At 51.3% G+C, this 104,727-nt stretch overlaps 7 protein-coding genes across 9 annotated transcripts; 2 read left to right on the top strand and 5 right to left on the bottom strand.

The window, feature by feature from the left end:
• Positions 1-12,078: 12,078 nt before the first annotated feature.
• On the bottom strand, positions 12,079-16,999 carry LOC122363389 (uncharacterized protein K02A2.6-like). Its single transcript, XM_043332599.1, has 4 exons — positions 16,245-16,999; positions 15,448-16,025; positions 12,484-15,156; positions 12,079-12,104 (listed from the first exon to the last, which is right to left on the bottom strand). The coding sequence occupies exons 1-4, from the start codon at positions 16,997-16,999 to the stop codon at positions 12,079-12,081; spliced, it is 4,032 nt and encodes a 1,343-aa protein (XP_043188534.1).
• A 1,198-nt stretch (positions 17,000-18,197) lies between these two features.
• Positions 18,198-34,093, top strand: LOC122363390 (notchless protein homolog 1-like). Of its 2 annotated transcripts, XM_043332601.1 has the most exons (16): positions 18,198-18,471; positions 20,045-20,195; positions 20,711-20,907; positions 23,606-23,694; positions 24,062-25,455; positions 26,066-26,246; positions 26,458-26,621; positions 26,929-27,065; positions 27,449-27,623; positions 28,036-28,234; positions 28,732-28,867; positions 30,536-30,673; positions 31,116-31,233; positions 31,915-32,018; positions 33,100-33,226; positions 33,577-34,093. In XM_043332601.1, exons 6-16 carry the CDS (start codon positions 26,097-26,099, stop codon positions 33,587-33,589), a joined length of 1,461 nt encoding a protein of 486 aa, XP_043188536.1. In that variant the 5' UTR covers positions 18,198-18,471; positions 20,045-20,195; positions 20,711-20,907; positions 23,606-23,694; positions 24,062-25,455; positions 26,066-26,096; the 3' UTR covers positions 33,590-34,093. The 2 variants fall into 2 exon arrangements, with proteins under 2 accessions (XP_043188536.1, XP_043188537.1); XM_043332602.1 differs by lacking the exons at positions 18,198-18,471; positions 20,045-20,195; positions 20,711-20,907; positions 23,606-23,694; positions 24,062-25,455 and adding an exon at positions 25,553-25,649.
• Positions 20,107-24,208, top strand: LOC122363416 (complement component 1 Q subcomponent-binding protein, mitochondrial-like). Its single transcript, XM_043332672.1, has 4 exons — positions 20,107-20,195; positions 20,711-20,907; positions 23,606-23,694; positions 24,062-24,208. Exons 1-4 carry the CDS (start codon positions 20,107-20,109, stop codon positions 24,206-24,208), a joined length of 522 nt encoding a protein of 173 aa, XP_043188607.1.
• A 555-nt stretch (positions 34,094-34,648) lies between the features above and the next one.
• LOC122363415 (E3 ubiquitin-protein ligase ZNRF3-like) lies at positions 34,649-53,694 on the bottom strand. Of its 2 annotated transcripts, XM_043332670.1 has the most exons (7): positions 53,006-53,694; positions 44,726-44,854; positions 42,075-42,149; positions 40,090-40,350; positions 38,696-39,002; positions 37,434-38,194; positions 34,649-36,230 (listed from the first exon to the last, which is right to left on the bottom strand). In XM_043332670.1, the coding sequence occupies exons 1-7, from the start codon at positions 53,174-53,176 to the stop codon at positions 36,069-36,071; spliced, it is 1,866 nt and encodes a 621-aa protein (XP_043188605.1). In that variant the 5' UTR covers positions 53,177-53,694; the 3' UTR covers positions 34,649-36,068. The 2 variants fall into 2 exon arrangements, with proteins under 2 accessions (XP_043188605.1, XP_043188604.1); XM_043332669.1 differs by lacking the exon at positions 34,649-36,230 and having other exon boundaries at positions 36,586-38,194.
• A 3,985-nt stretch (positions 53,695-57,679) lies between these two features.
• LOC122363414 (chymotrypsinogen A-like) lies at positions 57,680-59,302 on the bottom strand. The gene has a single exon (XM_043332668.1). It carries the CDS (start codon positions 59,300-59,302, stop codon positions 58,016-58,018), a length of 1,287 nt encoding a protein of 428 aa, XP_043188603.1. The 3' UTR covers positions 57,680-58,015.
• Positions 59,303-63,476: 4,174 nt separating this feature from the next.
• On the bottom strand, positions 63,477-81,169 carry LOC122363413 (CUB and peptidase domain-containing protein 1-like). The gene is made up of 2 exons (XM_043332667.1): positions 80,714-81,169; positions 63,477-64,646 (listed from the first exon to the last, which is right to left on the bottom strand). Exons 1-2 carry the CDS (start codon positions 81,167-81,169, stop codon positions 63,816-63,818), a joined length of 1,287 nt encoding a protein of 428 aa, XP_043188602.1. The 3' UTR covers positions 63,477-63,815.
• A 10,315-nt stretch (positions 81,170-91,484) lies between these two features.
• On the bottom strand, positions 91,485-94,874 carry LOC122363412 (zinc finger protein 775-like). The gene is made up of 2 exons (XM_043332666.1): positions 94,423-94,874; positions 91,485-91,956 (listed from the first exon to the last, which is right to left on the bottom strand). The coding sequence occupies exons 1-2, from the start codon at positions 94,859-94,861 to the stop codon at positions 91,634-91,636; spliced, it is 762 nt and encodes a 253-aa protein (XP_043188601.1). The 5' UTR covers positions 94,862-94,874; the 3' UTR covers positions 91,485-91,633.
• Positions 94,875-104,727: the final 9,853 nt, after the last annotated feature.

The following is a 104,727-nucleotide window of genomic DNA, read 5'->3' as shown; positions in this document are numbered from 1 at the left end:
AGTATTTCACTTGCATGCTTTGAAGCCATTCCAATCGATCGAGGCAAGTAAGTGAAATGAAAATTTTGAGAAGGAAAGTGTAGTGAAGGTTGCGAACGTTACATCACACATGTTCGCTAGCTGTTGGCTAGATCTCTGGAAAGAATCGGTCGCCAGTGATAGACCAGGGACTATAACGGAGTTCCATAGTCTTGGACCAGGCCGGACCGGGTCCGAGACGCGGCGAGATCGGCCGAGCCCTACTGCTGGACCGGCGCGGAGGTCGTAGCCAGTCAGTTGTGCAGTTGGAATGGTCGTTGTCTGTTCACAGAAGGTATACATAAGTGATGACATGACCGTCGTCATGCACGAGGATTTGCTGGGTCCGGTCATCCACCAGTGTTGGACGAGTTCGCGCCGGGTATACTTCGGGAGGGCGGGGCCGGGCTGTCGAATTGGGGTGAATCTGAATATCATTCATTCGCTTATTAGTGTAACTCAGTGACTGATTTATTGACATATTCGATTTATACATTTTGATAAAATCGTTTTTTTTTTCTTCGTCTTCATCGTTTTATGCAATCGGTCTTCCCGTGCGATTCCCGTGCAATCGTTTGTAATACTTTGAGCGCGACTGCGAGGCATAGATATCGCTGACTTACCACGTTTGACCTCTAAAAGTCTAGCTTTCATGTTCAAATTACAGTTCAATGAGATCTATTGATAAATACATGTCGAACTTTACATGAAACAATTGTTTTCAAATGAAGTTTTACATTATTTACAAGTGTTAATTAATTGCTTGCCCATTCTATCGTTCTCTGAATCGCCCACCTCTATTTTCGTCCCTTGATGTTTCTTAACTCGGCGCATATGTGACATACTCCATGCCGGCATTTCTGCGTTTTATTCAGGGGGGTGACACACACGGCTATTCGCGCAATGTATTAATTTATGGGCCGCGCGGGGCCTCGCGATGACGCGGCTGGAGGCAAATGCTCAGCGCGCTAGGATACTTCTGGCGGGGCGGGGCGCTGAACGGTGTGCAATGAATGGGTTATGGTCGGGCAGACAGAGATGAGGTATTGAATTTGAATTGACATCAGCAATCGGGTGGGGAAGGAGAACGTTTCTAATCGAGCTTGGGATGGGGAAAGCCGAAAATATCGCGATCGTCTCATAGCTCAGACAGGGCCGGGTGCCGTACCATGTGTTGTATATTTAGGCTGGCAGACAGAGATGAGTTATTGGATTTAAATTCACCTTACCATCGGTTTCTGGTGGGGTTTGAAGACGTTTTTAGTCAAGCTCGGAGTGGGGCAACCCACTGGCGGATCCAGGGGAAGGCATTTGGGGCAAATGTCTTCCCCCACATTGGCAGCGCCCGAAATCGCTTTTCGAGAATCAGAGAAAACTTCACAACTTTTCTGAGGAAATGTTGGTTAATCACACTGCACAGCAGTGCGCAAGGAATCTGTTGTGTATTAGGATGATGTCTCTTGTGACGTCATTTACTCTGCCTGGATTTAGAGAGTGTGCCTCATATGGAGAATCTTGGAAGTTGTTGTTCTTGGCCTTGTGTAGTATGGAAGAAACGTTCTGAGTAAAAGGAGTCTTTGGAGTCAGCCAAAAGCATGAAGTACAATCGGAAGTAGCAGAATAAGGAAAGTACTGACCACTCGATACACAACAAAATGGCGACGAAGGTAAAATACGCGATTTAAAGTCCCGCAGACGCATCTGTAAGGCGCAGCACGTGTCGCGCCAAAGTTTGTCGCATTTCAAGGTTAAGGGCATATCTCGAGTTGGAAGTGCGCCAGTATTTGTCGATTTGGATATTTTCTGAATTATGGCTGTTAGTCTGCCTCCACCACCAAGTATCAAGGAAGGTGAAAACTTCATGACATGGATCAAATCAGTGGAAATTTACATGGGTGCAATTGATGTGAAAACTGCTTCTCAGAAAGTCAATATTGTTCTGCACCTTCTCGGACCTGATGTTCAAGGTATTATCGATACTTTGCCAGAGGGGGACGGGACAAATGCATATGAAAAGTTGAAAGATCAGCTGGAGAAGCACTTCAAGCCAAAAGTAAACGCAGTAGTTGAGCGACATCACTTCAACACAATGGTGTACGAAGGCGGAAGAGTGGAAGGATACGTAGCAAAGCTGAAAACTCAAGCTCGGAAGTGTGACTTTGATGTCAATGAAGTGGATAACCTGGTGAGAGATAAGCTGGTTGCAACATGTCCCTCATCCAGAGTAAAGGAGAGCATGCTTAAGGAAGAAAAGCTGACTCTAACCAAAGCCATCTCTATATGGTCGACAGATGCCACTGTTCGAGAGCAAGCTCGGAAGATGGAAGTGTCAGAGGAAGGAGCATCAAGGAAAGATGAAAAGGTGAACAAGGTCAACTGGAAGCAGGCAGAAAGAAAGCCAAAGAAGGATGAAGCTGTGAGAGGGCAGCAAAACCAGATGAAAAATGCAAGAGGTAAGATGATGCAAAGCAGTCAAAGGGAAGATGAAAGGAAATGCTTCAGATGTGGCAAAGGTAACCATCTGATAAAAGACTGCAGAGTGCCGAAACATGTCAGATGTAACAACTGTTCAAAGCCGGGTCATCTCCAAGCTGCGTGCAGGAACCCGAGTGCTGAAGAGAGAGTGAGGGTGAACTGTAATGAAGGTGACAAAGTAGAAGATGACGAGGAAGACAACTATTGTGTGTATCAAGCAAGCAGGGAGAAGTCAAAGGCGATCAAGGTGAGCATGTCCGTAAATGGCAAGGATGTGGAATTCCTGGTTGACACAGGATGCCCAGTGACGTTGATGCCAGACAGTGTGCTTCCTGGACTGAGTCTGCGGAAAGCTGGATGTCGTCTGACCTCATATACAGGGCACAAGATCCCTGTGCTGGGTGTCACAGATGCAGAAGTAGTGTACCAAGGAAACCAGAAGGAACTGGAAGTGCATGTGGTGGAAGGAGATGGACCACCACTACTGGGACGTAACTGGCTGAAAGAAATCAGACTGGACTGGGAACAGCTGGTGGGAAGTATGCAATCTCAGAAGACAATGCGTTGGAAGCTGGAAGATGTTCTGCAGAGGAATGAAGAGCTGTTTGATGGTACGCTGGGTCAGATGAAGAACACTGAAGCTCATCTAGAGCTGAAAGAAGATGCCAAACCAGTGTTCCAGCCACCACGACCTGTGCCATATGGTCTCGCGGACAAAGTGAAGCAAGAGTTGTCAAAATGGGTGGAACTTGGAGTGACAAAAGAACTGACGTCAGAGGATGCAACGCCGAAGTGGGCCACGCCTCTCGTAGTCGTGCCAAAGCCGGACGGATCAGTAAGGCTCTGTGGAGATTTCAAGGTAACGCTGAACCCAAACCTGGAAGTGCCGAAGCACCCGCTGCCGAAGATGGAGGACATTTTTGCAACAGTGGGACAGGTTCGATACATCTCAGTGATTGACCTCTCCCAAGCGTATCTGCAGATGCCCCTCAACACAGATAGCCAGGAATACTGTGTTCTCAACACACCATGGGGGATGCACCGTATGCTGCGACTACCATACGGGGTGAAGTCAAGTCCAATGCTCTTCCAGAGGGAAATGGACAGAATCCTCAAGAATGTGCCTGGAGTGAAGTGTCTGTTGGATGATATTCTCATCACAGGAAGAACTGAAGAAGAAGCACTGAAGCGACTGGACGAAGTGATGCAGATCATGAAGTCACACGGTCTGCGTCTGAAAAAGGAGAAATGTCAGTTTCTGACAAAGGAAGTCCGGTACCTAGGGCTCAGGCTAGGAGCCGAGGGCATCAGAACAGATCCAGAACGTGTGAAAGCCGTGCTGAACGCAAGAGCACCCACCAACCAGAAAGAAGTTCGTGAGTTTCTCGGTGCTGTCACGTTCTACAACCGCTTCCTGAAGAACCTCTCGAAGACAGCAAGGCCGTTGAATGAACTCCTGAAGAAAGACAGCAAATGGAAGTGGACTGCAGAGTGTGAAGCCAGCTTCAACAGCATCAAGAGACAGCTGTCATCAACGGAAGTGCTGCGTCATTTCGACGTGACGGAGCAGGTGACGGTGATCACGGACGCTAGTCCAGAAGGACTAGGCGCCGTACTCGTTCAAGGGAAGGATGAGCGGCCGATCATGTACGTGTCAAGATCGCTGAGTGAACACGAGCGGAAATACTCTCAGATAGAAAGGGAAGGACTCTGTGTAGTCTGGGCATTTCAGCGACTGAAGCAGTTCCTGTACGGGCGCCATTTCAAGCTCGTAACGGACAACAAGCCGCTAGCTCACGTCTTTGGACCTAAGGCGCCGCTGCCGACGTTGGCTGCCTCACGGATCCAGAGATGGGCGATGAAGTTGGCGGAGTACGATTTCTCTGTGGAAGTCAGGAAGTCGGAACAGATTCCAGTAGCTGATTGGCTCTCACGTCTACCGAGAGAAGGCTCAGTGCTGAAGTCAGAAGCACCAGAAGACGAGTGCACTGTCTGTCTGATCGGACAACTGGAGTCGCTAAGTCCGGTGACGGCCGCAGCGATTCAACGAGAGACGGCCAGAAGCCCAATCCTGGCGAAGGTGATGCACTTCGTGCACAACGGCTGGTCAGAAGCCGTAAATGAAGAGCTACAACCATTCAAGATGAGGCAAACCGAACTGACCGTGGAGCGCGGATGTCTAATGTGGGGATGTCGCGTCGTGGTTCCGCCGAACCTGAGATCCAGAGTGCTGAGCGAGCTGCATGCCGGACATCAAGGAATAGTGAAGATGAAACAGCTCGGAAGGATGCACGTCTGGTGGCCGAACATGGACAAGCAGATCGAGGCGGAAGTCCGGAACTGCGAAGGCTGCTGGCAAAAGCGAGCAGAGCCACCAAGCGGAGATCTCCACCCATGGGAGTATGCCAAGGGACCCTGGCAACGGATACATCTAGATTTCGCTGGTCCTGTGGAAGGTAGATTCTACGTGGTTGTCATCGACAGCTACTCGAAGTGGATGGAAATCGCTCCAATGAAGACCATCACAACAGAGAAGACGATTGAATACCTGCTGAACCTGTTCGCTAGGTGGGGACTGCCTCACCAACTGGTCACGGATAATGGTCCACAACTCGTCAGCAAGGACTTCGAAGGGTTCTTGGAGAGGAACGGAATCAAGCACAGTGTCACAGCGCCGTACAAGCCGTCCACTAACGGAGCTGCGGAAAGAGCAGTGGGTTGTCTGAAGAACCTGCTGAAGGCCTCAAAAGGCAAGAAGGTCAACATCCCGAACTTCCTGATGGCGTACCGCAGTACGCCACAAGCGTCAACAGGACGTACACCGGCGGAGTTGATGCTGGGCAGGCCGCTACGAAACCGCCTGGACCTCCTGAAGCCCAACCTCGCAAGTGAAGTTCGAGAGAAGCAACAGGAACAAGTAGAAAGATCACAGAAGGGAACCGACAGAACGCTCGAAGTAGGCGAATCAGTCCTGGTCCGCGACTACCGAGGTGCACAGAAATGGAGGGAGGGAGACGTCATCGAACGACAAGGCAGTAAACACTACCTAGTCCAAGTACAAGACGAAGTGTGGCGTCGACACATCGATCAGATTGTCTGTCTGCCAGGTGTCCGACCTCCAGTGACTAATCTGCGGCAGGAGATCAATCCGTCTGAGCACTGCAATCTCCCAGCGCAAGACGCACCAGCGGTGCAGCGGGAACATGAACCGCCACTGCATAGCGCTGTGGAACAGTCGGTAACTTCAACCGGTAACCGCGGGCTCGTGCTGGAGGAAGATGGGATCGCTGCAACACAGTCACCTGAAGCAGCGTCAGCAGCGAAGGCGAACACTGAACAAGAGACTGTGGGTCCTAGGGCACGTCCAGCGGACGTCATCCGGAAGACCCCAGAACTGCGCACTCATCCCCAGCGTGAGCGTAAACCTGTAGTGCGCATGAACCTGTAAAGTGTTGTTTAGTGGGGAGGAGTGTTGTGTATTAGGATGATGTCTCTTGTGACGTCATTTACTCTGCCTGGATTTAGAGAGTGTGCCTCATATGGAGAATCTTGGAAGTTGTTGTTCTTGGCCTTGTGTAGTATGGAAGAAACGTTCTGAGTAAAAGGAGTCTTTGGAGTCAGCCAAAAGCATGAAGTACAATCGGAAGTAGCAGAATAAGGAAAGTACTGACCACTCGATACACAACAGAATCGAAATCCGAGTTTTTTTTAAATTAATTCCGAGAAACCTTTTTGGGGTAAGCCCCCGCAGTGTCCAAGACCGCTTCCTGGGTCCGCCAGTTGTGAATAAGTCACGGTCGATACCGAGCTTCGGCGGGACCAGGCGCTGTATACGTTGTTCTTTCAATGAAGAGGTGGACAGACACCTAGCCCCACATCCTACTGCTATGCCCGTGCTTCTGTGGGTGAAGCACTAAAGCATCACGGAATCCCACAGGACCTGCGAGTCGACGAGGTGGCCGCTTTGGCCGCCGGGTACTGCAGCTCCCTGGAGTTGCCTGGGACCGATGGCAAAACAACAGCTCCGGCGGTGCCCCTATGGGCCGTAGTAATTAGTGAATTCCTGTAATGTAGAGATCATATCCTCAATAATCTCCATTACCATTCTATATTCCTAAACAGTATGACAGAACAATTATGCTTGCCTACGTTCAGGCATTACCTCTGATGGTCATACGCCCAGTACAACATGTGTTGTCTGCATAGGCGTCGCCAGAGATTTTCGGTTGGGGGGGCAGAATCAACTTTTGTGTTAAATCTTGCCTTCCTCCAGTCGTTACTCATTCATTTTACATATCATTCAACGCGCAATGAAGCGAGGAATACGATGGTGGCAAGGTTTTCCTTGTAGCTATGACTATCCATTTTTTTTACAGAAAATTTAATTTTTTCAAATTTTTGAACAACAAACGACCGGTAGAATCACAATGGCTGCGCTTGCCGACGCACTCTGGAGAGCCCCTGTGCAGACGCTCGTCGCTCATGATCATAAAAAGGTTAAACGCTCAGCTTAAGCGAATCACCTTGCTGAAACTTTCATTCACGCATGCATGCAGAGGTTCTACGTAAAATGCATAGGGCTTATCCCAGCCGCCGATTGAAGCTAAGTAGGGCTTTCAGCGGAGAGTGAATGTCGGAAGTGTGAATCGGAAGTAATTCATCTTTGCTCCAGTGAGAGGAGGTGTAGTGTGAACAAAAAGTTTCTCGTTTTTCGTGTGTAGGGAAGCGCTGCAAACGCGAAGAAAAGACGTTTAACGGAACCAAAATTTCGCACGGCATAGCGGCAAGGGATCCTTTAGCGATAGGCTTGGGACTTCCAGGCCATTTTAGGCCACTCAGGGTCAGTGTGGGCTCTCAGAAGCCTGCTTAGGATCCTGAAAATCGGCGCTGGTCACCCCAAATAGTTACGTGTGCATATGTGGTGCTTTAGGGCTTTCCGAGCCCAAGGTGGGACCCTCAGAAGCCAGTGTGGGCGGCGCCGGCGGCGGGCGCTAAGAGACCAGGCCCAGGGTGAGCAGGGAGCCCTCAAATAGCAGTGTGAACCCTGGAGGTCTGTGTCGAATCCCTAAGGACCCTACATAAGGACATAAGAAACATGTGCTGGGACCCTCAGAGGCACACCCGAGTCGTGACCCCTAAACTGCAGGCTTAGGCTCAGCAAAATCTGTCGCCTCAAAAGCTCGGCTGAGCTATCAGAGGCCTAAGGTTCTCAGAAATATTTGAAAGTATCCTCAAATATCCGTGTGGCCCTTCAGAGGTCTACGCATGTGTAAGGTCCTCAAAGATTCCTGTATGGGCCCTCAGAGAATATGAACACCAGTGGGACTCTCACAGGCCGGTTTGGGCCCTCTGAAGGCTTCTTAGAGCTCAGTGGAGCTCTAAGAACGTCGCAGACATTTGACGAGAGTTGAGAAAGGCCCGAAGATTCAGTGTCACGCTTTGAACGCAAATTTTGTATCAGCACTTCAAAACTTATGAAAATCAGCTATAAAATGTAAATGTAATAAAAAACCAACGAGGAACATGAAATGAATCACAGTATTGACACTTCCGAGTCTGGAGTCGGTGTTTTGACGATGTTGGCGACTGCGACTCCGACTCTGGCTTGAACGAGTCTGACCTCACAGGCATTCTCAGAAAGGTACCCCCATTTTTTCCCGACTCCAAAATCTCATCGGATCTGTATCGATCTCAGGGGGTGCCCGGTCCGAGGTTGGGGGGGCAAGCTGCCCCGCTTGCCCCCCCGTGGCGACGCTAATGGTTGTCTGTCAAACAACAATCGACGACGGGATCCCTTCTCATCATCTCTTAAGCCATCGGTTGTCAATTCACCCCATAGGCGTAGGAACAGGGGGGGCCAGGTGGGCAAGTGCCCACCCACTTTTCGAGGTGGGGGGGCCAACCATGTGTTTTGGCCCACCCACTTTTTACTCGAGGCCCCTCGTCTCGATTTGAGAGGACGTCGTCACCTTCCAGAATAAACAAACTCGGTAAAAATAAGTTCCACGAATCCCCATGCACGGACTCCAAGGGGCCGTGATGGATCCAAGGAGGCCCTCTGTTCATACTTGTCAGTCGAAGCCCCTGAGACTGATGGCCTGAGAGGCCCTAGTGGATCTGAGGAGGCCCCAATATCCACACTGGTCTGGGGAGGCCCCTGACACTGGCGGTCTGGGAGGCCCCTGTATCCACACTAGTCAGAGGTCTGAGACTGGTGGTCTGGGAGGCCCCCTACCCTCACTAGTCAGAGGAGGCCCCTCTATCCTCAATAGTCAGAAGAGGCCCCTGTGACTGATGGTCTGGGAGGCCTATCCATCTACGCTGTAGTCAGAGGCCCCTGAGACTGATGACCTTTACAATCACACCAGACAGAAGAGGCCCATGAGACTGATGGACTGAAAGGCCCTTCTATTCATACTGGCCACAGGAGACCCCCAAAACTTTCGGTCTGGGAGGTCCCTCAATCCGGCACCAGTCAGAAGAGTCCCCTGAGACTGATGGCCTGGGAAGCCCTTATATTCACACTAGGCAGAGGAGGCCCCTGAGACTGATGGTATGAGAGGCCCTCATATTCACACTAGTCAGAAGAGGCCCCGAGGCTGATGGCTGTGAGGCCCTTCTGTTCATATAACTGGCCACTGGAGGCCCCTGAAACCGGTGGTCTGGGAGGGCCCTTTATCCACACTAGTCAGAAGAGGCCCCTGAGACCGATGGTCTGAGAGGCTCTTATATTCATACTGGCCACAAGAGGCCCCTGAGACTGATAGTCAGAGAGGTCCACTCCTAATGAATCTGAGGGGGCCCTCTATCCACATTTACACTTTTCTAGGGAGGCCCCCGAGACTGATGGTCTGAGAGACCCTTTTATTTATACTGTCCACAGGAGCCCCCTGAGATTAATGGTCTGAGAGGCTCTTCTATTTATACTAACCAGAGGAGGCCCCTAGGATTGATGGTCTAACAGGCCCTTCTATTTATACTAGCCAGAGGAGGCCCATGAGACTGATGGTCTGAGAGGCCCTTCTATTCAAACTAGGCAGATGAGGCCCCTGAGAATGATAGTCCGAAGAGCCATGCGGCGGCAACTGGCCGTGGCCATATTTCGGATCGGTAGGGCCCCACAGAGCTCATGAGAGCACCTCAAAGGCTCCTAAGTAGACACGCTTATCCCCATAAGGGTGCCACGCCGGCTTCTGAAGGCTCCTTGTAGGCATCTAAGGGCCCTTTCCGGCCTCTAACGGCTCCACCCGCCTGTGATGGCTCCACACCAGTGTTTATGAGTGCCACACAGCGGCGCCTTTGAGGGTCATACTAGTGTCTCTTAGGGCCATATATCGGTGGCTCTGGGGGCCCCACACCAGGGGCCCGGGAACGATTTTCAAGTTGGGGGGGCGAGCCTAAAATGCCTGACATGATGCATATGAAACAGTGGCGTAGCTAGGAGTCTAAGGGGACACGTACCCCCCCCCCCCATCGGGTTCAAAGGGACCCTCGGGTCCGAGGGGCCCTGCGGCGCCATTTGACCGCTGAGAGTTAACGATGGCCATATTTCTACTCAGAAGGGCCCCATGGGGCTCGTCAGAGCACCTCATGGGCCCTAAATAGCCACACTAAGATCTCCATAAGGGCCCCACGCCGGCGTCTGAGGGCCTTTTGCGGCTTTTAAGGACACCTCGGTGATCTCCAAAAGCCCGTTACTGGCCTCTGAGAGGTCTTACCGGCCTATGAGGGGCCAGTTCTAGGGGCATTTCCCGCCTGTGATGGTCCCACACTTATTTTTCTGCGGGCCCCATAACGGCAACTGTGGGGGCCCCGTCGGCGCCTATGAGGCCCGGTCTCTAAGGACCCCACAGGACTTCTTCTGCCGGCGTAAGGTCCTCTTGCCGGTCACTGAGACCCCTGCCGGCTTGTAGAGAGTTCGCGTCAGCAGCTCTAAAGGCCCCACACCCGTCTGTAACGGCTCCACACCAGCGTCTATGAGGATCCACAGCAACGCCTGTAAGGACCTTCATCGGCGCCTCTGAGAGAATCACACTAGCACCTCTAAGCGCCCACACCGGCACCTGCATGGCGGCCCCACACCAGTGCCTCTAAAGGCCTCTTGCCGGCGGCTCTGAGGGCCCTACGCCGGTGATTCTGAGGGTGCTGCCGATAACCGAAGGCACCACACAACTACACAAGTCCTTAGTGTCGCTGAGCTTTAATCCCATGCCGGCCCTCCGAGGGCGCCACGTCAGTGCACTTATTACCCCACACCCCTCCATCTCACCCGGAGCGGGTAAACTGTGTTATACCTATAGCAACGATTTTACCACCGTTGTACGTTATGTATTTCTCAAAGCTGACTCAAGCTGGTACAGTATAAAATCTGGCCTGCCAAACTTATGGCCAAGGTCAGGCCCAAATCAAAGCGGGATGACAATAGCAGATGTTGTCAAATCGACATTGTATCAGCAGAAACCATTCAAATGGCAAGGAAAATGCCGTGTGTTGATGTTTAGATGCATAAAAGAAACAAGAAGGAAAGAAGTCCGGAAAAGGGAGGAAAGATCTTTTCTCGCTGCCTCAATGTTGAGGGGGCGCCGCCCCCTCGGCTCCCAAGTTGGGGGGGCAAGTGCCCCCGCTGCCCCCCCTGTTCCCGGGTCTATGCCCCACACCGGCGCCTCTGTGGGCCACCACACCTGTGCATCTCAAGGCTCTATAGGTACTTACATCTGAGGGACCTACACCGACACCTCTGAGGGCCCCACACCAGTATCTCCGAGCTCTGAAGGCCCCACACCGGTGACTCTGAGGACTCATCGGCTCCTGAGAGCACCATGTTGATGTTTTACGGCTCCCCACAAGGCCACTGAAGGCACCACACAAGCTCTCACTTAGCGCTGATGTCCATGTACCGCCACCGGCCTCTGAGGGATTTAAGCCAGCGCATTCATAGCTCCACACCAGCAATTGTAAGGGCTTCACACTGAAGCATCTGAGGGTTCCACACCGGTGTCTCTAAGGGCTACATACCGGCATCTCTGAGGGCCCCATAACGGCGTCTCCGAGGGTCCACATCTGGCGGGCACCCATCAACGACTGAAGGTCCCACACTGTAGACTCCGAGAGCCCCATCTGCGTCTGGGAGCACCATGCCGTCTCTAAGAATCACAGCGGCTCCTCCGTACGAAAGATGGGCGTCCGCATGCCAAAAGGGAGCGGTTCTGAGACATTAGGGCACCTACGTGCAATAGAGGGGCGCCTATGATGCCCATAGGGGCGCCTAAATGCGAAAGAAGGGCGCCTGTGAGGCCTACATATATGGGCGTCCACATGCAATAGGGGTCTGCAATGCAATTGATCAATGCCATGGGGGTGCATTCATAACAAACAGGGGCGCCGGCATGGCAAAGAGAGGCGCCTTCAGGCTTCAAGTGTCCATAAAAGAGAGACGCCTATGATTGTTAAGTTGTTGTTGATCGGTTCGAAATGGAAATGTAGAAACGGAAAAATGCGATTTATTGACTGCGAGACGTTAGGCCGAAAAGATACGCGAAAAAGTAAACAAGTATGGCGAGCGTCAGTTTTCGTCCCGTGCGCCACTCACGCCGCTTGGCGCGCACGGACAGCTGAGCGCCGGCAGGGGCGCTCCCAGGCACACAGAGGTGGGGCCGCAGAGGCGGTCCAAGTCTACACCCCCTATACCCGAACACAACATCCCCCCTCGAAACAACAGTCGTCAAAAACACACAAAAACACAACACTGCACGACGTTGTCTGACAGTCACTCCTCATACGAGGTCGCACCCCATTGAACTCGGAGCCGACCAGGAGCGCGGCGCTGCCTTCGAGAACGACGCGGGAGAGCGGCGGCGGCGGTCTCCACCTCGGGTGACCGCACCGGCGCCGAGCGGCACACAACCGGCGCACTAGCAGCGGGTCGGACCGCCCGCTCGGCGGCGGCCGCGGTGCGCTCTGGCGGCGGCGGCGGCGGCGGCTGAGGCGCACCCGCAGCGGGCGGGCGCGGGGCGGACGGAGCCACAGGCGGGGTGGGTTCCGTCAGAAGCGGCCGGTATGGGCGCAGGTAGCGGCGGTTACGCCACAGGACCCTGCCACTGGCCGTCTTGACGAGGTACGTGCGCCGCTGACCGACGCCCACGATCACTCCGATCCGGTTCCATCGGCCGGTGGCGGGGTCTTGAAGGTCGACCCGGCTGCCGATCTTGAGCGGTGACAGCCGGCGCGTGCTCTTGTTGTAACACCTGACGGCCTGCTCCTGGAGCTCGGCAGCCTTTTCCTCGCAGACATCGGCCGCCCGCTGCCACTCAGGAGCGAAGGCGCGGTGGTGCGTGGGAACACCAGAGCGAAGCGGGTGACCAAACAGCACCTGTGCCGGCGACCGCCCGTCTGCTCGGGGCGTGTTACGGAGTTCGAGCAGACTTCGGTCCAGTTGGTCCTGGTCGAGCCGGCCCGATGAGGACGCAGCCAGCACCAGCTTCTTCGCTGTCTTCACGCAGGCCTCCGCGTGCCCGTTAGCGCGCGGGTAGTGCGGTGACGACATCTCATGTCGTACGTCCCAGCGCTGGAGGAACCGGCGGAGCGTGCCTGATGCAAACTGGGGTCCGCCGTCTGACCGGAACACGGTCGGGACGCCCGTCTGCGAGAACATCAGTCGGAGCTGCCGCGTCAGATGGTCTGCCGAGGCCGTGCGGGGACACACTGTGACATACGGCCACCCGGACAGCCGGTCCACGTACACCAGGTACGTGTGTCCTCCAGCGGAGAAGTAGTCGGCCGAGACCGACTCGAAGACGCGCGTCGGTGCGCCGTCCTCCCGCCACATCGGCTCCCGGGCGTGGCTGGGCAGGCGCTGACGGCACTGAGCGCAGGCGGCGACAGTGTCAGCAATCTGCTTGTCGATGCCCGGCCAGTACACACTGAGCCGAGCACGGCGCTTGGTCCTATCAACGCCCTGATGTGACTCGTGGAGTTTCTCCAGCACACCGCGGCGGAGGGCGGACGGGATGACCAGTCGAGCGCCGTAGACCACCAGTCCGTCGTCGATGGCCAGCTGATGGCGCACGCCCCAGTACGCTCGTACTGCAGGGGGCGTCTCGTGCCGGTTCTCTGGGAATCCGGCCAGGATCAGCTCGCTGAGAGTCTGGTACTCGGTGTCGCGCTCCGCGGCGGCGCGGACTCTCTCCAGTGTGGAGTCGACCAGCGGAGCCAGCTGGGCGCCCTCCTCCGATCGAGCGGAGGCCTGCAGCGCGGCAATGACGCTGGCGTGCAGCGGGTCGTCCTCGGTGTCCACCGCTCCGTCGTCATCAGCGGCGGGGTCGCTGGTGGGCGCTCGCGAGAGCGCGTCTGGGATCACGTGACTCGATCCCTTCTGCCAGCTGGTGGTGAAGCTGTAGGCCAACAACTTCTCTCTCATCCGCTGCAGACGCGGGTTGTCGATCGAGTTGAGCTGCTTGTAGTTTAGGATGGTCACCAGCGGTCGGTGGTCGACCACCAGGTCGAAGTGGGGCATGCCAGCCAGGTAGACATGGCACTTCTTGCAGGCCCAGAGTACAGCAGCCAGCTCCAGCTCGATTACAGCATATCGGCTCTCGGTATCGGTCAGGAACCGTGAACCATACTGGACCACACGCCAGTCCTCTCCGTGCCTCTGGAGCAGTGCAAAACCCAGTCCTCGGGTTTTAGCAGCGTCCGTCTGTAGCACGGTCGGCAGCTGGGGGTCGAAGAATGCCATCACCGGCGGTGACGACAGCACAATCTTGGTGTGCAGAAACGCTGCCTCGTGCTGCTCAGTCCAGCGCCAGACCCGGCGCGACTTGAGGAGGTCTCTGAAGGCCTGAGTCGAGTCAGCCAGCTCCGGTGTGAGGCCGCTCAGCTGATTCACCAGACCCATGAAGGACCGCAGGTCGGTGACGTTCTCCGGTCTCGGGAAATCAGCGATGGCGCGCGCCTTTTCATTGTCGGTGGTGTAGCCGGCCGGGGTGATCTTGTAGCCGCAGAATTTGACCTCATTCTGGGCGAACTTGAACTTCAGCGGGTTCAGCGTGATTCCTCGGTCGTCACAGCGCCGGAGGATTTCGATCACCTGCTGCAGGTGCTGCCGGTACGTCTGTGCCACGGCCAGGATGTCGTCGACAATTTTGACACAGTTTGGGATGTCGCCGAGCGCTGCATCGCCGCGCCGGTTGTACTCGTCTCCAGACGCACTACATCCCATCGGACAGCGGACGAACTTGAACCTGCCCCACGGCGTGATGAAGCAGGTGAGGTCCTGACTTGACTCAGCGAGCGGCACCTGGAAGTAGCCCATCTTGGCGTCCAGAGTCGACATCCACCGGTGCCCGGCGGGCAGACTCGTCACGGCATCGTGAGGAGACCGGCAGGGGTACGTGGGTCGATTCACGTACCGGTTGAGTCCCGTCAGGTCCACGCAGAGTCGAAACCCGGACGGGTTCTTCGGCACGCACGAAATGGGATGGCACCATTCCGTCGGGTAGTCCACAGGGACGATGACGCCGCGGTCCAGCAGGTCGTCCAGCTGCGCCTTTACCTCGGCACGCCAGGCGAAGGGGATCGGTCGCGCAGCGGTGACCGACGTCGGACACGTGTCGGGCCGGAGTTCGATCGTCATCGGACCGCCGTCCATGACTCGAAGAGTCGAATCTTGCCCGAACACACGCGGGAAACACTCCACCAGAGCGGCTGCATGAGCTGCACGGACCGCCTCCGGTGGGTCTGAGTCGCTGTCCCAGGCCGGCAGCGGACCGCTGAGGCCGGCGGCCGGGTCGGGTCCATCGGCCGGCGGCGTCGGCGCGCCCGTCTCGGTCCCGGTGGCCGGACAGGGCCTGTCACGCGGCGCCTCATACGGGGCCGAGCGGCCGCTGGCGCTACGAGCGGAGCCGGCAGCGGCCGGCGGTGCAGACGGTGTGACGTCATTAGAGGGTGTGACGTCACCAGAGGCCGTGACGTCATCAGCAGGGCGCGGTGCGTCCTCGACGGACCGGATCTGTGCCGGAAAATCCCTCGGCAGAATCCCCAGCGCCACACAGTCGAACCAGCTGAGTAGCAGGCCAGTCAGCTCCCTGATGACGAACACGGCAGCGGTGGTCGATCGGTCGCCCAGCTCCAGAGTAGCCCGGAACGACCCGACACAGGTGAGCGGCTGTTTCCCTACTGCTGAAAATGGCTGGCCGATGCAGGGCTCCAACTGCGCTGGTTCCACGCAGATGGAAGACAGGCTGTCTTCGCCGATGACTGTCGCCTCGGCGCCGGAGTCGGCCCGGGCCGGCACGGTGAACACACCAGCCGGCGTAGACAGTCGGACAGTCACAGTGGGAGTCGGCCGCGTCGAGATGCCGTTCACGTAGACGTCTCTGATGACACGGCAGATGCGCGGCTCTGACGGCTGCCCCACCGCGGGCCGCGCGCGCTCCGGTGCTGCGCGCTCGGCGGGGGCAGCGGCGCTCTCGCGCGCCACCTGGGCGCACACCACCGCAAAGTGGCCGCGCTGGCCACACGAGTTGCAGATGGCGCTAGTAGCGCGGCACGCCGCCGGGTCTGCGTGGGCGGCCCGCCCGCAGCGGCAGCAGCGCGCGCCGGCCGCGCCCGCGGAGCGCCCGCCAGGTTGGGCCGCGGGGCGCGCCTGGGGGCGGCGCACGCCGGCCGTACCCGCGGAACGCCCGCCGGGTTGGGCCGCGGGGCGCGCATCGCGCGACCTTGAACGGCGGTATGCCGACAGACGGCTCACTGACGCCGTCGGTGAGCGGAGGTCGGAGCAGGTAGCCCGGGCGTTCTCTGACGCACGGCAGATGTCCACCGTCTTCTTGAGGTCCAGCCCCGGATCCTCCAACAGACGCTTCACCGTCTCCTCGTCCCGCAGGCCACACACAATCTTGTCACGCAGGCGTGAGTCGTAACAGTGTGTGCAAAAGTCGCAAAATGCCGCGAGCTCCTTCACTTCGCACAGAAACTCCTCAAAATTCTCGCCCTGCTCCTGGACACGGGCGTAGAACGCACGGCGGTCGACCAGGACACTGCGCTGCTTACGGAGATGACTCTCCATTGCGTCTACCACCGCGGAGAGGGGAGAGTCGTCCGCTATCGTCAGTCCATAGCGCAGCACCCGGTGCCAATCTTCGTCGAGAAGACTGAGAAGGGCAGCTCTCTGGGCAGTGACGGGCAGCGCGGACGCGCCGGTCAGAAGCATGTACCCGTCCAGCTTCTCCCTCCATACAGCGAAGTCGCGCAGGGATGTGGAGGACGACAGCTGAGGCGCCGGCGTTGCAGCAGCAGGCAGGCGCACGGGCGGGGCGGCAGCAGACGTCCGGGCGGCTGTCGCCGCCGAGGCATCGTCGGCAGCGACGGTAGCGGGTGGCTGTCGGTCGGCGACCAGTCGCTCCACCATCTGAGTGAGCCGCTCCTCGCGCTGCGCTGAGTCTCGCTCCCGCTGCGCCGACAGCTCCGCCTGCTGCAGGAGCAGCTGCGTCAGTTTCTCAATGTCACTCATCGTCACAGATCACGGCGCGCTATACACTAATCACTGATACACTGATACACCGATCACTGCGCGCACGCACGGAACCATCTACTGACCGCGCCATGTTAAGTTGTTGTTGATCGGTTCGAAATGGAAATGTAGAAACGGAAAAATGCGATTTATTGACTGCGAGACGTTAGGCCGAAAAGATACGCGAAAAAGTAAACAAGTATGGCGAGCGTCAGTTTTCGTCCCGTGCGCCACTCACGCCGCTTGGCGCGCACGGACAGCTGAGCGCCGGCAGGGGCGCTCCCAGGCACACAGAGGTGGGGCCGCAGAGGCGGTCCAAGTCTACACCCCCTATACCCGAACACAACAATGATAAGCGCACATTGTATGCGACTGTGGGACATAAAGGGATGTCTGATGACTATACATAGGGCGCTTATATGCCAAAGAGGGCGCCTATGAAGCTAATGGGGGCACCTGGGAAACGAGGAAGACATTTGTGTAAGGGTTTTCAGGGGTCATGCGCCGTTTGCGGCATATAGTTTCTAAAAAAAAATCGGAGGGGGAATAAGTTTTAAAAATGGTGCGGACTTTCCGCTCTGTTCGCTTAAGCGGTTACGCCCCTGGGTTCATCTGCCCGATCTCAGAAGCTAGATTTGGAGGTCATACCTACTTGAAAGCAGCCAGCAGGACGAGGCAAAAGTTGGAGGCCCCTGAAAATAGGAGGCCCCTGGAAAAGGAGGCCCCTTGACAGGGTGGCCCACCCACTTTTCATGACGTTCCTACGCCCGTGATTCACCCACCCCGTTTCCCTAAAAATAGACGGTCAGATTCGGCCTTTACGACCCCTCTAGATTCGCCAGAGACGGGATCAGATCGCCGTTATTGCACCCGTCGGCCGTCTTAGTGTCTTTAATACTATATGACAGCTTCGACCACGGACGTCGGACGGGGTGATCGTTCCACGAATGTACGCACCATCCAGGCCTAGGATGCATCGAGGTTTAAAAGATTGCAGTCTATAGATCAATCAACATAACAATGGTGGTATGCAACCACATTAAAATATCTCCCCGGCTCCCGCAACGTTCCAACGCCCCTCCGTTATGCATTCGCCTTGTGTGTCCGCCGAGCCGGCTTGCCTCCAATGACGTCATCGGCCGGCCGGCGGCGTTCAAGGTCAAACGGCTGGTGTCCTTACCTGGTATATAGGGCCTTGGTTTTATTCACGCTTGTTCTTTTGGCCGACCGCGTTGGGTTGCTGTGTTGGTTTTGGATTTATTTATTTTGCAGTTACTTTCAAAACAATAACATGGCATCGACTGTTGCCCGTAGAATTGCCCGACCCATTGTGCAGATGATTTCACGGCCCAGTTGTGTTCTTAAGAGCACGTCTGCTCAGACACACCTTCGTTGTCTTGGAGCCGCGCACAGGCCCATTCTCAGCCCTGCGAAACTGGAAATCATTCCATCGAGGTGCATGCAAAGCACAGGTAAGTGGTTCAATTTCCTGCATATTATTTTTGTGCACTTTTCGTGGGATCCCATATTTTGCCCCCGAATCCCATTAAAGGGACCCTCCGGCTTCCACCTTAACAAAAAAGTTAATGAATTGTCATGAAAGTGATGTCGCTCGGTTCAGAAAGAGCGAAAACGAATATCTACCAAATTTCATCGAAAAATATTCACCGGTTTTCAAGATATAAGACTTTTACTTTTGTTTACTTTTTGGGATCTCCGCTGTTCCTAGCGACTTTATTTGAAAGTGCGGCACTTGTTGTGCGCCAAGCGGCATATACCACCGGCCGGCACCGCGTGCTACCAAACGTTTGAGTAAAAGATTTAAAATCGTTTGATCTGCGCTGGCGTCACAAATTCTAAGGGGCATTCCAATGCATTAGCCCCTTAGAATCCGAAAACTGCAAGTTTGAAATTCCATATCTCTGAATTAAAGCATTTTTCGATGTTGTGAGTGCCCAAACTGGTATTTTCAGGCCATGGCCACCAATTTGGCTATCTCAACTCAAAACTAATGTTAAGGTGGGATGGTCACTTTAAACAAACATGCCACAAAATTGGGTAGGTATTGCTAAAGCTGGTATCACCGTCGATGCATCCAACCTAAACTAACCAGACCTAACCTTACCTACACCTAAAGCCTACCAACCTACAAACCTAAAACCTACCTGCTTCTAACCTACAACCTTGTCTACAACCTACTGCTACCAACCTAAAACTACAACCTAGAACCTCACTTGCAGTCCTGCCATTGGTGACACTAGCTTTAACTATACCCAAAATGGTAAGTTTTCTGTTATATCTGGTTTCAAAGGATAATTCAGTCAGTGGTCTTTCAGTATATCTAGCAAGTACCAACTACCAAGTACATGCTAAAATTTATCGTTAACTATATTTGTGAAAGATTGTAATATTTTAGCTTCTTCTAGCAACTTTAACTATGTAGGTAGCCATGTTCCCTCTGCTGGTGTGCTGTGACCCCTAGATCTAAATACTAGATCTAAATACCCTTGATGCTGCTGTCACATTAACACTCAATGAATGCCTCAATGGCTCTTTAGAGGATGCTAGTGAAGAGCTAGTTCAAATTGTAGGCATAACTATTAGAGTATTCTAGAAAATATAGTTAGTTACAGATGGGAATATTGATAACAAAAAGCTCCACTGTATTTTAACAATTTCTACCAGAATTGCTCCACAAATGTATAATAATAACACACAGAAAGAATCCCACAAGTGCTATCAAAGCATGAAAATAATAGGTGCTTCAAAAGTTGACACAAGTTAATTAACAAAAAAGTAAGTGAGGAATGCTAAACCCTATAATATGAGAGTAACCCTGATCCCTGATCAGTGATAGGTATCTCAGGTGAACAGTGCTTGGTTGTTGTTTCAAACTTTTGTTTTATTATGCATTGTCTGGTTAGATATATCAAATGACAAATCTTTCCACATTCACATGGCACCCTTCTACAGAAAATCAAACTGAAAATGCATCATATTGTATTCCACTACCATCTGCAATTGTTTGCTGTCTATATGTTACAGGTGACAAGGAGCTGCTAGATTTCCTTGCTGATGAGATTGTAGCAGAGACAAAGCAAGGCAAGATGGACAAGCTGCCATCAAGGATTGGTGACTTTGACATCAAGCTGGACCAGGCTGAAGTCACCCTTACAAGGAAGCATAACAATGAGACGTATGTTTGCCATCATCTACATCAGCTGTGCCTGGGCTCAGACATTTCTTTGATTGGATATGCCTGTAACCTACCATCCACGATTTCAATTATAAATTACATCCAAAATTATTTGTGCTTGCTTCCTATCCTGGAGACCAGAGTTCACTATTTTGATGACATTTGCTTTTTCAATTGGCTTACAAAAGTTTTTTTTTATTCATGAGAAATTATTTAAGGAACTTTGAATTGTATGTGACTGTCTAGCTCTAGTGTCTTGCCAACTTTCCCTCCATTGTTGTGCATTCACTAGGTACAATCTTAAGCATTATGTTTTTGCTCAAGCTATTTCCGTTATGACTTTGTACAACATAGGAGCATACAGCTCTAAGGAGAAAACATTTCAGATTGCGAATATAACCCCTAAAAACCTTGCTCTTTAATGACCCTTGATATCAGTCACGCTTAATAAAATGTATTTATGTTTTACATGGATGTATTTGAGTGTAACACGTTTGCCCCCACTCTGCTGGCAGTGTGACAGTGACGCTGAACGTGAACCACTCAGTCGACTCAGACCCCGAGGCCGAGGACCTCTCAGAGACCCAGGGCAGTGAGCAGCTGAAGGCGCGGCCCACCTTCAACGTGGACATCACCAAGGGCAACCGGACGGTCAGCTTCACGTGCTCGTACACCGAGGGCGGCGTGGTGGAGCAGCAGGGCGAGCAGTACAGTGAGTGCTGCAGACAGTGCTGGGGTAATGAATGTGTCGCACGAGGGATACGTGATCTGTCAAACTGTGGTAGGCTGATAGAAATTGGGCTGATGTAGGTGCTAGGTAGCGCTTGCATTTTTTTTTTTTAATACACGGCACATGAAAGCCGGTGTCGATTGTTGCATGTAATGGTGAAAATCGCCTAGCACTACAATGACCGTGCACGTTTAGCACCATTTTTCCGATGATGTGATCAAAATGTTTGATCATATTTGAAAACGGTTCTGCTAACGCCAATGCCGAAGCATCAAACCCTATTTTTGATCATAAATTCGAGTAATATAGGTTTGTGGGACTTTCAGAGCGTTCGGTAGCGGAGGGCGAGTACCAGTCACTTCCTTACGACGCAGTCACCCCCGGGAGCTGCGGATGGAGAAACAGGGGTCAGTGACCTTCCTGATGGCCGCTGCTCGCGTGAATAATTTATTTTTAAATATCGTGTATTTACTAAAGAATTTGATGCCGTGAATTATTTCGTAGCATATATTGACTGATCTCTGTAACGCACGGAAATATGTTATACAGACAAAACGCTGTGTCATAGGGTTATTCCAAGTTTCGGTACATTTACACTTATTCATCACATAAGACATTACAACTGATCATCTGGTCACCACAAATACAATGGAAGACAATGATGGTGATGATGGCTAAATTGCTGGTGAAGGTATCGCTAAAGAAATTATCGTTTAATGCATGCTATTACATTAAAAGTATACAACAAAAGAGAAGCACGGTACATGTTTTTGGGCTAGAAACGTAATTTGCAACACCCTGAATAAGTACGTCGGAAAAACAATGGTGCAATAATTTGACAATAATTCTTTATCCCTCGCCCTGGCAGGGCATTTTTCATAACACGGCCTGGCAGGGGGGGGGGTCGATGCGACCCCCCCCCCTCGCGATTGGCTCCTATGGCACCTAGAAACACCAAATTTGGTAGGTAGGTGGGCCTCCTGGAGTTCTCGCCCCTGTGCAAATTTGGTTGCTCTAGGTCAATATTTAGGGGGTTTTGGGGGGTAAAAATGTAAAAATTTCGCTAAAAACAGGTCAAAAGTTTTTCGCTTATAACTTTTAATCTAATTAAGATAGAGCAAAAAGAATAGCACCAGTGAACTCAGCACGTCAAGGCGCGTCGAATGATATACTTTTTAGCTTGCTTAAGTGTACTTAAAGTTTTTCTTAAATTTTAAGTAAACTTGAATTAATAAATTAAGTTCAAGTTAACCAAATTGCATCATATTGCATATCATTCGATTCGGCTGATCGCCAGGAACACAATGATACCATTTTTTAGGCTCTAGCGTCATTATGTGCCAAGTTATTGGCAAAAACGTTATTTGACCTCAGTTGACCTCATTTGACCTGACCCAACCATGGATAAGTACACCAAACAAAGAAGCACCAAGTGACCTGCTGTTAAGTACTGTGGTTTCAAAGCACAAAAGTGATAGAACGAAGCGGATATCTCCAGTATTTTCCGAATTTAGTATTTTCCCATAGGCTTAACATTACGACGTAATGACCTCTAACTGACCTCAGGTCAGTGACCTCAAAAAACCCGAACTATATGTTATACAACTCGGTGAACTTAGCACATCCTGAAAGTTTGAAGGAAATCAGTCCAAAACTGTGAGTTGGACAGGCGCAAAAAGAAAATTGAAATTTGACCATGACCTTGTACCGGTTTTTCTGACCTGGTGACCTGACCCAAGGTCATCCGGACCTGAAATTTTCAGGTCATATGTAAAAATGTTGCCCCATAGGCTGTGCCAAATTTGCCGGCGCTGCGCGCCGCCGTTTTACGCTATCTTCGAAAAACCTTAGGGGGGGGGGTCGCATCGACCCCCCCCCCCCTGCCAGGGCGAGGGTTATAACCTTATCACAACGTCAGATAGTTACATCAAATGGGCTGGCGACATTCAACAGCTAACTGATATTCAACTTCACATTGATTTGGGGTCATTACACTGGTAAGCCAAAAATTTTAAGTCTTTTTAGAGCCAAATGATTAGCACTCCGTATTAATAAATTTTTCTGTCGCGAGAAACTATGATACTAACGCTTAGATTGCACGGATGGTTTCTCAAAACTGCTCTAGAAAACCGGTAATAAAACTTGTACCTGCTTATAACAGGACCTCGATAAGCGATAGCTGTAAGCTGATCCGATTCGGTAGCAGCGAATCGGTAGGGATACGGTATCAAAATGAACTGGTTCGTAATGCCTTTCAGATGTTTATCCTCACCGATGGCATTTGTGTCATGATAGTTTAAATACTCACATTGACGTGTCTACTAGGCTCTGATTTTTTAACATTGGTAACTCTGAGCGGATAAATGCTGTTGAGCATGAATGAAATGGGCAACCATCTTTTTTCGTACTTCATAGTGAATTTCTCGTGATTCATGTATGGCGGAAAATACTGACGGTTGCTAAAGTGCGAATCCAATGCCCTTATTTTTTTCTTCTTGTGAACTGTTTGAGTATACCAAGTTTTTACGATAATAATGTATCGCATTTTTTTTATTATTAATTGGATTCGTATCGGATTCAAGACGTCAAAACATGTTTGTTTATGTAAGATTTCGAAAGGTTTCTTTACTTTTACTTGTACTTTACCTACCTAACCTACTATTGCTCTTTTCTCCGTCAGATGACACATTCTCCATCGATGAGGTGGTGATGTTCGAGGGAGAGCACCACGAGAAGAACTTCTCAGTCTCCGGAGAGATTCTCGATGGAGTGAGTAACATATTGTCATGTGTTCCACTTCCCATGTGTCTCATCATTACGTTTCTAGTACAACTGTTGTGAGTGTTATGAGTGTGTTTATGACACCGAGCATGGGATACTCTGGATGGGGAATGGTATCCCTATATTTTTTCATCTATCTTTTGCATTATATTGCCAAACAAGTTTGCTACGAGGATTGCTTTCCGCGCTCTCCAATCTGATTTGGAGACGGGATGGGAGGCATGCAGGAAATTCGTAAAAGCGTTATTTGGTGTGCGTCCAAGCAGCGCATGTTTCCAGTTTCTTGTTCACGGTTGCTTGGTGCTCGCGATATCCTTGTTCGCGATTCGTGCTGACTTGTTTTTGCCGTCGTCAGGTGCTCTACGACCTGCTGATGAACATGCTGGAGGAGCGTGGCGTCAGCAACGACTTCGCTGGCAAGCTCTCCGACTTCTGCACCGAGTACGAGCACAAGTGCTACATTGCCCTGCTCGAGGGCCTGCGCGGGTTCGTCAGCAAGTAGAAGTTCCACATGCGCTCGCTAGGTGTCGGCCGGCCGCGCCGGTGGTGGCGATACGCAGTTGCAACGTGCGATGCAACCACCGAGACTTTCAGTGTATCCATCTTGTCATGAGACGACCATTGTGTGAGGAGATTTTCGAGAACATATATACGTCCAGAATGTTCCTTTTTCTTTTCTTTTCACCAACTTGCTAGGCTGGGATTTGGATGCATCCAAGAACCAGGCGTGTCGAATTTCCAGCACAGCATTTTTGATGGGGGTACATTCCTGTCGATATGTAGGTCGTGTCGTAGGAAGGTACACTTATTGATTGACGTATTTTCAAGTTCATTCAGTCATTGGCATTTGGCAATGACATGGTTCAGGTATTCACTATTCAGGTCCAGGGTGAATCAATCGGCAGTGCCCGATAAACAAAGAGCGTTGCAGTGTAAAATATGTCCAATTCCGCTCATAAATCAGGCAGTCTTCCATAAGGCTAATAACATGGTTAATTAACTGCCTCTTTCGGTATAGCGAAGCGACACCTTTTTGGTGCCATGTCATGGAGACTTCGTGGGGAGTTTTCAGCGATGTCGCTGATTTCCTTTTTTGACATTCTCGTTTATTCGTTCATTTGTTGTTCAACGTAACTGGGGACTTGTAAGTTGTAACCCTAGCGTTGTAGCTCTGTACAGCTCGAGTTTTTTCATAATAAGAAACTCAATATTGATGTATAACAGTTCGGGAATTTTTGCCAATTTTGTCCTAATTTTGTCCAAATTTACAGCCATTATTGATGTATAAACAATGGATACTGGACGGTATAACAGTGATAACTGATACCACCATGGTACCTTGTACGCGTTTTTTTTTTTATTCTGGGAACCTGGGGAAGTTCATGCAAACTTAGTTGCAATCAGTCGTACAACAAAAACATCAATTATTCGACATAATGTATGCGTTTCGGGGCGGTCTCAAATAATGACGTCATTTATTTTCTGAGCTTATTGCGTCATATATTTTCTGCAAGTTATTAGCTTGGTGTAAACGGCCGACCTTGACGGGGCTCGCACGTGTGTTTCTCACTGAACTCGTTTCCGAATAAATTTTGTGTGTATAGTGGCTAGTGTGTTGATTTTTAATGCTTTTTGTTTGAGTTAAACTATAAGTAAGGTAACATACTTGCTGCCCAGCTCAAGGGGCTCAAGGCCCTTAATTGACTTATTTTTGGCTGGCTCAGGACCATTGTGATTGTTGAGCTTCTGGTGAGTGACATTAAATTTTACCTTTTCCAATGGTCTGACCCAAGGCCGTGAAGATGATCGTCTGACCCCTCGGGGGGGGCACGGGCTGACCCGGGGCCCTGGAGATACGCCCAGCGTCACGCGCGAGCACGTCGAGGAAGCCGGGCAGCTGTCAGCACAGCTGCCCGGCTGCGCCACGGGCCCCGCAGTTAGTAGTAGGTAGTGGCAAACTGGAAGAGGATACGCAAAACAAGTAACGCCTGGTGCACCCAAATGCATCATATTTAAATTTATCATATCATATCTAAATCATATTTTTATCATATTTTTATTCATTTGTGATACCAGACTCATCGTCTCTCCCATTTCAATTTGGAAGAACTCAGTGCGTGACAAAGAAAACAAATTTGTTCAACTTGCTTTTATCCAATCTCCTTACAGAAAGAAAGGAGATTGGATTTGATCTTCTCTGACAGAAAGAAAAGTTTTTGTTCAACTTGCTCTTATCCAATCTCCTTGTTATTTCTTAACGCAGTGATACAAATGGATTATACTATATACAGTCTGCACTTGTTAACATTGTTTTCAGATTTGTATCTATACTGGAAACAATCTCACCTTTCCTTTGCAGGTGATAGGTATTGTCCCAGTTTGTTGCTGCCATGGAGGGATCAATGGAAATAGATGAGAGCAGGCAGATTTTAGCCCAGTTCTGCTCAGAAACAGGTGAGGTGGCAGGAGCTCCATTTAACCTACCAGCCACAATCACCAAGGACAAACTGCAACTGGTCTGCAATGCTCTCCTGGAAAAGGTTTGTCAAAAAAGTATTCCATTTAGTTTTACTTGATGCTTGTTTCTCATTAGCTTCAATTTCTTAATAACCTTTTTATAACATTTCCTGGATATGTTTGGGGGAGGGGCAGTTGCAATGCATGCAGTACTTGATAACAGCCATGTGATCCAAATGTGGCTATGAGGTCACCGTGGCTATGAGATGACTTTTGATTTGTGTGTTTGGCCAGGAGGAGGAGCCGGTGCCCTACTCATTCTTTGTTGGCGACCTTGAAGTAACCTCCAGTCTTCAGGAGACACTAGAGCGACTGACAGTTGACTCAGAGAAGGTGCTCAACATCGTGTACCAGCCACAGGCAGTCTTCAGAGTAAAGGCAGTCACACGCTGCACAAGGTTCGTACTTCTGCTATTCATCTGTTCTAGTATCCTAGTTTATAAAGGGTGGTAGAAGAGTCAATTTGTCATGTGTTTGCAGAAAATTTGTGATGCAAACTGAGCTAAAGGAGTTTGGGGCATGTTACATTCAAGATGAATAAGTAAGCCGATACTTCTGACTGTTGATCAACCCTGACCTGCAGCGACAGGTCAGGGTTGATTGTTATTGGTTGATTGTCAGGGTTGTTAAGAATGACCGCAAAGCGACAGGCCAGTTGTGGTCCCATCTGACCTACTCTGACCCTCTGCGCGCGCCCCACCACAGCTCGATTCCGGGCCACGCCGAGGCGGTGATTGCGGCCCGGTTCTCGCCGGACGGACGGCAGCTGGCCAGCGGCTCCGGAGACAAGACGGTTCGCTTCTGGGACGTCTCCACAGAGACGCCGCAGCACACCTGTGCAGGTAAGGCAGATGTGGCGTGGAGCGCGAGGTGTGAATGGGCTGCTTTATGACTCCAGAATGACTCCAGAGATGCTCTTTTATGTGGGTAATTGGTTGCGGGTCGCCGCAAATCGCTCTTTTCAAAATTCACGATGTGGCGGATTTTATCGTCGGACGGGCGTAACTACCAGGTTTGGGTGCGCAGTGCGCACCGTGTTGAGCTTTTTTCGTGTTTTTTTTTTTTTTAATGCGGCATCCCTGAATCGCTTTCCATAGTATAATGCCATTTTTCTTCTTCTTTTCATGCAAACTTCATTTCTACTGTGCAATTGGTCTCCGTCATTTCAAACCCGTCATTCTCTGGTTTCTTATCGACTCAATTATTCCCCGTTACCCGCCCGCAGGTCATCGGCACTGGGTGTTGTGTATCGCCTGGTCACCCGACGGCCGGCTGCTGGCCTCCGGCTGTAAGATCGGCGAGGTGCGCCTGTGGGACCCGGTCAGCGGGCAGCAGCAGGGGAAGCCGCTCACCGGACACAAACAGTGGATCACGGCCGTCTGCTGGCAGCCGCTACACAGGTGGGGGGCAGGATAAGGGTCAAATGACGTGGGACTAGCGCGTCGGCGGAGGGCGGACAGGGTTGTGATTGAAGACGGCGGTCATATACATATGCTTTGGTGATTGCTTGCGTGTTTTAGTAGAAGCCTTGCGACTTCTCTTTGTAGTGGGCGATATGGCTCTTCATCAATAATCATTACTTTGTAATGCTATTTTAACTGTTTTGCAGTCCGTATCCTAGTCGTGAGAAAGTTTTTTTGTGCTTTCGAATAACATTTTACGTTTTAATTCGGTTGTTAAACTGGCAACAACATGCCATTAATTTGTTTTTGAAGGGATGAGTTGAGCTATGATTCCTTACTCTCAAAATGACTTACTGGTGCTGTGACCCGTCCGTCCCGCTCACCGCTGCTCCGCTCTTCCCCACCCCAGCACGGAGTCGGGCCAGTGTCGGCTGCTGGCCTCGAGCTCAAAGGACGGCGACGTGCGGGTCTGGGACGCCCGTCTGCACAGCTGTCTGCGCGTGCTCACCAGTCACACACAGTCGGTGACCGCGCTGCGCTGGGGCGGCGGCGGACTACTCTTCAGCGGCTCGCAGGACCGCTCCGTCAAAGTGTGGCGTGCGGAGGACGTGAGTGGACGAGGGAAAACGGCGGAAAAGTGTCTAACCGTTGAAAGGGGACATGTCAAGGCAGGGGAGTTTTATTGCGCTAGGAATGGCTAACCTGGGGTGCTAAATGACCCCTGATGCGATATTTCGACATGTGTAAGACGTGGTGTGTTCGTAGGTTACCGGGGACCTCGTGGTACGTATGCGTGTTCTTTCAGTGCCCTTCCAAGCCGGCTCCAAAGTGCGATAGCGTGGGTGTTTTGCAGTGTCTAACCTCCGTGCCCCTCTGTGCCCCAGGGTGTGATGGTGCGGGCGTTTTGCTGCGTCTAACCTCCGTACCCCCGTGTCCAGGGTGTCATGGTGCGGGCGTTTTGCAGTGTCTAATCTCCGTACCCCCGTGCTCCAGGGTGTGATGGTGCGGGCGTTTTGCCGTGTCTAACCTCCGTGCCCCCGTGCTCCAGGGTGTGATGGTGCGGGCGTTTCGCAGTGTCTAACCTCCGTGCCCCTCTGTGCTCCAGGGTGTGATGGTGCGGGCACTCCAGGGTCACGGCCACTGGGTGAACACGTTAGCCCTCAGCACAGACTATGTGATGCGAGTGGGCGCCTACGACCCGGCGCGTGGCGACGTCGGACATCTGGCGGACGACGTGTCAGGTAAAACTTCTGCCGCTGGAGCCTGGTGGCGCTATCTCATCCAACGGTAAACCAATTGGGGAATATTTGTTTCTGGTCCCTAAAAAGCTGTTTCTGGCACCTAATTGCTGATCAGCCCCAAAATGCTTATTCGACCCTAATATCTGAATCTGGCACCTAATTGCTTCCACACAGCCTAAAGTTGCCAGATCGTCTAGTTGAACTCCGTATTTGCTGTTTGCTGATTCAGCACCAAAACCAAAACATCCAGCACCTATTTTATTCCACGTTTGCCTACCTAATTCGCGTAATCTTCCTGATTTTATGTATCCTAACAAACATGAACGTTGCATTCGGTGACGTCAAGTGCCATTTTCGCCAGTGGAGATAATGATTAATGCCATTTCTAGCCAAAAGAGAATCACTAGCCAGCTATGGTGCAGCATAGCAAGACGCTCCTATACCAGCCCGCTATGTAGAGATTATTGCACCCTCAGCCATTTTAACGTGAAAAGTTTGGATCCGTCACTTCCAGCCAGGCTCTCAGGTCATAAACTGGAGTAAAGCAAAATGTCAACTCTGAACAGACATGCCACGCAACCGGCCCTCTTTTCAATATTACCGATTAGCTTTCTGCAATCCATCGTCTGACTCCATCTCGATCAAACGCAGCATCCGGTTTCTACAGGGGCGTTTGACTGACCGGCCACACAATAACCAAAAACAAAATCAAAGCTTCATGCACACATAAGTAAGAAACGGATGAAAAAGGCACAACCACGGCACAACTCTGCGCGGCAAACAACGGACAATGTCCCACGCAAGATCCCGCGTTTCTTCAGCGGCCTTGAACGGAATGAAAACATTACATTTCTTTTTTGGAACTATTTGATGACGTCAAAAATACAATGCCCGTTTTAATGGTCAAAATCGAGACAATTACTCACAAAAATGTTTCCCTTTAAGCATTACAAATAAATACTTTTAAATATTTAAATGACATTGTTTTTTCAAGCAAATCAATATTATTTGCTTACTTAAACGTCATATACAATGCTGAGATCACTACGGGGCTGTCTTAGAGTGTAGCTGCACTGGCAACCTTTAGGCTAGACTCCAGGGGTCATTATACCAGAACAACATGATTCTACCAGCCAGTAGTTCATTTTTCTACTAGATTGGTGCTACGCTCAGCATTTAGGTGCCAGATTCAGAAAAAAGAGTAAGGCGTACCGATGAATAGGTGCCAGAAACAGCTAATTAAGGTCATTTTCCATGATTGGTGCTGGTATCCACCAAATAGGTGCTGAGGACCAATTTTGGGGCGAGTCAGCTTTTAGGTGCCAGAAATAGCTTTTCTGGGACGCAATTAAATGGCGTCCAAACCAATTCATGTCCTGACATTTCCCCAGCTAAACTGCATAATATTTGGCCTGACTCAGCGCAAGTGATCTGTTGTGCAGCAGATCCTAACACTGCAAGGGTGACGCCTGAGCATAGTGCATACTGCCTGTGCCGTCACCTGCCTCGTCCCATTTGAACGTCAGCTCTCCTATACACAATCCTAACGCCGCTCGTCACTTCATGACGGCGATGCTAGTTTTTCATGCAGTTTCAGTATCAACTACACTCATCGCACTATTTTCCCTCCGCCTACCACCACTAACCAGTCCACTCCACCCCCGACAGACGAGCAGAAGCTGACGGCCGCTCGCACCCGGTACTCTACCGTGCTGGAGTCAGGCGGAGGAGAGGAGCGGCTCGTGTCGGGCAGTGACGACTTCACCATGTTCCTCTGGAGCCCGGCCAAGAGCAACAAGCCGCTCGGTAGGTGGTGGCGACCGGTCACTGATTTACAGACCCAGTGGGGTCGGGGGCAGGGGTTAGGTGGTGTTCAAATAGCTCAGCGGACGGCAGACAGCTGTTTGTTAATGCTGCGTTACGAAGAAGGCTGTAGCAGACTGAAGGTTTTCTATGTAAGAAAACGACCTTTGCATCGTTGACTAATTAATGACTATGCAATACATATATCTTTACTATTTGATGAAAGTTTTATGTTCTCTTTGTTGCTGTTCTTCTTTGTGTGTTGTCTGCTCTCTTTCTGTGTATTTTATGCAACTGTTTCTCGCAATAGTAGTAAGTAATTTCCAGGGAAGTTTCCCAGTTGATATAAATGCTATGCCAGTCGCTGTATATCGTTTCCAATCCACTTTCTCTAGCACCGACTCATGGCATCAATCCAATGATACCGTATCTCCTCCCCCCGCAGCGCGGATGACCGGGCACCAGGCGCTGATCAACGACGTGCGCTTCTCGCCGGACTCGCGACTAATTGCCTCCGCCTCGTTCGACAAGTCCATCCGCATCTGGGACGGCAGGACCGGAAAGTAAGCCACGCAGCGAGCGAGCGCCGGGCACGCACACGGGCGCGGGGGTGTCGTTCAGGGACCTGTCGCAGACATTAGTGGAATTGGATGCTCGGGTCGGCTGAGGCAGAGCTGGATGGTAGTTGAATTGGAAGTGAGCTCAGCGAATGTTATGTAACGTGTTCGGTAAAGCTGTTCTGCGAAATAGGTGGAGAGTTGGATGAGTTGGCATCAAATACAAGCTGGGCTAAGTTCATATTGGTTGGGTAGTGAGTTGGTTGAAAGTCGTCATCATGAACGTTTCGCGGAATTGGTTACGGTGCCGGTTATTGCGGAACTGGTTGCGGTCCTCGTGACCATAGCAGAGTGTGTATGTAGCGTGCTTCATAGTTTGTGCTTTTCCGGCTTCCATGCACTGTAACTCCTCTTGATTAACCGCAACCTCCCCTGTGTTCTTTGGTCTCTCATCATGTGTAACGTCGTCTCCTGTGTTCATAACCTCTCTCCCTTGTGCACCACCTCTCATGTGCATTGTGCAACCCTCTCCCATTGGTACCAACTCTCCTGTTTGCGCACCCACTCCCCCTGTGTTTACTCTCCCCGTGTTCTCTCCCTCTCTCAGCGCTCACCACTCTCTCCCGTGTCCCCCACCCCGCCCTTCTCATTCCCCGCTCACCACACCCCTCTGCCCGTGTCTGACAGGTTCGTAGCGGCTCTCCGTGGCCACGTGCAGGCCGTCTACATGACTGCCTGGTCGGCTGACTCGCGACTTCTAGTCAGCGGAAGCGCCGACTCTACGCTCAAAGGTACGGGATCGGGTGCATCCTCCTGCTCCTCGATTTGGCGCTCAGTGTCAGCTCTAGTAACGATTTTGTACTGAAGAGAAATTGTGTCGGCTTTTTCCAAGTGATATTGATTTGTCATCCAGGGACTAAAGGTCGGTGTTCACAGCAATGTTTTAATTGCTGCTGTTTCGATTGCCAAGGTCATTCCTAGGAACTGAATAAATAGAAAACGTTATATTTCAACTGTGATTATTCCGGCGATAGCGGTAGTGCGCGCCGTTATACCGTTTCAGTCTTGCTGAGGACGTTGCGCACCATATATTCTGTACAACCTTGGAAGAAAGAAGGCATGTCAATCTGTTGCTTTGGGGTCTAGTTGAAGATATTTTGTTGCCAGTTAGACTAACATTATTTCATTGCTGGCTAGGTCTGAAGATTTTGATATTTCAATTCCTTTGCATTGTCCGGTCAGTGTTTTGGGAGTGGATAGCGACTAGTCATACCTTACAAGCCAGCATGTAATGCTGGGTCAAGCATTGCAGAGTTGTGTGTGTGTGGTTTTTTTTTTGCATCACTGACCCTTCGGCCGTGTTTTCGTTCCGGCCGCTACATCGTATGATTCATACGCACATTTCCTCGTGTAATGCCGGCCACACCGCCTCTCCGATACTCCATCGATACGGATGAGTTATCTGACGATTTATCGTACTGCCAGCGTACTGTGAGTTACTGTCAGTGGTACGTGACCCCGTATCGACGTCGGTACCAATACCACGTGCCTCTGTCTCTGTCTGAGCATTCCCCGGGGAACATCAGCCGCTGTCTGTCGGTCTGACCCGAACACTCCGGTCGGGAGTCGGCTCTGGAAGGGATAGGTAGCGGGGAGAGAGGGCGGGGGCTGTCTTTGAGGAGCATGACTCACCTGACTACCTCGTCTGTTCTGGACGGCTCGAACCCCGCTCGGCGACTGCGTCTGACGTAGTGACTCAGCCCGTCTCCCTGATGACGCCTTCCCTCCCTCCCCGCCGTCCGCTGGGCGGCGATGACTAACGCCGGTCGTCACGCTGACCCCCGCTCACCCGCCCGCCCGCCCCGTCCACAGTGTGGTCGATGAAGACTCGTAAGCTCCAGCTGGATCTGCCTGGCCACGCGGACGAAGTGTTTGCCGTAGACTGGTCACCAGATGGCGAACGGGTGGTCAGCGGAGGAAAGGACAAGCTGCTCAGGATGTGAGTTTGATGGGGAGGACAGGTGGTGTACCGGGTGAGGTTGTTTCTTTGTGTGTGACTAGGGGGTGGGGATGGAGGTTGGAGGACGGGCACGGTGGGTCGATAGCTGTTGTGTGACGCAGCATGGGTAAGAGGTCGGCACAAGACCCGAACAGAGACAAGGACTGTTGGCTCGACAGACACCGCGCCGCCCCTGTAATGAGTCGGCGCCTCGACAGCAAGGCCGCGGCCGGCCGGCGACACGATTGATTTTCGCCGGCCGACGGTGACCTTTGTTACTGGGCCCTGGCGCGCGGCCAGTGACCGACCCGCGCGCGCTGCTCTGACCCCACCGACCGGGCCGCTTTCAGATGGCGCCGGTAGCCAAACGGACGGCGGCGGCGGCGGGGCTATTTTCGCCCCACCACCGCCACTGACAGACGGCGAGAGAGGGCCGACCGGGGGCCAGGAGCGGCGCCGGTGGTGGCGAGGCGCTGGCCGGCAGCCCGTCCCTGGCCCGTGACGGCGGCTCCGTGGCAGCCGGCCAGCCTGGCCCGGCGGCCGAGACGGCACGGCCAGCCCGGCGGCTGAGACATTACGACCAGCCTAGCCCGGCGACTGAGCTAACTCCGAGTCGTCAGGTGTGCTGGCGGGGCGCGGCGACCCGACCCGGCCGGCCGGCACCACCACCGCTCGGTAAACGCCGCCTCCCGCTGGAGGTCAACAATACACTGCCACCGATCCCCACACCCCGGGCTGGTCGGCCCTGAGCTGACAGACGGTCACTTTTACTGTGGAATAGGTGAATTGTGACCAGTGTGAAAATGAACACGAGTTGTTATTTTTGAGGGATTTTTATGGTCTGCAATATAATGTGGAGCGTAACAAGGTGTTTCATTTAGCGCATTCATGCGTAATCAACCCATTTATTGGTCTAGTGTATTCAGGTACTGTTTGGCAAGCGAAGTTCTTGCTTGCTGAGGCGCTATGTCTTGGGCAGCATGGTGCCTGTCAATGGTCACAAGGGGCTCTTGGCTGGACGACGAATATTCGTGACTTTTTCTCGTTCAGTCGCAGGTCTTATTCTTACGTCAACGTCGAACGTATAATGGACAATCGACAGGCAATTTTTGCACTCAGGAAACCAGAAGGCTACTTCAAATGGTGTCAAAGTGGCGCATACAGCAATGTAAAACAGCGTAATTACAGTATTTAAGTGAAAAGTATTTACATGCTTGATCCTAAGGTGTTCTCCCTGTGCCTCAATGTATTATGTGTTCTCGAACCTATAGTTAGAGTTCTGAGGGTATTGCAGGCTGTTCGAAGTTGGCTGCCTTGCTTCATGCTTATCCGATTTGTTTTTGTGTTGCGTCATTTCCTGATCCCCACTTCGCACCGGCATCTCCACATCGGGACCACCCATTCACAGACACAGCGGATCCCTAGTCAATGTAATCAAATGGCTTCACAAGCTCTTACCGAATTTCCCGTCCGTCCGACTGACCGACGGACTAGCAGGCTGTGTGACCGGCGCGGGGCCGGAGCTCACGGGACAGGGGCGCGGCGGCCGGAACCGTCAGACGGTGCCCGGCCGCTGACGCCCGGCTAGAAAAATACTGTTAGTGGCGCGGGTCAGACGGAGGAGGGGCGGAGCGGCGGCGGCGGCAGCACCAAGGCACGTGACGCCGCCGTCGGCTGACAGTCGGCCGGGCCGTCCTCCGGATGTGATTCACGGTCCGTCGATCGATGGGGCGAACAGAGCGGGCAGCGGCGGACAGGACAGGGCAGGGCAGTGGCCGCGCTCTGGGCAGGCACACCACTGAAAGACTGGTGCAGCGGCCGGCACCCGCTGAGTGTGCGCTCTCACCCGACCGCGGACCGGTCGCGAGGCTCGCTCAATCGAGCCGGACTAGTGGCTAACGTACGGCGCTCCCGGAGACCGACACGGTCCACAAGCACTCGGCGCAGGACGACGGACGTGTCACATCTCTCACTCCGCGGAGTGACCGGCATCGGCCGAGACCCGTCCCGACTCCGAACAGTCGCTCGTCAGGTCCGGTACCCGGATCTTCCATCAATACCTCCCTATATCACAGCGCGTCGTCGGAGCGCGGGCGGCCGCAGAAAGCTCGCGGTAGCTGTGCCCGTCGACACAGCACGCCGACACGAGCTGGCCCCGTGATCGGCCGGGTCGCAGCGGCGACCGACCTCAGAACACTCACTGAGTCTGCTGAGTTCACGGAGTTCTCCGTGCCTGGCTGTTATGCAAAATGACGGGATATGTGAACTTTGAAGCTTCCCAGTTCCCGATATTGAAAGATATTGGGCTCCGTTGTAAATAGGACGCCCGACGTTTGATATGGCTTCCTAGTCTAACAGCTGCGGCAGCCGCGACAAGAGTGACAGACCCTGGTCGGTTTCAGTAATCATCTGCTACAGACTACGCACATTGACTGGCGGTGGGCTTGGCTTGATGAAATGTTCGCACTCGGCCTCTTATCGCGGCATTTCCAGTCCACCAACGTCACTGTCTTTCACCATCACCGCGCTCGCGGCAGTGATCTTATTTCCACCTCCACGAATCCGAATCCCACCGTCTTCGCTTCGTCCTTATTTCACCGTTCCTGGTAGACGAGTTAAGTCCGTCACTCCCCCTCACTCTCTCCCTTTTTCTGCACTCTCCCCTCACTCCCGGTACTCCCTCTCCTCGCTCTACGTCGCGCTCAGACGACCGTCCACACGTTAGCATGTTCTCCCTCACTCTCCCCACTCCTTGCACTCTCCTCATCGCTCTCCGTCGTGCTCAGACGACCGCCCACCTCTCTGCGTGCTCTCCCTCGCTCTCCTCACTCTCTCGTCACTCTCAGACGACTGTCCACGTTTCGGCGTGCTCTTCGCCGTCGCTGGCGGTGCTGTAGCCGTCTCCGTCGTATCTGTCCCGTGACCCGGTGATGGAGCGCACCTCCAGGTCATCGGAGTCCGTGTCTGAGGCGGCCCACGAGGGCGGCCGGGGAGGCCACACAGTCTGTGGAAGAAGGGAGAGAGAGCGTCAGCAGTCAAAGCTCAGCACGCTGGTCCTGTAGAGATGGATGGACAGACGGGAACTTTGACACACTATCGGGGCTTATTGAGAACATCCTCTTTGTTCTGAAAAGGTGCATGCTGGGCGCTGGCATTGCTAGGCATCCTGTAAGAACCTAACAATTTCTTGCCACTTTTATCCAGCGAATCGCACTGGCCTGATTCCTGTTCCTGCAGTTCGGCGATCGATGAGATCGACAAGGTCTAATCCCATCCAATCTACGCACGGCGTTGCACGGTAGAACCCTGCAACTTTTCCGTCGTTCGCTGTTGAAAGTTGCCCACCAGAGTTGCATAAACGTTATAAACGTTGCATAAGCGAATTTCGACGTCACAGGTGACAGTACTTTTGGTACGACTCCCACTCCCACCTTCCACACATACCCACACATTTCTATCTTGTCCAGGTAGACATCGAACTGCAAAAACTTTGCTACAGGACGGGATTTCACACGCGGAGGGCCCCTCGCAGCGCCCCGTCCAGTCCGTTTCACACCCTGCCCGTACGAACAGCGGGCTAAAGTCCACCATCGACCGCCAGCCGCACCGACCACGTGACCATGACCACGGGAACAAGGAGCCAGTGCGGCAGGACGTCACGGACCGGCCGCCCGCCCCGGAGTGGTCACGTGACGGGTGCGGTCAGAACCTATGTAACTTCCGTTTTGAGGAACCGTTGAGAAAGTGGTCAGGTCGCGTATAGGTCATAGGCTGGCATAGGCCGGTGAAAGGGGCATAGAAATCGTGAGAAAGATGGTCCTTGCACGGATGTTTGATAAAGAATGAGGTGCAGGCCAGTCGCCCATGGTCATGGCCGGCACATTTTTGGGTGCTCTTTTATTTACTTTTAAATAAGCTTTCATCTTATTTTTAGTATCCGGTGGGCGGTAAAGGACTGAAGGACTCACGTGGGAGACAGTGATGTATTTGTCTGCGGACGTTTGACGGTCTCCTCAACTCCGTCGACTCACTGCATTATATATAAGCAGGTTCGGGGGACCGGCGGACGAGCTGAAGCCCCAGGGAGCGTCCCAGTTAAAACCACCTCCAGGCGGCACGTGGCTTCCTGACCTCTCGTCGAAGAGGGTTCGTCGCGCTCCCACTGACGGAAACTGGATCCGCCTCCGGTGGGATTTGAACCACTTACCTCGGCTGCAGTGAAGGAGCGCCGCTGCGCTGTCGACCTGTAGGGGTGCTGGTCGGCGCCCTGCGGCGCCAGCCGCTGATCGGGGCCCGCGTAGGAGCGCCGGTCGGCGGCGGCAGCCACCAGCGCGTGCTGATCGGGGTCGCAGAACGAGCGCCGCTCGGGCAGCCCGGCCACCGAGCGGCGCATCGGCAGCCCGGAGAAGGGCCGGCCGTCGGCTCCGGCGGGCGCCGGCCGTCGGCAGGGGATCACGGTGCACGTCTCGAGCCGTCCCGAGTCGCCGTACTCGGGGTACACGGTACGGACGATCACATAGGCCGGCTGGCGGGGCGGTCCACCGGGCGGCGCCGGCGGCGGCGGTCCGCTCGGCTCGTAGGAGAGGGAGCGGCCGGCTGTGCGGTACGGACTGACGGCCTCGGGGTGGTAGGAGAGCGGCCGCCGGTCCAGGCAGCCGCTCGGCGTCAGGTAGGTGGGCGTCGGCCGACTGACGGCCGGCTCGTACATGCTGTAGGGCCGGCCGCGCAGTGCCGGGGACGCCGGCACGCTGATGAGGCCGCCGGCGGCGCCGGGCAGACACTGGTCCCGGTACAGGGCGTGGTACTGCGGCACGCCGCGGCTCGTCGTCACCTCGGTGGGCCGGCAGGTGACCGGGGGCGCGCGGTACAGACTGGGAGGCGCCGGCGGCCGCGGCGGCGGCGCTGACGAGCTGCGGACGGCCGGCTGCTCGGCGGGCGGCGGGCACAGGTCCGACGCCCGACATCGGTCTGAAACAACACCACAGGCCGCCGTCTGACACTGACACATGCCACCTGTCCTGGCACGGCTGCAGCGAATACCGGTAACAGATACCTGGTAACGTTCAAGCGGTTCATTGAGGTGAAGCTCCTGCGAGGCTAAGCTAGCTATAGCTACATGTTTGCTTTGGCTCACACATGATCCATCAGTTAAACCACGAGCACATGCTGTGCACCGATCCAAAAACGCCAGTCGCCAGCCTAGTGAAAGTCCCTGCCCCAGTTTATCATGCTCTGCGCTAGAATCACTGACGGGCGCATGTGTATAGGTGCCACCTGCCAATGTTACACGCACAGGCTGGCAGTTTACAGTGACGCCCCCCCCCCCCTCCCGGGCACACACACAGGCGGGCACCGCGGCGTGTCTGCCAGCGCGGGGCGCCCGTCCAAGGTGTACAAACACATCTCGGCCACCCAGTGTCGGTGCCGACAGTGACGACGGCGGCCGACGTTCGACGGCGTCCTACGTACCGACGATGTTGTACGTGCAGAGCGGACAGGTGCGCCGGCTGATGAGCCACGGGTCCACACAGCCCCGGTGGAACTCATGTCGACAGGGCAGCACCCGCAGCTCCTGCCCGGGTCGGTACTCGTCCAGGCAGATGGTGCACCCCTCGGGCTCCTCCAGGCGCGGTTTGTGACCGGCCGGAGGCTCCGGAGAGTGGGCTGAGAGACAGCGGGGTCGACCGGGCCGCGGAGTGCCGCCCCCGACACCGCCGGCGAACCGGCGCGTCGGGATGTGGTGCAGCACCGACTTGGCTAGTCGCAGCGCCGGGTCCTGTCGGCAGGGGCGGCATGGGTCAGTGGCGGGTCACACAGGTCACACGGATGATCAAGGTCAGGTCATGACACATTGAAATGATAACTTATGCCTGATCTTTGCTGGAAAACATCTTCGAAAAATATGTGATTATGATAGACTCGAAACGTGTTCGTTGTGATAAAATGGATTGACGGATGAACGTTGTTGAGCTTCGGTTTGCCTTCAGTCATCCGTTCAGGACCATATCGGTTTCCCTGTTTCCGCTTCCGCCCAGTGAGTGCAACCAGAAGCAGAGAAATCGCACCGATTGATACGAACATTGTTGCAGATTTATTTGAGCGAAATATGAAACCATGGCTGCATTGAGCGGAACAATAAAAGGGAATCATAAATCGAGCTCAGCCTCCAAACAATACGTTGTTGCGTGCTATAGAATGGCAGTGGCATAGCATGGGCTTTTATTAGTCTACAATCAACAACATAAATTTTCCCATCCACAGGTTTGATGAAACCTTTCGCTTTTTACGGCGATAAAGGGCTATAAAGTATGAAAAGTTTCTCTCCTGCGAACCAATCTGAAGTGAGCCCATTATGAGCCCATATTTTACCGTCGACACTTTGACCGAGGGATTGTTTAAAGTTTGAACAGCACGCTGTGCCGTCATCCATTAACGCCTATTATATGCATTGTTAAAACAGGTTTTATGTTCAGATGTTAGATAATTGGAAGAAAATTGGCCGAAGGTCGTTCGGCGTGGCAAATGGCGTCCCATTTGTATCGTCAAAATATTAAATGGAATCGAAACACACCTTTTGGCACGAAATAGAGCATTTATCATTAATAACTAAATTATTCAACCCTAAGCATTAATAACCTTCCACTTCTGGGGACATTTGAAGTCGTTCAAACACTCAATACTCATCTAAAAACAAAACGACGATAAAACCACATACCCTCACAATGACTTGTCACCTCCTAGAACTAGGTATAAATTGTGTAACAAACAGCCTACATAACATCATAAACTTGACGCCCTTCTATGATGGGGAAAAGAGCCCTCTTCCACAAACAGACCCACAAAAGGCAGCTCAGCTCACCCACCCTGTGCCGCCGATTTCGTATCTTGTAGAGCACCACGCCGCTAAGCAGGCAGATGAGCAGGAAGAACACGACGAACAGCGCGATGTCGAAGTAGGTGAAGGCGGGCGCGGCGGCGGCCGGCTCGGTGTCAGCCCGCTGCCGGCTGACGCGCACAGTGACGCTGGAGGCGGGCCTCAGCAGCTGTGACAGACGCACCATGTCCAGCTCTTGCATCACCAGCACCGGACCCTGCAGCCGCGGGTGGCGCTGGCCGGCCAGCAGCTGGAGCGGTCAGATAGGGGGGGGGGGGGAGGGCGTCACACGGCGGGGTCAGGGCATCCCGTCTGTATAGAAAGACGGGCATAGAAGGAATATTGCACACACCGGTACGCAGAACGCTTGGTATACGGATCACAATCGATCAATTGAAATACTAATGATCGATTAACCGTTGTTTATATTCGGCTTTGACAACTGACAGTTTGATTTCGACAGCATATAAGAGCTAGACTCCAAAGCGCTTTGAGAGAAAAAAATAAATAAATATAATAGCGTTTTTCATGGGAAGGCGTAATTGTTGCATTATTGTTTTTTTTTTGATATGCATTATGCAAGTGTATCTGCGACTGTTTGCACATCAAAGTTATCATGCATACGTTACCACGCTCACTTTCACGACACGCGCACGCATACCTACCTATGGCCTATGCCAACCGTACTATGATTATTAAGGATACGTTAGGTGACAAAGAAAAATATGAAGTTATGCATTAGGCATGATTTATCAAATGATATATTAGGCCTAAAGCAACCGCCCTTCCACTTCGTTTGAGTTTCGACCCATTTAGCAACGCCCACCGTTTAAACGCACGAGTCGCACGCTATCTGCCAATCTTTGCACGGTTTCGCTTACATGAAACAGCAGCCGAGCGGAGCGATGCCGCGTTCTGGCTGACCTGCGCCGCTGTAAACACATGTGCCGTTGTTCGAGGAAGCGCACCATTCCTCTCAGCGGCGAGAATTCTAAACAGCAGGGTGGCTTATCGCCGGCTCCTGGGGCCTCCAGCTCGCTGAATTGGGCTCAGACGGGTCGCATCGGTCGGCGGGAAGCCAAAGTTTGACAGCGCCGGCCCGACCCCCCTCGTTGGGTCACGTTTTATTGATAACGTGACTCACGACGCCTGCCGACTGTCTAAGATGACAGCTGGGGCTGGTGGGCTTCCGTAGCAGCACCGTTCGCGTCCGTTCCAAACGGGGCAGGGAAACTGGATAGACAATTCACTTCCTCGGCTCAGCCTTCCAGTGCTTCACGCTTATGGTGTGACAGTTCTTACTATGCATTTATAAGTCATGGCTGTAAACGGTTAAGAGCAAAATTATTGTGGCAGGATACATAAGTGTGGCCGTTCTAAACGGCGGCAGATTTGCTTCGTTTCCTTTTTACTTCACAATGCTTTTTTGTCTTGACTTCACCCCGAGTGTTCTGCATGTTCTGAGCGTTCTGCCATGCCTACAGCTGTTCGGGTTTTACGGGGATTTTTCTATCATTTTCGCATGCGTTATTTCATTTATAGATATCATTACCGTTCCTTTATTCTTGACGGTGTGCTAAAGATTTTAGGCATTGCTTTGTGTGCTCGTTTGCAACCCCGCATACCTGCATGTGAGTGGAAAAGGAACTTGAGCAGTAAAATTTGGACAATCAGCTCAGCCGTCTAGACAATGTGTTTGATGATGCGACTTCCCGACAATACCTAACAAAGATCGCAATTTGTTCCAGCTTTGCGAACAGTCCCTTTTCAACAACCATATCATCTAGAACGATCGCTTATACTGGCTAGTTCCGTCTTCCGCATACAATAGCCCCATTGTTTTCTCGGTATCAAATATTTGACAGATGCATAACACATGTCGTACAGACCCGGTGTCATTGATTATGTCGCCGGCTGTTGGCACAGCCGGCGCTCAGCACTCGGCACTCAGCGCTCCGGACACTCGGCACTCACCTCTGTGACCATTTCCGGGGCGCGGGTCATGTCGAATATCACGGCCACCGCGCCCTGCTGGAACGCACTGCTCGCCTGCGGGCACACAGCACGGTTATGGGGCGGTGTTGGGCGTGGTGTCACACTGCAGGGCGGCAGAGCCTGGTGCACAGCGGATTGTGTTTTAAGCATTCATCCAAATCCTACTTCAATTCAATACAGCAGGGAAGGAGTGCCAAGAAGTTTTGAACGGCTTTGGCAAACAGGTTTGCAAGCTATGAAAGTAAACTGTTTTAGTAAGCGAATTTAATTGTTACATGTGTTTGCGTAGACAATTATATATATAAAAAAAAGTTTCATGTATAGAACCATACAGAATGACATTCCGACTCGCTTTCACAATTTATAAATACATAATTGCATATAATGCCTAGGTTATGCTTACGGCAGGCATTAAGCGCCCGTGTTGATGCGTAGCTAATTGAACTTGGGATACACGGGACGCTCTTTGATCTCGCATATTGCTTTTCTCACAGGAAAAGCTATCCTTTTATCGTAAGAAAATCATGAGATATGTTACATTCAGCAGTCAGCACTTGCCGGTCGTCCCACTGCCTCAGTGTCCGTGTGATCACCTAAAACTGGGTCCAGCCCATTTCCGCTTTTGTAACCCTAAAACGATTATTTTCCCGCTATGTCGGCCTCGTGGCCGCCGGGCTCTTTCAACAGCCGGCTGGCAAATGAGCATTTGGGTGAGCAGGCGATATGAAATGTCTCGGTAATATCCTGCCGTCTGCAGGGCGGCGGAGCGCCGTATCTCAGCCGGGTAATCAAGTGCAGCAGCCGGCGGGCCTGGCCGGGGTCGGTCGGCCGGACAGGAGGGCCTGGAGGGTCTCGTCCCAGGCCGCGCTGAACGATAAGGTTTGAAACAGGACGTAGCGGAAGAGACAGGAAGCCAAGTCAAACGATGCCTATCCGATGAGCTCATACGAACTGTAAACATCAGACGGCACAGCTTGCCAAAAACACGAGTTCAGAACGGTTCTGATATCTCATCAGACAGAACTACACGAGAATATGAAGGATGTGCGTTTTAGCGTATGTATGTGCAATGACAATTGTGTGCAAGATATTTTATGATATACGACATCATTCATGGCAATACATATTACACTGCTATCAGTGTAATATGGATCAGTTCAGTATCAGTATTCACTATTCAGTGTAGTATCTGGATGTCTTCAGCGTTGCTATATGTACCGACGGCAGTCGGCACTTGCCCATTGCCCGTTGCCCTGAACGTTTGCCTTTTGTAATTTAGCGTGATGAATGCATGAATGTGAAACCGTTCGACACCAACGTTCGATTGCCCAGCCACCCGGCTGTGCTCGGAACGGGCCACTGTGCAATAAGCAAAATAATCAGATGACCGGTCGAATGCGAAAAACACGGCGCTGGTAATTCATTCACTGTTTGTTGTTACAGATGACAGACGAAACAGACTCGGTTCATCTGCATGTACTCGGTATTCCGGTGCACTTTGCAGCGTACCTATACCTACTCGCGTCCTCTCATGGACATGGTGAGATGGGATCTACAAATGGACAGTCTAGAGACGAAAGGTCAGTTATAGAAACATGCTACCAGGAGTCTCCACTTCAAACTTAGCTTCGGTATAAAGTTTTATATGGATTGGTGGATGCGTCAAACAACCTCCTTGAGCTAAGCATTCTGCATCTTTCACGTTGATACACACGTCCGCATAGCTTCTCGAGCCTTGGCGCGGCTATAGCGTCGGGATACCATTTTAATCCATCGGATGATCAATTAATCATTGCTTCGTTTATACCGTGACCGATACATATCAGGCAGGTCTAAACTGAGAGCATCTAATCCGTCTGGTCCTCGCCTAAGCAGCGGGGCCTGAACGGTATACGAGCGGAGGCTGGAATGTATCCAAGACGCCTGCCAGCTCTCTGAGCAGCGTCCAAATTTTATCTCAGACACATCTTTACACCGACGACCGTGTGGATATATCGGACGAGGCTAGACCTGAGAGAGCTGATACTTTATTTATCTGAAGCTCTTCTTGGACCGAGCTCAGGTCAAGTTGGGGTTATTCCCTAGGTTTGGCCCCATCTAAATTCGACTGACTCTTCTTTTTCGCGCCGTGTCAAACTCGACAAAACTCGGGCTAATCTCGCAAAGGCCACTGACTTGTCCCGGCTAATCTCGGACTGACCTTGAACCAGCCTAATTCTGACTGAGGTCAGGCAAAAGTTGAACTCTTAACCAAAGTGCCGGCTGTTAGACTTTATACGCGCTTGAGTCGCTCGCCCGCGGTGTGTGAGTGAGATCGGTATACTCGTGTGCCTGTACTTAGTCTACAGGTATGTGCCGTGTGTGTCGTTGTTATGTACCGATATGTACCAGATACCAGTGTGATGCATCATCGGTACTGCGACTGATCCGTGAGGTAATACTGGACCAACCACGGACTAATTTCAGGCTAACCCCATGGGCCAGTCCGACTGACTTAGGATTATCCTCCCCAGACTGCTCCGATGGACCTTTGGCTAACCCCGGACTAATGCTTACTACCTATCTCGGGCCACTCGGGCTAATTAAAGCTGATCTGGGACTGCTCTCGGACCGAGTTCGGTCTAACTAACCTGGCTCCGGGCCGATGAACAGACGCTGGGCTGGGTGGTGGGCGGCTCCAGCCTCAGCAGCGGGATCCAGCGATGGGGTCGCAGCTGGAGAGCCGCCTCGCCCGGCCGACACAGGTGCACGCTGCGCACCTGAGGCAGACATGGGGTCACATGAGGTCACATGAGGTCACATAAGGTCACATTAGATCAAAAGGAAACATGAGGTCACAAGAGGTCATAAAAGGTGGTCACAAAAGGGATAACAAGATATGCAGAGGATGTGTGGGAGTCTGAAAGATCAAACAATCCCACAAAGCAGACACTGATGCCACTGGTATGAAACTAAATGCATGACGGTACGTTTATGCTGACATATCGACGCGTTTTTTCCAAACCTCACACCTGTTCTCCCGTGCATTTCCGGGAAGCACGAAAGATCCCTTTCAAAAACTGTCCAATTATCCGATCCTGATCAAATATATGTGTTCGTAAGCTGGTTCTGGCATTGCTTGATCTGCCACGACAGGCAAACTGAAAAAAAAACGAGTGACTGTACCTTTTTTGAAATTTCCTTTCCAACTTGTCGGGAGAACAGATATGGGGTTTGAAAAAAAAAAAACGCGTCGATATACCGCGCGGTAAAAAAGCGCGTCGGTATGTACATACGTTCATTGTTCATGACAGTGGCATATTAGGTAGGTATGCATTAGGTACCCTTTACGCCTACGATGTACGTAAAGGGCCTTAGGTTTGAATGATCATGGGTTTCATCCAACCTATGAAAACGCTTATGCTAGACTTGAGCACATTGGTCTAGCCTGTGTAGCTAAATGTGCATAAAAAGTAATAGTGGTATATAATTTGTGAAATTTCACGTCCTAAAAAAAAAAAAACAGATAGAACTTTACGCTCAAAGTCAGCGAAAGCACCAGCCTGCGCTAGTTTCACATCCGAGTTGACTTAGAGTGGACGATAGACGGTTTCGTCTTTCGAGCATCATACTTCCTTTATTTTGGCTTCTATAATATAGGTATCTTTAATTATTCAACTATTTTGATATTCTCAGCAGTGCTCTGGCCTCTAAGCTTTTTGTCCGACATTGGACCTGGAATTCTCGAGAGGGCCCACTCGACCATTACGTAGGTCGTTATCGGAAAAAGAAACAGAGTCCAACAAAACATAGTTTGTCGATACAGGACTGAAAGAATGGTACCAACACAAACACGTAATCATACCATTACCTGAAGCCTGCTGTGTCTTCAACATGCGATGTATGGCATATCGCTGAGGTATCCCGGTCATGTATAGCGAGCAGCGGAAAGGTTATAGTAGTAGCCTGCGATCTAAAAACGAACACATCACAGCAGCTAAGTCTCACATCAACATGGCAACTGGCGTTCGGTGACGTCGGTAAAACGTCCCATGGCCTTTGCCTGAATGTGGCGGGGTCGCGAAGCCAGCCATGAATATGTCCACCGCTCGATAGCGGGGCTGACCAAGCCACAATCGATGGCCCGAATATGAAGCTATTAGCTCTGTACATCCCCGCCCGACAAGCAGTGGCTAATTTAGACGGAGCCGTTGTCAGGGCTGAGGGGGCAGTGAGCACCTTCGGTCGTGCATGCCACCTATTTTATTTGGACTCTCATTGAACTCTCATTGACCTCTCATTGTGACCCCATCTTAAATGCTCCACTGAAGAAGTGGCGATTGCGATTTTCATCGGCGCTATATAATCTCTATTCGTTTCTGAGTTATGTGCCGATTTGTCATGAAGTGTCGAAATGGGCGAAACTTGACCTTTGATGACCTCTGGTGACCTTGACCTTTAATTTTACGTTGCAAGTGACCGAAGTACTTTCTTCATGATTGTCGACACTCTTTGGAACACCGTTTACCGCGTGTAAATATAACGTGGCCCATGGAGCCGACGTGGACGGAGGGGGGCAAATACCCCAAGCTCTTCGCCGAGTACCGACCCGGCGCAGGTTAAAACAACCACCATTTTCGCAAAAATACTGTGCCGCTATACGAGTATGTCACCGTTCCGAAGAGCATTGTAGCTCGCTATAATGCTGCACGTCAATGTGTGAACCAGTGATTGTGTTTTTCCACAATGCACAAGCCTTTTAGTGCAAGTGCACTATGCACCGTCGTCTGACTCACATGCATTGCAGTGTTCAACTAATTTTAAATACAACCACAGTATAATACTAATTTTCGTGATTTTAGGTCAATTGATAATGATATCATAACGCCATTTTTATCTTTTATAACTTCATGATGCCGGTGATTTATTGATGTCTAAATGAAATGAAGCGTCATCTATTTCATTTATTTTATTTTTGACTGAAAATGACATCTTCTTAATCCTACCTATCCTTTTAACCCTCGCCCATGTAGGGGGGGGGGGGTTGGTGCAACCCCCCTCCCCCCTGAGGTTTTTCTTACCTACACGCCGAACCGTTTCAGATAGCCTGCTCAAATTTTCAGTACCCTTTGGGGCATCCTTTGCGCAACTTTTGGTAATTTTTTTTGTCAAGGTCATGTCAGGTCACGGAGTATGACGTCATAAAGGGAACAACCTCCGGCCAGATTTACGCTAAATTGGAGATTGCTTCACATTGGTATAAATGCCGACTGACCTGACACACTGGATGGATTGTTTTAGAATCACAACTGGCTGATTTGACATTGGCACAATGTCCGTTGACATTTTGAAGGTTACTAAAGGTCAAGGTAAGGTCAGTGACCTCGGTTGACCTGTAATGACTTCTTGCACTTGTATGCCTTTTCGGGGTATTTTGATGCCCTGAATTCGAATTTGCTATCCATTTCAGGCATCGTCGGTTGTTTCTTGTAGTTCATTTTGGGTCAGGGTCAGGTCAGTGACGTCACACGCCTGACGTGACCCAATGCACAAATGACCTTGCAGACTTCCGATGCTCCCAACGCATCATTTTTAGAGTTATGACATCGAAATATACACCAAACGATAGAGAATTGATCGAGGATCACGGTAGTGAAGGTTTCAAGTCGATATCTATTACCGTTTTGTCGCAATCGGCGCGGAACTCTGAAAAAGTTAGATTTTTCCGAAAATTTGACCTTTGACCGGTCATAAGTAGGTCAAATGTTGACTTAGGACCAAACAATATACCACCAATCGCGAGATCTCGTTGAGAGCAGCAATCCGTTGGTCTTTTCCGCTAAGCTCTACGACGCTCCGTTTTCAAACGCCAGGGGGGGTCGCACCAACCCCCCCCCCCCCCCTGCATGGGCGAAGGTGGCAAAACACCGTTTACGGGCGAGGGTTAAAGGGTGGCGCTGCTGATAACATAAGGAACCATGTAACCATAAGTGTGCTCGTATCGTATCGCGTTATAGGTATTATTCAAAGGTAACACAACTTTACCGTTGGATAATGCGCCATAACCACACTGAAACTTATGGACGCAAGTTTCCGGGCCTCAGTTTTCTTTTCAGGTGTCACGGTTGGTAAAGAACACCATTACACGTTCTAGGGATTTAGGAACAAAGGCTCTCGTAAATACAGCAATTAAAGGGACTATCCCACCTTCTAAAATGTTGTTAAAACCAGTTAAATTGTGCCCGACTTTATAGATTGGATGACCAGGAACACGGTTCTGGCATTTATTTTTCATTAAACATCTTAGGCTTCCCATATTCCAAACACAAACTTTCAAATATGTGACGTCACAGCCAGGGCTGCGGAGTCGGAGTCGGAGTCGGAGTCGGAGTCGGTCGGAGTCGACAGTTGTGACCGGAGTCGGAGTCGGAGTCGGAGTCGGTATTGGAAACCCCAGCCGGAGTCGGAGTCGGAGTCACCGAAAATCTGTCGACTCCGCAGCCCTGCCAGGTGTGCGGAGTCGGAGTCGGGAGTTGGAGTCGATCGGAGTCGACATTTCTGCCCGGAGTCGGAGTCGGAGTCGGAGTTGGTTTTTGAAAGCCGGAGTCGGAGTCGGAGTCGGAGTCGCCGTAAATCCATCGACTCCGCAGCCCTGGACAGCCCAAAATTACCTCCTTCCCCAGGCCACATTACTGTCATAAAGCTGATTCTTTTTACTCTGTAGGCACCACAACAAAGTTCAGACCAAGTTTTAAGCGATTTTTTAACGAACAAACCCATTTAAATCAGAATGACTAAACGAGGTGACGTCACACTAACGGTCGCTCCATGTTGAAGATAGGGCCTTGTACAAGGCCCATTTTCAAATGAAGGGAACGAATTTCTTCAACACCAAGAGGCCGCGGGGGTTGCAACCTAGATAGATAGTGGTTTCTGAGCCTCGCCGCAAACTTGGCTATCTCAACTCAAACCCCATGTTAAAGGTGGGATAGTCCCTTTAAGTTCGAAATATGGTTCTCGTTTTGCTTAGGTGCGAAAGCAGTGCGTAACTATGTGCGTAACTGACAACGGAACCGAGGAATATCAGCTAAATGCTGACACTTATTGAATGACAGCTTGAATATCATCCCAATTCTATCTTGCTCCATCTTTAGACATTAATAACCTTGCATTTTGTAGGCTATCTAAACCAGACACGTACCTAAACAGGTATAGCAATGGCAGTTTTTATCTTCCCGCTTCCCGCCACACACCACCTCTCTCTCTCTCCCTCTCTCTCTCTCTCTCTCTCTCTCTCTCTCTCTCACACTCTCTCCCACTCTCTCTCCTCCTCCTCCTCCTCCTCCTCCTCCTCCTCCTCCTCCTCCTCCTCCTCCTCCTCCTCCTCCTCCTCCTCTTCCTCCTCTTCCTCCTCCTCCTCCTCCTCCTCCCCCTCCTCCCATCTGCTCGACACGTCTCCCTCGGTCCTAATGAGATCCCGAGTCTGCAAGGTCGCCGGAAACAGCCACAAAGTCGGCCAGAGGCGACCACTCAGCAGTACACCGAGCCGCCCACCACATCGCTTTCAGAATCAAATTATTGATCGCTACCTGCGGGGAAACGACGCTCTTTTTACGAGAGTTTAAAGCGCAAACAAAGGCCCCTAAAACAGACAAAAATAAAGCATAAGTAAATGAAAAGATATTACTAAGGGTATGATATAAGGCATCCGCATCACGTTATTCTCATCGACATGAAACCTATTTGAAGTATGGTCTCTGGTTAACTCTTGTCTTATACGCTTCCCTTAAAGGGACCCTCCCACCTTAACATTAGTTTTGAGTTGAGATAGCCAAGTTTGCGGCCAGGCTCAGAAACCACCATTTATCCTGGTCGCAACCCCCGCAGCTTTATGGTGTTCAAGAAATTTCTTCCCTTTACTTGCAGGGTGGGACCAGCGTGGTCCCTATCTCTAAACCATTACGGGAATCTGATGACGTCATCAGGCTTTCGAACGTCAGTTAAATGTTCGACTAAAACGTTTTGTAGCACGCGGTGGTATATGCTGCTTTGCGCGCAACAAATGCCGCACTTTCAAATAAAGTCGCTAGGAACAGCGGAGATCCCAAAAAGTAAACAAAAGTAAAAGTCTAATATCTTGAAAACCGGTGAGTATTTTTCGATGAAATTTGGTAGATATTCGTTTTTGCTCTTTCTGAACCGAGCGACATCACTTTCATGCCAATTCATTAACTTTTTTGAAGGTGGGAGGGTCCCTTTAAGTTAAGGGCCTTAACCCGCGCGGGGCTGGGGTCTCCAGCCGAACGCGCGGGGCTGGGGGGGTAAATTTTACCCCCCCTGTTATCTCCCGAACTAATGGTCTGATTTGGAAAATTCAAACGCCAATCGAAAGCTCTCATCACGAACTACTAAAAACATGTACTTAATTTAAAGTTTGAGGTCAAGGTCAAGGTCAGGTCAAGGGTACAAATTGCAAGTTTCTACAGTATCGGCCTTGCACCGTAGTTGCCGAAGAATGGAGTCATGGACTGAGACTGATCGCCCAAAACGTGTTCTTAGGCTACCAAGACAATATTCTTTGCATACAATATCATTCAGAGGTCAGGGTCAAGGTCAGGTGAGGTCAGGTCAGGTCACCAAAAAACAAAATATAGAAAAGGGCATGTGCGACACATGTTTTATGGGTCATTTTACTCATAGAATTCAATAGGCACACTCAATAAGTGATATGGACCACCTCTGGATGAATTTCAGGTCGAGGTCAGGTCAAGGTCAGGTCAAGTGAGGTCAAATTTTGAAGTTGGTTGTTAAGGCCTAAAAAGGTGTCTATCTGATGCAGTTTTTCACGGCGAATCGAATGGTGCTATTTTTGTTTCCGTACGAGGTCTAGAACTTCCAAAAAAAACATTTTTCAAAAAATTTGTGTGTCGTGACGTCATAAAATTTTGAATAACTCCCACATTTTTGAACCGATTCTTCTAAAATTTGGTATGTAGGTGCACATAGACCACTTCTCTGACATATATTCCGGTTTTTTCGATAAACTCAAAATTTTGGATTTTATAATGATTTTCCCAAAAAAGTCAGTTTTTTGAAAAAATTTAGGCCAAAATCCAAAATTTTCAAAAAACCGAGATAGCCATTTGATAGACAAAGTAAAATTACGTATAACCTTTTTTGTTACGTCTTGATTCCTTTAAAACTGAAGATGTTAGCGGCGTTTGAACTTTTGCCGTTTTTGAGGCGAAAATGGCGAACATGACGTCACTAAAACGTCAATTTCTCAAAAATTTTCCGACGGATTTCGCTCAAATTTTCAGGAAACGTGTCAAATTGATGTAAGAAAAGGTACTGAAAGTTTGGCGGCGCTGCGCGCCGCCGTTTTTGAGATATCGCAAAAATTCGCGAGGGGGGTAAAATTTACCCCCCCAGCCCCGCGCGGGTTAACCCTCGCGGGCCTGGGGGGGCGTTTTTCGCCCCCCCCTGGCGAATATTTGCGATAGCTCCCGAACGCTTAGGGATAGGAAGGCGAAACTTTCAATACCTTTTCTCCCATCAATTTGACATCTTCTGAAGTAAAAAATTTGGACCTAGCCCCCTTGATGACGTCACAAGATCCATTTTTCTAGACCCCTGCACGGCAAACTTCGGCGTCACAGACGCAAACTTCAAATAGCTGCTAAAAATAGAGTTTTAGAGATAAAGACAAATTACGAGCACGGTTGTGTAGCGTTTGACCTAGAGAAAAATAGAAAATAGTTTTGGTGACCTGAGGTCAGAGGTCAGGTCAACGACCCCGAAATGTGGTTTTAGTTTTTCGCAAAAAACTTCGACAAAAATGGTCCTAGAGCTACGGCAGTGGTACCATCGCATTCGCCTTGTCAAGCCGCGTCGAATGATATATATTTTGTTCGGAAAAGGTCAAATTTCATGTTGACCTCATGTGACCTCGAATGACCTCTGGTTGACCTTGACACATGAAAGGTCGTTTATGATGGATTTGTACCTGCTGATCACGAATCTGGCATCTATTTTCCTCTAAGCCTTCATTTAGGGCTTCCGGATTGCAAACTTGTCTTATTTATTATTACTAACTTGAATCAGTGAAATAGCCTCTAGCAGGGATACTCTTCTGTGACCTTGACCTTTGAGCAGCCTTGTATCGTAAGATGAACCACAAATAGGGAACTGATAAGCCTCAAAACATTTCAAAACATCTTGGAAGTTAGCACGCAAGATATTCGAAAAAGTGCCAAGTTTGAGGTCAATTTTGAGCGTGACCTTGACCTTGACCTTTCACTTTGAGCAAATTTTCAGAATCCTCAGATTCTCTTCTTTCGTTTGACAGCCAATTTTGCCGGTTTGATGCAGCCTGCCGTCCTCTAGAAGGCTTACTTTGAGATCACTACACATGTGGCGGTTTTTGCCTTTGACCTTGACCTCTGAACTTGAAAATTGACCTGAGGTCAAAATTTTTAGGTGCATTAGAATCGTCTCGAAAGGACTTTTCGTTTGGTATCGCTTTTGTTTCCGTAGCTCCCTTATTTACGGAGTTAGACAGGGGGCGAAAAACGCCCCCCCCCTGGGCTGCGGTGGTTGGGATTACCCCCGGACCCGGCCGGGTTAACGTACGTACCTCAATAAATTTGGTTAAAGTTTGAAGGCCACAAATAAGAAAGTAATGAATGATTGACATTTGGGGGGAGAATGGTATCAGGGAGGTGGGAAGAGCTCAAATATTGCTTTCTTTCGCATAATTGATTGTGTGGATGACTGTTACTTGGAACATTAATGTCCAATGTCAGCCCATGACCAATGGCCATGAACATTGAACCATGAGGGATATCGAAGCCTGTGAGACCGATCCCAATGCTGTTTGCACTTCGCAGTGATGTATGTTCTCGGCTCACGGACGGTGTTTTAGGGCTCACCTCGAGCAGCGTTCCCTCCACCTCCATGACGGGGCCCATGGGCAGGTAGCGCGCACGCAGCTGGTCAATGCTGGTCAGACTGCGGCCCAGCGCCGTCACCGTGACCAGCGCCTCCTGGCAGCGCACGCTGACCAGCACAGCGCCGGCCAGCCACACCAGCAACGGTGGCATGGTGACCGCTTCCGGCTCCTCGGCACGCGGCGGCCGGCCCAGTCACATGTCCTCCTCAGTGCTCTCCAGACCTCCCGTCCTCGCGGCCCGGCCGGACGGGCGCGTCCTCCACTGACCCAAACACACACGGAGTATCCTCGTCACAAATCACTCGTTGTTGTGTCCTATTCTGATTCGTCTCTTTCCTTTTTATTTTCTTATCCGGCCGTGCGGTGCCACAAAGACTCGATCCTTTTGTTACCTTAGTGTGTCTTAATTATGTTATTCTGTAGTAGCGATCGTGTGTCTCTCTGCTTTCTTCGGCTTGCAAATAGTTCAGTCGACTACTCTCGTTGTCTCTAGAACATGCGTCGCGTTTCCTTCCTGTACCAACCGGCCGTACTCTCCGTATCCGTCCTCCGTTTCCTCTGTGTGCCAGTCGGCCGCGCTCTATGCCAGTCGGCCGTTCTCCGCGTGCCGCACTGCCGTACTCCCTGTGCCAGTCCTCCGTTCCCTGCTCCGCACGTCTCTTCTCTGGGCGTCGCGGCCGTTTCCTCTGTGTGCCAGTCGGCCGCGCTCTATACCAGTCGGCCGTTCTCCGTGTGCCGCACTGCCGTTCTTCCTGTTCCAGTCCTCCGTTCTTTGCGCCGCACGTCTCTTCTCTGGGCGTCGCGGCCGTTTCCTCTGTGTGCCAGTCGGCCGCGCTCTGTTTCGGGCCGAGCAATCGATGCGCCCCCGCCGCCAACGTCGCCGTCGCCGCTTCCGCTCCCACAGAGGCCGTACGACTCAATCAGCTGTCAGTCTTCTCAGCTCCACTCCGACGCAGAGCTGAGACGAGAGCAAAGTGCGGCCCGAGCACGCCTGGACCAGGATCAGCTCCGAGCTTTATCGCCTCACATACACTGCTCGAGCGATCGGCACGTTGCACCCTCTGTGCGCCTCACAAGGTCACCGCCGCTGGCCTCACAGCCCTACCGTTAGACGGCACCCAGTCACGGCTCACGGAGCGTCACGACCTCACGAATCACGGTCACAATCACGGACCGTTCTGTCTCCGCCCGCGGTCCCCGTGCCACTCACTGTCACTGCTCCACCCTGAGTAGGCGGAGCACACCCACGCCTCGCGCCCACTGACCCGGTGGAACTGAGTGCCGCGGCCGGCGGTCGAATGGGACAGGCCGTCTGCGCCTGCTCCGACAGCCGACACCGACGATACCGAGACCGCGCCGGGCGGACGCGGCGGGGGAGGGAGGGGGGGGGGGGGGGGCTCGTGGTCAGCACACGCTGCAGCGTACCGTCAATGTTGTGATAAGGCACAAACACACGGGGCTGGGCTGCTAATGAGTTTAAATACATTTATAGTTATCGATTACATGCATGCACTTATATATCACATATTTATGTATGTTATACAAAGTGGATATATGTGAGTTTTATCACAGTGGATAGACAGTCCGTGCGTCCTATGAGTGAAAACAATTCGGTAGTAAACATTTGTCGTCTATGTGTTAAAACAAAACTCAGAACCGGAGCATTGCATTCAAACGGTACCGGTCGATGAAGCGCTGCAACTAGTTCACCTTAGAAGCTATCAAGCCCTGGCCATGAATCCAGCATAAGATACCTCCTGGTTCCTTCTGCCGACGTAAGGTTATCGAAACATAGGTACTAACCTAACGCAGGCATCAGCCCAGGAAATGGGATATGTGTGGTCAAAGATTAGCTAAGCTGATCCTGAGGCAGAGGATATAAAAGATGGATGAGCTCATGTCACATCATGTGATCAGTGATGCGCGAATATGCACTAGTTATCAGACGTCAGTGTCCTTCACCAGCCAGACACACACGAGCTAATGATCTGAATGCGGTCGCCGCCTTCCCCCCCCCCCCCATCTGACTTTGGTGGCAGATCAGCCATCGCCGCCCCTGTAGACCCTCTCAAAACAAACACCGATGGCGACACAACTATTTGCGGCGTGTCTGGCCAACTTTCGCCGTGGGACGGCCGACCAAAATAAACACGGCTGCACGGCCCGGCGCTGCAGTTGGCCGCTCCGATCATAGATGGCAGCACCAGTACGGCAATGCCGCTGACCTGGCGCCCCCTCGGCGTCTTACAACCACGGATCACATATTAGGTGATCCGTGTTACAACCAAGGCGCTGACGCTGCGCTGTGCAGTGGCGCGGGAACTTCTTCCAGACTGGGGGGGGGGGGGCTGAACCATAGTAGAAATCAACCTAGGGTACCCCCAAAACTAGTTTTCTCACCGGTTTTAGGCCACTTATTTTTCAGACCTTGGCCTTTTCAAAAAAAAAAAAACAGGAAAATATTTTCAAAAAGTGAGGTATTCCGTCTCAGCTGAGTGAAGAAACTACCGTTTTGGCAACCTGGAGTAAAGGTTTTAATCTGCCAAATGAGATGCCGAGCCAGTGAAATAGGTGGATTTTTCACTAACATGCTTTCTTCCTTTGTGACCCACAACCCCTAATTTGGGGAGGGCAAGCTGCTCAACGGTTCCTGGCCTCATGAAACGTTGTGGGGCACCGCCCCCACGGCCGCAGAGTTGTGGGGGGCAAGCTTCCCCCACTGCCCCCTCCCCCGGTTCCCACGCCTATGTATGAATCTATGAAATTATGTTGGTAGATTTCCGATTTCGATTCCTCCAGCTGGGGGGGCTCAAATACATTACGAGCCCCCCCAGCCGAAAAGCTGGGGGGCTCAGCCCCCCCTAGCCCCCCGGTTCCCGCGCCACTGGCGCTGTGGCCGACCGGAATGAACCGGAAGGACATGTCCACGGGCTGAACCGTCCTAGCAATTCTCAGCCGCATTCTCACGCTAATCTGCACCAATTTTTTCACTACACTCACACAGTCACACAACCGGTTAGGGTCGACTCCATTCCAATTCGTTGACTCACTCGCACAGAAAGTGAACTCCAAGACCAACCTTCAGGGGTGACGATTTGAGTGGACAACCAATTCCACCAGGACTCTCCCGTACCAATCAGCCGCTGTGGTGCACCCGTCGACTCCCTCGACCCTCATGTCTCTGGAATGGCCTAATTTTTGTTTGTTTTGTAAGGTTAGGCTCTTTCGGTCCAACGAGACCATTTCATAGCCAAGAGGATTTGCAATTAGGGGGAGACATTGATCTGAGCGGGCAGTGGGCAGTGGGCACCCTAGTGATTCATCGGGGCTGAGACCATTCAGTGGACACTGGACAGGCCACCCAGGCCCCATAACACTTACTGCACCTTGCTACGGGCGTGCTCCATGGGAGCTACCCGCATGGGATAAAGTTGTCACTTGCCCGTCCAGCCCGGAACCAGGGGGATGAGGTGCGGAGGAGCAGATGTGATTGTCCTGGGGCTGGGAGGATGGAAAAGATGGAGCAGTGGCACAAAGCGATTAAAGAATAAATAAAGTAATCAAACAATATTGGGATGCGATCGTTCAATAATGTAGCGGAAAATGCTTTCGTCGAAAATGAGACCATATGTGTATGTAGGCATAGGTAGAACGGAGACAATTGACTAGCCGTAAATATAGGCAATAAAATCGCTCAACAGTATGTAGGGGAGAGAAGTCATATTGCGCCCTGTTCTTAAATGCGCCACACCTTCCTCCTGCCCAAAATACGATTCGAACGAATGCTCGAATGTGTGCACTGCGCATTTACCTCACCACCAATAACTCGCTCTTCTTCCGGTCCACGGGGGCAGGTGAGGTGTCTCAGCTTTCTCGCAGACCATTTTTTGTGATTTTCTCTATTTTCTTACGCGAAACAGTCTATTTCGACCTTTGCTAGTGTCATGGTTTATCTTAGAGATAGTGATTCAACTTATTATCATTGTTAATTGTTCGTTTAATGGCATGGTTTTGAAAGCTTATCACCACTGTGACTTCGCTGCCGCCGCCATATTTCAAGCTCATGAAAAATGTGTTCCATTCGTAATTGCGCCCACCCTATTTGCGCCCTATTCTTCAACCCACAGAAACAGCATCTGGTGTTAAGGGAGACATTTCATTGAACACTTTACTTTGATCATGGGTGCGCTCACCTCACCATTACCTTAGCCTTCACAGCATAAATGGTTAATTAATGGGCTGACACGTTCAAATATAGGCTACTTAGTTAGGTGGCAAACCGTTGTTTTTAATAGGGCGCTTTTACATGAGAGGCATGGGCGCTTTTTGATGGGGGAGTCCGTAAATGTGCCCTTTGCTGGTGTGTCGGAAAACTTTTCTCTTGTTAATTTTTCTGAGTGTGATACAAATTGGGAGTTGTTATTTGATGCCAAAATAACTGAGGTACAATTTGAGATATAATCAAGCATGGCAGCTGGTCAACTTGAGCCGCAATAGGCCGATATCCTAAGGTGGCGCAATATGACTTGTCTCCCCTACAGCCTTCTGATGGTAATGGCAACGCTGCTTGTCATATATTCTCTCGTTTCCGTCTTTTAGCGAGCCGAATGGTCGGGAAGGGTGAGTGTCTGGTGGTTGAAAAAGCCGTAATGAATTTAAATGTCATAAAGTTTATTATAGAACAAATAAGCGAAGAAGAACGTATGAAGAGGGATTTGCCAGTAGCTATGCTCGGTGCAAAGCTCCAGCTAGCTACTTCACTGCAAACATCAGACATCAGCCGCGGTATCGTTTCCACCTCCCTCAAACCGTAGCAGGTGAAAGGAACGCTTTTGAAGGCAAACAATTGGCAGAGGATCGCACATAGCAAACTGGACGAATTCATAACATTCGGCAAATATTCCATGGTCTACTCGGGCAGTATCTCGATACAAGAACAATTGCCGAGTACGGTCTGTAGTCAGCATGGCGGGTCGGGTCGACTCGTGGTCTAGGCGCTGCAGTACTGTGCGTCGGCCGTGTTGGACTGGATCCAGGTGAGCGCCTCCGACACGCGAGCGAACACGTCCGGGCTGTTGGCGATGGCGCACGGCTGGCCAAACGAGACGACGCCGATCAGACGGAAGCTGCCCGAGACCTCGGTGACCAGCGGGCCGCCGCTGTCGCCCATGCAGACGCCCTCGCCGCCGGTCGACTTGCCGCCGGCGCAGATCATGCTGGTGTTGATCGTGGAGCCCCAGCGCTGCCTGCAGTCGGACTGCGACCAGACGGGCAGAGTGATCTGCTGCAGGCTGGTGGCCTGCGGGCTGGTGGCGCCCAGACGGCCGAAGCCGCTGGCGATGGCCGTGGCGCCGGCGTACGTCTGGCCGGCCTCGGCCAGGCACACGGGCGAGATGGTGCTGCTGTAGGTGATCTCGCGGTCCAGCTTGAGCAGCGAGAAGTCCCAGCCGCTGCCCGAGGCGTCCGTGTACTGCGGGTGATCGATGATCTGGACGACCGAGTAGCGCTGCTCGCCGGCGTCGGCCGTGCCGATGTTGTGGTCGCCGAGCAGGACCTGGATGCCGCTGGCCGTCTGGCCGGCCGTGCAGTGGGCCGCCGTCAGCACGTAGCGGTTGTTGATGATGCTGCCACCGCAGAAAGTGCGGGTGCCGCCGGGGCTGACGAGGCCGGCCTGCCACGGGAAGGCTCCGATAGCCGCCTCGGTACCGCCGACCACACGGCCGGTTTGGCGCTGTCCGCAGCGGCAGCCGCCGGTCGAAGGAGCCTGGGTGGTGCCGGGAGCCTGGGTGGTGCCCGGGGCCTGGGTGGTGGTTCCACCCACCTGGGGCACGGTGAGGGTGCACTGGAAGCCGCTGGACGTGCCGAACGAGTCGGTCCGGAGCTCGATGGCGAGCTGCGCCGCGGTGATGGTGGGCACGTCTCTGGAGCCGCAGTAGCGCACGTTGTTGATGGAGAGGAAGTCACGCCAGCAGAAGAAGGACGCCTGCAGACTGAAAGGAGAGCAGCTGATGCTGACGGCCTGGCCCTCGGCACCTTGCACGGTGACAGCCACCCATAGGTTGTTCGGGTACTGGTTGGGGAAGTTGGGCGTGGTGAAGCGGTAGTTTCCGGCGTTGAGGACCTGCACAGCGCGGCTCGGCTGCAGAGTCAGCGGCACCACCTCTTCGTACGGCACCGGATCGACCTCAGCGCCGTAAGGCACCGCCTGCCGCGGCTGGCCGGGCTTGGCCACGGCCACGCCCAGGGCGAGGCAAGAGATGATCAGCAGACGGTTCATGGTGAGTTGATGCCGACCCTCCGAGACGGACCGCCTTATATCCTACACCACCGACGGACACAGGTGTGCCCCGGCCCCCTCGGCGACAGCAGGACTCTGGCGGGCTGTCCGCCATCCCGTGCCGACTGTCCATCGCGCTGTCTGGGGACGGAGCCTCAAGACACCCGTCAGTCCCCTGGACGTGTGCCGGTCCACGATGCAGCGGCGGGTCGTCAAAAACACAAGTGCACCTATCAGCCGCGCGAGGCTATGTCGCTTAGCGGGACAGCTGGAGGTAGGTATATGACGTCAAGAACAGTGTTTGGATTGGCATCTGCCAGAACGCAAGTGGCGATAATGTGCAATGTGCATGACAGCTGGCCAGATCGCGTAGAATTTTATCTCTCCTGACGTTTTTTTCGCGATGGCTCGGGTCTAGGGACGCGTTGCCATTAGCGATAGTGAGCTAAAAGTTGGCATGTCTATGACATTTTATTCAAGCTAGCTTTTGTACCTGATACTAACGTCCGTTTAACTATATTTTCAAATCAGATTAGACCACTGTCATGTGTCATATGATATCATAAGTGACCCTTTGCAAATGCACAGTCCAAAAGTGTTGCAACTTTGCAACGCCCTCATTTCATTTTAACACATTCAATTTAACATCAATTTAACACGTTCCCTGAAATTTGAGTGAAATCCGTCGAAAATTCTTTGAGAAAATGACATTTAATTGACGTCATGTCACGACATTTTCGCCTCAAAAACGGCAAAAATTCAAACGCCGCCAACATCTTCATTTTTGAAGGAATCAAGACGAAACAAAAAGGTTATACGTGATTCTACTTTGTCTATCAAATGTCCATCTCGGTTTTTTGAAAATTTAGGATTATGGCCCATTTTGTCTAAAAAAACTGACTTTTTGGGGAAAATAATTATATAATCCAAAATTTTGGGTGTATCGAAAAACCGGAATATATGTCAGATAAGTGATCTATGTGCACCTAGTACCTACATACCAATTTTTAGAAGAATCTGTTAAAGAATGTGGGAGTTATTCAAAATCTTATGACGTCACGAAACACATTTTTTTTTAATGAATGTTGGAAGTTCTAGACTTCGTACGGAAACAAAGATAGCACCATTCGATTCGCTGTGAAAAACTGCATCAGATAAGCACCTTTTTAAGTCTTAACAACTAACTTCAAAATTTGACCTCACTTGACTTGACCTTGACCTGACTTCGACCTGAAAGTTATCCAGATGTGGTCCATATCACTTATTGAGTGTGCCTATTGAATTCTATGAATAAATTGACTTGACCCATAAAACATATGTCGCACATGCCCTTTTCTATATTTGGTTTTTGGTGACCTGACCTGACCTTGACCTTTGCCTTTGCATGATATTGTATGCAACTGATATTGTCTTGGTAGCCTAAGAACACGTTTTGAGCAATCAGTCTCAGTCCATTCTTCTGCAACTACGGTGCAAGGCCGATACTGTAGAAACTTGCATTTTGCACCCTTGACCTGACCTTGAACTGACCTCTGACCTACTTCAGCAAAAAAGGCTCTTAACATCCGCCTTGTTGAGAGCTTTCGATTGCCATTTTCCCCGTCTTTCTACGACCATCGGTTCGGAAGTTAGACAGTTGGCAGAATCTGCCCCCCCCCCCTAACAGGGCGCGTATGGCTGAATAGCCCAGCGGGGCGCGGGTTAAAGGGAACCTCCTTCCTTCAAAAAAGTTAATTAATTGGCATGAAAGTGATGTCGCTCGGTTCAGAAAGAGCGAAAACGAATATCTACCAAATTTCACCGAAAAACCGAAAAATATTCACCGGTTTTCAAGATATTAGACTTTTACTTTTGTCTACTTTTTGGATCACTCCTGTTTCTAGCGACTTTATTTGGAAGCAATAATTTGGCAGCCTTGAAGTATGGCAGACGTTGCGCGCAAAACAGCGTATACCACCACGTGTTAAAGATGGTTTTAGTCTAAGATTTAAAAATCGTTAGATCTCCGCTGACGTCACAAATTCTATGTAAGGGGGCGTTCCAATGCATTAGCCCCTTAGAATCCAAAAACTGCAAGTTTGAAATTCTATATCTCCGAATTAAGGCCTGGCTACACTATGCGTTTTCTGCGTGCGTTTTTTGCGTGTTTGCGGGTTTTGCGTAATATCGTTCTAGAAAAAGGTTATTATTAATTAAACTTCTTTAATATTCACATAAAAGTTAATAAAACGTTTTATGTTATTTAAAAGCTTATATGAAAAACATATAACAAAAGCGTAATGTCGTTTCTTTCTAAAACGATATTCCGCAAATCACGCAAACTTGCAAAAAACGCACGCAGAAACGCATAGTGTAGCCAGGCCTAAAGCATTTTTCGATGTTGTGAGTGCCCAAACCGGTATTTGCAGGCCACGGCCACCAATTTGGCTATCTCAGCTCAAAACTAATGTTAAGGTGGGATGGTCACTTTAATGCTGGCGGGGCTATTGCAGGCCAGAGACCTATCGGACCCAATCTCATCGAGCTCATGCGGTACTTTTTGCTCGAACTAGTTGGTTTCTTCGTGCTCTGGCCAAGGCTCTTGGTTTGGCCACCTTCATGGGATGAACTCTTGTGCTTGCCGAGGGAGCAGCCTGGAAAAAGTCTTCTTTCTATAGGTTCAGAAGGCCAGTCATGAGAATGTAGAGCATGATGTCGTCTCCTCTGTGCCTTCTGTAAAGAAGGGACGGCAGCTGAAGCCTGCGCAGCCGCTCCTGATAAGGGAGATGTCGGATGTCTGAGACGAGTCGCGTGGTCCACGTTGGACGAATTATTATACACTATTATTAATCCTCCCCGGGCGAGGGGAAGGGGTGGGGAAGGGTAGAACCGGGTATAGGTTGATCGATTGAGACTCTATCCTCTGCACCGGCTACCTTCTAAGGCCTCAGCACTGACAGCAACCGCCTGGTGCTGATAGACTGCGCCGCATGACTTGAGAGTTAAGCGGCACAGTCTAACAGCACCGTTTGACACCGTCCCGGGTCGCCGGGCGGAACGTTTTGTAGACCGGCCGTGAGCAGTGCAGTGCGGCAAGTGACCGAATTCACCCAATATCCCTAGTCTATACGCTTACGTCCCACACCACTCTTTGGCCCACGCCTAACCACTAACCACTCCTAACATCTCCTAACGCCTAACCACTCTCCGGCCCGCGCCAGCCGCTTAGCCGAGCAAGGTTACCGGGCTCTGCACCCCTGCAATGCTGACATCACGGCCGACCTCCAAAACGCTCCATCCGGCGACCCGTGACGGTGTTGTACAGCGTGGATAGGCTAAGCCGCTAAACTCTCAGCCATGCGGAGCAGTCTACCGGTGCCAGGCGGCTGTCTAGAGCTGAGACCTCAGACTTCGGTAACCGGTTGATAAAGAGTCCCTACTCCCTATCGATCAATCTGTACCGGACTGTATGTTGATTGTCGTGAAGTGACAGCGTCTGCCGGGGACGTCGGACCGATCTTCGCCGGTCAGCGGAGATCGTGGCGATGGCGCCCGCCCACATCGAGACGAGGTACAGTCCACAACAGAAGTAATGAGTGGTTTCAGTCATGGATATGTTCTGCTTCTGAAGCCTAGGAACGATTAGCCAGACTGCAATGAGACTTTAAATGTAGCTTACATGTATCTTCACCCTTGCAGCTACAACTTTATCTATTGACGTCTTCTTTTCAATCAGTCCGCATTTAAAAATCGTCGGTCAAAGTCATCCGTTGAGATTGGTAAAACCACACATTACTTTAGCGGTGGGCTGTACATTAAAACGACATTTTGGCAGTTACTATAGTCGGCAATGCAATTGGTTTCCAAAAGAGCATCGAACCAGTTAAAAAGAAGATAAAAAATAAATACCTAAGGCTGTCGAATAGACGTGGACTGCCACCATTCAATACTGTAGCAGAAAATCGCAATTCGCAAGAATGTGTGCTTTCATCGAAAATGAGATCATATATAAGTAGAATAAAGAGCAGACACTTGAGCAGCCGAAAATATAGATATAAGCATTTTAATCGCTCAACAGCATTTAAAACTGTTGAGGTTATTGGCAACGCTGCTTGTCATATATCTCGTTTCTCGTTTCCGCCTTTTAGCAAGGAGTCTAAGTCGGAAGGATGAGGGTGGTTGAAAAAGCCGTAAAATTTAAAAGTCAAAGTTTATTGAACAACAAATAAGCGAAGTAGAGCGTATGAAGAGGGGGTTTGCCAGTAACTATGCTCAGTACAAAGCACCAGCTAACTACTTCACTGCAGACATTATCAGACATCGGCGGTGACGTTTTAACCTCCTTCAAACCGCCAGCAGGGGAAAGGAACACTCTTGAATGCAAATAATTGGCAGAGGATCGCACATAACAACTGGAACGAATTCATGACAGTCGGCAAATATTCGATGGTCCATAATCGGGCAGTATGTCGATACACGGACAATAGCCGAGCACGGTCTGTAGTCAGCATGACTGGTCGGGTCGACTCGTGGTCTAGGCGCTGCAGTACTGTGCGTCGGCCGTGTTGGACTGGATCCACGTGAGCGCCTCCGACACGCGAGCGAACACGTCCGGGCTGTTGGCAATGGCGCACGGCTGGCCGAACGAGACGACGCCGATCAGACGGAAGCTGCCCGAGACCTCGGTGACCAGCGGGCCGCCGCTGTCGCCCATGCAGACGCCCTCGCCGCCGGTCGACTTGCCGCCGGCGCAGATCATGCTGGTGTTGATGGTGGTGCCCCAGCGCTGTCTGCAGTCGGACTGCGACCAGACGGGCAGAGTGATCTGCTGCAGGCTGGTGGCCTGCGGGCTGGTGGCGCCCAGACGGCCGAAGCCACTGGCGATGGCCGTGGCGCCGGCGTACGTCTGGCCGGCCTCGGCCAGGCACACGGGCGAGATGGTGCTGCTGTAGGTGATCTCGCGGTCCAGCTTGAGCAGCGAGAAGTCCCAGCCGCTACCCGAGGCGTCCGTGTACTGCGGGTGGTCGATGATCTGGACGACCGAGTAGCGCTGCTCGCCGGCGTCGGCCGTGCCGATGTTGTGGTCGCCGAGCAGGACCTGGATGCCGCTGGCCGTCTGGCCGGCCGTGCAGTGGGCCGCCGTCAGCACGTAGCGGTTGTTGATGATGCTGCCACCGCAGAAGGTGCGGGTGCCGCCGGGGCTGACGAGGCCGGCCTGCCACGGGAAGGCGCCGATGGCCGCCTCGGTGCCGCCGACCACGCGGACGGTCTGGCGCTGTCCGCAGCGGCAGCCGCCGGTCGAGGGAGCCTGGGTGGTGCCCGGAGCCTGGGTGGTGCCCGGGGCCTGGGTGGTGGTTCCACCCACCTGGGGCACGGTGAGGGTGCACTGGAAGCCGCTGGACGTGCCGAACGAGTCGGTCCGGAGCTCGATGGCGAGCTGCGCCGCGGTGATGGTGGGCACGTCTCTGGAGCCGCAGTAGCGCACGTTGTTGATAGAGAGGAAGTCACGCCAGCAGAAGAAGGACGCCTGCAGACTGAAGGGAGAGCAGCTGATGCTGACGGCCTGGCCCTCGGCACCTTGCACGGTGACAGCCACCCATAGGTTGTTCGGGTACTGGTTAGGGAAGTTGGGCGTGGTGAAGCGGTAGTTCCCGGCGTTGAGGACCTGTACAGCGCGGCTCGGCTGCAGAGTCAGCGGCACCACCTCTTCGTACGGCACCGGATCGACCTCAGCGCCGTAAGGCACCGCCTGCCGCGGCTGGCCGGGCTTGGCCACGGCCACGCCCAGGGCGAGGCAAGAGATGATCAGCAGACGGTTCATGGTGAGTTGATGCCGACCCTCCGAGCAAGAGCCTTATATCCTACACCGCCGACGGGCACAGGTGTGCCCCGGGCCCCTCGGCGACAGCAGGACTCTGGCGGGCTGTCCGCCGTCCCATGCCGACTGTCCATAGCCCTGTCCGGAGACGGAGCCTCAAAGACACCCGTCAGTTCCCTGGACGCGTGCCGGTCCACGATGCAGCGGCGGGTCGTCAAAAACACAAGTGTCTCTGTCAGCGTGCGAGGCTATGTCGCTTGAGCGAGACAGCTGGAGGTATATATATGACGTCAAGAACAGCGTTTGGAGTGACATGTGCCAGGACGCAAGTGGCGATAATGTGCAATGTGCATGACAGTTGGCCAGATCGCGTAGAGTTTTATCTCTCCTGACGTTTTTTTTTTCGCGATGGCTCGGGTCTAGGGACGCGTTGCCATTAGCGATAGTGAGCTAAAAGCTGGCATGCCTATTACATTTTATTCAAGCTAGCTTTTGTACCTGATACCAACGTCCAATTACCTACCTATATTTTTTAATCAGATCAGACCGCTGTCATATGATATCACAAGTGACCCTTTGCAAATGCACAGTCCAAAAATGTTGCAACTTTGCAACGCCCCCAGTTCAATTTAACACATTCAATTTGACATCAATTTAGCACGTTCTCTGAAAATTTGAGCGAAATCCGTCGATGTTTTCTTGAGATAGGGACGTTTACATAAGTGACGTCATGTCACGACATTTTCGCCTAAAAAAAACGGCAAAAATTCAAACGCCGCTAACATCTTCATTTTTAAAGGAATCAAGACGTAACAAAAAGGTAATACGTGAATCTACCTTGTCTATCAAATGACTATTTCGGTTTTTTGAAATTTTTGATTTTGGTTTTTTTTTCTAAAAAAAAAATGACTTTTGGGGTAAAATAATTATATAATCCCAAATTTTTGGTGTATCGAAAAAACCGGATTGCATGTCAGATAGTGGTCTATGTGCACCTACATACCAATTTTTAGAAGAATCGGTTCAAAAATGTGGGAGTTATTCAAAATTTTATGACGTCACAACACACAATTTTCTTTGAAAAATGAATGTTTGGAAGTTCTATACCTCGTACGGAAACAAAAATAGCACCATTCGATTCGCCGTGAAAAACATGCATCAGATAGACACCTTTTCAGGTCTTAAAAACCAACTTCAAAATTTGACCTCACTTGACCTGACCTTGACTTGACCTCGACCTGAAATTTATCCAGATGTGGCCCATATCACATATTGAGTGTGCCTATTGAATTATATGAATAAAATGACCCATAAAACATGTGTCGAACATGCCCTTTTCTATGTTTCGTTTTTGGTGACCTGACCTGACCTTGAACTTGACCTTTGCATGATATTGTATACAACGAATATTGTCTTGGTAGCCTATGAACACGTTTTGAGCAATCACTCTCAGTCCATTCTTCGGCAACTACGGTGCAAGGCCGATACTGTATAAACTTGCATTTTGTACCCTTGACCTGACCTTGACCTCTGAACTACTTAAGCAAAAAAATGGGCTCTTAAGATCCACCTTGTTGAGAGCTTTCGATTGCCGTTTTCCCCGTCTTTCTACGACCATCGGTTCGGAAGTTAGACAATCTGCCCCCCAGCAGGGCGCGTATCCCCCCCCCCCCAGCAGGGCGCGGGTTAATGCTGGCCGGGGGCTATTGGAGGCCAGAGGCCCATCCGACCCAATCTCATCGAGCTCATGTGGTACTTTTAGCTCGAACTCGGTTGGTTTATTCGTGCTCTGGTCAAGGCTCTTGGTTTGGCCACCTTATCATGGGATGACATCTTGTGCTTGCCGAGGGAGCAGCCTGGAAAAAGTCTTCTTTCTATAGGTTCAGAAGGCCAGTCATGAGAATGTAGAGCATGATGACGTCTCCTCTGTGCCTTCTATAAAGCAGGGACGTCAGCTGAAGCCTGCGCAGCCCCTCCTGATACCGGAGATGTCGGATGTCTGAGACGAGTCGCGTGGTCCAAGTTGGACAAATAATTATTACGGAGCGAGCGAAGCGAGCGGTGTCTTTCCTTAGATTAACGGAAATTTCTGAGTATGAGCGGCCGGCCGTGCGGACGCTTTTGCGAGGCTTATATCTCAGCAACCACTTGACCGATTTACATGCAGTAAATTTTGTAGGGTAGCTTCATTCCTTCTACCAAGTATTGGACTATTCCCGATGCATGTGGGTGACCCCTTATGCACGTGCCACGTGCAAAACGAAGAGGTGTCAGTTTTGTAATTGTTGCAATATCTCGGTAACTACTTGGCCGATTGCGCTGAAAGTTAGCATGTAGGTAGGCACCCACTAGGCACTGCATATCCATGTGCCAGAGTTGGGGTGCTGCTGCACGTGCGCACGTGCAGGGGTCGTTTCCAGATCTCGAGAACGGCTCGACCGATTGCGCTCGAATTTGGTACACAGTTAGGGACCGGTTAGTAGGGTGCCGTGCACAAGTCAGTTGGGACCCATTTTGCACGTGCGCACGTGCAGGGTGCCGCTTCCAGATCTCGAGAACGGCTGGGCCGATTGTGCCCAAATTTGGCACATCGCTAGAGACCGGTTAGTAGGGTGCCGTGCACAAGTCAGTTGGAGGTACAGTCACCAGCAGTTGCTACCCATCACCCCCGGACGGCGGGGGAGCAAGCTACCACCGCCCCTGCGAGACTAGCGCCGCCATGCGCCAAGAATTGGAAACACCACGTGACTGAGGCCACGTGAGGGCAGGGTCACGTGATGGAGGGGCGGAGCATAGTAGCTTTTGCGCCCGACACTAACTGAAATGCGGCGCTGTGATTGGGCGCCTTAGCATGAATGAAACCCCGGCGCCAGAATCAGCCGTTCGCCTTATATGGAAAGTGAGCCTTTGCGTTTCACTGTTCTGTATTGGTTTGAGAGCCACGGCACCATACGAATTGTGAGCCCCTTTGAACGGGTCACCGCCCGAGGCACTGAGGCGACGGCTGTGCCGGGCAAAGTCTAGCCTGATGGGAGAGGTGGGCCAGGGAAAGTGCGATCGAGCAGCCACTGGGACGTGGATTGGTATTATCCAACCGCGACAAACGATGTCAGCAACCTCTTCTCGTGTCATAGACAGTGTCTATGACACGAAAAGCTAGACAGACAACGTGGGTAGTGCCCAATCAAAAGCTACTAAACGATCCAATTAAGAAGTTGGCGAGTTAGCCAGACCAAATAAAAAGTTTTTAATTCGATTTTGGTTGACAAATGACATACAAGCCCGCTGTGATGGACCAAAAAAGGAGCTGAACAGTTCATACAACTTCTAAAAAGCTCAACGATTTAGAAATTCAAAAGTTAGTTGAATGTTAAACTTCAGCCTGCATAGTTAAACTCTGGTCCGGCGCTGGCAGGAAGCTTATATTGCCACTTGCAATTCCACTACGTTGTAATATAACCAATAGTTCTGTGAGAGCAGCAACTGAAAGCCCCGGCGCCGAGAGGGGGGAGGGCGGCGCGAAACGGCCCCCTCTCTCCTTTTCAGTCGATATCTCCTAAAGTATAGCAAATGTCGCCACCAAACTTTCAAGACCCCTCCGGGCATCATTTTTACACCTTGTGACCAAATTTTTCCAGAGCTCTTATAAAGGTTAGTCACAAATGACGTCAGAGGGATGTCATGTTCTGTCATTTTCGACCCAATAAAAGGTCTAGCGGGAAGAGCTGTCACGCTTACAGTTTTGAAGATAACGAAAAATATTCAAGATCAAAAAGATGTAAAATAAACAGCGCTACCAAACTGCTAACTCTTATTAATCGGTGAAAAATGCGACCTTTGACCTGACTTGTGACGTCATGGGTTGCACCTAGGTCAACGAAACCTGGTAACAAGGTAGTTCCCTGGTGGGGCTATCGAACGCTCTTTGAATGTTCAAAATCGGTCGGTAACTTTCCGAGATCTCAGGTGGAAGGCGAAACGGCTGCACCACCCGATCAGGTGGTAGGGTCTGCCAATAACCAAAGGGGGCGCGGATTATTTATTCACTCATACCAGGGTTGTGCTTGACTCATGAGTCGAGTGAGAAATTTGACTCAACTCTGACTCAAATGAGTCAGATTTGAGTCGAGTCGGATAAAATGCTGAACTGTTGAGTTGAGTCAGAGTTGAGTCGGACAAAAATATTAAGGTGTTGAGTTGAGTCAGAGTTGAGTCAGTAAAATAACTTTTGACATTGAGTTGAGTCAAAAACATTTAGGAACATGAGTCAGCTGACTCAACTTTCTAGAAACAATATATAGTATAAGTTTTTCATTCTCCCCCCGCTTAACAACTTAGGCCTGGCCCTGCTGCCGGATTTTTTTCATCCCCCCCCTCCCCCGCTCAACAACTTTTTTATCTGAGTCAATTTTGAGTCAACACACTTCACTCAACAAAAAATTTGAGTCAAGTTTGAGTCAACTCATATTTTCATTGAGCCGCTTGAGTCATGAGTCGAGTCAAGGGAAAAAATCAGCTCCTTGTTTGAGTCAGAGTTGAGTCAGGGCATTCTGAAGTTGAATGATGAGTCGAATCGGCAAATTTTTTGAGTCGAGCACAACCCTGACTCATACAGTGTCATTTATTTTGAGAACACCTTTCTCACGCCATGACATGGTCCTCTCGTAATAGAACGAGATGACGAGTGTTTTCACGCCTCCTTATGCACGGCTCTAAGTGTCATTGAGCTATCAACTCTCACCGGTTTTCGGACAATGAAGTTCTTAGTTCTTACTGAATCCAATTTTATTTCAAACAATTGTCACTGTGCTAGTTTCATTCTTATACGTTTTTGAAAAAGCGCTGAAGAAGTCTTTAATAGACGAAACCGGTCCACTTATTCTTTTTCTAATTGTTTTTTGAATATATTCGTAGACTACTGGCTTTTTACTACAAAATTTGAGAATGTTTGGTATTACTTTGACCCGAACGACGTGCAGCTGAATTTTCCCTCTTGAATGATTATGGACAGCTCGCGAAATTAACTTCAACCATAAACTACCGACAAGCAGAAGAAAATCCGATACCAGCCTACCTCAATCCTCTCACCTTATTCAACCGTTGAAACGTTAAAGGCATTTGTTCAGTCCGAGTCGCTATGTCGACCACCCGCGCCGTGCTGGGGGGGGGGGGCGTTTTTATGCCCTTCCCCCTCAGGTTTTTCGCGAATATCTCAAAAACGGCAACGCGACGCGTAGCGCCATTCAAGGTCAGGTCACCAGGTAACGTCAAGTGACCTCACCTCAGAAAAAAAAATCGAAAGCTCGCTGTAGCTAAACCGACTGAGCGATCACTTTAAAACTTTCAGTAATTGCTTAGGGTAGCAGTATGTATAAAATGGATACCTCGGATTTTTTATATCTGTGACCTAAGGTCAGGTCAATTTTGCGAGAGCTCCATTAGGTATAAGTCAATGGGAGAAAATTGGAATGGGCCTCTTTTGGACGAATTTCGTTCTACACCCTCTCAAACATCGGTCCATAGGTAAACATGACACACTGAATCGGAAAATTGCACCTGTGACCCCTGTGTGTTCCCCTGAGGTCATTTTAGGACATAAAAGGTCTTCAGCAGTTCTTTTACTTTTGACAGAGACGTGCTAGAGCGGTGAAAACACCGTTGATCTGAGGTCAAATTTGAGGTCAATCAGAGCGGTGCCCTCTGGGGGCTAAACCGTTGATCTGAGGCCAAATTTGAGGACAGGACATATTGGCGAAAGAGCGTTAAAAGAGCTATCGAATGCGCTTTTCCGCGGCACTGTAGCTCTACTGGTTCCCGAGTTAGCCGTCGGGTGTTAAAAATCGTTTGAAAACAACAAAATTTGACCTTTGATGAACCCTGGTGACCTGACCTTTGCCCTGACCTTAAAATGACCGAGTGTTTTCCTCCTTATTTTTGACGCTCTTTCGATTGACGCTTACCGCGTGTCACTACGTGACCCAGGAGCCGAGTTAGACGGAGGGGCGTGAAACGCTCCCCCCCAGCACTCGACGGAAAGTTCATGCCACCAACACGGCGCGGGTTAATTGTTATGTTAGGTAGCTCCTGCTGTAAGCTGTGGAGTGTGGAGTCGTGGACCTGATCTTGAAGGAACTGGGCCTAACATTTTCATAGCAAACGTAAAAAATGTTTAATAGGTTTTGCAAAAAAATAGCATCTCTTTTATGAAACATTTGCAAAACCTTCAACATCATCCCCAGAACCCATTAGTGCCGAGCTCCCAACAACGACGACCATAAAAGCGTCCCCATCCCGTCATAGGCGGCGGAACGGGGAGGACACCGGGGAACCGTGCCCCCCTTTGATTTTGGCATTTCAACATCAGCCCTATGAGCGTTGCATGGAAAGAATAGGACCAAAAGTCGGCAGTGCCCCCCCCCCCCTTAATTGAAGGTGTTCCGCCGGTACTGCATCCCGTCAACGTGGGTTTATCATAAGGTTGCTAAGATTTAATTTCCAATCCGAAGCAGTAACGATGAAAAGCAAATTTACATTTTACATGTGAAACTTTTACCCTCTCTGGTTTTCCTTTTCTGTCTCTCTGTTCTCTCCTCCCGTCCTTATCCCTTCCCTCCAGTCTTTCTTAGCTCTCTCTCTCTCTCTCTCTCTCTCTCTCTCTCTCTCTCTCTCTCTCTCTCTCTCTCTCTCTCTCTCTCTCTCTCTCTCTCTCTCTCTCTCTCTCTCTCTCTCTCTCGCTGTCTCGCTCTCTCTCTCTATCGCTCTCTCGCTCTCGCTCTCTCTCTCTCTCTCTCTCTCTCTCTCTCTCTCTCTCTCTCCCACTTTCTCTCTCTCTTTCTCTCCCTCTCTCTCTCTCTCTTTCTCTTTCTCTTTCTCTCTCTCTCTCTCTCTCTCTCTCTCTCTCTCTCTCTCTCTCTCTCTCTCTTTCCTCACAATATTCTCGACTGTCACAGCGTTGTAGGGCTTGCTTCCAGACAGGTCCAGGCGCTCCCCACTCCGCAGGCCCCAGCCCACACGGCTCAACCGCCCAAACACCCTCCGGCGGATGACCTCTGACCTCGGCGACCTGACCCCAGCCGACCGATCGCGTCCCTCTCCACGCCTCCGCCCCGCTTCCCCCACTACAGCTGCGTAGTAATTGTAGCGTGTGCAAAGGTCACGTGACATTATTTACTTCTGCGGTTTGTTCGGCTGACAAGAGATGGCACTAGTGGTCTGTGGATCAGAGGCGGGGCTAGGTTCTACGACTTCTTGGGGCACACTTTAGGGCAGAAAAGAGGTTTTTTGGCTCCCCATCCCAAAATGCTTCGAATATACAAAAACAAGTTAGATATTCGAAAATCGGAGGACCAAACGGATCGTTTGACGTATCTTGCGCGACTGAGAATTGATCGGTCTTCAAACCACTGAACAAAAACGAGGTGATTAGTAGCAAGTGCTGGTGACTGTACCCCCTCGCAATTTCGCACGTGCAAGGCCCAACCTCTCGCTCGCTCCGTTAGTCGCCCCAAAAGGCGTTATACTGGTACACTATTATTGATCCTCCCCGGGCGAGGGGAAGGGGTGGGGAAGGGTAGAGCCGGTTATAGGTTGATCGACAGAGACTCTATCCTCTGCACCGGCTACCTTCTAAGGCCTCAGCACTGACAGCAGCCGCCTGGTGCTGGTAGACTGCGCCGCATGACTTGAGAGTTAAGCGGCACAGTCTAACAGCACCGTTTGACACCGTCCCGGGTCGCCGGGCGGAACGCTTTGTAGATCGACCGTGAGCAGTGCAGTGCGACAGTGACCGAATTCACCCAATATCCCTAGTCTATACGCTTACGTCCCACACCACTCTTTGGCCCACGCCTAGGTCTAACCACTAACCACTCTCCTAACCACTCCTAACCTCTCCTAACGCCTAACCACTCTCCGGCCCGCGCCAGCCGCTTAGCCGAGCAAGGTTACCAAGGCTCTGCACCCCTGCATTGCTGACATCACGGCCGACCTCCAAAACGCTTCATCCGGCGACCCGGGACGGTGTTGTACAGCGTGGATATGCTAAGCCGCTAAACTCTCAGTCACGCGGAGCAGTCTTCCGGTGCCAAGCGGCTGTCTAGAGCTGAGATCTCAGACTTCGGTAACCGGTTGATAAAGAGTCCCTACGCCCTATCGATCAATCTGTACTGGACTGTATGTTGATTGTCGTGAAGTGACAGCGCGTCTGCCGGGGACGTCGGACCAATCTTCGCCCGTCAGCGGAGGTCGTTGCGATGGCGCCCGCCCACATCGAGACGAGGTACATTAACCCTCGCCCATGTAGGGGGGGGTTGGTGCAACCCCCCCTGAGACTTTTCGGAAATAGTGCAAAAACGGCGGCGCGCAGCGCCGCCAAATTTTGGGTACCTTATGGGGCAAACCTTGCGCATCTTTTGATAAAAAAAAATTGACCGGGTCATGTCAGGTCACGGAGTTATGACGTCACAAAGGGAACAGCCTCCGGCCGGATTTTCACAAACTGAGTGCCAACGCCCGAGGTTTCCTGCCGGTGGTACGGACATCGGTTGATGGATCGTGATGAAACTTTCCATGCATGTTGGGGCAAGTATTGGCTATCATATGGTATAAGAAACTTGACCGGGTCAGGTCAGGTCACGGAGCTATGACGTCACAAGAGAAACAGCGTCCGGTACTATTTTTGAAAAGCGCCCGAACCACTATTTTGCTAATTCTTGTCACCTCAATGGGAATATGCAGCAATATTAGCTTCTATAGGGAGCAAATGGACCTGCCAAATCCAAAAATACAATCAGATTTCAAAAATTTAAATTTTGATTTTTCGAATTTCTGCCGCCGACTGTGACCTTGCCGACTTCCGGCGCTCCCAACGCGCCATTTTTAGAGCTAGGGAAACGAAATACATACCAAACAATAGAAAATTGATCAAGGAACACGATAGTGAAGGTTTCAAGTCGATATCTCCCACCGTTTTGCCGCAATCGCCGCCGAAAGTTGAAAAAGTCTATTTTTCCGAAAATTTGACCTTTGACCGGTCAAAAGTAGGTCAAATGTTGACCTAGGACCAAAAAATATACCACCAATCGCGAGATCTCGGCGAGAGCAATCCGTTGGTTTTTTCCGCTAAGCTCTACGACGCTCCGTTTTCAAACGCCAAGGAAGGGTCGCACCAACCCCCCCTGCATGGGCGAAGGTGGCAGATCGCCGTTTACGGGCGAGGGTTAAAACGACAGTTTGGCAGTTACTATCATCGGCAATGCAATTGGTTTGCAATAGAGCGCCGAACCAGTGCAAAATAGATAAAGATAAATACCTTTCTTTATGGCTGTCAAATAGAAGTGGAGTGCCACCATTCAATACTGTAGCGGAAAATCGCAAGAATGTGTGCTTTCTTCGAAAATGAGATCATATACCGGGTGGCCCAGAAAAAACGTTCCCAACTTTAAATCAATATTTCTCAGAAAGTGATGAAGATACAACATTGAAACTTCCAATAGTCAATGCGGCATACATTTTCAGTAAATGGTATGATTTTTATGTTATTCGGTCAATTACTTTTTAAATGGTTCGTGTTTCTAGCATGCCATGTAAAAATTACTTTTTTGCTCAGATTTTTACTAAAAAATATGAGTGAACGGGCCACTTCCATCTCGGCACCACGGCCTGCAGCCATGACTGCTACTGGCAACTAGTCTCGTTGATGGTTCAGGCCTCAGGGTGACACATTCCCTCTAGCTTTTTTTCCTTATTCGGTCGATAACTAGTTGATCTTCTTGAAGGGAGGGCGATCAGCAGTAACCCATGCACCGTGCCACTCCTGCTCGAAACAGGACTTGTTAAAACAAATGGCATCCATTAACACTATTTTGGCTCAGTATTTGAATATTTGGCACATAAGTGGGACAAAAATATTTAAAATAACAACACACGTTCTGGTTTCATTCACGTGTTCTATTTTTTCATTCTTTTTTCGAACATGGTACGTCTAAGCCAATTATTACTGCCGTTCAACATCGGCAAAAAAAGCAAAAACGTGTTACTTAATTCAACATAAGATTGCTGGCTTGAAAATGATGTTACAGTGTTATAATTTGGGATATCAATGCGCAAAGAAGTGACGCTACCTTGATGAAAATTTTGGCTCGTTATTTGCACTCGAATTTGAGATATAGGCCTCCAAAGTTCGGAACGTTTTTTTGGGCCACCCGGTATAAGTAGAATAAAGAACAGACACTTGAGCAGCCGAAAATATAGGTATAAACATTTTAATCGCTCAACAGCCTTCAAAACTGTTGAGGTTATTGGCAACGCTGCTTGTCATATGTATATCTCGTTTCTCGTTTCCGCCTTTTAGCAAGCAGTCTGGTCGGCAAGAATGAGGGTCTGGTGGTTGAAAAAGCCGTAAAATTTAAAAGTCAAAGTTTATTGAAGAACAAATCAGCGAAGTAGAGCGTATGAAGAGGGGGTTTGCCAGTAGCTACAGCTACATATGCTCAGTACAAAGCTTCAGCAAGCTACTTCACTGCAAACATCAACAGACATCGGCGGTGTCGTTTTCACCTTCTTCAAACCGTAGCAGGTGAAAGAAACACTCTTGAAGGCAAATAATTTGCAGAGGATAGCACATAAAAATCTGAACGAATTCATGACAGTCGGCAAATGTTCGATGATCTAATCGGGCAGTATGTCGATACACGGACAATTGCCGAGCACGGTCTGTAGTCATCATTGCAGGTCGGGTTGACTCGTGATCTAGGCGCTGCAGTACTGTGCGTCGGCCGTGTTGGACTGGATCCAGGTGAGCGCCTCCGACACGCGAGCGAACACGTCCGGGCTGTTGGCAATGGCGCACGGCTGGCCGAACGAGACGACGCCGATCAGACGGAAGCTGCCCGAGACCTCGGTGACCAGCGGGCCGCCGCTGTCGCCCATGCAGACGCCCTCGCCGCCGGTCGACTTGCCGCCGGCGCAGATCATGCTGGTGTTGATGGTGGTGCCCCAGCGCTGCCTGCAGTCGGACTGCGACCAGACGGGCAGAGTGATCTGCTGCAGGCTGGTGGCCTGCGGGCTGGTGGCGCCCAGACGGCCGAAGCCGCTGGCGATGGCCGTGGCGCCGGCGTACGTCTGGCCGGCCTCGGCCAGGCACACGGGCGAGATGGTGCTGCTGTAGGTGATCTCGCGGTCCAGCTTGAGCAGCGAGAAGTCCCAGCCGCTGCCCGAGGCGTCCGTGTACTGCGGGTGATCGATGATCTGGACGACCGAGTAGCGCTGCTTGTTGTTGTTGTTGTTGATTTTCCCTCCGGCCGCGGGTGGCCCCGCGGCGTAGCCTCATCGGCTCTGGAGGGCCCTGAAGGCGGCCACCAGGGCCGCCACCACGTCACTGCGCCAGACCTCGTCGGGTGTTGGTAGGATGTTCCCTACGGCCGGGATTCTGAGGCGAACACCCATCAGGCCCGGGCACGTGAGCAGGATGTGCCGGGGGGTGTCCGCCTCTTCGCCGCACAGCGGGCACCGGGCGGCCTCGCATAGCAGGTCCCGGCATTGGGTGCAGGCGGCTGAGGGGCTCCGGCCGATGGAGTGTAGGAACTGGGTCGATCCACTCCAGTGGCCAGTCCGGATCTGGTGGACATCGATGGCTGCCCGCCGATCCAGGCCGGAGACTGGGGGCGGGTATCTCGTACCCATCAGCTCCCGGTACCAGCCGGTCGCCGCTCTGCGTGTCGGGTCTGGGTATGACGGTCTGTCCCTGGCCGCCTGGTCCCTGGCTAGACGGGCCGCAGCCTTGTAGATGGTGTTGACGTCGATGGAGGCGATTTCTTGTTCCAGCGCCGCCGCCTCTCCTGCCAGCACGTCCGCCGCCTCGTTGCCTGGGATCCCACAATGCGATGGGACCCACTGCAGCGTCACGTGGCGGTCCGGTGTGGCGATTTCCAGCAGGCGGCTCCATATCTCCGCCCCCTGGACCGTCCTCTGGGCCGAAGGCCCCTCTCTCAGTGCAGCCAGGGCAGACTGTGAGTCGGTGCAGATTATTATTGGCAGTGTGTCGTCACGAGGGTGTGTCGCCAGGTGTTCCAGGGTCATTGCGATGGCCAGCATCTCCGCCCTGAAGCTGGAACAGAGCGCTCCTGCGGGCCTCTTCAGCTCAGTGCGGTCATCATCGGCGTGGACGACCAGCGCGCCGGCCCCTCCACTGAGAACGCCTCCAGTCGCCGACCCGTCGGTCCACACCCAGGTCGCACATTGGGTCAGGGACGCCAGGTGGTGTAGGGCGGCTTCCTTCTTCGTGGAGGCGGCAGCTCCGGCTGGGAGCCCCGCTCCGATGTCCAGGTTGAAGCTGATCGTGCCGGTCGGTTGCCAGGGCGGGGGGCGCACGGGGAGCAGCGGCTCCACCGGTGGCTCCACTCCAAGGGTCCGCCACACCTCCCGACCCAACTGGCGCCATCCGCAGACGGTCTTGAGGCGCCGCGGTGGGTCCGCCACGGCCAGTCGGTGTAGCGGGTCCTCCTCGGGCAGTGCCATGGCCTTCGCCAGCATCCTCGCCGCCAGAGCTGTGCGGCGCGCCGCGACCGGGGGCACGCCGGCTTCGGCCATCACTCCGTGGATGGGGGTCGACCCGATGCAGCCCGTTATGACTCGGGCCGCGGCACGCATCTCGCGTTCCAGAACTTCAATGTTAGTCCTGGCGGCCGCCGGCATCCAGGCGGCCGCCGCATGCTCGGTGGCTCCCCTAACGTAGCCGTTGGCGACGGCCCGGAGTTGTCTCTCCTCCAGGCCCCAGCTGCGACCGGTGATTCGTCGAAGTTGAGAGATGCGAGGGCGGACGCGGCGGCGGAGGTTCCTGCAGTGGGGGCCGAACCCCAGAGTCCTGTCCAGCGTTACGCCGAGTAACTTCAGTTCAGGGCCTCCTTCCACCGTCTGGCCCGCCACACGGATGCGGCAACCGACGGCGTCCCGGTGGCTCTGGGACAGAACTAGAAGCTGGGTTTTCTGGCCCGCCACCTCCATCTTGTTCTCCCGGGCCCACTTGACCAGGGTATCGGCCGCTCGTTGTGCCCGCTCCCGCGCGACTTCAATCGTGTTACCCGAGCACAGTGTGGAGGTGTCGTCCGCAAACATGTACGGAGTAGTGCCCGGCAGGGCTCGGAGGGTTGACGCTAGTGGGGCCGACCACAACAAAAACAAGGTCGGGGACAGGACACTGCCCTGGGGCAGCCCTGCCCTGTAGACGCGCTCGCCGCTCCTTGCTCCGTTGAGCTCGACACAAGCCCGCCGGTCTCTGAGGAAGCTCCACACCCAGGAGTTGAAGCACGCCGGTACTCCCATCTCAGCGAGCCGGGCACGCAGGAGGCGATGGTCCACCTTATCGTACGCTCGTGCGAAGTCGTACGCAACGAGGACGAATCTCTGCGCCGACTCACCGTCCGGCAGCTGTCTCCGGGATGGGGGGCACGGCTTCAGCTGCCATCCGTCCTGAACTTGTTGGGTTAGACGAGCGATGGCATCCTCCACACCCCGCTTCTCTCTGAAGCCAACCTGTTCAGGCGGGATCATGCTTCGGGTTGCGATGATGTGGTTTAGTCGAGTCGCGACGAGTCGTTCGGCCAGTTTGGCGATGTGGGATGTCAGGGCAATCGGGCGGTAACTTGCTATGAGCCGTTGGTCCTTCCCGGGCTTGGGAATGGGCACGATGACGGCACGCCGCCATTGCCACGGGACCAGTCCGGTAAGCCACGAGGCGTTGATGAGACGGAGCAGAGCTCTGCGAGCCACCGGGCCCAGATGTCTGAGGTGCTCGTTGCACAGGTCATCGGGTCCTGGCGATTTCTTCAGTTGGGCGCTGGAGATTTGACGCAGCAGTTCTTCCTCCGTGAACGGTGAGCAGCAGCCCGTTCTGTTACCCCTGCACTCTACGCAGGTGCGGACTTCGGCTTCTTTCAGCTGTTTCTTGGCCCGGCGATCGATGGACTTGGCTCGCACCTGTCTGGAAACGTAGGCGTACGTGCGGTTGAACGCCGTTGCCTTGTCCCTGTCCGTCACCAGGGTGCGGCCGTTGTCTTTCATGGTTTCTTGTTTTCTGTGGTTGTCATCTGACGCTCCCTCCCACATCTTCAATATCTTGTGGACCCGCCCGAGGCTCTGGTGTTTGTTGAGGTCCTTCGACACGAAGTCTCTGAAGTGTCGTTGAGAGACGCGGCGCTCGATGGAAGCGGCGCGTCTCTTGGCCTCGATCCAACGTGCCTTGGCCTGGGGGTCCCTGTTACTGTTTTGCATGGCTCTTCTCGCCGCTCTTCTGTCTTCGATTGCCTCCTCCAGCTCCGGGTCCAGAGCCCAGGGTTTGGCGTCGGCTCGTGCCCCTCTTGGTACGTGGGCAACACTAGCCTGTTGGAGGATCGAGTGGAACCTGGTAGCCATCTTCTGAACTGGTTCGTGTTCCGATTCCGCTCCTTGGAAGGCGGCTTCGCACATCTCTTGGAAGGCCAGCCAGGCGGCTTTCTTGAATGACCACTTGGTTTTCCGGATCCTCTTGGGGGCCGACTGTCCAGTCTGCAGCTCCAGGAGCATCGGGAGGTGGTCACTGCCCATGTCTGGGCCTGTGTCCCACTTGCACCTCCTCGCCAGGGACGGGCTGCAGAAGGCGGCGTCCGGGGCCGACTGCCCGCCAGATCGGTAGCTGGTGAAGGTAGGGCGGCCGTCGTTGAGGGTCACCCAGCCGGTCCTGTCCAGCCACGCAGCGATCTTCTCGCCCGTCTCATCCGGGCCTTCGCAGTCCGCGTCCCACAGCGGGTGGTGGGCGTTGATATCGCCGGCGACGATGGTGTTGTCGCTAGTGGGGAGGTAGTCGGGATCGAAGTTGTCTTGTCTCTCGTCTGCCTCATCTGAGCGGATGGGCGGGCGGTATATGTTGATGATGTCCAGATCGGGATTACCAGGTAGGCGAACGCCACAGATCTCGGTGGTGTCGTCTGCTCCGGGCTTGAAGGGGCCGCTCAGTACTGTGAAGTGACGACCGTCACGCATGTAGATGGCGACGTCGCCTCCCTTCACAGGGCCACCAGCTCTGCGGCCTCTGGAGCGTCGAGTCACGACTGGGGGCTGGAAGCCAGGTATCCTTGGTGCCGTCTTAGGGAATTGGCCCTCTTGTACCGCGAGTACGTCGACGTTGGCCTCAAGAAGCCAGGGGGACAGCTCCGCAATCTTCGGGCGGAGGCCCTCCGCGTTCCACACCACGAGGGTGAGGAGACTTCTCCGGGCTCTGTTACGGCGATATCGTCGGTTGCGGGCTCTGCGACGGTGTCGGGTACCCGGTCTCACAGCTAGCGCTGCTCGCCGGCGTCGGCCGTGCCGATGTTGTGGTCGCCGAGCAGGACCTGGATGCCGCTGGCCGTCTGGCCGGCCGTGCAGTGGGCCGCCGTCAGCACGTAGCGGTTGTTGATGATACTGCCGCCGCAGAAGGTGCGGGTGCCGCCGGGGCTGACGAGGCCGGCCTGCCACGGGAAGGCGCCGATGGCCGCCTCGGTGCCGCCGACCACGCGGCCGGTCTGGCGCTGTCCGCAGCGGCAGCCGCCGGTCGAAGGAGCCTGGGTGGTGCCCGGGGCCTGGGTGGTGGTTCCACCCACCTGGGGCACGGTGAGGGTGCACTGGAAGCCGCTGGACGTGCCGAACGAGTCGGTCTTGAGCTCGATGGCGAGCTGCGCCGCGGTGATGGTAGGCACGTCGTTAGAGCCGCAGTAGCGCACGTTGTTGATGGAGAGGAAGTCACGCCAGCAGAAGAAGGACGCCTCCAGACTGAAGGGAGAGCAGCTGATGCTGACGGCCTGGCCCTCGGCACCCTGCACGGTGACAGCCACCCACAGGTTGTTCGGGTACTGGTTGGGGAAGTTGGGCGTGGTGAAGCGGTAGTTCCCGGCGTTGAGGACCTGCACAGCGCGGCTCGGCTGCAGAGTCAGCGGCATCACCTCTTCGTACGGCACCGGATCGACCTCAGCGCCGTAAGGCACCGCCTGCCGCGGCTGGCCGGGCTTGGCCACGGCCACGCCCAGGGCGAGGCAAGAGATGATCAGCAGACGGTTCATGGTGAGTTGATGCCGACCCTCCGAGACGGACCGCCTTATATCCTACACCGCCGACGGGCACAGGTGTGTCCCGGGCCCCTCGGCGACAGCAGGACTCTGGCGGGCTGTCCGCCGTCCCGTGCCGACTGTCCATCGCCCTGTCCGGAGACGGAGCCTCAAAGACACCCGTCAGTTCCCTGGACGTGTGCCGGTCCACGATGCAGCGGCGTGTCGCCGAAAACACAAGTGTCTCTGTCAGCGCGCGAGGCCATGTCCCATAGCGGGACAGCTGGAGGTAGGTATATGACGTCAAGAACAGCGTTTGGAGTGACATGTGCCAGGACGCAAGTGGCGATAATGTGCATAGCAGTTGGCCTGATCGCTGACAGAAGTTTTATATCTCCTGACGTGCCTATATCTAGTCTTTCAAATAGCTATATCTATGGCAATTTTGGAGATATTTTGTTTATTTTAGGCATGTGTTAGGCCAATAAATTTTTCTCTGACATGAAGCTCAGTTTTCAAAAATTTCCATAACTTAAAATAGTATCTTAATAAATATCAATTTTGAGTTTGAAAATCTGACTTTTGCCCGGGACCGTACTCACCGGTCCCTAACCATGTGCCAAGTTTGATCGCAATCGATCCAGCCATTCTCGAGATCTAGAAGCGACCGCTGCACGTGCGCACGTGCAACAGCATCCCAACCGTTGACATATGGATATGCATTGCCCGGGTGGGTGCCTTTGCCCACATGCCATGTTTCAGCACAATCGCTCCAGTAATTGCCGAGTTATTGTAATGGGAGCATTTGGTACGTGTACGTACCGTCATGCATCGAGAGTATCCTATGTTTGGTAGAAGGGATGCAACTACCCAACAAAATTACGTAAGTCAATCGTCCCAGTGCGGTGGTTGTTGAGACATAGACCTCTTAAAAAAGCTACTTCAGAGGAACAGCTTGAATTGAACGCCATTGAATTTTCACGTGGCACGTGCCACGACAGTCACCTGGATGCATCACAAGTAGTTGATTACGGGGGAAGGGATGTGGCCCCCATTAACCCGCGCCCCGTTGGGCTATTCAGCCATACGCGCCCTGCTGGGGGGGGGGCAGATTCTGACCCCCCCCTGTCTAACTTCCGAACCGATGGTCGTAGAAAGACGGGGAAAACGGCAATCGAAAGCTCTCAACAAGGCGGATCTTAAGAGCTCAATTTTTTTGCTTTAGTAGGTCAGACGGGTCAGGTCAAGGTCAGGTCAAGGGTACAAAATGCAAGTTTCTACATTATCAGCCTTGCACCGTAGTCGCCGATGAATGTACTGAGACTGATTGCCCAAAACGTGTTCTTAGGCTACCAAGACAATATTCGTTGTATACAGTATCATTCGAAGGTCAAGGTCAAGGTCAGGTCAGGTCAGGTCAGGTCAGGTCACCAAAAACAAAATATAGAAAAGGGCATGTGCGACACATGTTTTATGGGTCATTTTATTCATAGAATTCAATAGGCACACTCAATAAGTGATATGTACCACATCTGGATAAATTTCAGGCCGAGGTCAGGTCAAGGCCAGGTCAAGTGAGGTCAAATTTTGAAGTTGGTTGTTAAGGCCTAAAAAGGTGTCTATCTGATGCAGTTTGTCACGGCGAATCGAATGGTGCTATTTTTGTTTCCGTACGAGATCTAGAACTTCGAACGAATTCATTTTTCAAAAATTTTGTGTGCCGTGACGTCATAAAATTTTGAATAACTCCCACATTTTTGAACCGATTCTTCTAAAAATTGGTATGTAGGTGCACATATACCACTTCTCTGACATATACTCCGTTTTTTATACACTCAAAATTTTGAATTTTACAATTAAAAAAAAAACGTTTTTTGAAAAAAAAAATTGAGCCAAAATCCAAAATTTTCAAAAAACCGAGAAAGCCATTTGATAGACAAAGTAAAATCACGTATAACCTTTTTTGTTACGTCTTGATTCCTTTAATTCAAAACGAAGATGTTAGCGGTGTTTGAAATTTTGCCGTTTTTGATGCGAAAATGGCGAACATGACGTCATTTAAACGTCATTTTCTCAAAAAAATTTCTGACGGATTTCGCTCATATTTTTAGGGAAGGTGTCAAATTGATGTATTATAAGGTACTGAAAGTTTGACGTCGCTGGCGTGACGCGTTTAGAAGTAATTGGCGAAAAACGGGAGGGGGGCAGATTCTGCCCCCCCCCCCCCAGCGGGGCGCGGGTTAAGCCTGAAACAGACTCTTTCCGCAGTCAGGAAATCGCATGCGAGAGCCTATTCAAATACATGGAAGCACGCTCGCATCAATCGCACGCACCTCCCGGATGCGATTGATGCGGGAAGAATTATAACGCATTTGAATAGGCTCTCGCAGGCGATTTCCTGAACGCGGAAAGAGTCTGTTTCAGCCTTTAAGTGCGAAATTTTCACATGCAAAATGCGGAAACTAAGACTCCGAGGGCTATGTCTACCTACCTAGAAATGAAAGATAGGTATGTACAAATCCGTTTTTCATCGATGTAGAAATACAAATACAACACAGCTAAAAGAGCCCTACCCTTACCCCAGTCGGCGAGTTCCCCGAGAGCAGATTACCGCGGCGCCGACAGCACCGCAAATCACCGGCCTACCTGTCGGTACGGAGCGCGCGCGCGCGTGCCTGGGTGGTCTTCGCACCAGCGCCGCCGCCTCATATAAATAACGGGGTGCTGAAGCACTTTCATGCGCCATACATCTGCGGCGTGAAGCGGCCTGAAAGGCGCCGTTCTGGATTATCACTGAGCCATTGAGAGCGTCGTCGGTGGCGGCGCGTCGCTGAAGGGGTCGGACGCGGTGGTCGGCTCTAATGGGGCGCGCCGTGACGACGGGGCGGCGGAGGAGGGCTGGGTGGGACGGGGCAGCGCGAGCACAGCAGGGCGGATGGGGCGGCGCAGGCGGGCTGGACGGGACAGCGCGGGTGCCGAGTGGAATGAGCAGTGATTAATGAAATGGAGGAGTCGAATGGACGAAGCAATGGGCAGACAGGGCATCTGGACAATGAGCAGCGGATATGACGAGCAATTAGCAAATCGCCGATTCTAGGGGAAAGTGGGGTAAGACGGGCACCTTAACTTTGGAGCCATTTTTCGGCCGGTTAGAAACATCATAGAAACGGGAAACTGAGTGAAAACCTTTTACAGACATTTTACTTCCATTTGCCAGAAGATGAGACTTAGACCTGACTCAACAAATAAACTGCAGCTATTTTTGCAAAACCTTGCAAAAACCCATCTTACCCCACTCCATGGGGTAAGACGGTCACATGGGTAGGGCAAGACGGCCAGCTTCTTTCACCGACCAGCACAGCTCGCAGCAAATGCCCGAGATTAGCCGCATTGATACAGTCGCTCGTTGGTCTCAAGTGCTTCGGAAATGGCAGTATACGAGATTCGTGCAGAAGGCGTATACTCGTATATAGGCCCTAGTTCAGAAGCCATGTAGAGCCGTTTTTCACATTCATTATTCGAGAATAAACTGTGCCGAAGGAATATTGCTAACATGTCTGTGAGTATCGGAATCGAACATATTCTTATCAGAAATGCTTCTTTTTTCCTACAGCAACAAAAATATTTTTACCATTACAGACCCATCGGATTCATAGTTGCCCGTCTTACCCCAAACTCAATGTCAGAAGTTCAGCACGATTTTTCTCTGTGGACAATTTGATGCAGACAAAGCAAATCCGCGGTGAATGAACACTGGAGGCATATGAGTGTGCCACAAGTGATTGCCAGTTTTTAACTCTATAGTGCTGCACACAAAAGCTTGCACAATACATTATGAATGTTTTCAATGAAATGAGTGTTTTAAAGAAATCAAAATAAAAGATTATTGACCGAACACAAATTCACCAGACTTCAATGGCGGTGTGTAGTGGGAAAGGCTATTCTGGTCCTAATTTTTCTCGCTCGTAGCGCTATTGGTTTGGTCTGCAGAGGGGGTGCCCGTCTTACCTACCTTGACCGTCTTACCCCACTTTCCCCTACATATGTCTTTGAATCCGGACCTATGATGTTCTGAATATGATGCAACTAAAAAAAAGTTAAAGTAATAAATCATTTTTGACCTTTTCATGCCGAACAAGGCACTTCATGCGTTTTGAAGGATGTTGACAGGAGCTGATGCAACACTTTACCGGCCTGACAGCTGGCCTCTCGGCAGTGACGGTGCGGTCCGCCGCCCACACAGGGCTGTTCCACCCTGACCCGGAGCTAGTGTCGGTCCCCATGACATCCCTGGGTACATAGTACATACCACGGACCACCGGGGATGTCACTCGGTGTCGGGAAGCCGCGCCATGAACATGCCCCGATCGGCTCTGTGCCTGCTGGTGCTCGTCACCCTCGCTGTCGCCTCCAAGAAGAACGCCTGCTTCTCACCGGGACTCCACAGATACTTCAAAGATGGCGACAAGTGGACCGAGCCCGGCTGCACGCAGGGCCAGTGCGACAAGGGGAAGGTCTCTTTTCTCGGCTGTCCTCAGGTCCTTCCTGGGCCGGGATGTCGGGTAGCACCAGGTCGCCCGTTCGCCCCGTACCCCGACTGCTGCTACACAATCGTCTGTCCAAAGGAAGACTCACGGTGCTTCTCCAAGGCGACAGGGATATTTTACAAAGACGGCGACTCGTGGACAGACCCCCGTGCCGTCGTGTTAGGTGCGTCAAGGGTAAGAAGGTTGTTGAATCCTGTTTGCGGCTGGCGGCATCCAACATCAGATGCAAACTGGGCATGAGCAAACGGGGAAAACCAGGCAAGCCGTATCCGCTGTGCTGTCCCACTTACTCAACCGCCTGTCTTGAACACGGACAATGCCTCTCAGAAACTAAGGGACTCGTCAAGAATGGCACTACTTGGACTGAACCAAACTGCATCGGAGCTTCATGCATAAACGGCAAAATTCATAAAATAGATTGCCCTCGTCTCTTTCATCCGCCACCGGACTCTCCATGCAGGATAGAGACAGGTGACCCCAAGGCGCCGTACCCTGGCTGTTGTATGCGGGGCGTTTGCGACTGAGATCCATGCTTCTCAAAGGTGATGAACAGGGAATTCGAACACGGCGAAAAGTGGGACGAGCCGGGGTGTGTCCTTGCTCTGTGTTTCAATGGGCGAATTAAGAGGGAGGTGCAATGTGCAGCGTCGGCAAAGGTGAAAAGCGAAGTGTAAGTGAGGATCGGCCTGTTACGTTTTTTTTTATGGAATCGAAATAACACGTTGGGATGCTACTGACAAAATATATTCAATATCTACAGAGTGTCCCGAAATTGATTGCGGCTTCATCCCATCTCATTCATAATAAAACAAAAAATGGTGGGTACTTGGTTTGTTTACCGATGCATCCTCTCCTTAGTCGAATGCACTCCCTCATGCGCTCAGGCATTCCGCACACCAGATTGTCCAGCGTCTCGGCGCTGATCTGAAGCCAAGCGTTATGCAGATTGCTGGCCAGCGCCTTCTCGGAGGTGGGTGGCTCTCTTTTGTCCAGCTCGCCCTGCACGATAGCCCAGATATTTTCAATGGGAGACCAGTCAGGGCTGTTGCCGAGCAATACGCCCTTCTCCCAGAACCCTTGGAGGTTGTAGCGGCACCACTGCTGAGTCTTGGCCGCGTTGTGCGCTGGCGCGCTGTCTTGCTGAAAAATCGCTTGTGACATCTCAGGCAAGAGTTTTACCATGGTATCAGCGCCGAGACGCTGGACAATCTGGTGTGCGGGATGCCTGAGCCCACGAGGGAGAGCATTCGACTAAGTGGAGGATGCATCGGTAAGTTAACCAAGTACCGATCATTTTTTGTTTTATTATGAATGCGATGGGATGAAGGCGCAATCAATTTCGGAACACCCTGTAATTCTACGCAACACACAGTGCACGGGTTTAAATACAACGCAGAAAGTTTGCTCTCCCATTTACAACTTAAAGTTTCCGTGGCTCCTGTTTTCTCAATAGCCTATGAAACTAAGCACCCATCGTCAGAGAAATTTCCATTCATTTAGCACGTCCACGATGAATGGCATTGTGGTAGGTAATCAATTCACGAGTCTGCTCTCAGAAGTATCATAAAATAACTTCAACCAGTTCGATATTTCTGTTCGGATCCGGTCACGTTCAAGGTTTGAGCGACGCTGGATTGATTGCGAGAGTGAGAGAGAGAGAGAGAGAGAGAGAGAGAGAGAGAGAGAGAGAGAGAGAGAGAGAGAGAGAGAGAGAGAGAGAGAGAGAGAGAGAGAGAGAGAAAGAGAAAGAGAGAGAGAGAGAGAGAGAGAGAGAGAGAGAGAGAGAGAGAGAGAGAGAGAGAGAGAGAGAGGGAGAGACTAGAGCTTAAAGGGACCCTACCACCTTCAAAAAGTTAATGAATTGGCATGAAAGTGATGTCGCTCGGTTCAGAAAGAGCAAAAACGAATATCTACCAAATTCCACCGAAAAATATTCACCGGTTTTCAAGATATTAGACTTTTACTTTTGTTTACTTTTTTGGGATCTCCGCTGTTTCTATAGCGACTTCATTTTGGAAGTGCGGCGTTTGCGGCAGATGTTGCGCGCAAATAGCATATAGCACCACTGCTTCACAAAGATGTTAGTATAAGGTTTTAAAATCGTTAGATCACCACTGACGTCACAAATTCTAAGGGTGCATCCCAATGCATTAGCCCCTTAGAATCCGAAAACTGCAAGTTTGAAATTCCATATCTCCGAATTAAAGCATTTTTCGATGTTGTGAGTGCCCAAACCGGTATTGCAGGCTATGGCCACCAAGTTGGCTATCTCAACTCAGAACTAATGTTAAGGTGGGATGGTCACTTTAAGAATTAATGTCTAGATATCCAGCAATGCTATGAAGGCAACAGGTAGGTACTAAGAAGTCTTCCATCTCATCGGTTATTTATCAATCCGACTACCTGTTGCATTGCTCATTTTTATGGGTCATTTGAACATTATTTTGACACACCCAGCGGATTTCCTGGCCACTAAATTGGTGCATTCTGCCATCCTCCTCGTTATTCCTTTTTTGCTTTAGTATGTAGGTATTCTTTACATAGTCTTGAGCCGTTGACATGATGGTCTCATTGATACTTTCAAGGATGTTAATTTTTCATTTACATCTGCAGCTGCACAACAGTTATCGAGTACCTAGGTATGTCGATTTGCTTCGCCTACCTATAAAAGCTTCGATATTGAACTTTTGACCTTCATGATATGAAAATGTGTCGTCGCCTGCCAAGCTTCAGCCTCCATCAGAAGTAAAATAGTTGAGTAGAAGTGCCCCTACTAGCCTACCTATTTGCGACGTTCCTTATAGCCTCCCTCCTCTACCTAGCAGGGTCAACAGATGTCAGATGGGTGTTGCATGGCCGAGTATATTGCCGAGAACAAGCTAAATGAGCAGCATGCACCTACAAACAAACCATCCGTCAGAGTGAAGTGATGAGCGCTGGCAGGCGGGATCAGGTGGCAGCAAAATGCGGTCTAGCATGCATTAAGCCCTCGGACAGATATGCAGAGCACACGGAAAGACGATCACACGCTCGCATGTACGGGCAGACACATATGTAGAGCGCACGGATAGACGGGCACACACACATGCACACATCCATATACAATAAGCATGCAGACATGCAGGCATAGAACACGGAAGAACCATGACATATTGGCTATGCGGCTAGTCTTTTAGTCAGTCTCCGAAGACGAGTCCCTGGCCACTGTCGTGCGGTCAGACTGTGGACTGGTCACAGTTGTGGGACACAGGGATATAGTTAGGCGGTCGCAGACGAACAGGCACGAGCGAGCACACTGAATGGCTCCGCCTCCCGCGGCGGCGTCCGCCATCAATCTACTGCCGCCACTGCGCCGCATTTGTCGCCGCCACAATAACGGCGGCGGCGGCGGCGCGGGGCGGCGATCGCGCCGCATACGCCGCGGCCGGTGCGCGGAATGCGGCGCCGTCCGCCGTCCGGGGATGACACTGTTGATTTCCGCTGTATCAGGTGGTAGCGGGCGCGGGGAGCGCTCGGCGGGGCGCCGTCCGTGATGGGACGGCTGTGAATGGTCCGGCAGCGCGCTCCCTGGCCACCCGAGCCGCCGCATTGTCTGCTGAGGTGGCCGTATGGTGACGAGGTGTCTCCTCTGGTCCCCCGGCCCAGGCCGCCCACGGCCGCCCCTCGGCACAGCACGGGGTGAGTGGGGAGTCAAGGGGGAGGTAATGAGCTCAGGGGCCGTCACGCCCGACACCCAGGTGACTTGCCCTTTTTGAATAAATAAAGAAAGAATGGATTGTTTAAAATGGTAGCGTAGTCTGTAGGACAGGCTTCATAGGTCTAGTAAAACACTGAAGACTCGACGTTCCATCCCTCTATGTATTGTCTATGTATGAGGGATGACCTTGCAGGCGATCTCAGATCTGGGGTTGATGCAGGGTCGGAGTCGGTTAGGTAGCCGGAGCCGGAGTCGGAGTTGTAGTCACCGAAAATCCATCGATATCGCAGCTGTTGATACAAAATAAACAGGACATTTTGTAGCCCTGCTAATTCTACACCTTTTTGATTTCCCCCAACGGGACGCGTGTAACGTATAACCGTAGAGGTGCTTGTATAACTTTCAAATTGACCCAACCGTTTTGAAACATTTTCATCAAACTTACTGGACCATAGACCACTATACATATACATATAGTGGTCTATGACTGAACGGATCCATTAAATGTGTTTCCAAATTTGTTTATCCAAATAGTCTGAATAAAATGCCAAACAGGGCTGCTTTGGGAGGGGATAGCCGATTCCGTTTTCTGAGTCATAGGCGACGGAACGGGGGGGGGGGGGGTGGCGACACCGGGGCACCGTGTCCGTGCCCCCTTGATTTTGCCATTTTAACATTAGTCCTATGGGCGTTGCATGGAAAGAATGGGACGAAAAGTCGGCAGTGCACCCCTCCCCCCTTAATTGAAGGTGTTCCGCCGCTACTGTTCTGAGTCGATCAGAGATAGAGACTGATTTAAGTCTAACGACGCTCTAAAGATTTACTCTAGACGAGGATAGCTCGCAGTCAGTGATAGTGGTCTCATTAAAGGACACAAAGTCAGTGACGGGGATGGACGTGCCCACTGCCCACCTTCATGCCTATGGGTCGTTTGACTTCAAATTATAGGGTCCTCCGTCCTAGCCAATTGAGTTCGAAAATAACCGCATTAATTAAAAAGGATAAAGCACTCGCAAAAGACTACCTAACGTAGCGTCACAGCTCCTTTGTATGTCATCAGAAGAATCGTCGCTCTCTATCATCAAACATTTGGCTAACTTACCCCAAAGTGGTCGCCTATGGCCTATACAAATATCGGACCAACTTTTGCCGCGTATTTACCTAATCTGAGACGAATCCGCAAGGGCAGCCGTGAAAATCCGCTCATGTCCGCACCATTAGTACAGCGTATTCACCAACACAGCTCGCCTACAGCACGCTAAGTACCCCTTCTGCCCCCTGCCGGCCCTCCGGGCCCTCGCACTCCCCCGTCACCTTTCGCGGGCACCCACAGCACCCATGGTCGGCCGCCGGCGTCACTGAAAGAGCGCCGCCGCCGCCGCTGCCGTCATTTGTAAACGGATCCACTTCCACATGACTTCCGAGCGCGAATACGGCGCAGAGAGCAGCCGAGCCTCTCCTGTTACGGAGATGATTAATTCGGGCGGCGGCGGCCATTGTGGCGCCGATCGACCGGAGAGCCATTGGCGGCGGCGACTTTGGCATTGTGCGGCGCGCCGCCGGCCAGCGTCGGCACCAATTGATTTCGCCGATGATCTGTTAGGGCCTATTATAAACTGGGCCGGAGCCTCGGTCTCTCTGGGTCGGCATTAGTCGCGATTGAGAGTCGGATTGTGTCCCTTCGACAGGACAGACATGAGACGATAAAATCGTGTCGGCGACAGTGGCACCCGTCTCCGCGGCGTGTGGACGGTCTTATCCGATGGAGACTGGCTAAGTGAGAAACTGGTTTCATTGCAAATGTAACATTAAGATAGTAAATTGTGGTACATCACTTTTTCAGAATTTAAAACAAATGGGATCTACAATCTACATGTTTTATATAGGCAGACAGTAAAGGGTAAGCTGAAAGGAGATACCTTTTTCATTCAAAACTCGCTTTGATGGTGTCCGGTAAATTAGATAACATGTCATTTAACAGTTTTCTGTAATAAAAATCACAACTAGCTTCGACTTCGCTATAACTATATCATTTTCGTGTTGTGTTTGCTAGTCGAATTTCCAGATTGACTTACAGAAGCGTAACTCAAATTAAATAATATATTTTACAAATATCATATAAATCACAAAATAGAACTATTCGGCATGCGTTACATGCAATCACACGAGAACGGCATGGTATATCAAACTAAATAATCACTTCATATCGAGTCATAACTGACTGAATAGTAGTCATCACTGAAACAGTTTACGGGGATCGGTACCGTAACCAAACGGATACGGCGCCAGAACGGCGTGCATTTGTGACGTCACAGCGGCGTGCATTTGCGACGTCACGGCGGCATGGATTGGTGACGTCATCGATGCCAGTCCGGCGGCGTACAGGGGCGCCGCGTGGGTCCGCTGGTGTTTGTTGAGGTGGTCCTTGCGGCCGAACCGCTTGCCGCAGAGCTCACAGCCGAACGGCCGGTCGCCCGTGTGGATGCGCGTGTGTCGGGTAAGCTCCTCGTTCCGCGTGAACCGCTTGTGGCACGTCTCGCACTCAAACGGTCGCTCGCCTGCAGAAGAGAAGGCATATTTGATTCATTTAATATATGCAGCTTCGAATGTGCGCTTTTGCTTAATCTTCAAAATTAGCTTAAATGTTTGAATGGATGGGTTGTCAGAGCCAAAAGCCTACGCTAAGCAGCTTGTTACTCACGCTCTAATCTCTACCGTTCGATCCGGCGTTTCCGGCTTGCATCGGGATAATTTATATGACAAAGTTTAGCGTGCCCATCAAAGCCGAACATGGTCCGTCGCACTCAGCTACTTCAACTGGCTGTGGCTGCTCCCAATGGCTGCTCCCAATCGCAGACCATTTCCGTTAGGAGTCTCGTATTTTGATCGCAAGGGTGACTCCAACGATTAAATTAGGTGTTGTACATATAGCTAAAGCTATGGGGTCAACACAGGAGAACAAAAAGACAATTGTAAAAATCCTGAGGATTTTTCGGGTGTACATAATCTCAGTAGAGACAATGAATGCACGGCCGTTAAATTTGTCGACATAGGTGGAATACAAATATGTTTCTCATGTACAGTCTGTCTTAAAAGTACCGCGCAAAGTGGCGGTGGATCCATCAAGTCTGACCGAGAAAGGGCCTGTTTTAATTTGAAAGTCACCGACCAATGACCTAGGGAATGGATAAGGATGTCAGTTGCTTCAGTGACCCAAATTTAGCAGGCCCTTGCTCAGTCAGGCTCGATGGATCCACCGTCACTTTGCGCGGTACTTTTAAGACAGACTGTACATACATATAAACATTAGACAACATACATTATTGATATTCATGGCTACCTACTTTCCAATATTTTGCAGTTGCAAAATATTTTATCCCACCTCTTCCTCAAACAAACTCAACTAGAGAGACACATGCTCAGCTTGTTTGTCTGAAAGGACCACTTGGGAAGCACCGGGTTTTGTGATGTAGTAGTTAAGTGCAATTAAGGTGCTGGCCGCTAACTTTTGCTCAATTTCAGATAGGGGAGACCCGGGAGGTATGGGCCGGTTTTGTGAAAATGCAATTTTCTTCCAGTGGGCAGTGGCTAGACCCGGTTTTTCACTCTGTGCACGTGAATTTGCCTTTCGCCTTCAAAGTGTGCCTGTTATTAGGCATCTGGGATCAACTATTTTGTCTCGAGATAACTTTAAATAAATCATGCGCTTTTTTGATCCATCAAAATACACCGGGAGGTATGGGCCATGGCCCGGGAGGTATGGGCCGGTGCCATGTTTCATGTCCTTTTCTCGATAATGAGAACAATACTCGTAGCTGGTATCTACCTTGATCTCTCTTAGAGCCCAGGAACCGCATAAGCGGCCAACAGCTTACTTCATGGGGGTCACGTCGGCACATATGTATTTTGGTAAACTCAATCATGCTCCATTAAATAAGATGAATAATATTTTTTTGTGGGAATGAAATTTGTAGTTAAATTTTCGATCTTGCGCGACAAAAATAAAACTTATTGAACAGGACATTCAATGAAAGCATCATTTTATTGATTTAGGATCAACGGGGGTGGGTGGCCCGAACCTCCCGGTTAGGACGCTAGAATGTGCGTAACATCTCAGCTCATAATCTTCCAAGAAAGCTTCAAATTGTCTATCCAGTCTTAATTTGCATGCTTTAAACGTTATATTACCGATGGTCTGACATCATAAAACGAGCCTGGTTCAAATTTATCACGAATTTTCTGTATTTACCGTATTTTACTCAAAGAGGGCAAAAACGCTTTATCACCGCTCATTGCCAAAGAAGACTGAGGCAAATTTTGGAAATCACGTGGGTTGTATAACGGAATGGCTGCTACCATTTTACGCGGTCAAATGTGTAAAAATATGCAACACTTCTTCAAAACTGCGATGGCCCATACCTCCAGGGGGCCCATACCTCCCGGGTCTCCCCTACCTTGTTGGGGTAGCCTCCAGGCTCCAGCGTCTTGGGGCTCCCACATCCCCAGCCCTTTTATCCGTCTAACATGGTTCATAACTTTTTGTAACAACGGCACAGAAAATATAAGGTTTTTAAAATATAAGGCACCATTTTTTTGGGGGGGGGGAGGGAGCTCAAACCTTCAAATATTGGGCTGTGAGCTGTAACATTGGTCTTGATATACCTTACCGAGGAATTAAAATAAGAATGCGTTTAAGCGCTATGCATGAACATTACGCACTCCCCTGTACCCCATCTGCTCCCGTTTTCGCGTCCACTCATCCATCCACCTCTTGGCCTTTCTACATACCTGTCGGACCGCCTGTCCGTCCGTCCGTCCTCTTGAAGACCTGCCCTTTCACCCTCCCGTCCGTCTGCCACTTTCCTGACCGCCCAGGCGCCCACCCGCGCCCGCCAGTCTATTTATCTGTCCGTCCTACCGTTCGTCCCGTCTTTAATCCATTCTCATGTCGCAGTCCGCCCTCCCGCCCACTCCCTCGCCCCCAGTCCGTCTCTCTGTGCCTCCTCTCTTTACTCCATCCGTACCTGTGTGTTTGCGGTAGTGCCCGGTCAGCTGACCCTTATTGGAGAAGGTCATCGGACACTTGGGACAGGGGAACTTCTTGTCGCGTCTCCGCTTGGTGGCGGCCTTTCGAGACTCTTCCTCCGCCAGCAGCTGAAGGGCGCTCCAGACGAGTGGCGGTGACGGGGCGCCGGGCCGCAGCCAGCCAGACGAGGGCCACGCCGGGGGCTGCGGCGGTACAGACGACGGCTGTCCGCTGTCCGCCGACTGTCCCGGCGACGGGGCCGTGTCCGCGGCGTGTGTCCGGAGCGCCGTGTCCGCCGCAGCCGCCGTGTCCGCGCTGGTGTCGGCGTGTCCGGTGTCCGCGGCGGGCTGCCGGCACTGGCTGTTGGCCGCCGGGGCCGTCGGGACCGGCGCCGTCTCGGCCCACGGTCGGAACAGGGCGGCACACATGGGTGGCATGCTGCGAGCGCCGCGCCGCCGCCGACACCGCACCCACCTGCCCCTCTGCCGCCGCTGCCGACGACCGGACCAGCGATGGTGGTCGTCCACCAATCAGCGGCCGCGCCGGCCCGCCTGGACCAATCGGAACGCGAGAGGAGGCGCCGGAGCTAATCAGTGTTACGGTTTCTGGCCATGGAGCCTGTCGGTCTGGAGCAGCAAAATGCAATCCAGACTTGTGTTGTTTCGATCCTGCATTATGGTGTTCCAGTATCACGTTTTTTCGGACCTTTTGAAGAGGGGCAAATCAGCCAAAGTACCATAATTCATGCCAGCTTTTCTCCATTTGCCTTCCGTGTCGACAGAGGACCTATAAGCTGCGTAGGGCCATCCGCACCCACCACATAAATTTTGCCCCTTATAGCTAATAATATCGTGATTGATAAATAATTTTTCTAAGAGCCTTCATTTACATAGGTACACAAACAAGATGACACTCTTTGAGGACGATAGGTCACAAGGCAGGTGCTGGTATGATACAAGTAGGTATAAAAAGAAAATAAACAGGACCAGTGCATGTGAACATTCCCATGCCGGCATTACGCACGTTTCTTCATCACGTGTGACGTCTAGCGCACCACAAAAGTTTACTGGAAACGGCAATAGGTCTGGAGGCAACTTTAACAATCGACATTCTGAAAAGGTATTTAAAACATATCCATTCGCTACATACCAAGTCTGAGTGACACTAGGACACTCTGATCTTTCGGAACTAAGAGAATTTAGCTCAGTTTGAACTCGGTTTTCGAATAAGCCTATGCCAGTCTGACACTGAGATTCATTTTACCGTATGCCGTTACGTCCAACGAAAAATCAACCCACCGATAAAGCACCTATGATTGAGCACAGCTTTCATGAATAGATCATGGTCCGCCTATTACCCGTTAATATAGCTGGCCTAGGTATACCACCCAGGATTCCATGCGCTGATTGTTATGACCGTGACCAAATACCACCCACCTCACCCGATGGGCTTAAACACCGTCAGAACCCAGGTGTTCATTGTGGCGCAGCAATCAGTAAGGACAATGTCGCTCCTCGTGCCATGCTATCTATACTGCCTTTCTTACGTTTTCCATTGAAGACTGGCCAGTTTACTCAGACAAAGCGGATGAGCCCCGTTCTTGACGCATTCCTCGAGTACCAAGCCCTCGAGTACCAAACCCTTCACTGCGCTACCATTGCCACTTAATGAATTCGCCATTGGGTCTGAAGTCAATTTGTCATACGAAGGAGGTCGGGTCTGGGTCGACTGAGACGGCTGAATGGACCGGGCGCGTGAGGTGTCTCTCGCAGCTGAATGCCGCGGCTGCGAGGCGAGTGAGCTGTCACGACTCGACTGGAGGTCGCCCCCCGCCGGGCGGTGGTCGGCGGGGGACAGTGAGCGCCGACCGCCGACCGCGCCCCGCTCACACGGTGTCGCCGCCGCCGCCCGGCCGGCCGTCATATTTTAATAGCCGGGGGAGGTCGGCGGTGGCCGCCCACCGCGCCGGCCGGCCGGACAAATGCGGCCACCCAGTCGGGCGTCAATGCCCACTCCGCCACGGGGGACCGCCACCACGGGCGCGACGCACAGAAGAGTGAGCCAAACTCAACGGCAAACAGGCAGTGACTGAGACGGCCGTTTGTCACGGGTCAATGGCAGTTTCCAATACAAATCAAACCGAACGCCTCCTCAGTTTGGACACACAGATCACTGAGAGGCTGCCCCGATCAGGTGGTCGCTGGCATCAGTTTGGTGCGTGCCATTGAGACTTGAGAGTTATCGGCCGGGGTCTGCGTGCGGTCACCAGACTATGCGCCGCTCATACACGCTTACCTGGCTGAGCCGGGCAATGCGCAAAGCGTAGCCACTCTAACAGCGCCATGTAGCTTTGTAGCATAGCTTGCGCTTTCCCTAAGGCATATTGAGTCTCGTCTTGGAGACTGCAACGCAGCTACATAAAAGAATCTCTGGAACTGCAGCTCGGCATAAGAAGGCATCACCGCCAGACTGAATGCTCCGTATATCAGGTACGGACCTCACCTGATGCCTTTGATACGATCTTCAATATTAACAGAATTACTCATGGAATAAGGGTTGCCATGATATTAATCAATATTAATCAGCTATTACATTAGTAAAGCCACCATGTCATGTCCCGGATATTTTGATAGAAGTTGCATAACTAAAGGCCCTGAACTTATTGTAACAAATGGAAAAGTCGTTCCATGACAAAACGATTCAGTGTTATTCCTAGTCACATTCACATGCCTATCATAAATCTTTTCAAAATTTAGCAAGAATTGTGGAGCTATGGGTTCGAGTACGTCACTTCATAGTTACGCAATACTGCACCAATTCACGCCGACCACTTCGTTTGTGACCACTGTTCAGTTTATAAATCTACTGTCCCGCCACCTGGTATGTACCACAAATAGATAACGAAATGGCCCTGAGTGATCTTAACTTCTCAACCCTTCACATTGGCTTATTAGGTACTGGAGTCTGTCGAGCAAAACACATACATTTTACAAGAAATATACCTAATTATTTGTATCAAATTATTAATCAGTAAGAAATTATTAAAACGAATGCTACTTCCAAATCCTACCTATGTAGCTTTTGTTTTTGCATTGCTGTTTGCAGCTGGCGAATGTGTTATGACTAACGCATACATTACGGGAAAGTAACCCTATCTTAAAAAGTTTCAATAGCAGAGGGCGCCCGAAACTGACCACCGCTCCGGGCAGGTGGCAATCACGCACGAACGGCTCAATTCAGCTGCACAGCTCACCTGCGCGCCTCTGTGTGCGCGCAAGTCGTTAGTGTTGGCCGACTGTTGGCCTCAGAATGGGTGAAGTGGTGCCAGCTTCCTCTTAGCTGAGCCATTGTGCCGGCGGTTTCTCAGACGGGCCGACACCGCGCCCGGAGCGTGCCGCGAGCGGCGCTGTTTAGGGCGCTGTCTCCCCGGCAGAGGAGCCGCGCCGGCTGCGGCCCGTCGGCGATTTATTCGATTTCCACGCCATTGTGCCGACATGGAAACACCTTTGTTCCGGGCATCAATGGCGGCGGCGCGGTGCCATTTGGGGCCGGGCCGGCTCTCGCAGCGCTGAAAGCGGCGCGCGCGCTGACAGCTGGCCAGCCATAATGCGACCCACTCGTCGGCGGCACTCACCAAACCACACAATAAATATCCTTCAGCCCAAACATGACTTTTGGTTGGCTCGCGGCGGCGGCGGCGCGGCGGCGTGGCAGAGGAGCCGGCCGCTCGGCTGCCCCCTTTCACCGATGGATGCCGGGGGCGGCGGCGGGCGGCGAGGGCGGCTGACGGGCGTCGTGCCGCCCCGCCCAGCCTACCCAGCTAACAGCAGCCCTCTGAGAGGCAGCGGTCGACACGCTTTATATGCTACAAGGTCGGAATGTCGGACCGACCCGCAGATGGGCGCACTCAGCCCTGTCTCCACCTACTGGAACGCGCGCATAATGAAGAGACGATTTAAAGGGACTATCCCACCTTTAACATGGGGTTTGAGTTGAGATAGCCAAGTTTGCGGCGAGGTTCAGAAACCACTATCTATCTAGGTTGCAACCCCCGCGGCCTCTTGGTGTTGAAGAAATTCGTTCCCTTCATTTGAAAATGGGCCTTGTACAAGGCCCTATCTTCAACATGGAGCGACCGTTAGTGTGACGTCACCTCGTTTAGTCATTCTGATTTAAATGGGTTTGTTCGTTGAAAAATCACTTAAAACTTGGTCTGAACTTTGTTGTGGTGCCTACAGAGTAAAAAGAATCAGCTTTATGACAGTAATGTGGCCTGGGGAAGGAGGTAATTTTGGGCTGTGACGTCACATATTTGAAAGTTTGTGTTTGAAATATGGGAAGCCTAAGATGTTTAATGAAAAATAAATGCCAGAACCGTGTTCCTGGTCATCCAATCTATAAAGTCGGGTACAATTTAACTGGTTTTAACAACATTTTAGAAGGTGGGATAGTCCCTTTAAAAGAAGAATTGTGAGCAGGGGCGCGGGAACTACTTTCCGACTGGGGGGGCACACCATAATAGAGATTAACCTAGGGTACCCCCAAATCTAGTTTTCTCACCGGTTTTAGGCCACTTATTTTTCACCCCTCGGCTTTTTCAACAAAAAAAGAAAACATTTGCAAAAACAGTGTGGTATTCCGTCTCAAAGCTGTGGGGGCACCGCCCCCACGGCCCCAGAGTTGGGGGGGGCAAGCTGCCCCACTGCCCCCCCTCCCCCGGCTCCCGCGCCTATGATTGTGAGCTTCTATTCAAACACATTTCCAGTTGTACTTCAAAGACGCATTTTATTCAAAGAATTCCATATCACGACCATTATTAATTTCACGCAAATCCAAATCTCATGCATGAATTGCCATAACGTGGGATAATTATGGACTGAATTAATGCTGAAGTGAAATAAAATGGAACGAACACGATCAAATGTCGCAAAAACCATTGATAGACCAAACTAGAGCTACCTGTAGGTATTATTTGCGATAAAGTGGACATGCTTCTGAGATGACAGAAAGTGTTATCTAGTTAGCTTACCTTTCTCTTGTGCGTTTCAAGCTATGAGCAAGACACATTGGATGAGAAAGCAGGCTGCTCCTCCTCGACTGCCCCATTTTATTGTCGCTGATGCATTATAACTGGGGTTTAACCCGCGGCGTGCTGGTGGTCTGAGTTTTCCGTGACGTGCTGGGGGGGGGGGGGAGGCGTCTTCACGCCCCCTTCTAACTCAGCTCCTGGGCCACGTAGCGACACGCGTTAAGGGCCATTCGAAAGAAAGTAAAAAAAAATAATGACGGAAATAATTAAGTCATTTTCTAGGTCAGGTCAAGGGTCAGGTCACCAGAGGTAATCAAAAGTCAAATTTTGTATATATTTCAACAATTTTCGAAACACTCGACGCATAACTCGGGAACCAATAGAGCTACAACGCCGCGAAAAAAGCGCATTCGATAGCTCTTTCACAAGCCTTTCTGTGCATCATGCTCTCAGATTTGACCTCAGGTCAACGGTTTAGACTCCAAAGGGCAAAAACTCTAGAAATAGCCATTTTTACGAAAAATGTTTCTCGGTAACAACTTTTGACTAAAGAGAGCCACGACATTAATTTTGCCAGCATCGTGTTCCTCTTGTCGAGACGCGTCGAATTAATTACAAGTTGACCATGATGAAAGGTCATTTTGAAAATTTGGCCTCATGTTAAGTTTTCTTCCATTGACTTATAATGGAGAGGTCGTAAAATTGACCTAACCTTAGGTCTCAGATATCGAAATTCCGAGGAATGCATTTTACATATACAGCTACTCTTATCAATTGCTAAAGAATCAAGGCGATCGTTCAGTCGGTGTAGCTACAGCGAGCCTTTGAACTTTTTCTGGGGTTCAAATGGAGAGGTCGTAAAATTGACCTATCCTTAGGTCTCAGATATCGAAATTCCGAGGAATGCATTTTACATATACAGCTACTCTTATCAATTGCTAAAGAATCAAGGCGATCGTTCAGTCGGTGTAGCTACAGCGAGCCTTTGAACTTTTTCTGAGGTAAGGTCACTTGACGTGACCTGGTGACCTGACCTTGAACGACCTGGGCCTGAAATTTTTGCATGTGCGGAAAAGATGTATGAACAGGTGTACCAAAAACAGAGGCGCTGCGCCCCCCCCTTTTTAAATATTCTCGAAAAAAAACCTGAGGGGGAGGTGATGAAAACGCCCCCTCCCCCAGCACGGCATGACGGGTTAAGCTGAAACTACTGTGACTAAAATCTTATTTTGATTCATCGAGGGACAGCCATGGTAATGTTACAACAACATAGCTAACTGTATGTAGTGAAGAGCCAGTAGCCTACGAATATATTCAAGAAACAATTAGATATGAATATATTCGTAGGCTAGGCTCTTCAGTACATACCTGTCCAATACTCTACATAGCTAATTGTCTTACCATCGCCCTACCTGCACCCTTACATCGAATTCATACTATTTTCTCTTATCAATTTGAAATACCCTTCAGGCCATCAACAATTGTAAGAACATTCTCCTCTTCATCTATTCTTACATCAAGGGTCATCGAGGTTCATCAAGGTTCATCGAGGTCTGACTTGCTGCCTTTCAACCCGGTAAGAACAAATTCATGCTCACAAGTTTGGCTTCTCCTGCTTCTCCTGACCATATTCATCACTCCGTCTGTCCCGCCTCCAGTCTCCACATTCATCCTCATTTTTACTTTTATAAAACATTTGTCAATATTTTGAACAGCGTAAAAAGCGATGGTGAAAAAAAGGATTGCATCATACGTGCATAATTACCAGGGCTTGTTTATGAGATTGTCTTTAAAACTATACGTCTACCTACGCCTATCCCATTCCCGTCTCCTGACTTGTCAGTGCTTCCTCACTACCTCATGCCTTCCATCTCCTAAATCATTCTACCCAGTTCCTCACTGAATCTTCTCTCTTTTTCCAACTTTCCATCACCTTCCCTCGGTTGATCTCCGCTCGGTGTCCTCTGACTTTATCATTTGCTGTCCCGACTCCGCCGATATTCGATGACTGATGTTGTCCCGCATCGTTGTCCCGCTCTTTCCCTGACCCCCGATATCCTGTCCCCTGACCCCAGCTCCCGTCCCTCGACCTAGCCGGTTCTCCTTCTCCCTCGGTCTCCGCTCCTCTCAGTGCAGCGCGGGCCCGCTGACCGACGGCGCAGCACAGTAGCCGGCCGTAAACACCGTCCGCGCCACAATGGTTTCGTCTGCGCCACAATGGTCTCGTCCGCGCCACAAAGGCCGACTGGCGGCGCCGGTGCCGGCCGGTGGAGCAGACGGATCGGTGTCCTCCCCCGCGCCGCCGCCGCCGCGGCCTCTACTGATCCTCTCCGACCCTCCTTCATCAGGCCAACTAGCCAATTTCGGACACAATGACCAGCCCGGCCCGGCGACAATGGAACCGCCGGAAAATTATCCTTTCCGGACAGGAGGGCGCGTGAAAATTACCTGCTCAAAAAGAGGCGGGATAGTTCATTTGCTTGGTATTTACCGGGAATAGCGACTTGCTGAAATAGCCGCAGATTCCGCCGGAGTTCCCACATATTCGCACGGTCGGTGAAGGAGCATACGAACAACGGATTTACTGTGTCCTCATCGTGTGTACCGTTAGGTGAGTGAATGCTTCCGCTTTTCATACCATTGCATGACTATGTTAGGTGAGCTGTGATGAAATAAATGTGAAAGTGAGCCCGCATACCATTGAGACACACCGCAGGTCTGGCGGGTTCCCTCCACCTCATTGTCATATGATACTTTTAAAAGTTTATCAAATAAACTTGCTGTTATTCCGCTCACTTGGGTAATAGGCAATGCAGACCTCGGCAAAATTTGATCCAAAGCTTGTCTAAAAAAACGCACTGAAAGAAGCGCACAACTGAGCTTTCCTAATATGTCATATGATACTTTTAAAAGTTTATCAAATAAACTTGCTGTTATTCCGCTCACTTGGGTAATAGGCAATGCAGACCTCGGCAAAATTTGATCCAAAGCTTGTCTAAAAAAAAAAAAACGCACTGAAAGAAGCGCACAACTGAGCTTTCCTAATATGTCATATGATACTTTTAAAAGTTTATCAAATAAACTTGCTGTTATTCCGCTCATTTGGGTAATAGACAATGCAGACCTCGGTAAAATTTGATCCAAAGCTTGTCTAAAAAAAAAAAAACGCACTGAAAGAAGCGCACAACTGAGCTTTCCTAATAACAATGTTTATTTCACGGTCAGATTGCTAAGTAACTTTTCTGCCCCTTTCTAGGAACAAAAAGATAGGTACATGTTGATATATGTGGTCTAACTAACGCGAGGGTCTTGATAACTTCTATTGTAAAGCAGACACACTTATATTAGTAATTATGTCCACGCGAATGGGCGAATGGGCGCATGAGTTAATACTGGCATTTTTTTTGGACACGCGTGAGAACCACGCAGATACCAAAGTGGCCCGAAGTTAACCATTACTAAACGGCGCGGTGGCATCTTGTAGGATTAAGCAATGCAAGAAGTGCTTATATTTTCGATAACACAATGTGTTTTACCACCTGAAAGAGATCAAACATACATCAAATATGCTTGCGCGATCAAAAGGTGATCTAATTCAAACAACTTCCGGTTCAATGAATTGCATGAATCTCGTTGGACCATTATTGCCGTCACAAGCATTGTGTATCTCTACGGTGCAGCGATTATTAATTTATGATTAAAACAGATTGTATGCGGACATATTTTCAGGAAAAGCCAAACAAGGAGGGAGGAATCGTATGCAAGAGTTGTTTGTTATGAAGCTTATCCGTCACTTCTGCCTGTGCAGCTTAAGTCGTGATTTAGCTGTCGCAGTGGTACAAACGTGACAACAACGTTAGAGGCGTTTTACGATTCTAATTGCCTTGCTTATTAAAAACAGCTTTTAAACTTGCCAGAATGGACACTACAAAGGATGGCTTCTTATCACAGCAAAACGTCTGGTGGCGTCCAAGTCCAAATCCATCTCATCTTGAAGGAATGTACGCCCTGCGCCGGCCATGACTTCAATTGGGGTGTCACGGAATTAGATTTAGGAGCGTTCCTTCTCATCACCTACTGCCCACAGCGCAGCCAGCGGGGGTCACGGCTCGTTCATTTCGTCTCGGCGCGCAAATAATCCAAATTCCTGTCGACACTCTGACCACAATGCATTCGTTCCACCTCTTTGGCCTGCGTGCTGTCGAAAACCGAGCTATTTTCGCTCGTGTTTAACTAGAGCAGCCTTTGTTCCGGGGATGCGGGCCGGCTCGGCGGCGGTCAGATCAAAGGGTTGGCACGGAGGGTGTGGCGGCCGCGGCGGGGCGGCGGCTCGCACCTCTTTCTGTGTGCACGGACTCACGGCCGCAGCTGGTGTCTCAATGGAGTCCCGCGCGCGCTGCAGGGTTGGACACCTCCTGCCGTCTGCCGCGTGCCAGGCAGTCCGAGCGGCAACTCACGGCGCCCGGTGAGCGGCCATTGTTGACGGTAATCGAGAGCAGCCGACCGTCCAGCCGGTGTAATTCGGGCACTGCCGGGTAGACGCAACAGCTGGACGCAGTGATTACCTTTCCGCAACAGTACCGAGGCGATATGAGGCTAGTAAACATGCACACACATATATGTGAGTGCATGTTTACTCTGTTAGAGAATAATTCCGGTCGATAGTTATTATATATAATAACTATATCGAACGGAATTATTCTCTAGCATTCTTGTGCGGACTGGAATAAATTAGGCGTTGCGTTTCAAAAGATCAATCTGAAGCAAATTGATGCTCTGAGTGGAAGTTTTTAATATCGTTCGAGCCGCAAGAGTCATCCGTGGCCCCCTCACTCCCCCAACTTGACACCGCTGGACTTCTTCCTGTGGGGGTACTTGAAGTCGAAGTGTACCAGAGTGACCCGCAGAACCTGACAGAGCTGAAGCGCGCCATCAAGAAAGAGGTCATAGGCATCAGCAGGGAAACGTGCGCCAAAGTTATCCGTGAAGTGGGCAAGCGAGCACAGCTGTGCCAAGGCGGGCTTTTCGAGCACGCGCTGTAGCGGTGAGGCCGTGGAGCGTGAAGATATTGGACCGGTCGCAACTAAATCTCCAAAGAATGTGCTTTGAAATGATGTAACACAATTATGTCTGTGGTGAACATTTTTGGTTTTATTCAACTGTAAAATGAGGTACACCTCTAATTTTCACCCGGTATCCATTGCCTCGTGTGTCATGCAGCTTCAACGATATTGAAACTTTTCTCATAGAATTTCAAGTAGTTTGCAAATTTTA

This window comes from Amphibalanus amphitrite, unplaced genomic scaffold, assembly GCF_019059575.1.
Source record: "Amphibalanus amphitrite isolate SeventyFive unplaced genomic scaffold, NRLGWU_Aamphi_draft 000619F_arrow, whole genome shotgun sequence".
NCBI classification, from domain to species: domain Eukaryota; kingdom Metazoa; phylum Arthropoda; class Thecostraca; order Balanomorpha; family Balanidae; genus Amphibalanus; species Amphibalanus amphitrite.
This window is presented reverse-complemented; position numbering and strand designations above follow the sequence as displayed.

Coding starts and splice junctions, on each gene's coding strand:
- LOC122363389 (XM_043332599.1), bottom strand. CDS start 16,999: ATGAGTGACATTGAGAAACTGACGCAGCTGCTCCTGCAGCAGGCGGAG. Junction 16,026..16,244: donor GACCTCCGCTCACCGACGGC/GTCAGTGAGCCG, acceptor CCGCGCTACTAG/CGCCATCTGCAACTCGTGTG. Junction 12,105..12,483: donor CCCGCGCCCGCCCGCTGCGG/GTGCGCCTCAGC, acceptor GCCGGCGCTCAG/CTGTCCGTGCGCGCCAAGCG.
- LOC122363413 (XM_043332667.1), bottom strand. CDS start 81,169: ATGAACCGTCTGCTGATCATCTCTTGCCTCGCCCTGGGCGTGGCCGTG. Junction 64,647..80,713: donor GCACCCTCACCGTGCCCCAG/GTGGGTGGAACC, acceptor ACCGTGCCCCAG/GTGGGTGGAACCACCACCCA.
- LOC122363415 (XM_043332669.1), bottom strand. CDS start 53,176: ATGCCACCGTTGCTGGTGTGGCTGGCCGGCGCTGTGCTGGTCAGCGTG. Junction 42,150..44,725: donor GTTCATCGGCCCGGAGCCAG/GTTAGTTAGACC, acceptor GTGTGCCCGCAG/GCGAGCAGTGCGTTCCAGCA. Junction 38,195..38,695: donor CTGCACGTACAACATCGTCG/GTACGTAGGACG, acceptor GTGTTGTTTCAG/ACCGATGTCGGGCGTCGGAC.
- LOC122363414 (XM_043332668.1), bottom strand. CDS start 59,302: ATGAACCGTCTGCTGATCATCTCTTGCCTCGCCCTGGGCGTGGCCGTG.
- LOC122363390 (XM_043332601.1), top strand. CDS start 26,097: ATGGAGGGATCAATGGAAATAGATGAGAGCAGGCAGATTTTAGCCCAG. Junction 27,066..27,448: donor GCCGCAGCACACCTGTGCAG/GTAAGGCAGATG, acceptor ACCCGCCCGCAG/GTCATCGGCACTGGGTGTTG. Junction 27,624..28,035: donor TGCTGGCAGCCGCTACACAG/GTGGGGGGCAGG, acceptor TCCCCACCCCAG/CACGGAGTCGGGCCAGTGTC.
- LOC122363412 (XM_043332666.1), bottom strand. CDS start 94,861: ATGCCACCCATGTGTGCCGCCCTGTTCCGACCGTGGGCCGAGACGGCG. Junction 91,957..94,422: donor GCACTACCGCAAACACACAG/GTACGGATGGAG, acceptor TCTCTTCTGCAG/GCGAGCGACCGTTTGAGTGC.
- LOC122363416 (XM_043332672.1), top strand. CDS start 20,107: ATGGACAAGCTGCCATCAAGGATTGGTGACTTTGACATCAAGCTGGAC. Junction 20,196..20,710: donor AGGAAGCATAACAATGAGAC/GTATGTTTGCCA, acceptor CTCTGCTGGCAG/TGTGACAGTGACGCTGAACG. Junction 23,695..24,061: donor CCGGAGAGATTCTCGATGGA/GTGAGTAACATA, acceptor TGCCGTCGTCAG/GTGCTCTACGACCTGCTGAT.